The sequence below is a fragment of the Eublepharis macularius genome, chromosome 5, assembly GCF_028583425.1.
Source record: "Eublepharis macularius isolate TG4126 chromosome 5, MPM_Emac_v1.0, whole genome shotgun sequence".
Classification (NCBI taxonomy): Eukaryota; Metazoa; Chordata; class Lepidosauria; order Squamata; family Eublepharidae; genus Eublepharis; species Eublepharis macularius.
In genome coordinates this window covers 58,858,373-58,962,370 of record NC_072794.1, presented here as the reverse complement: position 1 = coordinate 58,962,370, position 103,998 = coordinate 58,858,373, and the positions used below count along the sequence as shown (strand labels likewise).

Below are 103,998 nucleotides of genomic sequence, written 5' to 3'. Positions count from 1 at the left end.
TCGCCACAACCATTATGGATAACGGATGAGCCTCACACTTGAAGCCATGTCCAGAACACTTCACACTAACTGAAGAGGACTATGGCCTCGGAACTACAGTGTTCCGAACAACCAAAGATGATAACATGCTCGCCCCATCTATGGAAGACAAGCAATTCCTACAACTAATGGAAAAGGAACTTCAGCAAGACGACTCTGGAAGCTGGATTGCTCCACTCCCTTTCCACACACCTAGACAGCGATTGCCCAACAACCGCGAACAAGCCCTATCTCGACTCAACACCTTGCGCAGAACCCTGGCAAGGAAGCCTGAGATGAAGGCCCACTTTGTGGAATTTATGGACAAGATGCTGCAAAATAAGCATGCAGAACTTGCACCTCCACTGCGAGAGGGAGAGGAATGCTGGTACCTGCCATTCTTCGGGGTATACCATCCCCCAAAGCCCGGCCAGATCAGAGTGGTCTTCGATTCCAGTGCCCAATTTCAAGGATTCTTGTTGAACAAGGCCCTCCTAACTGGACCGTACCTGACCAACAGCCTACTTGGTGTACTCATCCGCTTTAGGAAGGAAGCCATAGCCGTCATGGCGGACATCCAGCAGATGTTCTATTCCTTCCTCGTCAGAGATGGTCACCGCAACTACCTGCGCTTCTTATGGTTCAGTGATGAGCAACATAGCCAGAAGATTACTGAGTATCGCATGTGAGTCCACGTGTTCGGCAATGGACCGCCCCCAGCAATTGCCAACTATGGGTTGCATCAAACTGCATGCATAGGAGAAGGAAAGTATGGCCTGGACGCAAGGCGATTCGTGGAACAGGACTTCTATGTGGACGATGGACTGAAGTCCTTACCCACTCCAGAAGAAGCTGTGGACCTGCTAAAGAGAACACAACAAATGCTGGCTGCAGCTAATCTTAGGCTGCACAAAATTGCATCCAACAGCACGAAGGTGTTGGAAGCATTTTCTCCAGAAGACCATGCCAAAGGACTACAGGACCTAGACTTGGGTGGTGAAACTCCCCTCCTCCAACGCAGCCTTGGATTGAGTTGGGACCTGAAGGACGCCTTCATCTTCCGAGCACCAGCCCAAGAGAAACAGTTCACACGATGAGGAGTCCTGTCAGTAGTGAACAGCTTGTTTGATCCCTTGGGGTTTGCTGCACCAGTGACCATCCAAGGAAAACACCTCCTACGCACTCTCTCCTTACGTACCAAAGACTGGGATGAGCCTCTTCCCCCCGACCAAAGAAAGGAATGGGAGGCTTGGAGAGGTTTGCTCATCTGCCTGCAAGCCATCCAGATCCCACGCACCTATGTACCAGTCTCACCTGCCGCCGCCACCTCCTGCAGAGAGCTACACATCTTCTCAGATGCGTCCACGAAAGCGATTGCAGCCGTAGCATATCTGCAGGTCGTTGGCGGGGAGAACCAAGTCCACATGGGCTTCATCCTGGGGAAAGCTAAGTTAGCCCCGCTACAGGGACACACCATCCCACGTCTGGAACTATGCGGTGCTGTGCTTGCTGTGGAGCTTGCAGAGATAATAAAGAGAGAGATGGACCTTACCTTTGATGCCACTACCTTTTACACAGACAGCAAAGTAGTACTCAGATACATACACAATCAAAGTCATCGGTTCTATGTGTATGTCAGCAACTGAGTAGAGTGTATTCGACGATCCACATGCCCTAACCAGTGGCGACATGTCCCTATGCATCAGAATCCAGCAGACCACGCAATACGGTCTATCCCTGCCTCACAGCTGGCTGAGTCCTCCTGGCTGAAAGGACCTGACTTCCTCCTGCATTCGGTCAATCCAGTACAGCACGAGGAGGAACACTACGAGCTCCTAGACCCAGACCAGGACAATGAAGTTCAGCCTCAAGTCACCTGCATGAAAGTGGGAATCGAGACCGACCGCCATCTAGAAGCAAAGAGATTCGAACTTTTCTCCAAATGGATGCCACTTGTTCTAGGGATGGCACGCCTCATCCACTTTGCTTGCCCCGGAATACAGAGCCAACCTCGGCAGAAGTACGACGCAGGGCAGAGCTCCTGATTTTCCAGAGAGTACAACACGAGTTCTATGTAGAAGAACTCGAAAACACCAAGAAAGGGTTGCCTATACCCAAGAACAGTCCGCTACTTAAGCTGAACACCAAGAAAGGGTTGCCTATACCCAAGAACAGTCCGCTACTTAAGCTGAGCCCTACCTCGATGATGATGGCTTACTTCGGGTAGGAGGGCGTCTGAAGGCAGCTGATGTAGGCTCAACAGTAGCGAACCCTATCATCCTTCCAGCTCGACATCACGTGACTGTCCTCTTGGTGCGCCACCACCATGAGCGGGTTCATCATCAAGGACGTCACTTCACAGAAGGAGCCATAAGAGCAGCGGGCCTATGGATTGTGGGAGCGAAAAGATGCATCGCTGCAGTCCTACAGACCTGCATTCAATGCCAGAAGCTCAAAGGTCCCCAGAAGAATATTATTGCATACCTTAATTCAGACCAATCAAAAGATTGGATTGCGATTGAACAAGCCTTTCTGACTTCCATATCTATGGAAGATTTAATCTGGAATACTCCTAAAGAGAGACCAAACCTAATCCAAAAGCTTCCACTCTTCTACCTTACAAATATGGGACATAAAAAGAACATCATTAGCCCCCAACGTCTCTCTGCTATCTTCTTTTTTACAACAAAAATGGTTCATCCCAGGCAACTCTAAAGAATCTTCCTCTTTATGGAGAGCACTAAAATTAACAAGACTATGGGATGTTACCTCCAAAATTTTTCTAAAACCCAAATCCCAATTGGAGTCATCAGCCAACATCAAATTACCATGGTTTGAATATTTTCAGTTAAACCACTTAATTAATACCCCAACGATACAAGCACAACTTAAAAAACCTCATACTGATTTTGAAAAACTGTTAATTTCTCGTAGTAAAGGTCTCATCTCTATTCTTTATAGAGATTTATCGTTTTGAAATATGAAACACTGGTTTCTTTTATGGGTTTAATTTTTAAATTGTAAGAACTGTTTTGGGGAGTCCACTTAAATAGCAGGTGCAAATCTATACATAAATGTCTTTGGCTGTCTCAGTCCACTAATACATGAATCTCATGTTGTCATGGAAGAAAGATATAAAGCTGTCCTTAAATTGAACCCCTAGGATCAAATCCTGGGAAACCTATCTTTTCTCAGGAAGAGCAGGCCAATGAAACATTCAGGTGCTGCCTGACGCATCCAATTGAACTGATTGTGCTGTGTAAGATAAAATCCTCCTCATTAGTCAGTTAACAATTCAGAAGGGACCATTACTCAGTGGTAGAACATCTGCATAGGGAAGCATTTGTCTGTTGACATCCAGCTTAATAAAGAATTCTGGAGAGCGTGAAAACTTGTGCACTACTCTGTGCCATAAGTCTGACTTGCAAGCCCTTCCCCTCAATCCAGATACCCAAGAATCTCAAGCAGGGGTCATTTCATAGAAAAAGAGCTGGAGGAACTCATTAGCATAACTCATTAGCATATGCCACACCCCTTGCCATCACCCAAAATGTGTCATTGGCGTGCTGATTTGCATATGCCACACACCCCTGACATCACCTATCCTGGCTGTTTTGGACCCAATCCTGGCCAGGGCTGAAATTGGGCCCAAAATGGTAAAAAGGGGCCCAAAATGGTCAGGATCAGGCCGCTGCTGAGCAGGAGAGTGATCCACCACCCATCAGAGGCACGATCCAGGCCATTTCGGCCCCAATCCAGGCCGAAACGGGCCCAAAATGGCTGAGAGTCAGGTGGGTGGGGCCACCTGACATGTGACCTCTTTGGGGAACTACCGAAACTGCATTCCTGCGCATTCCCCCTCAAAATGAGCCCTGATCTCAAGGATGAGCTAAGGTTCAACAGGGGTAGGCCTGCATGCTCAGAGGTACTTAAATTAAATAGATGATAATTATAGATTTAATATCAAAACTTATATCTTACTGTATGTGTGTTTGGTAGCGTGGCACACACTGAATACAGTAATCCACTCCTCATTGCCAGTCAGAGCAGACAACACTGACCTTGATCTGACCTTGGTCTGACTCAGTATAAGGCAGCTTCATCAGTTCAAAATTAAAATTAAACCCAAAGAGATCTGAACATTTCAGTGGAGCAATATCTTGCAGAATTGTGTATAATCTAAAAGCTTGAGAATGCCTGTTGAAACTGAAGGCTATCTAAAAACAAAACCATATTTTATGGGTTGTATTCAAGGGTGCCATTCTGATCACAGAGTAGTCTTCCAATTCTTGAAAGGATTTCTTCCATTAATGGAAGAGGCCTTCCTTTTTCTTGTGATCTTTTCGATCCAATCTACTTCATATGTTTATTGTTTCAAGGGATTTTGTGGCAACAGTACTCTATAATGAACTATATGATGAAGCAGTATTTTTGAAAGTGCAATTTAACAAAAAAGCAAAATGCTGTTCACTTTCATAATGTATATCCATTTCCCCCCCTGCAAAGTTGGACTTTACCTCATTCATGCTGCTGAAAATATGCAAAACTAAACAGATCACTCTGTCTGAAGTTTGTAGCAGTGTAAAGGAGGGAGAAACGGGAAGGTTGTTACGAGCCAGCAGGGTGTTGAATTTAAAGTCATCCGAGCCCATTATTACATCCCATGTACTTTTAAAACTGCACATTCTGTTCTGAAAATTGGGAGCTTCTGTATTATGGTTGCTTGCATCACAGTATTCAAACTCCTAAAAACAGGAAAGAAAGGAGATAACACAGCAAGAATGTAACGGCTACTACAGGAATTTGCCTCAGTACTTTTTTAATCATGAAGATGTATAGATCTGGACAGAATCCCCTTCTCCCATTCCTCCAGAAACCATTACTTCCTTTAATATATCATAGTAGACTACTGATAGGGAACGTGGAGTTCCCCACTCTAAAAGTTAATGAACATTCCTCCTCTTATAAACACACACTGGGTGTAACTCCCAGAGGTATGTGCAGCATACCATGTCTTATTAATGCTTAATATTGTTAACTGGACTTTGCGAAAGGTCTCCATCTTGGAATGAGGGGCAGGGTAAAGAAAAGATAAATATATCCTGAGTGCGCACAGAAAGCATTTCTCTCACTAGAGAGGAAATACAAAGAACCCTCACACAAAAGAAGCAGGGTGAGAGTTTCCAGAATAGTGGGTGCTTTTTCCAGAGACATTAGAACCCTCATATCTTTTTTTCAAATGTTAAGCACCACAGCTAACAAAAATAGGTAATGACCAATTCATACAAAATGTTTAGAGGGAGGCAACAAACTCTTACCTGGATCAATTCCATCTTGAAAGTGTGCTCTTATCTTTTATGTCTTTTTTTTAAACAGTTTTTATCCCTTTAATGAGAATTTGCAAAGTCCAAGACTCTGCACTATCACATGATGCTGGACTTTCAAGACAGACAAAAGCCAGAAAGGTGATATACTTCAGACAATCCTTCAGAGTCACCACAGAGAAGGGACTCAGCAGTGTTGCAACGTCCTGAGGATGAGGAAAGCAATTTGGCAGGCATGAGACGATCAGATCTTGCCTGGAAAAGTCCCCTCTTCTATGCGTTCATCCCAGGAAGTGACCCAAGAAGTAGGGCAAAGGGACATGTACACTCTTTTGTACTACTGGCAAACATAAGGATCTCCTCCCTTTGCTGCCATGGCTTTCTCACAGCGATGGAAATCAAGGTAGTTCTGCCAGCAATTGCATGTTTGGTTTTGGTTAGGGAACCTGCTATCAAAGGGAGCTGTTTTATCATTTTCCAGTTTGCTCTTGATGCTGTCAGACATTTTCGCTTTCCGCAGTGATGATGGTTGAGCGCCGGCCTCAAAGTCTTTGTTACATACTTTGTTATGAAAACATTTCAATAAAACTTGTGCTCAAAGCACTATTTAAATATCAGAAATAAATAATAAGTAGGTTCCAGGCAGATACAAGTGATTTTTTTCCACATGTGGCTCTGGTCCAGTAACTTACGGCTGTTGGTCACTAACAGTGCAATCCTAGGAAGAGTTAATCCAGCCTAAGACCATTGAAATCAATGGCTTAGACTGAAGTAACTCTGCACGGCTGTCATGAACCATGATGAATTTTAGCCTAGTTCATTTGATTCGTATTTTAGTTCATCTCTGCAGACAGCCTGGTGCCGATCAATCTAGGCAATGGGGGTAGGGATGGGCTCTTTGCAGACCTTCCGCTAACCCAGAAGTGATGTTTCACGAACCGAATGAACCATGATGAATTTTAGCCCAGTTCATCACTGCAGATAGCCTGGCGCAGGGGGGGGGCGGGCTTGGTAATAGGGGGGATGGGCTCTCTGCAGACTTTCTCACAATGTTCTCACAATGTTTGTGATGTTCTCACAAACTGAACAAACCAGTTTGCGAACCAGGGCAAGTTTGTGAAAGTTTGTGGTTCGTGAAACGTGATGAACCACGAACCACACAGTTTGGAATTTTCCCGATTCGAGCCCATCTCTAGTTAGAATTCTTCAAGGGAGCATCGACTGGACCCTCACCTTGCCCAAATCACTGCCATACTGGTCCCACAAGCTTTAGTTATTGGCTGGGTTTTTACCTGCATAACTTATGTTCCATCTCTGAGCTCCAGCCTCTTCTTGATGAAACTGCCTTATGATGTCAGACCAGTAGGCAGCAACCTTTAATTATAAAAGAACCAAACAACATAAAAATTCAGAACAAGAAATCAACAAAAGATTGCAAACAGTGCAACCCTAGGAAGTCTCTCCAGTTTAAGCCCATTGAAATCAATGGCTTAGACTGGAGTAACTCTGCTTAGGATTGCACTGTAAGACATGCTTGTTGGTTGTGCTCCAGTTTCTTCCTGTTTAAACATATTTTGTATGAGAAGCACACAATAAACAAGGAAGATTACAATTGGGACACACCAACTGAAGCAGATTCTGTTTGTCAGTGCCATCCTAAAAAGAGTTACACCTTTTTAAAGCGGTTGAAGTCAATGGATTTAGTAGAGTGTAACTCTGTTTAGGATTGCCCTGTAAATTATCCATCCTTCGATTCTGAATAAAAGCCAGTCATACATTGTAATGCAAGAGAGATGAAAACAACATAGATTTCCAGAATGGTTGCCAATCTAAATTTTATGTAACTCTTTAGCAGGTCATTTCCAAAAAAACCCTCAATAGAGTTTGCATTGATTGTTCTGAATCGACAAGGACCACTTGTTGGGAAGCCAAAACAATAACTGCCCATCTACCCTAAATTCCTATTGCTATGCTCCCTCCAGAGGTCTTCAATTGCAATGTGTGTGTGTAAATCAAGTTGCAGCCGACTTGCGACAACCCCATAGGGTTTTCAAGACCAGAAACTAATAGAGGTGGTTTGCCATTGACTGCCTCTACATAGAGGCTCTGGAATTCCTTGGTGGATGCTTCTGAGATCTGACAATATTGGGCTAGCCTGAGCCAACCAGATCAGGGCCTCCTCCAATACATATATTGAAACAAAGATTTATGTTACTTAATAATGTGAGAAGCAACAGAAATAATAAGGAAGATTATTTTAAAAACCCTCTCTAATTATACTTACAGAAGATAAACTCTGCATGTACATTATGGAAGATGACGCATTTTGATCTTTGTCGTGTATAAAAGCACACCCTTCCTTTAAAAGTCTTGTTATTTTGTTAATGACACAATTGTCTTTAGTGCAGGATTGTTTCTCACAGACATACATTCCAGTAAGGTTCAAAGAGCATCTAGAAATGTAAGTCAGATAACAAGATGTCAAAGAGCTTGGGCTATAACAGAATATATGAGCTTAACAGTGAGGCAAAAGAATGGTTGAAGCATTTACAGATAAAGCAGAAAACTGTTTTTTTTTTAAAACAAATCTATATTTCTACACATAAGAACAAAGTCCAGAAGGGATAGAGAAATGATACCTTGTGGCTTTAACCTGACTTTGCCCCAATATGTAGAAAGGTTTTTCACTATCATGCTCATCAAACACACCCCGCTGAAGGTGGGCCCATTCATGGGCAAAAATTCTCCCTATGTAAAAAATGGAAATTACACTGTTCATGTTTGAAAGTAGTGAAAGAATAGCAGTAGAAAATATTTGAGAATGATTACTGTAGTAAGTTTGGAAATCACATTGCATGTTTGAATCACATAGATCATTTCTTTCTGCTCCTTCTCACTAGCAGCTCAGGATGGTATGCATGGTTCTTTTGTTTTATCCTCACAACAACCCTGTGAAGTAGGGTAGGTTGAGAGAGACTGGCTGACCCAAAGTTATCTGGTAAGCTTCTCACCTCAGTAAGCGTTGAGAACTAGGTCTCTGGGATCCAGATCCAATGTTCTCTACACTGAGATAACTGCAATTCAAGCCCTTCCACTGCCACCCAAGACCATGAACACAATAGACAGTGAATGCCAGCCTCAGTTATCCCTGTTCTACAAACAGCCAACATGTTCCATGGCCATAATGGTCATTAATCCCTTCCTACCTATTCATAGATCTCTGTCAGCCCCATCCCTATACCTGGTTAACTCTTCTAACAAGATAACTGGATGATTTGATATTTTCTTGCCTAAACTGGATTTAATTCTTACCGTTGTGTATAATTCTTGTTTTGGTTTTTGAAAAGCATTTGCTTTCCATGTTGCAGGTATTAAGATTTTGATATTCCCCAAATAAACTCTTCTTTGTGTAGCACTGAATAAATAAAAAGATGCCTCAGTAATCATTTCCTGATAAGAACACGTAAGAACAAAGATAATCCATTAACAGAAATGATTAGCTCATGGAAGTTTGTTTCTATTTGAAGTGGAAAGTGAAAGGTAAGTATAAAATAACTTGCTTGGAAATTAAAGGAAAAAAACCTTCTCACATTCTGTACAAGCTATTAAAAATTCCCAGGGAAAAACTCAAAATAATTCTGAAAAATTAGCCAATGTATTTGCTGAATATTACCAAATTCTGTACATTAGATAATCCTGACACTAATCATATTTTTAATTATCTATCATCACAGGAAATTATTTGAAAATATCTCACAAGAACATAAACTATATCTGGACCAACCAATCACAACACAAGAAGTTAGAGACACCATCAAATCCTTGAAAAATAACAAAACTCCAGGTAGAGATGGATTCCCTGCCGAATTTTACAAAAAATAGATTGACCTACTTTCAACCCCACTAACTGCCACATGCAACTCTGTTATGGCAGAAGTATGGGCTCAGGTGGTATTCTCTTCTATCCTTCCAGTCACAGGAAGAGGAGCACGCCGGGAGCGGACCATACTTGAGGTGAATCGCTGGCTGGGATGGTGGTGCTGGCAGGAGCGCTTTGGGTTCTGGGACCATGGGATAGGTTTTCTTAGAGAAGGCCTTCTAGCACATGATGGGCTTCACCTCTCAAGGGCAAGGAAGAAAATGTTTGGAACAACCTGGAGAACTTCATCAGGAGAGCTTTAAACTGATGCCGCAAGGGGCAGGGGACGATCGACATGGCAACTTCAATGATGAAGTGAACACAGTGGGGACCCACCTGGGTAGGAAAGGTCAAACAAAGGTACAAGACTACAAGTGTCTATATACCAATGCCCAAAGTATGGGCAATAAGAAAGAAGAGCTTGAGTTTCTATTGCAAACAGAGGGCTATGATATAGTAGGAATTACTGAGACTTGATGGGATGATTCCCATGACTGGAATGTGCTAGTGGATGGGTATGAGTTGTTCAAGAAAAACCGGAAAGGTAGAAGAGAAGGTGGAGTGGCGTTGTATGTGAGGAGAGGGCTTGATTGTCAAGAAGTTATGGAGAATGGGGCAGACAGCCCAGTGGAAAGTATATGGGTAGAAATAAGGGGAGGAAGGATAAAGGGTATTATTGTTGGAGTCTGCTACAGACCACCTGACCAGCGAGAAGAAATGGATGCTGCCCTCTTTGAACAGATTGGCAGAGTATTCCAGACATCAGAACCTTGTAATTATGGGTGACTTCAACTTCCCCGATGTATGCTGGGAGACAGGCTCAGCAAAGCATCATGAATCACGCAATTTCCTGACCTGCCTGGCCGATAACTTCCTTTTTCAAAAGGTGGAGGAAGCTACAAGGGGTTCGGCCATACTAGACTTGTATTAACCAACAGGGAAGAATTGGTAGATGAAGGTGGTGGGGACCTTAGGGGGAAGTGACCATGTCCTTCTTGAATTCCAGTTGCTGTGGGGAGCCAAGGAAGTTTGTAGCCAGACTCGTAGGTTAGATTTTCATAGGGCCAACTTCAATGAACTCAGAGGCTTGATGAGAGTCATTCCATGGGGGAGTGTGCTGGAAGAAAAAGGAGCAAGTGAAGGGTGGGCCATTCTCAAACACGAGCTTTTGCAAGCTCAAGCCCTCACTATCCCAGCAAGACGGAAACATGGTAAGGGCTCCATGAAATCGATGTGGATGCACAGAGAGCTCCAGAATAAGCTAAGGGAGAAAAAGGAAATGTTCAGGAAATGGAGATAAGGACAGACCTCTAAAGAGGAGTATATGAGGGTTACTAGGTACTGCAGATCAGCCATCAGAGAGGCCAAAGCTCAGTACGAGCTGGGTCTGGCCAGGAGGGCTCGCTACAATAAGAAAAACTTCTACAGATATGTGAGAAGCAAACGCAAGGTAAAAGAGGCAATTGGACCGCTGTTGGGAGTAGATGGAGAAACTCTGATGCAGGACAGAGAAAAAGCAGAAAGGCTTAATGACTTTTTTGCCTCTGTTTTCTCCCTGAAGAACTCAGGCACATCTAGAGATAGTAGAAAATGTGGCAGGACACCTGAGTGGCTAATTGACATTGACAGAGAGGTAGTGGAGAGGCATCTGGCTGCACTGGATGAATACAAATCCCCTGGGCCGGATGGGGTGCACCCAAGAGTGCTAAAAGAACTTTCCAGAGAACTTGCAGAACCCCTGTCCATCATCTTCAAGGCCTCCTGGAGGACTGGGGATGTGCCACAAGATTGGAGAAAAGCGAATGTTATCCCAATCTTTAAGAAAGGGAGGAAGGATGACCCGGGAAACTACAGGCCAGTCAGTCTGACTTCTGTTGCTGGGAAGATATTAGAACAGATTTTAAAGGGATCAATCTGTAAGCATCTGAAGGACCGCTCAGTGATCCGGGGAAGTCAGCATGGTTTTGTTCCTAACAGATCTTGCCAGACCAACCTGGTTTCCTTCTTTGATCGAGTGACCAGCTTAATAGATCGGGGGAACTCTGTTGACGTGATTTATCTGGATTTCAGTAAAGCTTTTGATAAGGTCCCCCATGACATTCTGATGGGCAAACTGGAAGACTGTGGAGCAGACTATAGGACAGTACGGTGGATAGGGAACTGGTTAGAGGACTGCACTCAAAGAGTGGTGGTCAATGGTGTTTCATCAGATTGGAGGGAGGTGTCCAGTGGGGTGCCGCAGGGCTCGGTTTTGGGCCCGGTACTTTTCAGTATTTTTATCAATGATCTGGATGAAGGAGTGGAAGGGCTGCTCATTAAATTTGCTGATGATACCAAATTGGGAGGAGTAGCAAACACCCAAGAAGATAGAATTAAAATTCAACAAGACCTGAATACTCTGGAGAAGTGGGCAGCTGTGAATAGGATGCAATTCAACAAAGACAAGTGCACAGTATTACATCTGGGCCACAAAAATGAGAAGCACAAATACTGGATGGGGGATACACTTCTGGGCAGTAGTATATGTGAAAGGGATCTTGGGGTAAGAGTGGACTGTAAACTGAATATGAGCAGTCAGTGTGATGCGGTGGCAAAAAAGGCTAATTCAATCCTGGGTTGTATCAAAGGGGCCATAGCATCGAAATCGCAGGAGGTCATAGCCCCTCTCTATACTGCCTTGGTCAGGCCACACCTGGAGTATTGTGTGCAGTTCTGGAGGCCTCACTTCAAAAAGGATGTGGACAAAATTGAGAGGGTGCAGAGGAGAGTGAGGAGAATGATCAGGGGTCTGGAGACTGAGCCCTACAAGGAAAGGCTGAGGGCCTTGGGAATGTTTAGTTTGGAGAAGAGGAGGCTGAGGGGGGACATGATTGCTCTCTTTAAATATTTGAAAGGCTGTCATTTGGAGGAGGGCAAAGAGCTGTTCCAGTTGGCAGCAGAGGGCAGGACCCGAAGCAACGGGCTTAAATTATATGCAGAAAGGTACTGGCTGGATATTAGGAAAATTATTTTCACAGTCAGAGTAGTTCAAAAGTGGAATCAGCTGCCTAGGGAGGTGGTGATCTCCCCTTCACTGGCAGTTTTCAAGAAGAGGCTGGATGAATACTTGTCAGAGATGCTTTAGGCTGATCCTGCACTGGGCAGGGGGTTGGACTAGATGGTCTGTATGGCCCCTTCCAACTCTATGATTCTATGATTCTAAGTAGCATCCCTCCATCTTGGTCAGAGGCTGAAATAGTAGTTATTCCAAAAAAGGACAAAGATATTACAAATACTAAATCTTACCAACCAATATTCTTACTGAATCAAGACTACAAGATCTTTACAACCATATTTGCCAAAAGATTGTCTAAATTTAAATAATGAGCTACATTTACCTTAACCAGACCAGTTTTATGCCAACAAGGAATCTTATTGACAATACATGTAAAATTTTAAATATAATTAACTGTGAAGCATACAAAACACCTGCATTACTTCTGGCCTTTGATATAGAGAAGGCATTTGATTAAATGGAAATACCATATCTAAAACTTTTACTTCAAAAATGGGTTTTGGTGACCAATTCTTAAATGCCATGAATGCTCTTTATCTTTCTCCGAAAGCTATAGTTAGGACTAACAACGTACATTCAACAGATATCCATGTAAGCAAGGGGAACTAGACAAGGCTGTCCCTGGGCTTAGATTGGGGTTTCCAGGGCAACAAGAATTCAGAAAGTCCATACTTACTGTTGCCAAGGGAATTGATTGAAAGGCGCCAGACTGTCTGGCTTGATGAATGGCCGATGAACACCACGAACAGGGCTTGGAATGAACACATGTTCATCGGGAACAGGGCCTTATGAACAGTTTGCTCACAAACAGCTGATCGGGCTGTTTGTGGCCTTTTTTTTGTTCGTATTGCTTTTGTGCCCACCTCTAGTTATAAATCGGCAAACAAGACTAATGGGCAGACAGCAGTGGGGAAGAAAACCTATTGAACACTCCCTAACGGTGAGGAAATGGTCCTGTCAACAAACAATCAAGCAGCTCAAAAGCTCTCCCTAACATTTTTAACATGACATTTCCCAATAAGGAAAACAAATACCAGAAACCTGTACCATAAATGGGCTAATTGACATAATTAATAAGGTGAAAAAGATCCCAGTGATTTGTGTATATTGTTCTTTGAATAACAGCAGTGTGGTAAGGCTTTGGATAGGCAATATGAGATCATTAACTCATTAACTTTGAGATAATGTTGCCAGTCATTGCTGCATCTCAAAATAGTCTAGGAGACTCAAAGTTATCTCAGAAGACTCAATCAACTTGAGAGGAACAATCCGTACTGAAACTACTCCTTTTTAGCTCTCCGGAGAGCCAGCTAAAAAGAAGAAAGCAAACAAACAAAGTAACTGCAGACAAAAGTATCTCCTTTTCAAGTACAACATAATTTTCTCTCTCATTGTCTCCCAGCAAACATGAGAAGGGGGTGGGAGTAGAAGACACTCTGTTGTGCCAGCCAGGAAAAAAGGCGGGGAATAACTTCCAATGCTGCAAAAAGAAACTTTTCAGCAACTTGAGGAAGCAAAGCAAAAAGGGAGAAGGAAAACAAAGGGGGAAAAGTGGGAAACTGCCTCCAGAGCTAAGAAAAGAAACCACTTCATACAGCAAACTGTATCACAGCAACATTAAGAGGAGAGGCAGAGTGGAAAACACTATAATCTTCACAGCTATTCTGCTGTGTCTAACCACACCCACAGGAAACAATTTAGCAATTAATAAATAATTTGTAATTATTTAGTGCAATAAAAAGTGCAGAGTGCTACTAATTCATAAATACTTCCATAGATACATTCATAAATACAGGGGACAATAGTTCATTCTTAACTGTCATACAAAAAGACCTAATCAAATAACTAATTCCGGGTACCAATTCCAATACATAAATGCAGAAGGACTAAGAAAAGTAGAAGACTTCTGCATTTATGTATTGGAATTGGTTTGATGAATGGTATTTGTATCAAGACTGCTAGGTACCCGGAATTAGTTATTTGATTAGGTCTTTTTGTATGACTGTTAAGAATGAACTATTGTCCCCTGTATTTATGAATGTATCTATGGAAGTATTTATGAATTAGTAGCACTCTGCACTTTTTATTGCACTAAACAATTACAAATTATTTATTAATTGCTAAATCGTTTCCTGTGGGTGTGGTTTCCCTCTGTGATTGTTAGCTTTTTACAGGAACGGCCAATTCTGTTTGTCTGTTTCATTCTGCTGTGTCTGGAAAGAAATGGGCAGAAAGTCAGCTTCATGGCTGCAATAAAAGGGAGGAAAGTAGGGGAATTCTGCTGCAGCAATGCACAGACCAAAATACCTCTGCACTAAGAACTTTGCAACTGATCCCATACTTTCCCCTAAAACTATATGAATACCCTACTTACAAGTCAGCAATAACAACCCCTGGGACTCAGCAATTAAGGGTCCAGTATATGGTCTCAGCAACACGCTAAATTAATAAACAGCGGAAGGGGCAGCAGAAGGCGGACTAATACTCAGGATACAATTGTGGTAAAGTTTTCAAGGATCCTCTAGTCCACTAGTTGATCTGTTCCACCAGCAGCAAAGCCTGGAGTGTAGGATCACATGACATAGGTTGACATATAACCTCATTATTGCTCACCCCATGATTGGCTAGCTGCATTCCCATGCAACATGCTCCACCCTAAACCGAACTGTCTCCTGGTCTTGCTTGGCTTGGACTAAGTGGGTTTGTGCTAAATACAGTCCTGGCTTATTCCTGGACTGATCTTCAACTAATTTAGGAAATATAGTTATATTTCTAGAGATCTATGGCTGATAAAAAAAAACATCTGGATCTCAGTTCTGCAAACAAAATGCAGAAAGAACTAAGGAGCAAGCAAAGCAAGAGCGGTTTTTCTGGAAATACCTTTGTACACAAAAATCAATTAAAGAACAAGAATATGACTATATCCTTGTTGAAAATGCCACTGAGGAAGCTGTATGTGGTTCTCCTTCTACAAATGATATAAACTCTAAGAAAGGAGTTTTACAATTTTGAGATATTTCAGTAAAACACAGAGGAAAACGGGGATTTCAAGGAAAGCGAGCGTACTGCAAGGACCTCAAAAGAAGATGGTATTGTGCCCTAGGAGAGACCTAATAGACAACATATATAAAATTTTAAACATATCATTCTGCAAACAATGACACACTGAAGCAGCTTTTTTGTCCTTGGATATTGAAAAGGCATTAGATTCTTTTGAAATTTCGTATTTATATAAAACAAAGATGGGATTTGGAAATAACTTGCTATGAATAATTAAGACAATATACTCACATCCCTCTGCAGAAGTAAAAAACAATGGAGCAACATCAGAAAAAATATCCCTCCACAGAGGAACAATGCAAGGATGTCCTCTTTCCCCAATACTATTTGCAATCGCTGTGGAACCATTGGCAATAGCAATAAGAGAAAACAATCATATACAGGGAATAACAATTGATTCAAACATCTATAAATTAAGCATGTTAACAGACTACATGCTTCTATATGTTTCAAAACCTGCATTATCCTTTCCCTACCTCCAAAAAACACTCTCTATATTTGCCCAGATTTCAGGATTAGAAGTTAATCAGTGTCTGGCCCAGCCGGACTTAGCCCTGCAGTGGCAGGTGCCAACCTCCCACTGGGAGCCGCCAGTCCGCTCAGCCTCCACCCCCACTGGCGTTCTTACCTGGCCGGAGGACCGGTCGCCAACCCCGTGGTCGCTCTACCGCCTGGACCCGCAGCTGCAGAGCTGGGCAATGCTGACCCAGGAAGAGGTGCCGCCCACCAGCCAGCTGGGGAGCAGGCCGCCGCCGCCACAACCGCCGCCATTGCCGCTGCCGCCGCACTCTCGGCGGCAAAGCCTGGAGCGGGCGAGAGTAGCCAAGCCGCCAGCACCTGCCACCTGACCACCCTCTGGTGACAGCCCTGCCAATGGAGGAGCCTCAGAGGGGCTCAGCAGCAGGTGGGGCAGCCACCATCTCACCTGGCTGGAAGTGGCCACTCCCGGGAGCGGCCCAGCCAAGGCAACCAAGGGGTGGGAGGCAGGGGGCGGAGAAAGGGCCTGACTGCCATGAAGAAACCCAAAATTGGCCTGGGAGAGAGGAGGATGGGCAGGGAGACAGGCTTCACCTGCTGGAGGGAGGGGGTTGGGGTGTTTGGTGGAGGTGGTGGGGAAAGCTGGATAAAAGGGGCCTTCCCAATAAAGCCGGGAAGGCTGCGGCAGCTGGCGAGGCATAGAGAGACCGAGGGCAGCAAGGAAGTCAGAGCCCAGCAGGGTAGGAGGCGGACGAGGGGTGCCTTAACCCCTGCCCCTACCCACATCTGAGGCTGAGGGAAGGCCCCCACGGGGCGACCATCACGGCAGAGGGCAGCACCGGTGCAGTGGGCATGGGAGGGGCTGACAAAGTGGTGGAGAATGTGGGCACCAGTCCTGCTGTGAGCAGGCCCCTTCCCCACCTCCCAAAACCAGCGAGTTGGACTAGCTCGAGGCTGCTGCTGCGACCCGCCACATTCCAGGCAGAGTGGGCCCATACCGCAGGGGACACCGCTCGCGACCCCCCAAAGATGGACCTGACTCAACTGGGCCAATGGATGGCCGAGCATCAGGGCCAACTCCTGCGGGAAGTCGCCCGACAGCAACGAGAGGCCCAGGCGGTGCTTGCCCAGCAGCATCAGGAGACTCAGGTAGCCCTGGTGTGTGACCTGCGTCAGGCCTTGGATGCTGGACGAGTGGCCGGAGGTGCACTTAGGGGCGATGGACGCAACCCCCCTTTTACCTGGCTAAACTGGGCCCCGACGATGATGTGGACGCGTTCCTCGATGCTTTCGAGCACACGGTGGAGGCTGCCCAGTGGTCCCAGGGTCAATGGGCCTTCATGGTGGGCCCCTACCTCACAGGGGAGGCACTGGCAGCTCTCCAGGCCCTGACCAAGGCAGAAAGCGTGGGTTACGATAGGCTGAAAGCCGCTATCCTGGACCAGTGTGAGATCACGCCGGAAACGTACCGCAACCTGACCTACCAGAAGGCGGATCGTCCCTGCACTGTGGTGGTGGCGCTAAAGGATGCTACCTACTGGTGGCTGCAACCCATCACCCCTGAAGGGGAACATGTGGCAGACGTGATAGTCCTGGAACAGCTCCTCCAGATTATAACCCCCCCCCTGGGCCAGGGTGTGGGTGGCATGCAGCAAACTGGCAAATCTGAAGGAAGCCACCACGCTTTGGGAAAACTTCATGGCCGCTGAGCCCAAGGAGCCAGGGGGGCATGAGGAAAAGGGAAGCAAGTCCAGAGCCACCTCCCAGAACGAGGGAAGCCGGGGAGGGAGAGCCCGTTTCGGGCCCTGGCCACCAGGCCCAGCTTTCTGGGTTGAAGCCAGCCCCCCCCCACGGGTTGTCCTGGGCCCCCCACCCAGGGCCCTTATGGCCCCCACCTCAGGGGGATGGCCCCGGACTCTCCAGGGATGAGGCCGCCTGGGGACCCTGCTTTACCTGCAGGAAACGAGGCCATTGGCAGCAGGAGTGCCCCCTTATGGAGTGCAACCTCATTTGGGACGCCAACCTGCAGTTGGTCTCCCGGTCCGCCAAGTCACCCTCCCCCCCATTGGCCATGGTTGTCATCGCCGGCCGCCATTTGACTGCCTTGCTGGACAGCGGGAGCTCTGTCTCCATGATCTGGACCCATCTGCTGCCACCGGATCTCCCCGTGGTGGGCAAGGCCATCATCACTTGCTTCCACCAGCATGTCGAGGAATGCCCCGTGGTGCGGATACTGGTAAAGTATCAGGGACAGGCCCAGGTGACAGACCTCGCCTGAGTGCAACAGCTACCTTACCCAGTCCTCTTGGGGGGAGACGCCCCACACTTCCAACTGGCCTTGCAGTGCCTGACAATGGGCCCTGATGCCGGCCCCTGCGAGGCCCTCCTGGGAGAAACCTCCAGCCCTGAGGAAGGCCTGTTCCCAGCACATGAGGCACAGCGCCTCCAGCTGAGTTGGGAGCAAGACCCCCAGTTTGCCGACGTGCAAGTGGATGACGCCTCCCTGGAATACTTGAGATGGACCACTGCGGTGAGTGAGAGGTGATCCTGGATGCACGGATTGTGGGGCGGTGGCCCCGGGTAGTAAAGGAGAGGGGACGGTGGTATCAGCTGATGCAAGGAGATATGGGGGGAGCGTACCAACTGTTGGTCCCCACCAAGCATCGTCCCCAAGTGCTGGCTGCTGCCCATGACCACCCCTGGGCAGGGCACCAGTGGGCCCAGAAGACAGCAGAGCGAGCCGCCACAAAGGACGCCTGGCAGTACTGCCAGGCTTGCCCTTGCTGCTAACGGCTGTCCGCCCAAGGACCCCCGAGGGCCCCGTTGGTCTCCCTCCCAGTGATGCAGGAACCATTTGAATGGATAGCTATTGTCTTTGTAGGGCCCCTCCCCCGCACTGCCCGAGGGGCCCATTACCTGCTGGTTCTGATGGACTACGCTACTCGCTACCCCGAGGCCATGCCCTTGAGGGATATGAAGGCCCCCAGTGTCGCCCGTGCCCTGACCCAGTTCTTTGCCCAGGTGGGCAAACCCTACAGACCAGGTGCCAAACCCTACAGACCGGCAGATTTTCACCAGCGTATACCACCCCCAGACCGATGGGTTGGTGGAATGCTTCAACCAGATGTTGAAGACCATGCTGCGGAAGGTGGCCTATGACACACCCGCCCAGTGGGATCTCTTTGTGGACCCCCTATTGTTTGCAGCACTGGAGACGCCCCAGGCCTCGACCGGCTTCACCACGTTTGAACTGCTGTACAGACGCAAGCCTCGCAGCATATTGGACCTGGTCGAAGAGCAGTGGTGGCCCCAGGGACAGGAGGATCCTCCACTGATACCCACCTATGTGCAGGAGCTGCAGACCCGCCTCGAGAGGGCCCGTGAAGAAGCCCAAAGGAATCTGGAAGCTGCGCAAAAGGCTCAGAAGGCCTATTACGACAAAGGGACCCGGGTCCGCACCTTTGAGAAGGGGGACCGCGTCCTGGTGGGCTGATGCGTGATGGGCCCTGGCCTGGGAGACCCTTGGCAGGGACCCTTTCAAGTCATCCACACTTTGGGGCCTCTGTCCTATGTGGTCCAGTGAGGCCCACAGCGACGACACTGCAAGCAACTTCATGTGAACAACATGAAGAGGTGGGTGGATGAACCAGCGGTCTCTGACACCTGTGGCGTCGCTGAGGAACCCCTTGAGCTCCCAGAGGGGGACCTCCCCTGGGCTCTGGAGAAGCATCCCCCAGGGCTCCCCATCCTCAACCCCGGACGCATGATGCTGGTAACCCGTGCAATCAACACCGCCCCCAGGGAAGGTCACTCGGGCCCTGTAGTGGCCCCTCCCGCAGAAGCTATGGGAAATTGTGGCCTGGGAGGTGGAGGACATGCTATGACTCGATGTGATAGAGCTCTCTTGGAGTGCGTGGCGGAGCCTTATTGTGCTCTTCCCCAAACCTGATGGCTCCATCCGCTTCTGTGTCGATTATCGCCAGGTAAATGCGTTAGTCAAGTTCGACACTTACCTGATGCCACGGGCCAACCTTCTGATCGATCAACTCAGCACAGTCCAGTACATATTGGCATTAGACCTTGCCAAAGGATACTGGCAGGTTCCCATGGCCCCTGCAGACAAAGAGAAGACGGCTTTTGCCACCCCCCAGGGCCTGTACCAATTCAAAGTCATGCCCTTTGGCCTGCACGGGATAGCAGCCATGTTTCAGAGACTGGTGGACCGCGTCTTGACCCATTGTCAAGGATTTGCAAGGGCCAATATCGATGATATAGTCATCTTCAGCGCAGACTGGCCCACCCACCTGAAGCACCTGCTGGAAGTGTTGCAAGCCCAGCTGGAGGCGGGGCTCTGGGCCAACCCCTGGAAGAGACACATTGGATTTAGGAAGCTCACTTACCTGGGATACCGGGTGGGCTGGGGGCTCCTGCAACCCGTGCTGGACAAATTGAACACGTTGGAACAGAGTCTGCGGCCCCGGACAAAGCAGCAGATGCGACGATTTTTAGGCCTGGTTAGCTATTATAGCAAGTTCATTCCCCATTTTGTCAGCCAGGCCAGCCCCTCTGTCGGGCTGCCTGAAAAAGGACCAGCCAGCCCTCGTACACTGGACCCTGGAGCAACAGCGGGCCTTCAAGGCTCCCGCCAAGCACTATCTCGATCACCCATGCTCTGCAATCCCGACTTCACCAAGCCCTTCATTGTGCACACCGATGCGTCTGTGGAGGGCTCGGGGCAGTGCTGTCCCAAGTATCCGAAGGCCAAGAGCATCCAGTCCTCTTCATCAGCCACAAGCTACAGCCAGCCGAGACCCTATATGCCACGGTCGAGAAGGAGGTGTTGGCCGTGAAATGGGCCATCAGGGCCCTGCAGTTCTACTTGGCACACAACGCCTTTACCCTCATCACTGACCACGTCCCTCTCCTCTGGATGGCTCGAATGAAAGAGCACAACCCCCGCATCTTACTTTGGTACTTCTCTCTTCTCCCTTTCAGCTTTACCCTGCAGCATCGCCCCGGCCATCAACATGCGAATGTGGACTACATGTCCTGGATCTATGATGACTCTACAAACAACCCCGCATCGAATCCCAGGGAGGGTGTGTGTTTGGCCCGGCCAGACTTAGCCTCGTGGCGGTGGGTGCCAATCTCCTGCCAGGAGCTGTCGGCCTTCCCAGCCTCCACCCCAACCAGCGTTCTTACCTGGCCAGAGGACCCGGCACCAACCCCACGGCCGCTCTACCGCCCAGTCCTGCAGCTGCAAAGCCAGGCAACATCGACCCAGGCGGAAGCGCCGCCCACCGGCCAGCTGGGGAGCAGGCTGCTGCTGCCACCGTCGCAACCGCTGCCATTGCCGCTGCTGCACTCTCGGCGGCAAAGCCAGGAGTGGGCGAGAGGAGCCATGCTGCCAGCACCCACCGCCCGACTGCCCCGGCTATGGCCCCACTGACGGAGGAGCCTCGGAGGGGCTCAGCAGCAGGCTGGGCAGCTGCCATCTCACCTGGCTGGAAGCGGCCACACCTGGGAGCGAGGGGGCGGGCCCGGCCAGAGCAACCAAGGGGTGGGAGGCAGGGGGCGGGGAAAGGGCCTGACTGCCATGAAGAAACCCAAAATTCGCCTGGGAGAGAGGAGGATGGGCAGGGAGACAGGCTTCACCTGCCAGAGGGAGGGGGTTGGGGTGATTGGTGGAGGTGGTGGGGAAAGCAGGATAAAAGGGGCCTTCCCAATGAAGCTGGGGAGGAGAAGGCTGTGGCAGCTGGCAAGGCACAGAGAGACCGAGGGCAGCAAGGAAGTCAGAGCCGAACAGGGTAGGAGGCGGATGAGGGGTGCCTTTACCCCCGCTCCTACCCACATCTGAGGCCGAGGGAAGGCCCCCAGGGGGTGACTGTCACTGCAGAGGGCGACGCTGGCACAGTGGGCAGGGGAGGGGCTCACAATCAGACTAAATCACAGATTCTACCTATAAACTTTACAACTTATGCTGAAACTGAAATTCATGAATAATATAACTTCCAATGGTGGCCAACACAATTATCATATTTAGGAATCAAAATCCCATCAGATCTTAACCAACTTCTAAAAGAAAACCACATTAAAATAATTACACAAACAAAATCCAAGTTATTAAATGTGACAAACTGCAGCAATCATGGTATGATAGATATCATTTAATAAAATCTTTTGTACTCCCCGAACTGATATTTCTTTTCCAAGCAATTCCTATAGCAATACCACCAAAACTCCTAAATCAATGGCAAACTAATTTAAATAAATTTCTGTGGCAATACAAACACCCAATAATTGCCTTTACTACATTAAAACTAAAGAATACATAGGGTGGATTTAATTATCCAGACATAGACTTATATCAAAAATCAATCCGTCTAACAAATATACTTCATATGTTACAAATAGGAGACCAAACAGATTGGACCAAAATTTTTCAACTACTACACGACCCTGTGTCTATCCAAGATTTAATATGGAACAAACAAAACTCTAGACCATCTTCTATTAAGCAAAATGTCTTTCTCACAGCAATTTTAAAAACATGGGACTTTTATAGAAACAAACACCCCTGAAATTTCTAGATTCTCTTTTTTTTGTCACAAAGTTGGTTTCCTCCTGGTCAAATTTCTGCTTTCAGTAAAAACTGGAGCTAATATAAAATAACTCACTTGGTGGATATTGCTTCAAAAAAAATGGGAATCTTAGACAAATCAGTGTTAGAAAACCTGCCACAATATCCCTTGGTATACCTATTTCCAACTTAACCATATCACCATAAAACAGGATTTGAATTACTATTAGACAATATGGGATCTACTGGAAAAGGCCTAATTTCAAAAGTATAAAATATCCTTCTTCACTATTTAAACCCCAAATCCTAAGCTTTCAAAAAAATAGTATCAAGATAGCGACAAACCGACACATGAACAATGGAACAAAATGTGGTCTTCAAGTTTATTTAATTCCCCAATAATTAACATCAAACTTCCAAGGCCACACAGCAATTCCTAAAACAGGAAGACATAGAACACCAGACCATAGTGGCCTACACTCCTGAACAAAATGAAACAGCTCAGAGAAAGAATAGGACACTGCTAGACATGATGAGATGTATGTTGCATGATGCTCAACTACAGAAACAATTTTGAGGAGAAGTAGTCATGACTGCCACATATACACAGAACAGATTGCCAACAAAAGCTTCTGAGGCTACACCATTTGAACTTTGGCATGGCTGTGTACCAAGTGTGAAACATTTGAGAGTCTTTGGAAGCAAGGCCTACTCCTACATTCCAAAGGAGAAGAGAGGCAAACTAGATGACAGAGCCTCACAAGGAATTCTTGTTGGATACTCAGCACAAAGCAAAGGATGTAAGATCTATGATCCACAAATCAGAAGAACCATTGTGAGCAGAGCTATATACTTCAACGAAAGTGAGAAGGCTACACCTGAAAAGAGGGACACCGCTGAAGAGAACAGCCAAACCACATATCCTGATTCAGATGAAGAACCAGGAGACTCTATGATACACATCACTGGTACACCCAGTGCAGATCTAGTACCAGATGCTTCACTACCAGAAACTCCTGGCCCATGAGAGGTCCAAAGTCCAGAGAAACTTGACCCATGAGAGGAACAGTGTTCAGAGACATCTGACTAACCAGAGGCACAAAGTGCAGAGGTGGAACCAAGGCAATCAACACTTTCAACCAAAGGCATTTCAGCTCTGTGACTGTCTTACCTCGAAAGAATGGTGGAAATACCTGAACCTACTTCATGGGATAAATTATTCCAGCTACCACTAGAAGAAGCTGAGAAATGAAGAAAAGCCACATAAGAAGAACTTGATGCCCTACACAAGATCAAAACATGACACTCACACTGCTACCTCAGAAGAGGAAGGCAGTAGTGTGCAAATGGGTTTTCAAGGTCAAGAATGATGAACATGGCTCAGTGCAAAGATACAAAGCAAGACTAGTTGCTAAAGGTTACTCTCAGAAATATGGAGAAGATTTTGATTAAACTTTTGCACCTGTTGTGCGACACAGCACTGTAAGAACACTACTAAGTGTTGCTGCAAGCAAAAGCATGATTTGATTCTGGCATATAAAAATCCTGAGAGCAAAGAAGTTTTATAACACCTAAGCAAACATGTTGAAATCACACAACTGGGTAACGTTACTCACTACCTAGGCATGCAACTTTACAGAGAAGAAGATCAAGTTTTCTTATCAATCAAGAGCTAAAGATCAAAGACATTATATCCTTCATGAACATGGAAGATGCATACACAGTTGCGACTCCCATGGAACTAAGCTATGTAAAGGACCTAGATGACACCAAAAACGTCCCAACAGACAAGTATCATGCTGCCATAGGCAAGCTACTCTACTTCATTACACTAACAGGCAGGGCTCATTTCGAGGGGGAACGCACAGGAATGCAGTTCCGGCAGTTCCCCAAAGAGGTCACATGTCAGGTGGCCCCACCACTCCCGGTCATTTTGGGCCGATTTCAGCCTGGATTGGGGCTGAAATGGCCCAGATTGGGTCTCTGGTGGGCGGTGGATCACTCTCCCACTCAGCAGCAGCCCAATCCTGACCATTTTGGACCCCTTTTCGGGCATTTTCAGCCCCTTTTTGCCATTTTGGGCCCAATTTCGGCCCTGAATGGCCAGGATATGGGCCAAAACAGCCAGGATAGGTGATGTCAGGGGGTGTGACATATGCAAATCAGTTATGCTAATGACACACTGTTACCAGAACTGCTCTTTATTATAATGGGGAATTAGCTGTAGCAGTCTGTAACTATTAATATTAAGCGAGGATCATAACCTATGTTTACGGAGGTCCCGATCCCAGACACTCTAGTGAAAAAGAGGCAGACAAGGAGTAAGGTCCAAACACGTGTATTGAGTGTAGCGTAAGCCTAGCTTGCACAATCATACAAAGAACATACAAGGTCTAAGAAATACAGAGTAGGAAATACAGAGACGTTCGCATTAGCTGGTTCCCAGCGATGATAAGGGAAATACTCACAATCCTGGAGCGAAGCAGAGACACGGCAGCGAGGGTGGCCCAATGCCAGCACTGGGACCACAGACGGACAGCAAGGAGGTCTGGATAGGGAATGGCCGAGGCACCGAGTGGTCTGAGAGACCAGCTTAAATACCCCAAAACGTACCCTGGGGCTGGTGCTTTACTTGGTGGTTCTCACAGTTTAAAACAAAGGGTCTAATGGGTCACTGAATGGCTTGGATGGGCCACTTTGGTAATCAGATTGTGATAAGTGACACCTCAGGAAGAGGGGACAAAAGAGGGAGGGGGAAATCCAAGTGGGCTGAAAGGATGTTCCAGCGGACAGGGCTTGTCCTGATGTCATCAGCTTTGGAATGCGGAGGTTTCTTTGAGATGCATTCTCTAAGTGCTGGGGATGGTCGGCACTTAGTTCCTTCTCCGGGGCGGCTCCTAAGATATGCAGAGCGGGGCGAGGGGCTCTTGCTGCGGACGTGGTGTGCCCGCTTCGCCGAAATGGCTTCTCAAAGCAGTCTTCTTCCCAGGGTCTTCTGGCTGCCTGAGAACATGGATGCCGGCTGGGCATAGCTGGGGCTGGATAGCAGGCTGCCCGGTAGCGAGGGCAAGCTCGGCGACCGGCTCGCGGGAGGCTCCAGGCGGGAACTGACCAGGGAGCGCCTAGCCAGGCTCGCTGGAGGTCTCCCCGGCAGGCGCCCGGCTGCTAGCAGCGGCTTGGGCCCATATGAGGCAGGCTTCCATGGAGGCAGCGGGAACAACACTTTAAAACACAGTCCAAAGCAGGGAACAGGCACGGTCCGTGGCAGATGGCAATGCAGGCACGGGGCACACTTGTAACAGAGTCCAAACGCACACAGGGAATTCCAGATATAGGCCAGGGCAGGGCTTGCCCAGGAAGAGAGTCCTTTTTGTGCAGTCAACCAAACATGGAGTCAGTAAACTACACAGTCTATAGCAGCAGCAAGGTAATTGACACGCAGGCAGGAAACTGACACGTGTATCAGAATACACACACGTGCAAAGCAGTCTTTGGTGTAGCAGTAAAACAGCAACGCAGGAAACTTTAGCACAGTTCATAGCAGGCTTTAAAGCAGGGGAGGGGGCCTACTTGGCAACAATTCCCCCCCTCGGAGACCCCGGGACGTCAGGCGCGCGGGTCTCCGAACTTGGCTTCAAAGGTGAGGTGGTCGGCAATGTCCGGTGGTCGAGCTTCGAGCGAAGAAGGAGTGGGAAGGGGAGGAGGGGGAGGCGTCACTCAAAAATTTGGTTTGGAGAACCACCTAACCGAATAAGTGCAATTTAGATCAGCCAATGGGCTGCAGGTCTCTGGGTTCACACCAGGGGGTGTGCTAAGTGCAACCGTCAGAATAAATAGTAATAATTCATAGTAATAGGCAGCAATGACCAATTCATGCATATAAATAGCAATAATTCATAATTGTGTACATTGATTAATTCATGGATGAGGGTAATTCATACGGAATTCATGATGGGTTAAAAGCATTAAAAACCAGGAGCAATTCATATACATGGATTAATTCATGGATAGTTAAAATCATAAATAGATACATAGGATTAAAAGCAGGGACAATTAAAAGCAATTCATACAAGGTAAAGTGGAATGTGCAAGCAAGGCATAATTCATTGAGGGTAGGCTAATTCATAGATAATTAAAACCATAAATACATAAATACATAGGATTAAAAGCAATGATTCGGGAGGTTAAAACCAATAAAGCAGCAAGAGTAAAAGCAAGTGCGTGGAAACAATTCATGAGGGGTGAGCGGCGGAAGGGCTCATAGGGGGGGTCAGAAAAATAAACTCTGCAATTAAAAGACCAACTCATGCGGCCAGATTAAAATCAAATTCATAGAGCTTAAAAATCAGAAATAAAATAACCTTTAAAAGAGACCGTTCAGGAGGGGTCCCGGTTAAAACCAAATTCATAAAATAATAGATATGCTAGAATTACCTCGGCGGAGGGAGTCGGGTTAAGAAGGCAATTCAGAAGGTTAAAATCAAATTCATCGGGACGAAGTTCATGGGCGCACTTGCAATAGATAGAGGGAGGGACTAGTTCGGGGCTAAATTCATGGGAGTTAAAATTCATAAAAGCAATGGAAAGAAATTCATAAAACCATAGAGTAACAAAGATCACAGACGGCTCAGTCCGCAGTACAGCTGCTGGACTGGGTTGCATATATACAGGAACAAGCAAACTTAGTCCATGTGCTCCAAAACACACTTCCACCCCCCCTTGCTGTCTGTGTCAATCCGCAGAGCAGGGTCGGCGAGAAGGGCTTCAGGCACACAGTTCTAGTCCTCATGGAGGCAGTGCCGCTGGCGGTCGTTCGTAGGCAGGCCGTGGGTTGGGAGGCAGAGAAACACGTCCCCCCCTAGTCCACAAGAGGGCCTCGGAGCGGAGTCCGGCAGCAGAGCGTCCATGGGGCTGGTTCAGGATCCGTACACATAATAAAATACAAGCATAGTTCATACCAGCACAAGCAATAAAACAAACAAGGGTTAAAGGAGGGCGCCAAGAATCACCATTAGGGCAAGAGTGGGTCTGGATTGTAATGGTCCAGACGGTAAGACAGCTGGAGTTGCTGGAGCTGTCGGCGGCTCCAACAGCCCAAATAAAGTAATGAGGCACATAATAAAACTTGGAAGGCCAGAATCACAACGATCGGGTGCAAAGCCAAATTGTAAATTCCAGTGGCAGTGGGGCTCCAGCCAAAGAGGGTCTCCCACCACGAATGCTCGCCGGTGGTCTTAATCCGCTGGACCAGATCCAAAATCTCCTTGCCGTTGTGGGACACAACCAAAGCAGTGGTGTCCCCATCCCTCTGGATGCTCTGGAGGGTGCGGTGGAGCTGCGGGTGGGCCAGGAGCTCGTGGATTAGTTCCAGGCCGATGCCGAGGGAGATGGGCTTCACATGACGATAGATGGAGGGGGCCACCAGGATCTCTTCTTGGGTCCAGACCGGTACCGTGTAGGTGAAGTCGCAGGCTGCCACCGAAGACAGGTTGCAAAAGCAGCGATTGACTCCCGGGATCACGGGCTTGAGCTGGAACGAGTTCAGGATCACAAAGTCGCAGGCCGTTCGCACGCAGGCACATCCTTTCCCAATGTAGACCACAGCGGAGCTGTTCTCCCGGACGACCTCGAAAGGGCATTCGTTGAGGGCGTCGACTTGCGGGGCTACACAGGGGTGGTGAGGTGCAAAGGCTTGGTCTTGGCAAATGAAGCCGGTCTGGTCTCGATGCTGGCACCCTTGGAGGCTGACGAGCTGCCATCCGGTCGGGGTGAAGCGGGCCCAATGGTCGGGGTGGCGGGCGTAGAGGACTTCGGTGTCGCTGACTTGGAGTCCCAGAGGCACGACTGGATACACATGGAATGACTCGTGCGCACTGGCCGTTAATAAAAATAATTTAAGTTCCTGGGTGGTCGGTGAGAATGAGGAATTTACAAGAGACCACCAGGATTCAAGCTCCAGTTCTATGGGTGACAATTTGGGCATAATCAATCTTTTAATTTCCAGGGGCAAGTGCCCATCCGTGGCTTGCCGAATTAGCCCCATGGCCACAGCCTGATTTAATTGTTGGGCTTGCATACATGCCATGGCTATTGACACGTTGCGTTCAAAAGACTGTGTCCCTTTGAGCAGCAGAGAAAAGTCTCTTTCAATTTGACTCTCCCAGTTAACTAAAATGGAGCTGATCTCGTGTTGCCCATTCGAAATGGAATTTAGGGACTGCACCACCGGTTTACCTAAGTCAGAGATGCTAGTCGTAACATGGGCAAACTTATTAGCGAGAGTCTCAATATTGACCGAATCCATGATTGCTAAGCCTCCGGCTGCAGGAGCAGTCCAGTCGGCAATGCTTCGTCTGGCACGCGAGAGAGAGGGGGAGGGATCGATCCACAGTTGTAGCCATGCATTCCAACCCTTGCTACCGGCCTCCAGATAGGGAGCGCACTGCGGCAGCCTCTGGGTTATATTTAGCTCAGCTAAGTCTATGCGGATCTCTTTTAAAGACATTTGCGGGCGGACTAGAACTCTCTCTCGAATGTCAGTTTTCAAAACATGGGAGCCCACTATATGCGTGCCGCCTTGGCTTAATTGCTTATTGCTAACAATCAAAGGGTCAATTTGGATGGTGTGGGTCTCCTGGGTCCGGATCAGCAGGGAATAATTGCCTGGTTCATGAGTCAAATTTACAAAGAGCAGCCCAAGCCGGTGAAATTTCTCTACTAGGGGCTTGGTTTGGCATTCGGGCGTCTGTTGAACCAGAATCCAATCGGGTGGGCCATGTTTGGCTAGGTCTTCCTCCTTTACAATCCAGGTCAGGTTCTCCCAGCGTTCTATAGCAAAGGAGAGAACTGCGCCTGAAGGGGGCGTGATAGTGACCGATGCAGATTCAGTGGCAGTGGTGCCTAGTAGGATGGTCATTCTAAAGGGGTCTCCTGCCTTCCATACTGCGGCCGACACTAAAACAACTTCACAGTATGGTCCGAAAGCCTCAGTGACAAATGGCGAGGTTTCGAAATTGGCAGGGGTGGTATATTTGTCTACCACCGGGACTGCGGTGGGGGCTGGCCTTATACGGGGAAGAAACATACAAGGAATCGGAGCAAGAGGTGAAACCGTATCAGTAGGTGAGTAACACACTAGTTCTTGGGACATAGTTTTTACTCCCACACATAAAATAACAAGCTCTGGGGGCCGGATCCACTGCTCTTCACAACTGCGGAAGTTAGTGCGATCCGTGGGGGTGGTCATATTGCTCTGCTGCACAACTTTGCAGACCATCATTTCATTTCCTGCCAGGGTATTAATACATCTCCAGTGGGGGTAGGGCATTAATTTGGACGGGCGTCCCTCTATTAGGGTGCCTGTCAGCACGAGCAAACACAGAGTAGCCAGGTGCCTCATCTCCTGGCCTTCTTTTCCTTTGTGGTGAAAATATCCTGGGGAGACCTGCGGATATAAGTACAGGTTCCCTGAGTTGGTTGCAGCGAAATAAATGAAGTAAAGGGGGACAAAGAAAAAGGGAGAGCGTTTTTCTGCCAGCACTGTCTATTAAGCGGGGTTCGAACGAGAAGTCCCGGAGCACTAAGCGAGCCTTCCAGCTTGTTGCTCTGGGGAACTCCTGTGCGAAGGTTTCTTTCTCAAGCGTGTATATTTCAGGGGGGACGTCTTTGCGTCGAGCAAGGGTCGGCTGTGCGTTAGGCGGGATTATGCAAACTCGCCCCAGGGGTCCCTGGGTGCCTAGGCTATGTGGCCTTCAGGTGCCCCTTGCTTGGCGGCGGGCTATTTTCATTTTGCGGGCTGAGAGCTATCTGTCCGGCTCGGCCTGGCCTTGCCGTTTTAAAACGAAAAAACTAGAGAGCGGCTTACATTAACTATAAGGGTTGCTGCAGACGGGGGCCCTCGCTTTAATTTCCTAAAAATGGGCTTTCGTCATATGTTTGCAGGACTAGCAATTTTTGGAGGGACTTCCTCAGGAGGCCCCATTTTCTGGTTTAAAAAAAAAAGGGTGCACCGGGCAAAAAGAAAAATATACTGAGCAAACGAAAAATGCACTGAGCAAAAAAGAAAAACACATGGAGCAAGAGGCATACGGGTGAGGGGTACTTTCGGGTTGCCCTCACTTGGAAGGCCTGGCAGGGCTTCATTATAACTTCAACATGTCTCCCCCCCCTTCTTTTCCCTTGTACGGTACGGACAAGGGAAAAGATTACGTGGGGCGGGCGGCTGCTGGCGGAAAGGGCCGAAGTGGAGCTGAAGGTGCTCGGCAGCGTTTATCGAAAAGCGGCGGAGGCGGCCGAGATCTGCCGGCGCCACTGGGTCTGGGTTATTCGGGGGTCATCTTGGCGCGGGGGATCCTGGCTATGTAAATGAGGTACGCTGCCCCTTGTGCGTGGCGAACGCACCCCAATAGCATATTCCAGAGGGCACATATTTACAAACTACTGGCGGGTCTTTTACCTTTGCACTAAAGCGTACTGACTGGTGGCGCCGTATAGCAACTCACCATGACGAATATGAACATTAGTAAAAGAGGGGTGTCGGGCTATCTGGGGGTCCTTTTCCAGGGGAGGCACGGCCCTCAAAGCCAAAGCCGACCATCATGCGAAAGCGTGGGTCTGGCAGGTGAGACCCCGAATCTACGTAGATGCGGGATCTTCACCAGCACGGCGGGTGAAATGTTTTCAAATACAGAGATCACCTTTATTGGTGTGTCTCCAATATTGGAAATGCATTCACTCTTGGGCTAAAGCCTCTCCAACCACTTTCACACACAGCAAATCTCTTTTGCCTGTGCAATTTTTTTCCGAACATGCGGCTTAAAATCCAATTAAGAATCACTTTCGGTGGTGGTCCTATTTGGCTTTGATTGCCGTGTCTTCTCCTAAGGGTCCCAACTGTGGGGCCCGCCTAATGAAGTGAAAGAATAGAACTGGAAAAACTTTTAACATTTACACCGATATCTACATATTCTATTGTTTCTTTTATTCTAAAGCTACAAAAGTCTGATCTAAGGGGACACACGGTATCTCTGGCCCAGGGTGGAGTGATATCTGGCGAATCACTGGGCAGAGGGGGGCTGGGCTGGTGGTGGTTCCCCCAGGGTCATACACAGGGGGGGCGGTTTGCAGCGGCTTCCCTTTCCATTCTTTTAATTGAGAGGCATGAAAGTATTTTAGCCACGTTCCTCCTGTCTTTCTTTGGATGGCTACCTGATAGACAGCTGGGGAGACTCTTTTTGTGATAGGGACTGGGCCTTGCCATTTGGCTGCTAGTGAATGCGCCTTTTGCGAAAACTTCCTGTACAGAACGAGCTGTCCTTCCTCCCACTGCCTGGGGTTCCTGACCCATCCTAATTTGCGGTCCATATCTTTCTGAGCTGTGCCCAACTTCTGGGCCACTTGCATGTGGACGGCGTGTATGGATGAGAGCAGGTCTTGGACCCAAGCGTCATTAATCACTACGGGCTGCATATCGGAAGGGAGCTGCGTATCTAGCCAGAAGGCTTCCGGGAGCTGCATTCTTCGCCCTGTCATTACCATATGGGGTGTTAGCCCGTGAACTGCGGTAGTGCCTCTAATGGCCATTAGGATTATGGGGAGTTTTTCATCCCAGTCTCTCCCGGAGGAGCGAACCATTTTGCGGAGAGCCTCCTTGAGGGTCCGGTTGGTTCTTTCTATGGCGCCCGAAGCTTGAGGGTGGCCGGCTATGTGGAACCGTTGCTGGATGCCTAGTGCTTTACAAAGCTCCTGTGTAACTTCTCCGATAAAGTGTGAGCCTAAATCGGAGTCCATGACTCTCACAATGCCCCATCTTGAAAAGACATTGTTGAACAGTAGTTTGGCGGTGGTGGCTGCATTGTTGCGCTTGCACGGAAACGCTTCGACCCATTTGCTAAAGGGGTCAATGACAGTGAGACAGTAGCGATTGCCGCGAGCAGTGGGGGGAAGGGGGCCGATAAAGTCAATCTGTATGCGAGCCCAGGGTCCGTCAATTCTCTGATGCTGGAGGGGAGCTCTAGGTCCGGTGGGGTCTGCATTAACCATAGCGCAGGACAGACAGTTGTCTACCCATTGCGCTACTTCGGTGCGCATGCCAGGCCACCAACCAACCTCTTTTACCCTTTCCAGAGTCAGATCCTTGCCTCGGTGTCCCTGCTCGTGGACAAACTGAATTAAGTCAGCCCTAACTTCCAATGGCACTACCCAATGGCGTTCGCCGGCTGCATCTACTGCCCAAACTACGTCTTCCTCTTCTCTGATCATGAGTCTCCCTGTCTGATCCCTTCCTGCGGCTAGGAGGTCAGTTATTTCTGGGTCAGATAGTTGCAGTCGTGCTAGGTCTAGTGTTCCTGCGGTTCCCTGGGCTTGGCTGCGGGCTTGTGCCCGAGTGGTGACAGGGCGGAGGGGACAGTCGGTGGCTGATTCCGATAGGGGAGCATTTTCGGTGGCGGCTGCCTTGGCTGCAAGGTCTGCCTGGTCATTCCAGTAAGCGGTCTCTGAATTTGTCTTCTGGTGTCCCTTGACATGGGTCACCTGTGTTGGGCCTGAGCGGGACTGGAGGAGTGCTGCTACCTGCTGCCATAGCTGTAGGTGGGCTACGGGTTTCCCATCGCTGGCTCTCCACCCCTGATTCTGCCACACCGGGAGCCAGACCGTGGCGGCTTTGGCCGTCCAATCCGAATCGGTGTAAATGGCAAGTGGGCTTTCTGGGGGCTCAAACTCAAGCACTGCCAGAAGCGCTTGCACCTCAGCCGCTTGGCTGGAATGGGGGCGGGCTGGACCTTTGAGGGTATGGGCGTCGCTCACTCGCACGGCGCCGTAGCCTGTCCGAGGGGAGCCTCCAACGTGAAAGGAGGAGCCGTCACAGAACCAACATGTGAAGCCGTTCTGTCGGGCTTCCTCTAGCGGGACTCCCCAAGTAACTGGCCAGACAACCTGTGGTGGCGGGTCCAGGGGGCACTCGTGCTCGGTCCCGGTTACCAATAGGCCATAGGGGGCTGGTGGCTCAGTGGTTTCCTTTTTGAATTCTACTCCGCGGTTGACCAGGGCCAGGGTCCACTGTGCTATGCGGGCGTTTGAAACTTGTCCGTCTTGTATTTTTCCCGACAGGATATATTTGAGAGGCGTGTGGGTAGTTTGAACTATTGTGCGGGAGCCTCCTATGATAAATTCCCAATGGGTCAGACTCCAAACTAGAGCAAGGCATGTCTTCTCGCAGGGGCTGAACTTAGTTTCTACTGCGGTTAGGTTGCGAGAGGCATAGGCTACTACTCTAGCGGTCCCCGCTTGCTGCTGGGTGAGCGTGGCTCCTATGCTCTTGTCTGATACTGCTAACTGGATAAAGAATGGCTGAGTTACATCTGGATGGGCTAGGGCCGGGGCTGCGGCCAGGCTGCGCTTTAGCTCGGCTAAGGCTGTCTGTTGCTCCGGTCCCCACTCCCAGGGAGTATTCTTCTTGAGGAGAGCATAAAGGGGGCGAGCTTTGTCTGCGAAGGACTCGATGAAGTCTCGGGAAAAGTTGAAAGTTCCTAGAAGGGCTCTGAGGGAGGGGACATCGGTGGGTGCAGGCAGCTTGGAAATGACCTCCATTCGCTGGGCGTCCGGGGTGCGACCCTCGGGTCCCAGGGTCAGACCCAGGTACTTGACGCTGGTCTGAACCAATTGGGCCTTTTCCCTGCTTGCCTTGAACCCAGTCTCGCGGAGGAGTTCCAGGACTTCCCTGGTGATTTGGCGGGCTAATTCTTCTGTGGGGGCGTGGACTAAAATGTCATCCACGTAGCTCAGTACATGGGGCCTCGAGGAGGGTTGGAGGCGTTCCCACATCTGAACTACATGGGCATGACAAATGCTGGGGCTGGAGTGGAATCCCTGGGGGGTCCGCTTGAATGCGTATTGCTGGCCGCGGAAAGTGAACGCGAACTTGTACCAGCAAGACTCATGCAACCGGATGGAATGGAAAGCATTGGCCAGGTCTATGACCGAGTAGAACCGTGACCCAGCGGCAATGGCCGTTAGGATCTCATTATACTTGGCCACAACCGGGGCAACTGGAGGGGTGGTGGCATTCAGGGCACGGAAGTCGACCGTCATTCTCCAGGTCACTCCATCTGCTTTCAGAACTGGCCACAATGGGGCGTTGCAGATGGACTGCATCGGGAGTATGACGTCCCACTCAAGGAGTCCTTCTATAGTCTTGGCTATCCCTGCCTCAGCTTCCGCTGGGTACTTGTACTGTCTTTGGGGAGGGGGGTCCTTTCCTTCAATCAGGACGCAGGCGCCCTTCACTATCCCACACTCGGCCTTGTCTGTCACCCACACTTCGGGAAAGTCCTGAACCCAGGGGTCTCCTGTGATGGGGGCGAGAGGAAGGGGGGCCTTGAGGGCTGCGCATCGATGGACCGCATTAACAAAGTCTGGGCCTCCCGGGATGCGCCACAGGAGCCCGTTCGCTAAGTCAATGGTCAGTCCCTCGGCACGGAAAAATGGCATGCCCAAAAGTCCATCGTCTTCTCCCCGGTTTGCGCACGCCGAAATCCGGGTGGCCAGGCTCCCAACGGAGAGGGGGATATCCTGCCAGACCGGGGATTCCTGCATGCCGCCTCCAAAACCGGCGAGCTGCATGGTTGTGGGGGTCTGGGTGCCCTTTGCAACTAAGGTGGGCCGGAGTATATTAAGAGAAGCTCCGGTGTCTATAAGGAGAGTGGCAGGCTTCTTCTTTTCCCCGGGAGTCCCGATCCCTGCCTTCACTGTCGGTCTCCCCCATGTGTCCGGCTTTAGTTTGGCAACTATGCCCACGGAAGGAGACTGGGACTCGGGGCAACCCTATGCTGATCCTGCACCCTGATCGGTGGAAGCGGCGCTTCCTCTAAAGGGGTTGTTGGGGCTCGGGCGTTCCCGGACCGCAGCTATCGGGGGACTCGAGAAGGGAGGGTCTGGCGGCAAAGGGGGCGCCGACGGAGGTACTGGGGGCTGCTGCTGGTCTTCCCATTCCATGATCGCCTTCATTAGAACGGACGTGGGCTTTCCGTCGAAGAGCTCCATGTTCGCTCCAAGGTTTTTGAGGCGCATCCAAAGTTCCCAACGGAGGGAGTCCCTGGACTGGGGCGTGCTGCCTCGGTCCCGGTAGCCCTCGTGTTCGCCCTGCGATGCTCCCCAAGCATTAGACTGATCTGGAGGCGGGTAGACCTGATGGTGGTACGGGTGCGATGCTCGCGAGTGAGAAGGGGCTATGGGTGCATCCTGTAGTCGGGGCTCGTGGGGTCCCTGCTGGGAGGAGGAACTGTAACTCGGGGTAGGCGCAAAGGAAACTCCCGGGCGGTAGTCCCTCGGTCCTCTTCCCCGGTTAAAGCTACTGCTCCTTCCCCTCAGGATTCCTCCCCTTGCCTCCGGATACGGGCTGCGTCCCTGTGGTCGGTACTGAGAGTGGGGGCCATGATTGGCATAGGTAACCGCGCTAATCGGCTCGCTTTCCTTCCTACGAGAGGCTGGGGACTTCACATGGCGGATGGCGCCGGTCTCCCGCAACAGGCCAGCAATGCTCCGGATGCGGGATTCCAGCTCTCCCCATGTAATGCTCCCGGGCTCTACTCCTGCTAGGGCTAGGCGAGTGGTGCTGTTGAGTCCATCTATGACTGCTCTCCTGAACTCTAAGTCGTCGAAGTCCGGCATGTCACTTAAATCTAAATCTACCTCGTCTGCTAGTTCGGCTAGGAGTTGTTTCCTGGCTAAATATGCCTCTGGATCCTCTCCGGGTTTTTGAGATTCGGCAATATATAGGGCCTTTAAACTCTTGGTGGGCCACAGGAAGGCGCACAACTCTTTCATGGCACCATACTGACTGCGAGTGGCTAGTCTCCGGTTGGAAATATATGCGTTAAGAGAGGTGACTATTTCGGGGCTGGCACAATGGCGAGCCAGCTGAGCTACATCGGAGCCACTGGCAGAGGGCTGGGACATGGTCACGTGTGCAAACCATTGTATAGCTGAATCTCGGTTCAGGGGTCCCATGCGGTCCGCTATGGCTTGGAGCTCATCGGGCCTCCAATTGCGGGTTTCCTTAACTATTCGGTCTGTCTTCCGGCCATCATCGTCTGTGGTGACAATTTCTTTGGTAGCTATCGGATGGAGGGGCTGTGGAGCCTCCTCGGGCGGGGATGAAGGAGGTGACCAGCTGTCGGTACTACCTTCGGGGAGGGCCAAGAGGGCTGCGGGATGCACGGCGGAAATTACGGCCTGCTGCATTCCCAGGTGCTGTTTTAGGGCCTCTAGCTCCCTCTTACAAGCAGAGTGGTCTGCTGCGGCTATCTTTGCGACTTTCTGCTCTGCCATGAACTGGGCAGCATGGGTTAATTTTGCAATTTTCTCCTGACCTTCAATTACTGCGTGCTCAGCCATATCAGCACGAGCGGTGGCTACTTCAGCCTTGTGCTGGGCGTCCTGGAGGGCAGCGGCTAGTCCCTGCTTCTCCAGCATGAAGTTAACGCGTTCTGAACGCCACTCGGCTGCTTTTTCCTCATGTTCCTTCTTTTCTCTCCTTAGCTTTTCTATCTCCTGTTCCTGTTCTTCCTGAGCTATCTGTAGCTTATTAATTAGGGACACGCTGTCCTGTAGGGCGGTGAAAAGTGCCCAGGCTCCATACCTATCCTTCTTACTTGACCTAGGTTTCTCTTTTTCGCAAAAATCTTGGAAGGCGCTTCTAACTATCTGGAGTGGGTCGGGTCCCTTGAAGGAACCGGCTTCCCAAGGGCAATCTCCCTTCTTCACTAGCCACTTCTCCAGGCGGGGCACGGTGGGGGCTGCCCGGTACATTTTCCTTTTTAGCTTAAGGCTGATCTCGGGGGAGGTTAAAGAGTGGATCAGCGACAACCAGGGGTGGGGCGATTAAAGCTGCTCAAGGGTTTTAACAACTTCTTCCTCTCTATGTCCCTTTTGGGAGGTTTATCCTTCCCTCAGGTCCTCAAGGGTTTTTACCAGGGGTTTTTAAGGTTCTACTTTTAGGGTTCACAAGGGTATTTTTAAGGGTTCTACACTCGGTTCTTCTCCACCGGGGGAGAAGGAAAAATTCCTATTCCCGTTTCAAGCTTGCCTACAAGCCACGGGACCAGGAAACGTTTACTGGCTCAGAGGGTGCTCTCAAGCTCTCTAAGCCCAAGAACAAAAACGCTCAGTGCTTCCCAAGCCTCTGCCTAGAAGCTAAAGCTCAGGGGTCTCCCAAGCCTCTACTCGGAAAACCAAAGCTCAGGGGTCTCCCAAGCCTATGCGCTCAGAAAACCAAAAAGTGTTCCCAAGCCTCTGCTCAGGAACTGCAACTAAGGGGTCTCCTAAGCCTCTGCTCAGGCAACCAGAAATGCTCCCAAGCCTATACTCAGGAACTGAAGTGCTTCCAAGCCTCTGCTCAGAAGTCAAAATGCTCTCAAGCTCTCTGCCCAAGAACTAAACTCAAAAAAGTCCCCAGGCCTCGAGCTCAGAGACAAACGGTTAAACTGTCTCCAAGCCTCGACCAAAAGACCAAAAGCGCTCAAGGACTGCCTCTGCAAGTCCCCAAGCAAAAGTGCTCAGGAGTAAAGCTTACTGTACTCCCAAGCGGAAAAGCGCTCAAGAGTTCTAACAACTCCCAAACAAAAGTGTGCCCAAGAGTCCCACTGACTCCCAAGCGAGGTGCGCCCACGAGTCTGACTTAAAACTCGCAAGCGGAAAGGCGCCCAAGAGTCTAACTTAAAACTCTTAAGCACGGTGCGGCCGGCTGCCGCGGGGCTTCAGGAACCTGGCTTTAGATTCCCAAAGCTAACTAACTGAACAACCAAACGGACTGTCGATCCCTTCACGTTTCCTCCGGAGCGGGGATTGAAGCCTAAGTGCTGGCAGGAACGGGGTTTGGACGGACTTAGGAGAGACGGGGGAGGGCGGAAAAGAATTTTATATGTGCTGCTTCAGGATGTATATATATCTATAGAGCCTACTTCTGGGATCCCACCCACATAGACGCGTTTAGGCGGCCCGGAAGGTGGCCAGGAACTTCACCAGTTCAGAGGTCCTCACCCACAGTACACCGGTTATAACGGCTGGAGGGCCTCGCGGTGCACCACAAAAGGCAAGTAGTCCAAAGCTGGCTGAAGGAGGAAATGGGGAAAAGCCAACCCACAAGATAGAAATGCTCACTAGAGCCACACACACTCACACTTTTAATTCCCTGAGCTAAATTGCGCTCTTTACACTGAGGTCTGGAAAATTTTCCTCTAAGTCAGTTCGCTGAAGACACGCGTGTCGACTCACGTGTATTCACACGAACTGGGTTATGCCCGCATTCTCCACCAGTAAACTGTTACCAGAACTGCTCTTTATTATAATGGGGAATTAGCTGTAGCAGTCTGTAACTATTAATATTAAGCGAGGATCATAACCTATGTTTACGGAGGTCCCGATCCCAGACACTCTAGTGAAAAAGAGGCAGACAAGGAGTAAGGTCCAAACACGTGTATTGAGTGTAGCGTAAGCCTAGCTTGCACAATCATACAAAGAACATACAAGGTCTAAGAAATACAGAGTAGGAAATACAGAGACGTTCGCATTAGCTGGTTCCCAACGATGATAAGGGAAATACTCACAATCCTGGAGCGAAGCAGAGACACGGCAGCGAGGGTGGCCCAATGCCAGCACTGGGACCACAGACGGACAGCAAGGAGGTCTGGATAGGGAATGGCCGAGGCACCGAGTGGTCTGAGAGACCAGCTTAAATACCCCAAAACGTACCCTGGGGCTGGTGCTTTACTTGGTGGTTCTCACAGTTTAAAACAAAGGGTCTAATGGGTCACTGAATGGCTTGGATGGGCCACTTTGGTAATCAGATTGTGATAAGTGACACCTCAGGAAGAGGGGACAAAAGAGGGAGGGGGAAATCCAAGTGGGCTGAAAGGATGTTCCAGCGGACAGGGCTTGTCCTGATGTCATCAGCTTTGGAATGCGGAGGTTTCTTTGAGATGCCTTCTCTAAGTGCTGGGGATGGTCGGCACTTAGTTCCTTCTCCGGGGCGGCTCCTAAGATATGCAGAGCAGGGCGAGGGGCTCTCGCTGCGGACGTGGTGTGCCCGCTTCGCCGAAATGGCTTCTCAAAGCAGTCTTCTTCCCAGGGTCTTCTGGCTGCCTGAGAACATGGATGCCGGCTGGGCATAGCTGGGGCTGGATAGCAGGCTGCCCGGTAGCGAGGGCAAGCTCGGCGACCGGCTCGCGGGAGGCTCCAGGCGGGAACTGACCAGGGAGCGCCTAGCCAGGCTCGCTGGAGGTCTCCCCGGCAGGCGCCCGGCTGCTAGCAGCGGCTTGGGCCCATATGAGGCAGGCTTCCATGGAGGCAGCGGGAACAACACTTTAAAACACAGTCCAAAGCAGGGAACAGGCACGGTCCGTGGCAGATGGCAATGCAGGCACGGGGCACACTTGTAACAGAGTCCAAACGCACACAGGGAATTCCAGATATAGGCCAGGGCAGGGCTTGCCCAGGAAGAGAGTCCTTTTTGTGCAGTCAACCAAACATGGAGTCAGTAAACTACACAGTCTATAGCAGCAGCAAGGTAATTGACACGCAGGCAGGAAACTGACACGTGTATCAGAATACACACACGTGCAAAGCAGTCTTTGGTGTAGCAGTAAAACAGCAACGCAGGAAACTTTAGCACAGTTCATAGCAGGCTTTAAAGCAGGGGAGGGGGCCTACTTGGCAACAACACTTCCGGTGATGGCAAGGGCTGTGGCATATGCTAATGAGTTATGCTAATGAATTATGCTAATGAGTTCCTCCAGCTCTTTTTCTACGAAATGACCCCTGCTAACAAGACCTGACATAAGTACTGCAGTGTGTCTACTATGCAGAAAATCTTCAGCACCAACTCACAATGATTGGAATGCAGTCAAGAGACTTGTCAGATACCTGAAAGGTACGGCACATTCAAGCTCAAGCCACCAGCTACCAGCAAACCTGAACAAATTATGTGCACAGAAACTAACTATGGAGAAGACTTGAATACCAGATTATCTACCAGTGGATATACTTCTATGGAAATGGAATGATAAGTTGGTCAAGTGAGAAAGAGTTGGTCAGTCTTCAACAGAAGCTGAATACATATCAGCTGGACTATGTTGCCAAGAGATAACTTGGCTAAAGCGACTACTAGAATATCCTGGAATACAGATCTCACTATCTGTAACAATCTATATGAAGACAATCAAAGTTGTATCAAGTTTTCACAGAGAGAATGTAAGAGAATCCTGATCTGAGCTGGAGTGGGGAAGTGGGTGAGGCTCATTGAAGCCACAGAGTTTAAAAGGTGACCAGTGGCAGCTTGAAGGGCTCTTTTGGTGCTCTAGTGGGGGTGGAGGGATGAAATGGAAATCCAATCTGCATGCTGCTTCCTCCCTGCCCCACCAGCCTTGCCCTGTTCTCCTGCCGTGGTGCAGAGATTGTGTCTATTTGCACCACTGCCCTCTTACTCACAACACTGCCTCTCACTCACTGCTGTTCCACCTGTGCTGCAGATGCCTCTGCTGGCTGCCTGAGTCCAAATAATCTGGCCCAGCAGAGTTTGGTTCCCTGGTTCTGATCTGGGGTTCTCTTACATGATCCAACATAACTGGATTATGCCAGATTAGAATAAATCCAGCTACAAAACTGGATCCCAAATCCTAGATTATACACCAGTAGAGGACAATGGAGTAAAAACAAGAAGATACATACACTAAACACTGAAATAGACTAGAATCCTATTCTCTTTATAAAAAATGTCATCCTGAAGTGAACATTTTTGTGCATTATAAAATTCGCTACAAACCTGAGGACCTTCCTGATCTCCTCAGGCAGGCCGTTCCACAAGGTGAAACGGCCTGCCTTGTTCTTACAGATTGTGCATGGAGGCTTAAGTCTTAAACTCCTTTTGCAGCGGCAATTCAGAATAGGATTAGGTTAGTTGACTACTCTCCTGAATTTGTAGGATTAGATCTTGTCATGTAGCTGATTTCTTAAGTTTCTTTGTTCTAAAAAACTATACATTCATGTTTTAAACATGTATAGAACATGTAAGGAATGAAGGAGTGCTCATGCTTTTATTTCCAAAGAAAATCCTATTGTGAGAGAAGAGCTACACATAAGCCCTGCACTGTTGCAACAGGCCCAGCTGAGTTTAAAAGCAGCTGGGGAGGGGCAGATCATGGTTGCAGTGGGCAGGGTGGCTTTCTCTTCCCCCAGCTTGGAACCTGATAAAAAGGTAGACCCAGCTAGGAGAAAAGGAGAAGTCCCACATACAAGGCAGGGAAAGGCCCTCAGGAAAGGGAAAGACCCTGGGACTGAAGACAAAGGTGAAGAACAGACAGTCTTCAAGAAAAGGAAAAGGCTCTGGGATTGGAGACAAAGGTGAAGAACAGACAGTCTTCAAGAAAAGGAAAAGGCTCTGGGATTGGAGACAAAGGTGAAGAACAGACAGTCTTCAAGAAAAGGAAAAGGCTCTGGGATTGGAGACAAAGGTGAAGAACAGACAGTCTTCAAGAAAAGGAAAAGGCTCTGGGATTGGAGACAAAGGCGAAGAACAGAGACAGTCCTCAGGAAAGGGAAAAGGCTCCGGGACTGGAGACAAAGAGGACCAGACAGCCAAGGGCAACACCAGGCAGAGCTGCTTCTAAGTGAGGTGGGTCCAGCAAGCAGGACCCAAACCCATGGAAGGTACTGTGGGCTTAATTTAAAGAAACAGCAATTGTTAATTGTGGGTTGAAGGGTATAAATGAAGGGATCATAGCAGCTGATGATGAGCAGGGGCAAAAGGGAGGGGAAGACTCTAAGTGATGAGTTCCCTTGTGGCACTGTTAAGCCCAAGAGTGATGCCTATGTGTATGTGGTTGGTATAGAACACCTCAGCTTGTTTACTAGCCAGAGCTTGATGGAGCATGCATATCACACCCATTCTGCAGTCACTCTATTGGTTACCAGTCAGTTACTGGGTTCAATTCAAGGTACTGATTATCACTTTCAAGACCTGTAATGGTCTTGGACCCATATAGATAAACCTAGCAATGGAAACGGGTCCAATCCTGCAGCCATCAGCCGTTAATGTGGCATTAGAGCAAAGTGATAGTCAGAACCAACATGGTTCTGATGGTTAGAGTGTTGGACTAGGGAGATCCGTGTTCAGAATCCCTACTCTGCCTTGAAGCTCACTGAGCGACGTTGGGCTAGTCGCTCTCTCTCAGCTAAAACATATTTCACAGGGTTGTTGTGAGAATAAAATGGGAAGAGGGGAGAAAACCAAGCATTCCCCCCTTAGTTCCTTGGAGGAAGGGCGGGATAAAAACGTAATGAAGATTTTTTTTTCAGGTGGGAGGAGAAGAGGGCAGAAGCCTGAGCATGGTCCATAAGGAAGATAGTTAAGTGCTGTGGGAACAGTCCCTTCCTTTACTATGCTACGTAGTAGGGTTAATCTACGTTTTGCATTGGCAGAAAGGAGGGTTGGAGGGCTAGCCAGGCAAGCTTTGGATTATTTCACACGGTATGTCAGCCTTGGGCTATAGTGCGGGTCTTGGACCTACATAGATACAGGACTGCTTCTCCTACTATGACCCACTGTGACAACTTTGTTCATCTGAGCAAAACCTTCTGAGGGTACCACCTTGCAAATTCATAAGATCAGCAACTGCACATACACATGCTTTCTCTGTTTCTATACGCAATCTGTCATAACATTTCCGTATACAATCTGTAATAACATCTCATATACAAACATAATTTATTATGTCTGAAAGACAGGAGAACTAGAAAAGAAGATCACAACAGTAAAAGATGGTATGTGGTACAGCACACTGTAGAACCCAAAAATTACAACCTGATTCCATCATGTGCTATACTGATGTCAGGCTTGTATGTATTTATGTGTATTTTGCAAGAAATGAATATTTTGCTTTTCGAAATGGCTCATAACAGCTGACAAGATTTTAAAACAGTGAAATATCAACATAGCCTTCTGGAAAAATAAGTTTTGCATCCTCTCTAAATGCAAGCAAAGAAAGCACCTAATCTCTGGCAGACCAATATGTAAAGACAGTACAACAGAGGAAAAAGCTCACTTCCTAGATGAGCCCAGATGGATAAGGTGAGGGGAATGTACGGTCAGCAGGGAATATGGAGAAGATCTAAGGTGCAGTTTCATACCAGCCCAGCACTATAGTCCAAGATGACATACTGTGTGAAATAATCCAAAGCTTGCCTGGCTAGCCCTCCAACCCTCCTTTCTGCCAATGCAAAACGTAGATTAACCCTACTACGTAGCATAGTAAAGGAAGGGACTGTTCCCACAGCACTTAACTATCTTCCTTATGGGCCATCTTCTGCCCTCTTCTCCTCCCACCTGAAAAAAAAATCTTCATTACTTTTTTATCCCGCCCTTCCTCCAAGGAACTAAGGGGGAATGCTTGGTTTTCTCCCCCCTTCCCATTTTATTCTCACAACAACCCTGTGAAATATGTTTTAGCTGAGAGAGAGCGACTAGCCCAACGTCGCTCAGTGAGCTTCAAGGCAGAGTAGGGATTCTGAACACGGATCTCCCTAGTCCAACACTCTAACCATCAGAACCATGTTGGTTCTGACCATCACTTTGCTCTAATGCCACATTAACGGCTGATGGCTGCAGGACTGGACCCGTTTCCATTGTTAGAACAAGGGGATCAGGTGTAAAGTGTCAAAGTGAATGAAATAAATTACTTAGACTAACATCTACTAAAGCAGATAAAGCACATTTTTTCCTCTGCCAAATACTTACTGTACACGGCCAGCCCTATTATATCACCAATGCAAGCAATTTTATTGAGTAAAACAGAATTTTATTACACTATAAAATCTTGCAAGAAATTTAAATTTGCTTCTACTATGAAATGTACACATGCACCATGATCTAGACAGCAATCAATGTACATTTTATGATACTGTTGTTCAATCACTGCTGCCATCATAGGCCAGAGAGCAGTTACATGATTGTGGGCTGGGTGTGGTTGCCCTTGGGGCCCCATATTCCCTAGTTCTACCAATACACAATCTGAACAAGAACTATCTCCAGATCTCATGAAGAAGTGGGCCCAACAGCTGACCCTTCAAAATCACAAGTTAAACCACAAGTAGAGAATCTAACCCCTCTCTTTACCATCATAACAACCCTACACTTCCTTGTAAATCCCAACTATGATGACAGAAGAAGCACCTATCAATGACAGTGGAATGACAGGAACAGACTCCAAGTGGTGTTTATGTGTGTGTCAAGTTAAGAATTTCATGCTGCCTGAATTCTAAAGTATTAAATGCATTCTACAATTCGATATTTCACAAACCACACTAAAACATACACATTTTTCAGCAAGGATATTCCAGTTTACTTTTTAGGCTGGCAATCTTCCAAGAATATTTGCAATCAAACAATGGGAAGCTGTCATAAGAAACTAATGAATTTGGGGAAAATATGTCTCACGGCAGGATTTGGATAATGATTAGTTTTTTATGGCATCCAAGACCTGCTATGAAGCTTTGACCTTGCAGATGTACAAAGAAGAGTGCTGCAGTATAATAGGGAGGAGCCCTACTAGATCATCCCATTCCCCTATCACAACTAATAATGCTGGCTACTAAATGGGTTCTTTTAATAATCCCTGGCGTCTCCTATTTGTTTAAAACAGACTCTACCAATAAAGGAAAAGGAGCAGCAGTTAGGCCAAAGTCAGCTACTGTGAGGTGCCTCCTCCACCTGCTGCAAAGTGCAAGAGTGCTCTCAGGGTGACACAATGACATCACTCCTGGGAGTGACATTATTACATCACTCTGGAAGCATACCCAGGAGACCTGTTCTCCTACCTTTCCCCCCTGCTGGTCAGGTGAGTGGTGGTGGAGGGCAGAGAGTGGAAGTGGATGATGCTCCCACCCTCAAAGCAATTGGGAGAAATAAAGCCCCTGGAGTAGATGGAATACCAATAGACCTATTTCAAGCTTTAGAAATGGAGTCCATCAGAATCTTAACAAGAACATGCCAGCAAATATGGAACACAAAGCAGTGGCCCATGGACTGGAAACAGTCTACATTCCAATTCCAAAAAAGAGGATGCGAAAGAGTGCAGCAACTATCGGACTATCACGTTAATTTCCCATGTAAACAAAGTGATGCTCAAAATCCTACAGCAAAGACTCTTACCATATATGGAATGAGAAATGCCAGATGTTCAAGCTGGATTCAGAAAAGGAAGAGGCACCAGAGAATCACATTGTAAATTTGCAATGGCTAATGGAACCTACCAGGGAGTTTCAGAAGAAAATCAGCCTGTGTTTTATAGATTACAGCAAAGCTTTTGACTCTGTGGATCATGAAAAGCTATGAAAAGTCTTAAAAGAAACAGGAGTGCCACAACATGTGATTGTTTTGATGCGCAACCTGTACTCTGAACAAGAGGCTACTGTTAGAACAGAACATGGGAAAACAGAATGGTTTCCAATTGGCAAGGGTGTCAGACAAGGATGTATATTATCTCCCTACCTGTTCAACCTCTATGCAGAGTATATCATAAGGAAAGCTGGATTAGATCTAGCAGAAGGTGGAGTGAAAATTGGTGGAAGGAACATTAACAATTTGAGATATGAAGATGACACCACAGTACTGGCAGAAAATAGTGAAGACTTGAAATGAATACTGATGAAGGTTAAAGGAGAAAGCGCCAAAGCAGGATTACAGCTGAACATCAAGAGGACAAAGTAATGATTACTGAGGAATTACACAATTTTAAAGCTGACAATGAGAAAACTGAATTGTTCAAGATTTTCTATTCCTTGGCTCAATCATCAACAAAAAAGGAGACTGCAATGAAGAAATCAGAAGAAGATTGATACTTGGAAGAGCAGCTGTGAGGTAGCTAGATAAGTTCCTTAAAGATATCTCTCTGGGAACCAAGATCATGATAATCCAAACTATGGTATTCCCCATTACTATGTTTGGATGTGAAAGTTGGACAATGAAGAAAGCTGACAGAAAGAAAGTTGATTCATTTGAAATGTGGTGCTGAAGGAGAGTTTTGCAGATACCATGGATGGCCAAAAAGACAACTAAGTGAGTACTAGATCTAATGAAGCCTGAATTCTCCCTAGAAGCTAAAATTAAATGACAAAACCGAGGCTATCATACTTTGGTCACATTGAATGGAAGATGTTCCAGTGCAGTATAGAACATTGTTATTTTACATGACTACGGCAGCAAGACTTTTGTATGCGCAGAAATGGAAAGTGCAAGAAATACCAACTATAGAAGATTGGATTTACAAATTGTTATACATGGCAGAAATGGACAAAATGACAAGAAAATTGAAAGATCTGGATCCAGGAGAATATTTTGCAGACTGGGGGAAACTGAAACAATATTTAGAAAAAAAATGGGATGTGAAAGGAGGACTGTGGCAGTTTGAGAATTATTAGTTTGTGATTTTATAAAGGGGAGAGAGAAGTAACTTTACCATTAATGGGGAAATTTAGTTATTAATTAATCTAAGCTAATACTATTATTAAGAAGATTGTATTAAAAATAGATAGGTTAAACAGTTAGGAATAGAATGGATATATTAGAGAATCTGAGATACAGAATAATTTGAACATGCTTAGAATAAGGGATACAATATATATAAGATTTAGAAGAATATAGTTAAAAATAACTTAAACGATAAGATGGGTTAAGGGTTGGAAAGCTGTTGGAAGTCAATAAGGAGGGGGGGAAAGGGTGGGGGTTGTTATAATTTAGGTAATATGGGGAATTTATGTAAAATTTATGTACTCACCAATAAAAAAATTTAAAAAAAATACTTTGGTCACATCATTAGAAGACAAGATTCTCTGGAAAAGTCAATAATGCTAGAAAAAGTGGAAGGCAGTAGGAAAAGAGAACGACCTAAAATGAGATGTCTTGACTCAATAAAAGAAGCCATGTCCTCCAGTTAGCAGGATCTGAGCAAGTCTGTTAATGATAGGATATTATGGAGGACTTTCATTCATAGGGTCACCATAAATTGGAGGCAACATGACGGCATTTAACACACACACACACACACACACAATTTTTTAAAGTATCCTTGAAATCTGGATCCAGATCAGTCAGATTTTTGGGAGGGGCACATCCCCTTTGTAACTAACTTTCTGCACTTTTATGGTATATTAAGCCTTAGAGATTTTTTAATTTGCATTATTTCCTAATTCTGAATTCTAGTCCCATTGCATTGTTTATTGGATATCTTATGCTGTCTGTCTAAATTGTTTTGTATATTTTCTAATATGCCTTGAGTCCCAGTGAGAAAGATCGGCTATAAATTAAGTAAATAAATAAAATTATACCAATGGTCACCATCACCTTGCAAAGGTGATTAATTTGTCTATGGTCCTGCACTTATAAAAAGCAATGTCCTGCTCATCCTTGTAACTTGTGAATTATTTCCCTCCAGGCACTTTGTGGGGATTTTCCCTACCAATTTAGGAATATGAGAGAGCCCTATAATGAATAAAGGAAGAGGTCAACTATTTAAAATGATTACACGCTAGAGGAGAACCTACAGTTTACTGGTGTTGTGAAGGGGTTCTGGCTTTGGTCACCAGTTGTTTTACACTAGTGGCCAAAATTGTGGAAACCTTTTGGAAAAAGTGCATTTTTGAGGTTTGATAGCTCATAACACCACCTTTTTGGGGAGTAATACCATAAAATGATATATCAATGGAAAGAGAATTTAATCAAGAATGTAATGCAACAAAGTTTGTTCAATTATCTGTATTCTATCAAATGTTATAGCCAAATAACCAGGAAAAGGAAGCACAACTTGCTTAGGTTGATATGAAGTAGCTTTCCTTCATTTGAATGTAGCCATTCAACATAATACAATTAAAGAAATGGCACAAAGAGTTGACTGGTCACCCAGAAAGCGATGTAAAATAGTACTATTATAAGTGAACAAGGCTACAGTTATGAAGAAATTAGAAGAAAAATTGGTGGAAAAAGTTGGCATTTCTAAATTTTTGAAGAGGTATAAGGCAACTCAGTCACTACAAAACCAGACTGGTAAAGGCAGGAAAAGGTGCACACAAGCAAGGGATGATAGAAGAACTGAGAGACTGAGCCTAGGTGACAGAAGAAAATCATCGGGGTGTATACAGAACGAAATGGTGCAATTCAATGTGAAGTTGAGTACCAGGACTGTTCAGCGCAGACTAGAGGAATTTGGTCTTAATGCTAGAATTCCACGAAAAAAACCATTGTTATCTCTCAAACAAAGGTTGAAAAGATTAAACTGGGCTAAAACCCATGTTAACTGGACAGCGGAACAATGGGATAGTGTTATTTGGAGTGATGAGACCCAAATCTCCCTGTTTGGTAGTGATGGCATAAAATAAGTGAGAAGAAGAATCGGAGAAGATTTGCATCCTGATCACATCACATCTACCGTGAAACACCCAGTTAGTGTTATGATATGGGGTTGTATGACATCAAAAGGTGTGGGCAGAATTTGTGTGATAAATGGCAATATAAATGCCCCAAAATACATAAATGAAATACTTGAGCCCAAACTGAAGCCTCCCACATGTGATCTTTTCCAAGATAATGAAGCATTTATATTTCAACAAGATTCAGCTCCATGTCATGTTGCTGCTGTGTGCAAAAAGTGGTTTCAAGATAATCATATTCCACTGTTGGAATGGCCCGGGAATAGCCCAGACCTTAACCCCATCGAAAATCTATGGATCCAACTAAAGAAACTGGTTAGTGAGAAACAACCTAGCAATAAAACTCAATTAAAAGAAGCAATAACTCAATCGTGGTTTCACATTATAACAGCTGCAGAACTAAAAAACTTGGTTCACTCCACGGGAAGGCGTTGTAAGGCCATAATTAAAGCAAAAGGTTACCCAACTAAGTATTAACTGACATGGTGAGAATTGTATAACTCATGTTTTCTATGTGTTTCAATTTTCTTCTTAATAACTACTGTTCCAAAAAATTTTGCTTCATAAAAGTTATTGCATTACATTCTTGATTAAATTATCTTTCCATTGATATATAATTTTATGGTATTACTCCAAAAAAAAAAGTGGTGTTATGAGCCATCAAACCTCAAAAATACACTTTTCCCAAAAGGTTTCCACAATTTTGGCCACTAGTGTATATTCTCTAATTTCCATTTCAACTAGGATATAAAGTTGGCCTTCTGTTCCCTCCCTTGGCTGTATGCCTTTGCTTTGGACAAGAGGTAAGAGTCTGATTCAAAGGAAGAGATCTGTAAATCCCTCATGGTTATCTGAGTCTCAGGTACCTTAATGCTATTGATTATGGTGATCTAGCTATCGCATTTAAAAATTTTTTACTCTTGCTCAGAGGAGCTCCAGTGGCATATGTAGTTCTTCCCCCCTCCATTTTATCCTCACAACAGCTCTATAAGGTAGGCTGGGAAAGAGTAACTGGCCCAAGGTCACCCAGTGAGCCTCATGTCTGAATGGGGTGCAAGCTCAGGTCTCCCAAATCCTAACTAACATGATCCCCATGCCATGCTTGTTCTTTGCACTACGACTCCAATCCCAGGATTCAGAAGTAACACATATACAGTGCATCCTAACAAGCATTACTCCAGTCTAAGCCCATTGATTTAATTGATTTCAATGGACTTAGACTAGAGTAACTCTTCTTAGGATTGCGCTGTTAGAGTTGTGATATGAGTTGCGCAGGACTGAGCTGAGACATTTTTGAGTCTTTAAGAAAATCTCCTGCCTTATGACAGATATTATCTGCTACAAATTTTGCCACATCACCCCCAACCTTTCTATACAACAAAGCATACAACAGATGGGCTTTAATCATAATCACTCTGTGCAACTTAAAATGTTTATTTATAAAAAGGATCCTTCAATTACTAATTATTTTATACAATAAAATAAGTTCATATATTAAAATATCAAGTTATGAACACATTTTCCTCATCCAGTGAGCTGTACTCACATATCCCACACATCCAAGCTTATGTTTTGATCATGCTTTTGAACATTAAGGGTCATCATGATCCAAGCCCTACAGAAATTAGGGCATTCACTTCCACAGCAAATATTCACTGGGTTTGGGTTGGGGAATGGAGCATGTATATTGCTCCTGTGAAATAAATACTTTAATGTTCTTTATGACCTGGGATCTCTGTTCCATTTAAGCATAAAGCCAGCCATTGTGGATTTTGTCTACAATCGGACAGTCATGGCTTTCTGTTCTTTTGGATCATGAAAGTACAATTATTATGTTCAGGCAACAGAGTTCAATGTACCATTAGAATACAGTGTATTTGGGGAGAGGGTATGATTTCCTCCACTCTGTCACACAGCCTTCCATTGTGAACTGGGTTTTCCAGGTGAGTGCCTGATTGTGCAAAAGCCCTGTGATTTCATAGCAAAGCCAGTGTGGTGGTGATGGAGAGTGCCCTCAAGTCAGAGTTGACTTATGGTGACCCCTGGTGGGGTTTTCATGGCAAGAGACTAACAGAGGTGGTTTGCCATTGCCTGCCTCTGCAACACTGGTCTTCATTGGTATCAGGATGCCACCTGTCATACTCTGCAAGGTCCTGTGTATTGCCATACCCTGCAGCATCCTGTGTACTGTTTGGACTCTGATAATACAGACTGAAGCTGTCTGGAATGCATGGGAGGGGGCTAGTTCTGTCGTTATCTATGAGTTCTCTCCTTAGCCTGGGAAGCAGTGCTTGGATGAACATTCACGACCTTGAAATGTCTGGCACACCATCTCTGCTTTTGCCCACTCAGATTCTTCCTCTTGAACTTAGCTAACAGTTACTTGAAGGGGGATGGGGACTCTGGGGATTAGGGTGTGCTTAGAATCCTATATGTGTTATGTGCTTGTAGAGAAATGCCATTGCTGGCAAGGATGCAGTCGGAGTTTGATACTAGTAACTTACCAATAAAGTTCTTTAACTCATGCAGTTCCTGGACTCATACAGTGAAGTCTTTTGAGAGTTACTTGGCAGATCCTTACAGTTGGAGGTCTCCCATCCAATTACTAACCAAGGTTGACCATGCTTAGCTTCGGAGATCTGATGAGATCAGGCTTACCTGGGCTATCCAGGTCAGGGTAGCAAAGCCACAACAATGCCGTTATTGAGCAGCTGTCTGCATTTCATGGCCATTTCACACATTATGCAGAGGCAAATCCAGATTTGCCATTGACAGTCTCCTCTCCTTGTTCACCATATTCCTCTTATTGCATCCTGTCCCACAAGAGAATTGACACTCCTTTTGGTCATGATCCACAGTTTGCCAGTGGTCTAAATGGAAGCTTGGTAGAGGCTTTTGTATTCCCTCTTCATTTTCTGGAAGTTAAATCTTTGTGAGTGAAATGGATTCCTTAAAAGCAGGAGCTGTTTAGTTTTGATCTGACAGCAAGTGTCCCTGAAGACTGATCACACTTGCTCAGAGAGCTGCTGCAAAGAAACCCTGCTGCTGTCAGCAATGTGACACTGGGATGTGGGTTTCATAGAGCCAGACTAGGTCTGTGAAATTGCCAGGCCTGTTTCTGTGAATACAGGTCTTCCGTGTGTGTGTGTGTGCGCACGCGCGTGCGCACGCACGCACGCATTATGTGCTGTCAAGTTGCCTCCAGCCTATGGCAACCCTATGAATGAAAATCCTCCAAAACATCCTATCATTAACAGACTTGTGCAGATCCTGCAAACTGGAGGATGTGGCTTCTTTTATTGAGTCAAGCCATCTCATTTTGGGTCTTCCTCTTTTCCTACTGCCTTCCACTTTTCCTAGCATTACTGATTTTTCCAGACAAACTTGTCTTCTCATCATGTGACCAAAGTACAATAGCACTTTGTAGCACAAAGTACGATGTCATTTTAGCTTCTAGGAAGAATTCAGGCTTGATTTGATCTACTATCCATTTATTTGTCGTTTTGGCCATACATGGTATACGCAAAACTCTCCTCCAGCACCACATTTCAAATGAAGGTCTTCCATAATCACATATATAGTTGTTGGGAAGATTCAATTTTTAGAACCAAAGGGGCTCATGTGAGCAGAGTGAGATTCTCCATCTACCTACAGCATTGTCTAATCAGGTGCTTTTTTCCTCAGGTGAGCTTTGATACCAGAAGAAAGTTGGGCTGGAAGAAAAGTGTTTTGGAAAGAGAGGTAGGAGTCAGGTGTGAGTATGAGTCACCTGCCCTCATTGTTGTGCTCTGCAAACATGACCCCCACCTTATCCACTTCATATGGTTGGGTTAGACATGGATTTAAAGAGACATGAGTCAACTACTTAGTGTTAAATCTCAGCAAGAATTTCAAAAGTCCTACATGGGAGTGCCTTACGGCAAAATGACAGGTTACTTCAGTGCAATGTTGTTCCTTGTGTTTGAGCATTCATGAAAAGTGATAAAGGCAGAGAATTATTGGTACCCTTTGTATGTATGACACTTCATTCAAAGTCCAGTTGGTTGCTTACGTTCATTTACTGGCACTGCATACCTTTAAAATGAATTCAACAGCTATGGAGAAATACTTAGTGTAGGTTTTTTTAAGCTATACATATACAGTCAGATAGTGGAATCAAATTTTATTGATGTCATGGGAATGGCACTGAAATGACCTCTCTTATTGAATCTTTTGCTCTTCCTTGACAAGGTACTTCACCAAAAGATACCTGAATAAGCTAAGTAGCTGGAATATGAGGACAGGTCCTCTTATGGATTAAAAACTGGTTAAATAACAGGAAGCAGAGAGTAGGAGTAAATGGGCAGTTCTTTCAACTGAGGGAAGTAAACAGTGGGATCCCACAAGGACTAATATTGGGACCAATATTATTTAATTTGTTCATTAATGATCTGGAATTGAGGGTGAGCAGTTTAAGAATGTGGTGGCCACATCATGCAAGCCAAAGGGTATAATGCAGAACTGAAAAAAGCAGTCTTTGTTTAGCCTTCTGCACAAGAATCTGGCAATATCCCTTTGTGAGGTCAAGAGTTGTGAGATAGCCAGGTAAAAGCCACACTATCTTCAGGGCATCAAGTAGGCATCAAACTACACATCCCAGAAGCATGTGTGCTACTCTTGAGCTTAGGAACCGGTACTATCAGGTTTTGCTAGATACTCTTGCCTCTCAGAAGAGGATAGGAAACTAGGTGGCTGCTCTGACAGCTGCAGCGAACATTTTGGTCAAGCTACTGTAGCCACTAGTGCACGAGTGCTCTTGCCTGCCCTGGCAAGGGACCCTGGTTTTCTATGGGAAATGCAGATATATGTCAGAGCTGACCCCACTGTGATATTGTCCTCTGGAGTGAACTGTTCAGATCCACAAAACATTAAAAATTCCAAAATTTTAGATTGGGGAAAAAGATGTGATTATCCATACAAGAGTAATTTCACATCACTAAGAAATAGAATTATAGCAGTGATTACATGTCCTCTTTATTCAGTGCTGTACCTCCATTCCAATTCTGTGACTTTTCATTTCACACATAAAAGGCAGAGTCTAATAATATCTATTCTAAAAGTAAGTCCCATTAAAGTATATTGAAACATAACAGATTCTTCCCAGCCATATGCAGAATTACAACTTAATTATTCATTCCCTGATCTGCACAAAAAAAGGTTTGAAAAAAGATGAACAAAGAACAGGGGAAGTGCTGATCCGCAACAGGTTCCAAATGGCATTGTTTGAACTCTCCTTTAAAATGGAGTGAAAGAATACTGATAAATCCAGACGAAATTCCTAGGCTAGCCTGGATTGGCTCCTTTTTTGTTTCACTGTACATAACAAGCGTGTGATACACATTTACATGGTAAGTAGCATCTGAATATTTTGCCTATCAGGCTGACCTTGTTTATGCAATTGATTATTCTTGGAGACATTTCCTTTGAAAGCAGCCTCATCCTCTCTTTTCAGATTGCACATAGTCGCGTATTTCTGATGTAGCAATTTAAGGGTTTCTACAAAGTACCATAAAGCACCTCCAGTTTAATGACAGAACCTCAGTTCATCAGCTCCCATCTGACATATATCCACATTGCCACTTTAGTAGGCAGAAAGTGAAAAAATTAATTATATATCTAAGAATCAAACTGGATGAAACCCAAGGAGACGTGTGAACGGGGATCTCCTGAACATTTTTATGGGTAAGCAGCAGGTCCAGGGAAGAGGGAGGATTTGGATCAGAGCTTCAGCATAAGAGAAGGAAGTTTACTAATTTCCTGGTCTCAGTTAAGCCCTCCTCACCACCTAAGAGCTGCTATTTGTTCTACAGGGTAAACACATTTTTCTCAGTTCAGTAAATCCCAGCAGTATTAAGATATATTATTATTGTCATGCTACGTATTTAAAAGATGTTTGTGGTAGAGAATCTCATTCCATCCCAGGGATTAGTCTGTTGCTTTTGTCCTTCCACTACAGCTATGCAATTCTTCTATGCATAGCTATGAGGCAAATCAGAAATTCCAAACTGCTGTTTAGATTAAGCTTTATTTTTAAATGTTTGAAGTCTATTAATGACGAGAGCAGGACAAGGAAATGAAACTTGTTGATTAACATATCCTTTGGAGATTTCCCCTGATTGTTAACTTATAACCAAATATCATATTGACTACTCTGACAAATTGAAGAACTTCTTTGGCAGTTCAAAGTTCTGTCATAAAGCACATAGGCGTTTTCAGCGTATGTGTATATAAGTATATGCATACATAACCCTCTTGTGCCATTATTTTTCTTAGGCTGGTGTAACTGGCAGAATCAAAGATGATGGCTAATACATGGCTTCTTGTCTTGGTATTACAATTACTACATGGGGTGACAGGTTCCTTGGTAAAATTCAACAATAGTGGGTTTGAAAACGTTGTTATTGCAATTAATCCTCAGTTACCAGAAGATGACAAAATTGTCAGCAATTTAAAGGTAAGGCTTTTAATTGTTTTACCATTCTTTTAAAAGTTATGTAACTTTTCTGTGAGTGACTTTGACACATTTTTATACATTGGTAAAATTCATCTTCTATACTGCAAGCAGGGATATGCATGATCCATGCATGATGTTGCACACTACAGAATTGCATAGTTGCCACTAGAGCCATCATTTTTTTCTGGCCTTGTGCTTTTAATGGCAGGCTGACAAAGAGAAATTTAGCAGGAATAGCATTTCACACCATTTGTCTCTATGCTAGGAAAAGGTTCACCTGTTAAACTCCTCTGTCAAGGTGGTAGGGCCAGTAAAAGGCAGCAGCAACCCTAGTCACTAAAGGCTTAATAGATGGAGTATGCTATCAGAAAAACGGGGATGTAAAATAAGTCAATGTGTTTGCTAGTCTGAGAAGAATAATTTCAATGGGTTGCTTTGAGCCAAGAGGCAAAATTGGGGCTGCTATTCAAACTGTGGGATTGCATTGTGGGCCATTGAATATGTTTAACTTACAGAGAAATTACAGCCCCCCCCCACAAAAAGATGCCAGCAGACCATTCTTAATGACTTAGAATGATCAGCCAATATCTCCAGAGAGGTGTTAAGTTAGCATGTAAGAGGATACAGGAATTGAAGAAATGAATTCAGCAGTTTGGAAATGTTTGGTTAAAAGGGTAGCATTTTGCAGTCAGCTTTCTGTCCCCTAAATAATGTGTTGTTGCCTGCAAATGTTATCATTCAAGCCAGGGGGAAATTTAGCACTTGTGAGGCTCACTTAACTTTCAAGCTGGACTTTCCGAAATGCTGAAGCTCAGGAATACGAACTTCAGAATCACTCCTGCCTATGACTTTTCCACCTTGATAATAATAAGAAGGCAAGTCTGTGGAAACCGGCTTCAGTACAGAGAGTGGCATACTATTGAACAAATGTTTCCCTACACAAAAATTATATATTTATTCAGATATTTATACCCCACTTTTGTTCTCAATGGGCATCCAAAACAGCATACAATATCATTTTCCCATCCTCCATTTTATCCTCACAACAACCACCCCATGTGGTAGGTTATGCTGACAGAAAGTAACTGGCCAAAGGTCACCCAGCAAAATTCAATGGCAGTCTCTCTACATGAGACATCTTACATGAGAATACTCAAGTGTAGTGAGATGCAATGCTAGCTGGGAAGTGTAGTTTAAAAAGACAGAGCTGAAGGCTCTTTCAATTTCACCTCTCTACAGAGTCAGCAAAGAATGCTCCTCAGAGGGTTTGTTAATTTCCTCTTTACCTCCTGGAAGGCTCTGTCAATTTCACCTCCCCTTTGGGGAGGTGAAGAGGAAATTAACAAATCTTCTGAGGAGCTATCTTTTTCAGCTCTGTATAGAGGTGAAATTGACAAGAACCGTTGGCTCTTTTTTTGTAAACTACACTTCCCTGCTAACATTGCTTCTTTCTACACTTGAGCATTCTCGTGTAAGATATCGTTCCGCCGGGCCTATAAGATGGAGATGTTCCACCAGGCTTATGGTGATTGAGCCAGGTGAACTATCCAACTGGCCTCCTGCTGAGGAGGGAGCTGCATCCCCTCCTGGTTTTGCTGTCCACTTCACAGCTTGCCACACCCCATTCTACAAGATTTGAGATTGGGGTTGTGCAATATGAGTGCTTGTAGCGGATGCTACAATTTGAAATACTGAAGATTTTATTTGTATTATATTATTGTTGATTTCATCTTGTATGTTTATCATTGTAATCTGCTCTGAGCCTGCTTGCAGGGAGAGCAGGCTATAAGGTTAATAAAATAAATAAATACATTTAAAAAGGCATATACCATCCTTTGAACACAGCTCTGACACACACGATATGCATATTATTTTCTTTTGTCATTAGGAAATGGTTAAAGAGGCATCTACTTATCTGTTCGATGCTACAAAACAAAGATTTTACTTCAAGACTATAAAAATTATAGTTCCTTTGACATGGACAAGCAAACCTGAATACGGAAGACTAACCATAGAGTCCTATGAAAACGTAAGCATGGAATATATCTACTAAGTCCTGGTCCCCATGTTGACAGTGAAAGCAAGGAGAGAAGCCACAGGTCTTAGCTATAAGCAGAATTTTAGCTAAGCTTCTAAGAACTAAGAAAGAAGACGGAGTGCTATATGGGCCAGACCTTCTTGGACTTCCTAGAACCATCACTCCTGTACAGATCGCTCTTGTCCTGTCATGATGATCTCAAGATTGAAGAGCATCAGGCTGAGTAGGGAGGAAATAATTCCTTAGAAAGGACCTCTTCCTTGCATGATGAACCAATATCCTCTTGTACCAAATAAACCCCTCTGAGGTTGGGAGGAGGTGGGCTTTTTGTAGTAGGAGATCTAATTATTAGAAATATACAGAATGAAGTCTGTGATGGGCTTTTTGACCATATGGCAACTTTCTTGGCTGGTGCAAAGTTTGCAAACATGCACTGTATAGATAGGCTGATAAATAGTGCAAGGGAAGACTCAGAGATCACAGTGCACTTTGGCACCAGTGACATTCGGAAGTGTAGTTGTGTGGTCTTGCGGGATAAACTTTAGTTACTAGGCAGAAGGGTAAAGGCTCAAAGGTAGCATTCTCAGAACTGCTACCTGTTCCATGCTCAGGGGCATCCAGACAACAACAGATTAGGGTTCTCACAGTGTGTGGATAAGCAAGTAGTGCTCGGGAGGGTTTAGATTTGTTAGGCACTCCGGAATGTTCTGGAACAAGCTGAACCCACCCCAAAGAACAAGGGTTCATTTGTACTGAAAGGAAACAAAGCTGCTGGTGTTTAATATCAAAAAGGTGGTAGAGAAGCTTTTAAATTAACTTCTGGGAGAAAGCTGACAGGAGCAGGAGAGCCTCCAGTTCTTACTGACTCATCCCAAAGGGAAAATATTGGTGGGAATGGGCCCAAACTTGAGAATGAGTGCATGGCAGGAAAGTAGGGCTATGTAAGGAAATCTCAGGGCCAAGGAAGGTAGGGTTCCTTGGTGAGGGAAATGAGGTACAAGTGCTCATATGCTAATACTTGAAGTTTCCATGCCAAGATGGGGGACCTGGGGTGCTTGTTCTAAATGACAATCGAGATATCATGATTATTTTAGAAACCTGGTGACATGGGAAAAATCAGTGGGACACAGTTATCCCTGGATATAAACTCTATTAATAGGATGGGGAGGGGGGACATGTTGGGTGCCACATTTCTCTGTTTATCAAAGACTGCATGGAGTCAAAGAAGCTAGAAAATGTTAGAGGAAGAAACTTTCCCATGGAATCACTATGGGTGGATATTCCACACCCTAAAAGTGTGGCATATTGCCCCCTAGTCAAAAATGTGAGGCAGATCTCAAGATGTAGATGGAAATAAGGGAGGTGACTAAAGTACAAAATGTTGTAATACTGGGTTACTTCAATTACTCTCACATCGACTGGGCAATGTTCTCAATTCCTGTCATAGAAACAAGCTTTCTAGACATCACAAATGACTGTGCACTGGAGCAGCTGTTCATGGAACTAACTAGTGGTGTAGTGACTCTGGATTTGGTTCTGAACATGGCTCGAGACCTAATGAGAGATGTAGATGTTGTTGTACCACTTAGGAACAGTGACCACAATGCTATTAAGTTCAGCGTGCATGTCAGCAACCTCTGAATATCAGTACTAGAAGACAGCATCAGGAAAGCGCTTGGTCTCTGTGCTCTCCAATGTAGTATTTGGGGTCAATTGGACCCCCGGAATGATCTGTTGCTTCCATGTCGTGCCAGAAATAATGTCATTCCTGGTGCAAAGTAGGTGGTCCAGAGTGCAGGGACACACTTTGCCCCCTGCTATCGCATTCCCACACTCCCCCCCCCCGCTGGCCAGGTGAGAGGTAGTAGGGGGTGGAGTCTGGAGGCAGGGGATCCCCCACCCCCACCAAGAGACTGGCAAGCCTACTGTACATGCATCTAGGATGTTTCACAGTCCAGCAAACTTGTTTTGGCAGCCAAGATACTGCCTGAACTCTCACGAGTTTGGGCACCATTTTGGTTTCCAAAGAAGCATAGAGGGAAATATATTACAACCAATCAAAAAGCAAAAAAGGTTAAGGAGAAATTGTGTGAGTGCATGTGCAGGTGTGCACATGCACACACACACACACACATGAGAAACAAGCCTATTTTGAAACCACTAAATTCTAAACTAAATAAATATCCTTTAGTGAATACACATCATATTCTAAAACATAGGAGTAAGCTATATTTTGCATAATTTTATATATTAGACCACAGATGAAGACAGCTTGTTGAAAAGTGTTTGATCTTTTGTCTTAATAATAGGAGAGTTTTACATGTTATGATCATTTTGTGATGTTTTATGTATATTCATTAAATAATATTTAGTTTAGAATGTATTGATTTTAAAACAGAAAGTTTGTTTTACATGTATATTTCATCATATTTCAGAAGCTAAGTAGGGTTGGCCCTGGTTAGTACTCGAATGGAATACCACTAAGGAAGTCCAGGGTTGCTATACAGAGGCAGAAAATGAGAAACCACTTCTATTTGTCTCTTATTTTGAAAACCCTCAGGGTTTTACCATGTCAGCTATGACTGATGGCACTTCTCAAACACACACCCTTTTCTTTCAACCTTTTCTTTTTTGCTTTTGTTAATAGATACCCCCTCAGATTCCAAATCCTCTGCCTCAATTTATAGTGCTGGGCCACAGCCAAGATGGAAGTGATCTCTCTCTTGAGATCCCATAGCGCAACCTGAGTCTTTAACTTTATGACTTGTAATTGGCTCCATATTGTGTCATGGAGTCTCAGGGAAGATTGAAGGGAACAATGAGCAGGCATTGTGAGTGCTTGGCAGAGAAGGAAATGGAGAAGCAAGGAGACAAGAGGGAAGGAGGGAAGGAGACAAGAGGTCAGGTGGTGTGAAGGGGGGAAATTATGGGAATGAGTTTTGGGTAAATAACACCACAGAAGAATGAGTAGGTGAGATGGATGAAGGGAAGAGAGACATGGAACTAATGACTATAGATCAGAATGAGGCGCTGAAGGGGAGTGTCAAGTACTTCTGTGAGAAGCTAAGCGAGAAGGTCTCAGTGTGAGCTGGCCTTGTGGGGAGTACAAGGGAACACCTTCATTTTCTTGCTGGTAACCTGCAGGAGAGCTCGGCCTACATAAATTATTCAAAACCTAGGCTTGGCAGGTCTCCTAAAAGTGACAAAGGGTAGTTCTAGAAATAGTTGGAAACTCTGTGATAAAACCTTTTTTCACTTCTTGGTTGAACCAGGAAGTGACATGGCATGAACCACCCCATACACACTAGGGTTGCCAGGTCCCTGCACCCTCCCAGCGGGGGAGGGGGAGGGACATGGCACTTACCTCATGCCAGCAGTGTGGTATTGCTTCGCATGTGTACTCTGGTGCCTGCGTAATGACATCACTCCCGGAAGTGATGTTGTCACACTGGCCACAGGAGCGCTCCCGTGCTCCATGTGTGGCCAATTCTGCCCAACTGGCCCCAAATGAAGTGTGGGAGTGCTCCTGCGGCCAGCGCGATGATGTTGCTTCTGGGAGTGACATTGTCATGCCTGTTGGGAGCGCATGCATGGCATGCATTCCTGAGGCACCTGCCAGTGGCAGGCAACCTCTGGAACTTGCCACCTCCCGTTGATTGCTGGGCGATCAACAGGCAAGGGGGCAAACCCCAGGCACCTGAGAATCCTAACACACACTCATGTCTCTAGCCCTCCTGCCAGTTGCCAGGCTCGACTGGGCAACCCTATTAAAACTAGTCCAGGACAATCCTAGCCCAGATGAATAAGAAACTGAAAAGCTTTTGGGTATTCTTTTGGGTAATCCGAGCTATCTCCCTGAAGTTTTCAGTGTTATAAGACATACTGGATGTTTGTTGTTGCTCCACCTCCATTATGCAATACGGGGGGTTAAAAGGAGGTGGAGCTACTTGAGGGAAGGAGGGAGCGTTGTTGTAGGAGTTGGCAAGAGAAAGGAATGATAAGAAAGAATGTGAGGTGTGTGACGTTTATAAAGCAAATGTGCAGTGGTGGAAAGGAATGCATTAACAGCTATGCTGGTTGGGAAGGAGAAAGTGAAGAATCGCTCCCTTCATCTTGTTCCATCAGCTCACTACAGCTCCACTAGCACATGAGGCAAGAGAGAATGATTTTCCCCTCTTACTCCTGGCCACTGCAGTCACCCAGCCTGCATGGTTATTATGACTGAGTGGCTACAGTCATTTTGCTGAGGCAAAATAGAACATTAATATTAAATAATGTACTGCCATTCCCCGTCATGGTGACATTTAAACCTGGTCCTTCTTTGCTTAGGCAGATGTCATAGTGGCAGATCCTTTCCTGAAATATGGAGATGATCCATACACATTGCAGTATGGAGGATGCGGAGAACAGGGACGATACATTCATTTCACATCAAACTTTCTGACAAATGACAGTTTGCATGATGTTTATGGACCACGAGGTAAGACTTGTTAATTGAAATTAAATGTTTTCATTTTTCCCCATTAAAATAAATAAACAGATTTAGGAAAGATAATTTACAGGATAAATATTATGATGAGAATCCATTAACAACCTTTTTTTTTGTTTGGCAATATCTATAAATAATATTTATTTATTTATAAAATGTATATCCTACACAATCAGGGCACCAAGGCAGCTAACAATTAATAACAAAGCATTAAAAAAGTACATCATAAAACCAAAACCAAAACACACATATGAAACACAAAGACAACAATTAAAACAGTATAGTACAGATCCTGTCTGCTGTAGTTAAATGGCTAAGTGTGAACAAATTGAAACTAAATCCTGACAAAGAGCCAAACTAGATATGACAGGATGCTGCCACCATTATAAAGTAATTTAAAAATGCCATTAGGATCCAGTCCTGTTCGGGCCAACAGCATGGCACTCTTCCCGCCCCCCGCCCCTATCTTTTCAAGTGCTGAAACAGCCTCTGGAGGATGTTTGTGGCCTCTTCATCATTTGATAAGACTCATGTGGTGGGGGGAGAACCAGAGTGTCTCAGGTCACTGCACTGCTCATGGCATTTTTAATGACTTTTAAATGGATGGTGGTGGCAGCCTCATAACAGCCATGAGGACACCATCATATCTAGTCTATCCCAGAAGTAATGCTGGTGGCCACCAGTCAGCTAGAGCAAGGGGGAGGGGTTAAAACACTCCTGCGCTGGCCAAGACCCACAAACTGGTGGTTTCGCGAACCGGCACTGGATCATGGAAAATTCATGGTCAGTGAAACACCACAGACCACGGACCCACAGCCCATGGATCGTTCCTGGTCCATGCCCGCCTCTAATCAGGAGCTAGGCAGAGCATGCATATTATTCCCATTCTGCAGTTACTGCATTGGCTGCCCATCAGTTACAGGATTCAATTCAAGGTATTTGCTATCGCATACAAAGCCCTTCATGGCCTTGATCCCTCATATCTGCAGGACTGCACCATGCTCCACTATGACAACTGAGCAGGGCCTTCTGGAGGTACTACCCTGCAAACAGGCAAAATCAAAACTGCTCTTACACATACACTTTATGGAATTGCCTACCTTATGAGGTCAGGGAGGTTCCCACTCTCATGGAATTCTTTAAATTATGCAAAACTGAATTATTCAGGAGGGCTTTTTTATGCAGGTAACAGCCTTACTGTAATGAAATGGTTCAGAAAGATGCTTTTGTAAAGGGATAAGGACTGTGAACGATACATACTGTCTGTTTCAAGTATGATCCTACTTTGTAATTTTTGCACTATTTAACATATCATGTTAATGCTTATACTTTGATTCAGCTCTGTTTTCATATTTCTGCTTGATATCAAATTTCTGCAATCTAAATCCTATTGCATTAATTATTGGATGGCCCATCCTGTAAACTGTATGATTCACATAAGTCTTCATAAGAAAGGTGGACTATAAACAACATAGATCAAGATGTGTAGCCATATTAGTCTGTCTGTAGCAGCAGAAAAGAGCAAGAGTCCAGTAGCACCTATAAGACTAACAAAATTTGTGGTAGGGTATGAGCTTTTGTGAGTCACAGGCTCACAGCTCACTTCTTCACGAAATGAACAGACAAATAATTGTGGCACCGTAACTGAGAACTCCCTCTCTTGGCTTGTTAGTTTGCACTGGATTCATCACTTTATTTTCAAGTTATAGGAAGCTTTTCCACATTTATAAATGTCAGCTTCTATCCCACAGAAAATCTCTTCTGACAGAAGGGATTTCCATCAGCAGAAGGGGAATTTCTCACCTCCTCCCTCCATTGCAGCCCCAAATGCCCCCATGTTATGATTGGGAGACAAGACCCCCAGCAACAGCATGAGGGGGGAATCAGAGGTCTGTAGTACAAGGGGAGATAGGGGGGAAAATCACCTTCCCTTTCATTTGCAGAAATGTTCTGCTGAATCCAGCCTGTAATAATGTATCTCTGTTTATTTATTAGCATTTATATTGTTCCTTTCTTCAATGGAATTAAAGGCACTGTGACTAGGCTTCTTGGAAGATCTTCTGCCCAAGCACTATCCAGACCTTGGTTTTCCTAGCTTCATTAAAGACTATGTGTGAAGACTGAAGAGGAATATTTAAATGAACTGGTGTGGCCTTTCCCATACCATGCTTCAGTCAAAGCCATTGCCAATTGACTTGAAAAATACACAGCCAAGGAAAGCTAAAAATATCACTGTCTTAAAGCTGTATCTTGTAACCTTCATCTGCATGTATTTAAAAGATACTGGAGTCTTAACACTGAAAATCCATCACTGTTTTAGCTACTCAGTTGCTGCTTTGACTGTACAACGTGTTCCATTATGTTTGAGAACTTTTGGAAACAGTTGGCAATTAACATCTAACTGTACATTGTAAATATAAACAATTGCATACTAATTTGTCCTTACTGGTTTTGTATAGGTAGAGTCTTGGTCCATGAGTGGGCTCATCTAAGATGGGGCGTATTTGATGAATACAACAATGATGCACCTTTCTATGCTGCCGGACAAAACAAAGTTGAAGCAACAAGGTACCAACCAAAATGTTTTGGTTGCTGTGAATGATATTTTGATACTGGTCTAGAAAATTAGGCAGGAGCTTGATTGTTTTTTAAGGTTACTGTTCACTTGCAACACAGGTCTTAAAAGGGCTTGTTTTCTGCTGGAAAGCACCAGAACACCGTTCTGGGAGCTCGGCAGAGTACTCACATGTTCAGGTGGCCCCGCCCACTGGAATCCATTTCTTCTTTGTGCAGGATAAGGCGTCCGTCTCTTGCTTCCATGGCAATACAGGAGCAGGCCTGCACCCAGCTTGCCTTCTTGATTCCCCCACCCCCCAGCTGGAGCCAGAAGGAAGCCTCCCCGCTGGCAGAGCACGCTGACCAGCCAGAGGGTGACTCCTCCCTTCCTTCTACCGTGCTCTCCCGCTGGGGTGTCCTGCCTGGCCTGCCTTACTGAAGCCATGGGAGTAAAACGAGCTCTTTTACCCTCGGTTTGCCATCAGGAAAGGAGCTCTTTAATCCCTGCTGTTCAGCTGCCGGGGCGGGGGGGGGGGGAGAGACTTCCCCTGGCCAGCAGAAAAGCGGGATTAAAAGAGCTCATTTCTGGCTTGCAATGCTCAGCGAGATGCAGGTTTAAGTGCAGGTTTCACAGGGCACGCTTATAGCACACCGTGTCCTGATTCAGGCTCCACGTGTCCTGATTCACCATACCCTGCAAATAGACATGGGCACGATCCAAAAAAAAATACCAATCAAGCTGTTCGTGGATCTGCTCTGGTGACGACCCCAGATCACCAATTCACTCTGATCAAGTCCCGTTTCCGATCTCGGATCTGGGATCGGAGGGGCGCCCCCCCCCACACAGAGCAGATGGGGAAAAAAGTTTTTAACCCGGCGACGAGCCGCCTCCCCTCAGGGAGGCGATGTTTTCTCTCTCTCTCTCACACACACACACACACACACGCACTTAGAGCAGAGGGGGAAAATGTTTTTAACCCGTCCCTGCCTCTCCAAACAGAGAGAGACACCCCGTCAACAAGTTTCAGCCAGCTTTTAAAAAAAAGCAGGGATAGAATCCTCCATCCCACCCAATTTTAAAAACAAGCAGCCAGTCTTCCAAAAGCATATTTTAAACAGGAAGAAAGTAAAACCAGGATCCACACGGATCCTCGCAGATCCTATGGATTTTTAAATAGGAAAAACACAAATGAAACATCAAATCACATACCAACATCTTGCAAAAAGCAGGGACTGGGCTGAGAAGCCAGGAGGAGAGAGATATCTCTTTTCAGTTAACTCTTTCAATGCACTGAACGAACTCAGTCAGGAGAGGAGCGCAAAACAGCTTGATAGCTGCTCTCAAAGCAAGGGGTTTTTGAAAGAGTTATCACTGAGAAGAGATCTCTTCTTAACTCTTTCAACTCACTGAATGAAGTGCAAAACAGCTTCTGCTGATAGCCGCACTCAAAGTTTTCTCTCTCTCTTAACCCATTCCTCTCCCAATCACTTTGCTTATATTTTTCTCAGGAAGCCACCTTTTCACCCATAACTGTTTGCTTTTCCTCGCTAGGGGAAATATTATCAAGTTTCAAACAGAGCTCAAGCATTCCCCTGCCTCCATTGCCAGGGGAATAGATTGTTGGCGCCTGAATGTCTAGCCTCCCAGTCCTATCACGATCGCCCCGGTCCAGCCCCCTCCTGACTGCTGGATCATTTGCCGTGGAAGACAATGATCCACCAGGTCACGATTGGGAGATAGCCATTATCGTGGGGTTTTTTTATCGTAATGGAGATCGTGCCCATCTCTACCTGCAAACCTACAGTTTGTGTTGGCGGTTCCACAGCCATCGAGCAGCCCGGGCACGCTGGAATTGTCCTCCGTGCTTCACTCTAGCTCTTTTCCCAGTACCTCCCCTCTAGCTGTTTTGCTTGGAAGACCATGACTGCGTCATGCAGGGGGGAATCAAGCCGCATTTTCTCCTAAACCTTGTTTTGTTTTCTCTAATTAGTCCGGGGGGGCAGGGAGGGGGATTGGATGGGAGGCAGGACTCTGCTCGTGCAGAGATGATTTAAATGGCTCCTTTTTAATTAGGGGGGAATCAAGCTGCGGAGAGAGAACGTAGGGGAGAGAAAGAGAGGGTGGACGTAAACAGACGTTGCAGATAGATCAGGAACTTCTTGCATTCTTGCTAAATTGGAGGCTTTGGGTTGCTAACTGTTCAGAAGAAAGCCTGTGCATTTTGCAGAAGTCTGACTTGCAAAAACGTTGCAGACCTTCCATTTCCAGTGCCAGTTGCTAATGTCTTTAGATTACATTGCTTTTGAAGGCTAAGGAGCAGTTAAAGGAAATGATAACCGCGATACTCATTCTTAATAGTCTAGCATAGACAGTCACTGCTGCACTGGTTCCACAGCCATCGCGCAGCAGGGGCGCGCTGGAATCATCCTCTCACGTGCTCTCTTGCTTTTTGTCCTGCGTCTCTCCTGTAACCATGACTGGCGGGTCTTGCAGGGGGGAATCAAGCCGTATTTTCTCCTAAACCTTGTTTTGTTTTCTCTCATTGGTCGTGGGGGGTGGGGATTGGATGGGAGGCAGGACTCCACTTGTGCAGAGCTGATTTAAATGGCTCCTTTTTAATTAGGGGGGAATCAAGCCACGGAGAGAGAATGTGGGGGAGAGAAAGAGGGGGTGGACGTAAACAGACGTTGTGGATAGATCAGGAAGGTTGTTTACTTCTTGCATTCTTGCTAAATTAGAGGTTTTGGGTTGCTAACTGTTCAGAAGAAAGCCTGTGCATTTTGCAGAAGTCTGACCTGCAAAAATGTTGCAGAGACTTTCCATTTCCAGTACCAGTTGCCAATGTCTTTAGATTACATTGCTTTTGAAGGCTAAGGAGCAGTTAAAGGAAATGGTAACCCCCGACACTCATTCTTTATACTCTGAAACTAAGTTTAGCATAGACAGTTATTGCTGCAGAGGGAAGAATCCCCAGTAATAACTTTTATTGGTCTACTTTTGCTTAGATGAGCAGTTTTTGTGTAACACAGAAAACACCTGTCCAGTTTTACATGCCCAAATGTAGAAATAAGAGTGATGCAAGTAGTCTCTCTACTTATAAGCAAATGTTTAGGCTGTGCCATAAACCTCTCACTTCTGCTGATTAATATCTGCTGATTATTGTCACAATTACTGATTTACCATCGGCTGATTATTGTCACAGTTTTATTCATACCTGGCTTGAGTTTTGACAGGTTTGGCTAGTGTTGCCAGTCTCTAGGTGGTAGCTGGAGATTTCCTGGAATTACAACTGATCTCCAGGCAACAGAGATAAGTTCCCGTGGAGAAAATAGCTGCTCTGAAGGGTGAACTCTATGGCATTATACCCCACTGAGGCTTCTCCCCCCCCAAACCCTGTCCTCTCCAGGCTCCACCCCCCCTCCCAAATCTCCAGGAATTTCCCAACTTGGATCTGGCAACCCTAGGTTTGGCACAAGTTTTAATTTATTTTTTGTCAGATTCTGTCTGAAATAAAATCCCCTCCACTCCTAATGTAGGCTTTTAGGGTTCCCAACAGGATAGTTGTGCTTTCATTATATTATATTTTGATTTAAGATTGTCAGCTCCAAGTTGGGAAATTCCTGGAGATTTGCGGGAGGGTGTTTTGAAGCCTAGCGAGGGTGGCATTTGGGGAGGGGAGGAATTTATAGCTTCCCTGGCAACCCTGGGCCTTTTGCAAATTGTGACAGGCCCTACATGTGAAAGAGGCCACACCTTAGACTTAATATTTTGCACTGAGCCTTTAAGAGGAAACCTTGTTTCAACATTGGAGGTTTGGCCTGAACCATGGTCAGACCATCATCTGCTGAAGGCAAAAGTGAATCTAGCCCCAACTCCCCACAAAATTGAGGGTCCAGTTTTGCCCACAAAGACTCATGGATTCATCTAGATTCCAAAATGCCTTGGGGGATTTTAGAATCCCAGACGCAGGCCCCATGGTAGCTGCTGTAGGAGTGTCGAATGCAAAGCTCCTTGAAGCTATTGACTCCATTGTTCCTTGTTGACCGCTCTGGCCCTTAGGATGGATGCCGGCCCCATGGTTTACCACGGAGCTGGCTGACTTAAAGAGGGTTGGAAGACGTCTAGAAAGGTGCTGGCGAAAAACATGCTACAGTACCCACTGGCGGACCTATGAAGCAAAAATGAAAGCGGCAAAGAAACGTTATTTTTTGGCAACTATTGCACCAGCTGGTTCAGGACCATCCCAATTGTTTAAGATATCCAGATGCCTCCTAACCCCTAAATCTAAACCTTTACCGTCCCAAGAACAGACAATTAGCTGCGAGGCCTTTGCTAAGTTTTTCGCTGATAAAATAGCATGAAGACGCTCTGATCTAGCTGCTAGCTGCAATTCAAGTGAGATAGAAGAAATGATAAATGCACCATCCAGCTTACATTTGGATTGCTTTGAACCAATCACAATGACAGATCTTAACAGGATCTTGATGTCCATGAAAACCACTACTTGTGCGCTCGATCCTTGTCCATCCTGGCTGTTAACATCAAGTAAGGACCACATAAGTGAACCACTGAGGTCTATTGTAAATCAATCACTAACTCAGGGCAGCTTTCCCCAGCAGCTCAAACAGGCGGTTATCCGTCCACTACTTAAAAAACCATCCCTAGACAAAAATGATGTGGCCAATTATTGCCCAGTCTCTAATGTGCCCTTTCTGGGCAAAGTGATTGAGAGAGCAGTAGCTGACCAACTCCAGACCTTCTTGGATAACTCTATCGCTCTGGATCCTTTCCAGTCAGGTTTCAGACCAGGGCATGGGACAGAGACAGCACTAGTAGCATTAGTGGATGATCTCAGTCTGAATATAGACAAAGGCCATGCCTCCTTATTGCTTCTATTGGATTTATCTGCAGCCTTTGATACAGTGGACCATGCCATCCTGTTGAGATGTTTAGAAACAGAAGTGGGCATCAAAGGATGTGCCCTGGACTGGTTTAAATCGTTTCTCCTGAAGCGGACTCAAAGGGTGGCCATTGGAGATCAACTATCTCTAGAATGGGAACTACCTTGCGGGGTTCCGCAGGGTGCAATCTTATCTCCCATGTTATTCAATCTCTACGTAAAACCTTTAGGAGAACTCATTCACAGCTATGGAATTGGATGTCATCAATATGCAGATGACACCCAACTCTGTATCTCGCTATCTAGGTCCCCTCAGGATGCAGTAGAAATCTTAGATCGCTACCTGACAGCCATGATGAAATGGTTGAAAAACAACAAATTGAAATTGAACCCAGACAAAACCAAAGTAATGCTTGTTAGGAAAGCAGAGATCTTGAAGAACATTGTACTTCCCACTTTCGATGGCATTCGTCTGACCCTTGCAGACTCAGTTAAGAGCCTAGGGGTTATACTGGATCCAGCGTTATTACTAGAAAAAAAGGTTAAGGCAGCAACAAAAAATGCTTACTACAACCTCACTCTAGCCTGGAAGATGGCTTCTTATCTTGACACGGCTGACCTGGCCACCTGGATCCATGCTATGGTAACATCAAGACTTGACTATTGTAATGCTCTATACATAGGTCTCCCATCTAAGTTAACTAGGAGGCTCCAATTAGTGCAAAATGCTGCAGCTCCACTGTTATCAGGAGCGAACAAGAGCATGAACATCACTCCCATCCTACAGTCGCTCCATTGGCTACCCATCAGTTACCATGCTCAGTTCAAGGTATTAGTTATTACATACAAAGTTCTTCATGGCTTTGGTCCAGCATACCTAGGGGACTGCCTCCCTCCTTATGTTCCTCCACGGAAGCTTCACTCATCTGAACAGGGTCTCCTGCAGGTGCCAGGCTGCACACAGGTGAAGTTAGCAGCAGCCCATACACGGGCTTTCTCTGTGGTGGCCCCTATCCTGTGGAATGACCTGCCTGAGGAAGTCAGAACAGCCCCTACTCTCCTGGCTTTTTGTAAACGATGCAAAACTGAACTATTCAAAAAGGCTTTTTACTCAAATGGGAGGGCTGTATTGTAGGGAAGGGGTCTCAGATGCTTCGCTAATGAGTTAGGGAACATAGTCTTCATCACTATATTGCCTTACATACTATCTGTTGCTTTAAATATGTACCTTCCTATGTACCACCTATTCCTATGTACCACCAGTGCTCCATTTTGTCTAATGTTAGTCTTAGAATTAATTATGTTCTGCTTCAGTATTTTTTCTACTCTGTATTGGATTCTTGCTAATTCTATGTCTTTTAAACTTGTATCTATTTACCCTATGGCAATGTTTATGAAATGTCCTTGATACTGTATTGAAATGTACTTGATACTGATTGTACTAATCTCATACTGTGTAATCCGCCTTGAGTCTCAGAACCAAGCTACAAGTGACGCCTGACACAAGTTGGACGCTTGTCAGCTTCCCTCATGTTTTGATGGGAAATGTAGGCATCCTGGTCATGCAGCTGTAATGGAGAGCCAAGCTGTAAAACCAGGATGCCTACATTTCCCATCAAAACTTGAGGTAAGCTGACAAGTGTCCAACCTGTGTAAGGCGTCACTTGTAGCTTGGCTCTCAGTGAGAAAGGTGGACTATAAATGACATAAAATAAATAAATAAATAAATAAGCCCCCTGCTCCAAGTTATATCTAGTTTGACTCTTAGTTTAATTAACTTTTTAAAAGGTTGCTTGCTTCAGGTGTCCCTAACCTTCTTGAGCCTGTGGGCAGCCTTGGAATCCTGCTGCGGATACCATGGATGGCCAAAAGTGTAGAGTGCCCAATTCATCCTGGAACCACTGTGTGGGAGAAAGAGGAATTCCTGCCTTCTCCCATGTGATGATTTCAGCAGCTGAAACAACCCTTGAGCTGCAGGGGTGGGGTTGAGGGTGTGGGGTATTTGTTCTTCTGGGAGCCAGCATGTGCACCGAATGCTTGCAATTGTGGACTACCCACAGACTGCTGGTAGAACAGATACTTCTATAGCACATCCCTACAACAGGGAGCTCCAATGTGGTGCTTGTGGGTGCTAAGGTGCCCACTGACACCTTTCCTGGCACCACCAAGTATTTTTAGGAAGTGGCCAAAGCCAGCTGGGTCTTTTGCCCAGCAGGGCTTCTGATTCACTGTGCAGATTTTAAAATTACTTCAACAGCAGTTGCAACCACAGCATAAGGATCTTTACTGCATGATGGAAAGTAAGATGTGTGTAAGCAAGAAAATACTTTTAAAATACTTATCTAATTGATTGGTAGTGTGTAAGCTTTGTGTTCCATAAAGGACTCTTATTTGTGATCCTACAAGAATAATACGGTACTTAATTGTAAGGTAAGTAAAACTTCTTTCACACAGCTATTTTTACTTGACAAACAAGATGCAGATGGAACTGAACAACAAACATTAATTAACAAAATAAAGTAATACAGTAAAGGTTTAGTGTAGAACAATCATTAGTGAATGTACAACTGGCATTCCCCTGCTGTGAGTTAACATGTTGAACTGAGTCTTAGTTAACCAAACACAAACAGTGAAGGGAGATATGATTCCTTTTTCTCCAGGCAGAGTTCCTTAGCATTTAAGGTCCACTATAACCTTTTTACCACAGCTTACAGGCTTACACGTTCATTGTCTTTGGCCACTATGGTTGAAGTATGTTAATAGGATCAACCACCTGTTTGTAATATGTTTTTCTTGTTTAGACTAATATTTTATTGAAAACAACATATGCCATAACAAATAGCACAAAATACAGACATAGTTAAAACTTTGTCTAAAAGCCATGTGCTAATGTGGACTTTCTGAATGAATGAATAGATGCCATAACAAATCCTGATTGTTTTTCTTACTAGCTATATCTGTTTCTGTTATATTGATTAGATGCTCAGCTAAAGTCACAGGAAAATATGTATTCTCAACTAAAGATGGAAAAACCAGAGCATGCAAATATGATCACCGAACTCAGCTGTATGAAGCAGGGTGTCAATTTATACCAGATAGAAAGCAACGTACCCCAGCATCTATTATGTACATGCAAAGCCTTTCTTCAGTAAGTACAACTAGTGTCAGTTGGGAAGTTGTGGGATTTAATCTGATCTGAAATCTGTCCTCAAAAATGTAAGGTACTATCTATGCCTAAAGTTTATGAATGATAGAGCAGTTTAGAAGTTTGGATTCCTATAGCCAATCACTGGCACTTTTCATGCTACATACCTGCTTCCAGAACATTGTGAAACGCAGCGCAAAAAACATGGAAGATAGCGTCTTCTCATGAGAGTTTTGCGCGACGTCATGCGAGTTTTGCGCGACGTCATGCAAAACTCTCGCGAGAAGATGCTATCTTCCGCATTTTTTGCACTGCATTTCGCGATGTTCTGGAAGCAGGTATGTAGTGTGAAAAGGGCCACTATTTTAAAACCAATTTATCACATTTAACCAAATTTTACCAAAAATGAAGTAGCTTTTACTAACTATTTCAGTAATAACAGTCAATAATGTATCTCTGCCTTCTCTTATTCCTCTACTCAAATTTTCCTTCTACTTTTTTCTCTTTTATTTAATTCCCTCTTTTTTTATTCCTGCTTTTCTTGATTATCAGTTCCATTCTTTGACGTTCTGTTTTTGCTCTTATTTTCCACTACTGGTTTAATCAATTCTTCCATGCCTTTGGATGTTATTAATCTTTCTTTGCTGTTGAACTCCAGCTATCTCAATTTAAGCATTGATCCCAATGTCCTTTGCCCTTGAACATCTGGGGTTTATGACCCTTGGTTCCTGTATTTTCTTATTATAATAATAATAACATTCAATTTATATACCGCCCTTCAGGACAACTTATTGCCCACTCAGAGGTTTACCAAGTATGTTATTATTATCTCCACAACAAAACACCCTGTGAGGGCTGAGAGAATGCCTAGAAGCTAGCCTGTGACTGACCCAAGGTCACCCAGCTGAGAGAGCTGCCTGGGAGCTGTGACTGACCCCAGGTCACCCAGCTGGCTTCAAGTGGAAGAGTGGGGAATCAAACCCGGTTCTCCAGATTAGAGTCCCACGCTCTTAACCACTACACCAAACTGGCTCTCTCTTCTAGCATTAACAATCTCAACCTGTATCAATCAAGGCTCCAAAATCAAGGAAAAGTTGAGGGGAAGGGGTAGTGCCCTTTCTATGCTCATGCTGTAACAGTCCTCCAAAAAGCAGCAAAAATCGGCAATTCTATAGGGGTTTATGACCCAGCAGGTGGGCTGTATAATCCATCTGAGGATCCCAAACCATGGGCTTACAACACTGTACTAGTGTGTGTTAGAATGTCAAGAAGGGACGATGTAATGGTGGCTTTTATACATATAGAGAGAGAGATTTACTCATAACATGCAAAGAGTCTCTCCTGGGATTAGTGGCTAAGGTGGGATAGACTCTTTAGAGTCTCTTTATGTGATGTCAAGGATAGAGTATGAGCAGAATTTAAAACTTGCATAGAATCTCTGTGGCAAAGAACACCCAAATTTGCCTCATCATTTTGTGAGCTAGAAATGGTTGTCATAAATTAAGAATTACTATAAGTGATCATTCTAACCAGTTTGTCTTATCTTTTTTTAAAGGTTACTGAGTTCTGTGACAACAGTAGCCATAACGTTAAAGCAACAAATATGCATAACAAACTGTGTGACTACAGAAGCACCTGGGAAATAATCATGACATCTAACGACTTTGTCAGTTCATCTCCATCAAGTGCTCCTCCACCTGACCCAATCTTCTCCTTGCTACAAACCCAGGATAGAGTTGTGTGTTTAGTACTTGATGTTTCTGGTAGTATGTCTTCAGTAAGTTATTTTTTTCCATTTCCAAAGCAAAAGTTTATAGAAAATTGGATAAGATTATAGCATTAACGTCTATAGTTCTGTGTCATCGTATCAGTAATAAATTGTTAGAACTGTTGCAGCTGTTTTTACTATTCCTGATTAAAAATTGAGTATGTATGTTTTATCAAATCACTGTAATGGATTAATACAAAAATTCTACTCACATTTATCTGCATAGTATTGTGTTTAACATGGGCCTCAGACACCAATTAACAGACCTGAATGAACTGCTGCAAAACAAAGTTTGCCATATTTACAATCTAGGGGTGGAGGGGTTTGGGCTGAGATTAAACCTTTATGAAATATGGTCTCTGTAAACAGAATAAGCTTTGTAGGTAGTCTGGAGACTGGAAGATGTCCCATGAGGGGAAAAAAATATTTCCCCCCACAGGAAAAACAACAGTATGTGAGGGATGACTTTGATTTTAAAAAATGCCATGAGGAAAAGTGTTAAAACACTTCCCCCAATATTATTTTGATCAAATTGGCAGCCTTCCATTGCTGTTTTTAATTTAAAAAGAAAAATTACAAAGAATCTAAGTCTCCTTCAGCCAAGGGGAAAGGCAAGGTATAAATAAAAAGATCCAATAAGATTTCCATTGAATGGGAATTCTGCTAGATGGTGGAATTGTCACCTGGTACGATTGCTGTGTGTGCATGCATGTAGAATCTGTTTCACATATTGAATTGACTGCTGCTCAGTTTTTACCATTAAGTTTCCTGCAAGGCTGTAAGACAAGTGCCAGAAAATTAAACCCTAGCAGGAATGGTACCATGTGTCCCAGAGCTGCTGTCCAGAGAGAGGGAGAGCAGGCAGTTGAGAAGATAGCAGCAGTGGCTGCCCTTTGCTGCCATCAGTGGTCTCTTTTTAACCCAGGCAGATGGGTCAAGGAGGAAGAAGTTCATCTGCCTGCTGTCTCTTTCTTTGTAGTGGAGGAGGCAGAGGATGAAAACCCATTGCCACCTCTGATAGCAGGACCTCTACTGCCAAGGTTTCTGTGAAACAAAGAATTAGCCCTGATAGTTCAGGAGAAGTATATAGAGAGTCAAACCAGTAAATAACAGGGAGCTATGGAACACGAGGAGCAGAAAAGCTGCTCCAGCAAGAGTTAAACTGAGTAATTAAATATGAAAGCAGAACCAATGATGGCCCAAGGCTATTCCTCAGCCATAAATTAATGCATTCTTAAAAGACCAAACCGCATGTCATGTTTAATGTCCCATGGTATGGCCTTAGACAAGAAGTCTGCAAGATATACAAGCCTTCCCTCCTCAACAGAATGTGTACTTACCTCATAATAGGCTGTTTCCTAACTTCTAGGAAGAGAGGATGTTACTGCACACCTCTCCCTTTCACAATATGGCACTGTATTGGCCTGTTAGTGGGGCATCTTTGGTCCTGCCTATTTACCTCTCTCTTGGGGCCTTCTTTCTTGCTGCATCAAGGAGAGTACTTGAGAGGGCTCTTTTGCTTCTCTGGTGCTGCCAGGGAGTCCTACTAGCTCCCATGCTAGTTCTCAACTGCTCCATATTATTCTCAGCAAATCCTTTGTAGAGGTGTTACTTCCTGGGGCCTTGTGGCCTTGAAATGATGCCACTTCCATTTCCAGTCAATTCACATCCAGTTGCTTCAGGAGTGGCTTTGATGGCCTTACCAGGGGAAGGGCAGAAGCACCATGCCACAGCATGGCTTCTGATGTCTTTTAGCGGCATCGGTGAATGCCTTCTGACATTTCAAGCAAGGGACTGCAGGGTACAAATGCTTTGGTTGGTTTGTTGGGGAGGATGTGGATTCAGGTTCTGCATCTCAGAGCCCTTAGACACAGACCTAAGGGTTGCGGGGAGGTTAAATGGCATGTTCCCTTCCCAGGCTGGCTCATAGTGTGCTGTCCCTTCGAGTGTCCTGGAGAGTTTTAGGAGTATAATGCTTCCGAGGCAGATGCTTCCTTAGAGTTACTATCTTTCGGGGTATTTGAGGGCTTAGCCATGTTATTCATTGTAGAAGGTTTAGTTGAGGACAGTACTTTTTAATTTTTTTAATGTAATACTCTAAGAGTCTTTGCTACTGTTGAAGTTGTGTTATCCCACCCCCCACACACCCACACCAATTAAGCTTGAGGAAAAGGTTTGTACAGTATTGTAGCACTGAGAGAAATTAAAAATGTTATAATGCCCAAACTCTGCCTTTAGAAAATCTTTTTTTTTAATGAAATTTTATTGGATGGGTTAACATACAATCAAATTAAAAGCAACTACATTTCTTTTCAGTTCCCATAAGTATATGTTCCCCACCCCCTCCCCTCCCCCTTTTCAATGTTGACTTCCAACAGCACTCCAACCCCCTGTTTTCTGATCATATTTCTACTCTATAATTATTAGTCTGTTACTACTAGTAAAGATCTTAAATATATCTTATCTTATTTAATATACTTCAAAAGACCACAATTGTCCCTTGACATCCCATTTTCTTTCTAAGTACTTTCTCGTTTTCTTCCAATCTTCGAAAAATCCTTTTGGATCTTGATCTCTCAGTTTTCTTGTTAATTTGTCCATTTCAGCCATGTATAACAGTTTTCGTATCCATTCTTCAATTTCAGGTGTTTCTTCTCTCTTCCAGTATTGTGCATATAATATTCTTGCCGCTGTTATCATATAGTACAATAATATCCTATCATTTCTATTAACGTCTTCCAAATGTAGAGATAACAGCAACATTTCTGGATTTTTAACAACATTATACTGGAGTATTAAAGACATCTCGGCACATATTCTAGCCCAAAAGTCTCTAGCCTTGCCACAAGTCCACCACATATGAAATAGAGAACCTTCATCCTCCTTATATTTCCAACACTTGTTAGACAGCTGTTTATTAGCTATGGCTAATTTTTCGGTGTTAAATACCATCTATATAACATTTTATAGCCATTCTCTTTAATACAGGTACATGTTGAAATTTTTAAGGTATTTTTCCACAATTGCTCCCATGCCTCCATCGTTATTTCATTATTACAGTTTATCGCCCACTTTATCATTTGAACCTCTTTCATATCCTTTAAGTCTTTTGCCAAATTTTCATGCATTTTTTGTAACGATTGACTCGGTTCTTTATAGCTTTCTGTGACTTTTTTCCCCAATCCTTCAATCGCTGCGTCTACTGAGGCTTGCCATTCCTTATCAACTTTCCCCCCCTGCCATCGTAGGACTTGGCTTGGTGCCTGCCCACGTATCTGCTCTCCTTCTTAAATCCATTTTGCCTTCTTTTATTTTCTTCTCTTAATATATTTCACTGTCTCTGGTTTCACAATTAAAATTATTTTTTACCTTAATTCCAAAATGTCGGGCGCTATTTCTCTATGGTTACTGGAATCGCTTCTTCCCCCATATAAGATGGTGTGCTTCCTATTCCTCCAGTCTCTGCACCCTCGCGATGTTTCCTTTGTATTGTCGAAGGCTTTCACGGCCGGAGAACGATGACCCCTCCTGAGTAGATACGAATGACCTACATCTTTTCCACACTGTGACACTGAGAGATCTCTGTCTTTTGGTGCTACACCTCTGAAGATGCCAGCCACAGCTGCTGGCGAAACGTCAGGAACTACAATGCCAAGACCACGGCAATACAGCCTGAAAACCCACAACAATGTTTCCTTTGTTTTGCTTCCGGGTCTTCTTTCTTCTTGCTGTTCTTCCTGGTTCCTGTCCTTTCCTGCCTACTCTAGGCACCGAGTTGTCTCTTCCCTCAATCTCGTCCCATCTCGCGCTGCTTCCCCCAGCTCCCTCCTCCTCTTTCGTGCTGGTTATCACTCTTCTAACCGCAAGTATGCATAAACAATATTTCTTATTGCTTTTTTAGTCCTTAAAATCCCGCCAGTATTAAATTTTTTGCTCAATAATTGTTCCTTATTGTTTGCTTTCTTAGATTAAGTCTTTTTGATATTTTTATCTTGGTCTTTTTGCCTCTTTTTTCAGTTAGAAAGTCCGATATCAATCTTTACCTTAAGCTGCTTTTGCGGGTTGTCTGTGCTGTTTCCTTCGCTTATAGATGGTCAAAGATGTTACTGAAGCTTGGTTTCTGACGATCTTATGCCAATGTAATGACTCCAGAGGTACTGCAGAGTTAGTAACTCGCACTTCTCCAAGGGGACCTCAAGGTGGTGGGGAGAATCCTTGATTCAGAACCCCCCCTCCACCGAGATCACACTCTCTCAGGGCCGCGTAGCATTCAGGACCCCCTTCTCCCTGAAGGAGGGTTGGTAGCAGGTGTACAGTCGCCTCGCTTTCCAAAAAACAGTGCCTCGGATAGCCCAGATCTCTAGGCTCCTTTAGATCGCCATTAATCCCAAACCGGAAGTCCGCCTTTAAAAAATCTTGAGGGAGGGTTACCTCAGTTTTAAAAAGGCAATGGCGAACCACCCTGTAACAAAAGTCTGCCAAGAAAACGTCGTAATGTGACGTCCTCACATGGGCCAGTAATGACTTGGTGCTTCCACAGGGTCAGTGAGACAGACTTCTAAACTAATTTTTGTCTACTGTCTTTCCTGAGTGGTGCTAACAATTGTATGGTGGTGCTAACAATTCTTTTTCCCTTTCTATGCAGTATAATCGCATTAATCGACTGAGGCAAGCTGCAGAAATATTTATCCGTCAGATTATTGAAGCAGGTTCCTGGGTTGGAATTGTCACATTCAATAGTGCTGCAACAATTCAGACTGGTCTACAACAGATAATCAGTGACAGTGTGCGTGATTCTCTTATACGTGTTCTGCCTAAGTCAGCTGCTGGAGGAACTAGCATCTGTTCAGGAGTGAAAAAAGGATTTGATGTAAGAAAAAAATTGTCATTATTTTTATTCCTATGTTTCTCTTTGATATTTTATTTTTCCAATTATGTATAATCATTTTGAGTTCCAGATCACATTATTAATTGGTTTGTAAAGCATTTTTTTTCTTTGAGAGGCTTTGACTCTAAAAGGAGACAGACACTCAACCATTAGAAAGGTTGTTCTATTTTGATCAGACATCCAAGCAGTAGCAGATCATGCAGAAATGTGGGCTGTTTATAATGGAAAATGCCACATAGTACGGCTGCAGGGAAATGGTTCTAGGACTGCAAAGGTTGATTGTGTTGTACAGTCAGTGGGTCAGTGTAGTTTTACGGATCCGTGCAAACTGATGAATTCATCTGATTATGCATGTACACTAACTGCCATTGAATCCCAGTCCAACTATCCTTAAGTTAAAAAAATTATGTGAAGAATTATAATAAATTGACCAAAACTGCATGGGTTGAGTGTTGCTCTTCACTAGAGGCAGCATGATCTCTACCATGATACTCAAACATCAACATTCTTCTTACTACCATTACAGCTAGATAACAGGCTGTGGGGGGTGGGGGAGTAGTCACATTTTTCTGGCAACAGGATATTGATCTTTGAGTGGTAAGAAAACATGATTGCCACCAGCAAAAGCAAGGGCTTGAGGAAAGATGTCTGCATCACTCCACAACAGGATGAGAATTGTACACAAAATGTTAGTTACAGCAATGATTTGGAATGGTGTTTCCAGTCCTATTAGGAGGAGGTAAGCATTTAAGCCCTAATTTAAAGTATCTTCTCCCACTGTAAGTCACCTAACATAAGATGAATTATTTAGCCAAGCATTCTCCCACAGTAAATCTTAACTGCAGGAATATTTGTGCATTCCTCCTGGTTTTTAAGATCAGTTGTCACCTCACTCAGCAATGTTTTGCCATCATCTGACCTTTTTCATTTTTAAAACTAGTTCTTTACAAGTGGGAACCTGCAAAGAATTTTCAGGAGCAGCCATCCTATCCCCCCTGCCCTCTCACCCCCACCCCTTCTCTCAATCTCTTCTGTAAGTCTCTCTCTCTCTTGTTCTTCCCTAAATCCTATTGTCACACACAATTGTCCACCACTCGTTTTCTTTCTCCCACCCCCAACACCTAGTGTTATTCTTCCTCTCTCTCTCTCTCTCTCTCTCTCTCTCTCTCTCTCTGCCCCCATGCCTGTTTGTTCCCCCAACCCCTGCTGTCATTCTCTCTCTCTCCCTCCCTCCCCCAATCCTTGTGGTCACACACATTCATGCTCCCTCTCTTTCTCTCTCTGTCTCCCATCCCATCACTCTTTCACACTCTCTCCCTCCTCAGGGCTTACTGTCACATGCTTTCTCTCTTAAAATGCTTCATCCTCTCCTGGCAGCTTCCCTGGAGGGAAAAGCAGCCATTTAACTCTTTCCTTGCTTTTAAAGCCAGGAGAAATGAGCAGTAAGTTACAACACAGCAACCTGGTTACAACTCATTCCTGGCTTTGAAAAAAAAAGTGTGTGCATACCCTTGAAAGAGGAAGGGAAAAGCAGCCATTTAACCCTTTCCTGGCTTTTAAAACCATCAGGGAATAAGCAGCAATTTAAGGAATCGATCCTCGCTTTGGAAAAAAAAAGAGTACATGCGTACCCAGGAGGAAGGAAGCCAATGGAGAAGCAGCCTTATGACCCTTACCTCGATTTACTGATAAAAATGGCAGAAAAGGAGTTCAGAAAGCTGAGGAGGGTGGGAGTGGTTAATCCTACACCGACCCAGGGAAAAGGAGAGGAGAAGAGAAACAGAAGGGGAGTATAGAGTTTGCACTGACATTAATTCGGCCAGACATGACTTGACAGCAGCTTCAAAATAAAATTGCGGTATGTCTGCAGGGAGAAAAATTGGGTATACCGCGGACAAACATCAGTACTGCATCCCATGACTACCTTGCAAGTGTGAAACTCCTGCAAACATGGGAAGCAAAACAGATGCTGAAACAATTTAAAGACCCAGTGTTAAAAGGACCAAATATGAAAGTAGAGAGGTAACCTAATATGTAGTTTCTTTAAATTTAAGAAAACGTTTTACATCCTTTTCAAGAAACTGTCCTCCTCTTACAGGTAGGAAAGATAGTGCAGCATTGGTCCCAACCCAAAACCCTTGCTTCTAGAGGTTCATAAGAATGCTCCCTTTTACCTTAATTCCGAGCACATTCAACAATTTCTGTAGTACTTGTTCTATTGCTCTTAAACTTGAAATACTCTTTTCAATTCAGGTGTTTTTACAGAAATATACAAGTACTGAAGGATGTGAAATTGTGCTGTTAACAGATGGAGAAGATCCAACTATAAATTCTTGCTTTAGTGCTGTTGAAAGTAGTGGGTCAATAATTCATACCATTGCCTTGGGACCAAGTGCTGCAAAAGAACTAGAAATGTTGGCCAATAAGACAGGTAAGTGAATAAGCAGGACATACAAACACTACAAAATTGATTTCTATGCTATGCAGCGTTGATTGGTGCCCCCAGAAGGGAGCACTACAAGTCCCATCCAGCCTGCCAGTACATGCCCTTGACACAGTCCCCTACCTCATTCATCCAAACTGCTCCTACCAGTTCCATTCCCCTCATATCAGCTATGATGGCTTAATTCAACTTCCATGCTCAAAGGCAATATATACCAGATGGTAGTGACAATGGACAGAAGGAGGCTGTGATACAATTGTTCTGTTATTCCATTCAAGGATTAACAAGAATATTAGCTGGACAGTTTGTACTAACAAGAGACCCAGGCACTCTTGTTCCTTGTTCTCTCTCTCAAGGCCATACTTCTCAGAGAATGGGTTTAATTGATTTAAGAGTTGGTGGCAGGGGTGGAGGGAGAAGAAAGGAGAAATGATGAATAATTTCTGGGAAATTCCCAAGATAAGAAGAGTTTATTGCTTGGTGCAGGTCATCTGATTCGTAGGCCCAATTCTATAATTAAATGTACGGGTCAGTCTGATTTTTGGGTGTCCTTCTTGTCTTAGTTATTACTGGGCGGATCTGTGTGCCTGGTTGCTTCTGTTTGTATGCTGACTCATGAGAAGTCTATGCTATGAGCCAAGTACTTGGTGTATGCTCAGGTGTGAAATATTATCTAAGTTCCAGGTGTCTAAAGTGTTATGTAGGAAGTTAGCCTTGTTATTTTCTTGTTTCACTTGCTTGAGACAACTGAAATTTTAACAACTTTGTTATTTTTTTTGTTTAATAAACATTTTTATATTTCTAAAGCAGCGTGGTTATTTGTGAGTAGGACCACCTTGGAACCCAGGAAAGGTTTTCTGGTGGCTTTATCAGGTTTGGGGGAAAGTTGCTCAGGGTTCCAAGTTTTGGAACCAGGAACAATACCCATCACCTTTATTCTTTTGAGAACTTCCAGAAATGTCTAACTAGGTGCTGTTGGGAAAAGAATGTTGGACTAGATAAAACCAGTGGATATCTTTTCAGTTCTTTCAAACTTAGCCACTTGTTCCTTCCATCTCAATATGATTTATATTTAAGCGATAGTTAATACATTATAATCAGAGCAGCTAAAGATATTTATTTTCTGCTATATCCTTTTGATATGCTGACAAGACAATAATTGATTAGCTTGAGAGTACATATCTTGAAGTTGGTTATTTCTTTTGAATTATTTTATATAGAACGTAAAAAGAAAAATTCTATGTAAACAATAGTATTTTATAGTAAAACCATTTGTTCCATGAAATGTAACATGAGAAAATATATTTATTCCACAGTTATTCCAATTATTCAAAAGTAATATCAGATTTTCTTGAAAAATTATTCTTTTCCTTCCAATCCTTTCAGGAGGTTTGAGATTTTCTGCTACTGATAACTTGGATTCCAACAGCCTTATAGAAGCTTTCACTGGAATTTCTTCAAGGGATGGAAATATCTCCCAACAAGCTATTCAGGTCTGAATGTCAAAGATTTAGGAGGAAGAAAGGGTCCACAATATGAATTGAAGTACCATTTTAAATGCAAACTATTCCCACATGGGATGTCTCCAGAGGCAGGTTCTTCAAAATGTTAAAAAATATTCAGATTGCCGAACACAGGAGAGTGTTCTTAGGATTGCAGCCTTATGTTCCCATTTGACAATGACTGCCAATTTGCTATTTTGCTTTCAGTTTCAGCCTCTTGTGGTGACGACTGGTTTCATATGGTCAGAATTTGTTCTAGCTATGTACCTATTATTTGTATTAGACGACTTGCAAATGAAATCAGTTCCACATGTTTTTAATGTGTCATTGAAACATACTAATAAATTGTACCTCCCCCCATAGTGGACTATATATTTGGTGCAGAAGAGGATTGGTCATGGTGTCCACTTTAGGTAGTGAGGAGCATAGCAGTTTATGTGCTGTGTTGTTATGATGGAGCTGCAGTTACTTTTGTCTTTTAAATAGGTCCTTTGACCTATCTTCATGTGTTTAGTTATGAAGGATCCCAGACCAGTGTGGCCATGGAGGTGTGGTGGTGGAGAGTGCCCTCAAGACATAGATGACTTATGGCAATCCCTGGTGGGGTTTTCATGGCAAGAAACTAAAAGAAGTGGTGCGCCATTGCCTGCCTCAGCAACCCTGGTCTTCTTTGAAGGTTTCCCATCCAATTACTAACCAAAGCTGATTTTGCTTAGCTTCCGAGATCTGACATGATCAGCCCCCCCTGACCTATCCATGTAAGGATACTGATTGAGGTACCAGTATCTACGTCTGCCAGATCATTAAGTATTTGTTGCCCACCACAGCTATTCACTGTAAAGAGACCTACTAGGCTGACTATTTTCTAAGAAATGAAATAAATCTTATAAAAGTTGTAAAACTTTTCATGCTATATCATAATTCTTTATTCATTTCCTAAAAGCTTGAAAGTAAAGGTCAGAGCATCAAAAGCATGGAGTGGCTGAATGGTATCATATCCATTGATAAAACTGTGGGAAATGACACTTTCTTCATAGTTACTTGGAATGAAAGTACATATGCACCAGGAATATTCCTGACTGATCCAAAAAGAAAAAAGTATAGTCACACAGACTTTGTAATTGACAGTACCAATCATCATATGGCTCGACTCAAGATTAATGGAACTGCAGAGGTAAAGATGGAGCTTTTTATATTTTTGTGTTTAAAATATTTCTATCCTATATTTCAGGTCATCAAATCTGCAAGCTGGCTTACAACAGCACAAATAAAAACAAACCAAACTGGTTAAAACTACAGCAGTGCAAAGAGCAATAGAATCCAGCCAGTAAAACAAAATCACCAAAGAGCTCCAGGGCCAGAGCAGAAACAGGAACCACTGCAGCCCTGTGAGGGCATTTCAAAAAGCCGTTATCTGGTGCCAAAATGCAAGTAGGGAGGAAGCAAAGCCAACATGCACTGGGAGAACGTTCCATGGTTTCTTTCTATAGCCCTACAGAGATAGTAAGGAATAAATGTGCTTCTTCCTTTGAGAAAATAGGTAGACCTGCCTTGTGGACTGAATGGAATTGCAGTGTTGTCAACAAAGTTCTCTGCAGTCATTCTTCATGGTGCATGTAAAGAAGGGCTAGGCTTGAGCTCCACCCAGCTCGCCTCTGAGATTTCACGAAAGTCATTTACAGCACAATCCTATAACCCTTGACTTCAATAGACTTAGAAGGCTGTAACTCTATTCAGGATGGCATTCGTACCACAATCCTAGATGAAGAATTCTGTAACAGTTCTGACTGTTCATGAATTAGGTTTTAGAAGTATGGAGTTACTATCAAAGCAACTCTCTGGGGTCTCTGACACCTCCCCTGATGCTTATCCTCACCCAGGATGTACCTAAGCTGCTCTTTATGCTAATAATAATTTAGAACATATTGAGAAAGGAAGATTGATTAGGGTTGCTCACAACACTCATAAAATGCTTAGACGGACCTGTATTTCCCAAACATTACTTAGCTAATTCACACACTATAAAGTCCTCATGGCTCCCATGAAGACATTTTATCAGATATATGCCTGGAGAGTCCCATTGAGAACTGAGTTCCCAGAGTGGTAAATCATACAGAGATGCAGGAAGAAATTTAGTAGGATTTGGAGCTTGCAGGGAACTTTATTTCTTTCTCATGGCACAGTGGTGCACCTCACAGCATGAAAGACAGATGAGTGGCTCACTACCTTGCTTTATCTATTACATTTGTATTGCTCCCTTCCTGTAAGAAGTTCAGAGGTTATTCCATTTATGCTCCCAACAGTCTTGTGAGGTAGACTGGCTGAGATAATTTACTCATTACTTGGAAGTTGCTGCTTTTTCTTCTGAGAGATGTTCTGTGTCCCCTCAGTAGCTTCCTGATATGCATAAATACAGTAGATGCAACTTTTCCTGTTTTTGTATCTCTGTGATGAAAAAGTTTCTCTGGCTAAAATTTTGCCTGACCACCTTCAGCCATAAACAGAGCCTTATATATGTGAGTACTTGAGAATGAGAGATAGCAAAGTTGACTTCCATTGAATCCATCTGCTGACAGAATTTGAACACAGGATAAAATTGAATTTCACTGCACAAAGCAAATGTTGAGGTGGCTGCACTTAAGAATTCATCCATGATCCAAGGATGTATTCTATTCCTAACTCAGCTGTGATGCTAAAATTGTAATGATTAAGAAATCTCTTTCAAAATGGGTTTATATGGACCAGTCTCTTAAAGAACATTTTAGTGCAGAGAACTCTTAAAGAGAACCCAGAACATTTCAGAGCAAACAAAGGATTGAACTCTGGATATATACAGAGTATATTACTTGAAACAATCACAAGGGCTGTAGCAAGTGCTTCTGAAGTCATTCAGTTAGTATCTGTTTTGAAATTGCAGTTTACCATTTTTCTAAGCCAGACTCTCATGTAGTAGTTTTAAATGCAGTTCATAATATTTATCTGGATGGACAGATCATCAAAGCAGTCCTGAGGGTCTAGAACACTGTTTCAATTAAAGGGACATCTTATAATTCAACCCTGGTGGCAGTCTTGCAGCATAAGTTCATGCCTGCAACAACAGAAGTCTACCAAATTCAAAGAGCAGCAATCCTTCCTTAGAAGAGTTGACATGGACCAGCCAAGAACAAGATTAGGAAGTGAAGCAGGACCTGCCTTATTCTGTAATTCTGTTCAGAGGATGGTGATCAGGCAGAAACATGGAGATCCCAGGGCTATCAGTTGTAGGCAAGGGAATACCATCGTTGAGTCCTTCTAGTGGAAATCAAGGTTTCATCTCCTAGTTTGTCTTATAGCAAGATCTGGATCCAGTAGCACCTTAAAGACCAACTAGATTTCCAGGGTATGAGCTTTTGAGAGTCAAGGCTCCTTTCATCAGTCTTAGAGACTCTGCTACCCTCTGCTCTTGTGTGTCGAAGGTACTGTCAAGTTGCAGCTTATTGATGGTTGTTGGGGGTTTTCCGGGCTGTATTGCCGTGGTCTTGGCATTGTAGTTCCTGACGTTTCGCCAGCAGCTGTGGCTGGCATCTTCAGAGGTGTAGCACCAAAAGACAGAGATCTCTCAGTGTCACAGTGTGGAAAAGATGTAGGTCATTTGTATCTACTCAGGAGGGGTGGGGTTGAGCTGAGTCATTCTGTAAGAGTTTCCCAGGGTGTGGAATGCTAATGGCGGGAGGCTTCACTGTATCCTGAGGAGGTTCTTTTGCATATGGATTGGTGCTTGATGTGCTAATCTTCTCTGCAGGGCTATTGTCGGGTGTGGAGTGTTTTGTTGGCCTGGTGTTTTTCAGAACTGGAGCCCATGCTCTGTTCATTCTTAAGGTTTCTTCTTTCCTGTTGAAGTTTTGCTTCAACTTCAAGCAAAACTTCAAGCAAAACTTCAACAGGAAAGAAGAAACCTTAAGAATGAACAGAGCATGGGCTCCAGTTCTGAAAAACACCAGGCCAACAAAACACTCCACACCCGACAATAGCCCTGCAGAGAAGATTAGCACATCAAGCACCAATCCATATGCAAAAGAACCTCCTCAGGATACAGTGAAGCCTCCCGCCATTAGCATTCCACACCCTGGGAAACTCTTACAGAATGACTCAGCTCAACCCCACCCCTCCTGAGTAGATACAAATGACCTACATCTTTTCCACACTGTGACACTGAGAGATCTCTGTCTTTTGGTGCTACACCTCTGAAGATGCCAGCCACAGCTGCTGGCGAAACGTCAGGAACTACAATGCCAAGACCACGGCAATACAGCCCGGAAAACCCCCAACAACCATCGTTCTCCGGCCGTGAAAGCCTTCGACAATACATTGCAGCTTATTATTTACGGTAACCGCATCAGGCAAGGTTCCCAAACCTTTTTGAGCCTGCAGGCATTTTTGGAACCCTGTGACAGTGTGGTGGGCACAGCGATAAAATGGCTGCCACAAAATGGCTGATGCAAGAGACGGAGCGAGCTACAAAGTGGCTGCTACAGCTTACCTTCAGTCACATAGTGAAGATCCTTGTGCTGTGGAAGCTGCTTCTACCAAAGCGATGTTTTTAAAAATCTGCATAGCCAATCAAATCTCCAATGGACAATCAAAAGCCATGCTTAGCAAAAGCCCCACCGACTTTCTAAAAACACTTGGTGGGTGCCACATTGGGGACCCCTGCCATAAGGGGTCCAAGATAAGAGATGTTCAGGATGGTTTGCCACTGCCTGCCTCTGACCCTGGACTTCCTTGATGGTCTCTCATCCAAGGACTAATCAGGGCTGATCCTGCTTAGCTTTATGAGACCTGATAAGAGTGGGCTAGCCTGGGCTATCCAGGTCAAGGCTCTGAAACTCGTTGTGCCTTTTTAAAACTCATCACTGCATTCCTGTTAAACATAGTAAGCAAAGAAAACTAAGCTGAATTTATAAAAATAATGTCTTAAAGACTGAATATGAGATTGTGAAATTTTGATTTGCAGGTTGGAGATTGGGCTTACCAAATTCTCAATACACACACAGCACCTCAAGTCATATCAATGACAGTCACCACTCGAGCGGCATCTCTAACTGAGCCCCCAGTGACTGTGAAGTCATATTTGAATAAAGATACTAATAACTACCCTAATCCAATGATCATTTATGCAGAAGTGAGTCAAGGTTTTTTGCCTGTTACTGGTGCAAATGTCACAGCCACGGTTGAACCAGCATCTGGAGCTGCTGTTGAGCTAGAATTATATGACACTGGTTCAGGTAAGCACACTTTGAAATATTCATTATATCATACACTTTAACTTGTTGCTTTAGGCATTCTTCATTGTTTATAGTATGCCATGTTTTTAAGATTTTTTTTGTTTGCACTGTCTTCTAATTTTGTGATCCTAATCCTGTAGCATGGTTTTTGGAACGTCTTATGTTCTCTGACTGAATTGTTTTTATTATTTTGTAATCTGCCTTGAGAAAGGTGGGCTATAAATGAAGTAAATAAATATGAAGCTGCTTTATACTGAGTATTGATTAGCTGCATGCTAATGTGCCAACAAACATAATGTTTGGGCAGGTTAATGGCGTGGGCAGCCTCCCAGCTCTCTGTGCCATTCACCTGCCCGGCTGAGGGGGTGGCCAGCTTGCCCCCGCGCTCCCTGTCCTGTTGGGCGAGTGGCATGGAGGGCTGGGAGGCCGCCTCAGGCAGCCAGGCAGGCAAGTGGCGCAGGCGGCTTCTCAGCCACCGGTGCTGCCGCTGCTCCGCTGGCGGCACACTGCCCTGTGTGATGTCACAAAGTGACATCATCACATAGCGCTGGGAGCGACCACGTGCTGTGCACACGTGCAAGGGCAACTGGAATTGGGTTGTCCCAGGTGCCGGGAACCCAAGATCCAGCCCTGGTTTAGAATGCTATCTCTACTCTTTCCTATCCAAAATGTAGTTCCTTGCAATAAAGGACTATTATTTCCTTATTAAGAATAAAGCAGGCTTTGTGTAAGCAAGCTTATTCCCCAACAGCACACATGTCCATGCTTAGCTGCACTCACTAGGATACTCTGTCTTCATTGAGGAGCAAGCCTGGAACCCTGAAGGAACTGATAACTATGTTAGGGAACTACTTTGCAGCAAACTCTACTGACCATTTCAGTGACTTGTCCACTCCAGCTCAAAGCTCACCCTAATCAGACCCTGATGGCTGAAGAAATGCCTGAAAAGGTCACCATGTTAGAAGCATGTATGCTCCCCAGCAACATTTGACAAATGTTACAAGTTCTGGGCCTAACAGGCTGCTACAGCAGATTTATTCCCCATTTTTTCCTTGCAGGCTGTGCTCTTGTATGATTATTACCTACAGAAAGGACAACTCAACCCTGCAGCCATCTCATTACCTTTCAGGCCATGTGTTCTGCCTACAGAACTCTGATTGTGATAGGCCTGATTGTGATTCAGGGTTGGGGCAAAGACCAGGAGTTTCCAATGTTGTTCTTAAGTCGCAAATTTCAGCACCAAGAAACATGTTGTGTCATGGTCAAGAAGGAAGCCCCCACAGTGGAGGCTCTCCCATATCACTGGACAAATAACCTGCTCATGCTGGTAGTCAACCATATTTCTCTACAGTAGATGTGTCACATGAAGGTGGCATTTCTCCCTTTTGCCTCTAGATTCACTGTACAACACTAACCTGGCACCTGAACTCAGACTTCATGTCCTGGTTCTTTGAAATCTCTGATGTCACAACCATGCCATTGCCAAGGATGTGTGTCCTGAGATGAAAAGTCTACCCCAGTACTCACAAGGGGCACAAACATGCTGCCATCTGGCCTGGCTGCATTGGTCCCTTCCCACCACTGGATGTGGTGTATGTCTGACTTGGTGGGCCGAACAAGTTTGTCCAGATCTGCTGTATCAAATATCAGCGGATGCACATAGTAATACATTAATGTATATGAATAGATTAGCTTGTTATCCATTGTAGGACCACCCAGAAATGAAAAAATGTAGGTGATATGAACTTATTCTATTTTTGTTTTTTAAATAACCAGCAGTAAGACTTTTGATTTAGATATTAATTCTTAATATTTACTGTACCAAGGTGCTGATATTCGTAAGAATGATGGAATCTACTCAAGATATTTCATATCTTTCAATGGAAATGGAAGATACAACATAAAAGTACGTGTCCAAGGGAAAGATAAGACTGTCAGGCGTGTCCGGAGATATAGTCAAGCTCTATATGTACCAGGATATGTAGAAAATGGTAAGAATTCATTGTAAAATAACATTGTTGTCCATGTAAAATCTAAATACAGTTATTTTATCTTAAGGATACTCAAAGAATGAAATGCATATCTTTATGGAGACATAAACTCATTAGTTAAATTGCCATAGTTTCACCAAAGTTATAGGAGGATAGTTTGAAACCATGAGTATTACAGAGTATGAAACAGTGTGTGGTGGTGATTTGGTGAGAAGGACATATGTGATTAGACCTGCACATCACAGCTGCATGTAATAGCGCCACAAGGTCTATGTCTTGATATGTGTGTGTATGTGTGAATGTGAAAATGGTTCTCATTTGTCTATACAGAGGACATGCTATATATTAGGATCTACCAGAAATTTCTACAAGCGGAAGGGATTTTCATCCATAGAGCATGAACTTCTCACATCCACCTCTCACTGTGCCCCCAAATCCTCTGAAATGCTGCTCCTGATGGACAGTGGACTTCTAGGAACAGCTTGAGGGGGGACAGAAAAACTGGCAAACATGTTTCCTCTGCCCACAAAAATCCTCTGTGGGATCCAAACCATGGTTTGTGGAGTGGTGATTTTAATGCATTTTAGTAATAATGAGAAGAAGACCAAGATGAATCATGAAAAAACAACAGAGGTAGTACTAGATAACATGCACATTAAAAATGCACAATCATACAAATGCATGATAGGCTGCATGATTATACAAAAAAGCAATTTGGAGTGAAAGGTGGTCACACGAACCAAATGTTGATCAGGAAGACCAAATGGGAACAGTTATAAAGGAAAAGTGAGAGAGAGAGAGAGAGAGAGAGAGAGAGAGAGAGAGAGGAGTGAACTGTACTGAAAAAGAAGCATAGTGGAGGCTTACATCCTCCTCCACCTGAGACCTTCTTTCAAGGAGTTGCTGAATCCACACAGGACCAGGAACCCCCTGCCCAGCCTTGTGAGAGGCCTAGGCTCTGTGAAAGCTTGAAAGAGAACGGGGCTGAGCCATCAGCCAACAAATCCATTCATTCTTCCATTCTTCATTTGGTGGAAGACCAGCATACAAAGAGGATTTGAAAATAGAAGTGATGGCTAATGAACAAAGGGATAAAGCTGGAGCATAAAGAGAACTCAAGGAATGGAGTAGTGTACTTTTTATTAGCACCAGCTGAGACTGCAATCCTAAAGACACTTTCCTGGGAGTTAACTGCACTGAATAATATGGGAGTTACTCTTGTGTGAACCTACTTAGGATGGCTCCCTAAAATACTATACAATAATGGGAACAAGTTTTTCAGCAGGCTGGATGTTTTCAGGGTCTGTTGGAATAGCACAGAAGTTTTTTTTTTAAATGTAGCTTTTGTACAATAAAGGCCAGGAAGTGTTCACAGATTAATTAGATTATATGGTAATAGATAAAAGACAGATTTCAAGATGTAGAAGCTCTTAAAACTAAGGGGGAAGTGAAGTCTCACCCTTGAATTAAAAAAGAGAGATAGGAAAAATAGCATGAAGACATTGAAAATATAAAAGAGAAGTTTAAGTTTAATCTGGCCAAGGTGAACAGGTATACAAAAGAGAGAAACGAATCCAGCAACAGGAGAAAAAGCTAGATGAATAAAAGAATTCACAACAGATACGAAGACTAAAAAGAAGCACGAAGACCAAGCAGATGAATCCTGCAATAATTGATTTTAGAAATTATGAGGCAAGACACACATTTTTTACAGTCATTAAAGATAGGATAACGTTTAGTTACTATAAAAAATAAAATTAGCAAGCTTTAGGAGAAGTAGCAATCTGAAGGAAAGAAATGGCATGATCACAGATGATGCTAAGACTACAGATTTGCTGAATCATCTGGAGATAGAAAAAGAGAAAAAATTACAGAAAGCAAGTAATTCAGCTTCCTGAATAATAATTTTGAATTGACGACGTCGACTGTATACAAATAGCTGTCAAGCAGCTATAAACACAGTGAAGAACTAGAGTGAGAAATGAAACAGAGAGATGCCATTGGTATTGTTTTTATAAAATACAGAGCTAGTGATTAGAGTGCTGGATTGGCAAAGGTTACAAATCCTCAATTTGCCATGGAGCTTGCTGGGTGATCTTGGCCAGTCACACTCTGTCAGTCTGATCTGCCTCCCTGTGTTGTGTCAAGGATAAAATGCAGGAGGGAACAATATTGTTCACTGCCCATAGCTCCTTGGAGGAATGGCAAGATTAAGAAAAGCATAACTCAGTAAATTAAAATCATATTGTAATAGGGTTGCCAACCCCAAGTTGGAGAATTCCTGGCAATTTGGAGGTGCAGCCTGAGGATGTGAGGGTTTAGGATGGGTAAAGATTTCTGCAGCCATAGAGTCCACCCTCCAAAGCAGCCATTTCCTCCAGGGGAACTGATCTCTGTAGCCTGGAGATCAGGTGTAATTCTGGAAGAACTCCAGCCTCCATCACATAGATACATTTATTAAAATTTATTGATATTGACTGTGTACTCCGGGAAGGGGGGTGTTTTCCCAACTGGAGGTTGGCAACACTGCATGAGGAGCTGAGAAAGTCAAGGGAAAGGGAAAGAGTTGTAGATTAAAAAGGGAAACAATTAGTATTTTTGTGTTATCTTCAGAGGATTCGTGAGCAAAACCAAATAAATATAATAGGCTATCAAAGTATGGAGACGTTTTATAGAGTGACAGGTTTTTAAACTATGTTTCTTTTTGGCCTTTTTTGATAGGTGTAATAAAAATGAACACACCAAGACCTGAAGTTAGTGAGGATGAAATCCAACCAGACCTAGGAAATTTCAGCAGAATTGCATCAGGAGGTTCTTTTGTACTGTCAGGAGCTCCTTCAAGTAGTTCAAGTCCTCCAGATCTCTTTCCACCCTGTAAAATCACTGACCTAGAAGCACAGTTAGAAGATGATGAATTCCTTTTGTCATGGACAGCTCCTGGGAATGACTACGATACTGGAAAAGGTATGAAATTTTGCTTTGAACAGCGGGCTCTGATGAGTTGCCAGAACCATCCCTAATGGGCTGTGGGACCTGTGAGACAAATCAATCTACGCAGTCTCCTTCTTCCCCATTCCTTTGTGTTTCCCCCCCACCCCCTGGAATCCAGTAAAGAAGGCAGATGTGGCCATCCTGACACCTGGCAATGACACTGCATTGGATTGACCAGTTTTATTCCTAGTGGAAAAGTTAGGAGGCTGTCCTTTTTGACCACCAAAAACATGCTAGGGATCCTGAAACCTACAGCCGTGTGGGACACAGCCTGTAGCAAGGAGGGGAGTTGGATGATATTGCATGAAAAAGCTGATAGGCTCCAAACCATTGTAATACTGTGATCGCCCCCCTCCTAGTACCGGCTTCTCCTGTTATTCCCACCACTTTCCCCCCAGCTGGCTGTAGCCTGCCTGTCAGACAGCTGTCACACCCACATTCCTCTCTTAGCTGTTCCTCCATAAGCCCGTCCACTATTGGACTCTGGTAAAGGCAGGGGTTACAGGAAAGTATTGCACCTGACATTGTGACATCAAAACACAGGGTTGCCCAAACGGAAAGACCTTGAACAATAACCCCAATTTGCCCTATCCTGGTAATTGCATGGTTTTTATCATTGCTTCTATGCAGACACATATTCAGACAGTGCACATGCAGGCCAGCTGTGGAAAAGATTTCTAGAGCTTTCTAAAAAGCTAGGAGCACCCCTCCTCTCCTTGGTGCTTTCCCACTGAAACCATGACATGAGTGGGAGGAGGAGTGCTACCCCTTCAGTTTGCTTTTTGCTGTTGCAGAGACAGGATCTCTGTGTTCTCTGTTTTTCCTTACCCCATTTGCAAGGCTTTTCTCTTTAGTTTTTAAATCATCAATTGTCATTATAGTTAGGATCAATACTCCATTTAAAAAAGAAAATCATGTTTTTATCTTTGTTGTTATAGAGCAAAAAGGCCTCTTTGGGATTCTGCTGACTGACTTTAAAAGAACACTAATAAATGTCTATTCTCTGTGCATTATCTGCCTGTGGGATCACATTGTAGAGCTGCCTGCTCTTTCTGTCACCAGTTTACCCCAAAGGCATGATATGAAGTTGTGAAAGGTTTGGGCTGCAGGCAAGCCTCACTAAAGACTCCTCCCTCTCTGGGGAATACCTTGGCTCCAAGGTTAGAATCTGGAGGCTCTTAGGGCCAAACTACAAGTGACGAATGACACAGGTTGGACACTTGTCAGCTTCCCTCAAGTTTTGATGGGAAATGTAGGCATCCTAGTCTTGCAGCTTGGCTCTCCGACTGCTGTCCAATGGACTTTTCAACTGTCACTTGTCCAACATTCCGCCAAGCTGCCTACATTTCCCATCAAAACTTGAGGGAAGCTGACAAGTGTCCAACCTGTGTCATTTGTAGTTTGGCCCTCTGATTCAGAGCCACTCCTTTTCAAAGGCTTTGACTGTGTGATTGAAGATACTCTGCCTCCTCCTTGGGCTGCTTCAGTGGAGAGTCCTGGAGGCAGGGTCTAATAGAGCCTTGCAATTTACAGCAGCTGTCTGTGAAAGACACCAGCCTAGCATAGGACACAGCACTGCCATAGCTTGACTCTAAGGTTGGAACCTTATTCTGAGCCACCTACTAATATGCAGTTCATAGGCTGACAAACAAACAGGTCAGCCTCGGTTCTACCTTTGTGTCCCTGTGTTTGCTCCAGTTACCTTAAAGGACAGGTGGCACCAAAGGTCTTGTTTCAGAATGGAGGCATGATTTGCTATTGCCACCTCTGGGGAACTTGCAGCCATTCTGAAGTGCAGACCTGAGCAGTATACCCCTTTTCTTGGTTCCATGGCAGTCTTCGGAACCATTGAGGATCCGATGTCTTGGGGCTCCTTGGCTGTTTTTATTTTTCCAGCAGTAGAGATAAACGTGCACCTCTAATATCAAGCATTTTGAAGACAGCTTTCCTGTCAGTTCTGTGTAAGTTTCTGCAAACTGCCCACACTTCTTTCTTCCTTCCAGGGAATGACACTGGCTCTCCCCAGAGTTCTCAGCCTTGGTGCTGCTTCTGGGGGACAGTTCTTATTTTGACTGAATTCAGCCTGTCTCTGGAGTCATTCTTATACTACATCATTTACTATGAGAGCCAGTGTGATAGAGTGTCAAACTGGAGCTAGGATCTGGGAGATCCAGCTTCAAATGCCCAATTTCCTAGAGTTTTGCTGGGTGACCTTGAGCACCTTGTACTCTCTCAACTTGTCCTTCCTTGCAGGGTTGTTGTAAGGATGTGGGGAACTTTGTAAGCCATTGTGGGGCCCCATTAGAGGAGAAAGGTGGGTGGTAAATAATAAACTCCACACACAATTTTTCTATGTTCTACTTGAAAAGGGTTTCCCACGGGAGAATGTTCTTGGCAAGGACGCTGTTGCTAAACTGGTGATCATCTCTGTTGTTGATGATGGCCTGCAGATTAAATGGCACTTCATCTCTAATTCAACCCCAGTGGACTGTGAGGGAGATATACTGTTAGCATGGCGGGACAGGTGGAATTTCCCCTGCTGTATTTCCCTGTAAACATTATAATCCTTTTACCCCATTCCTTGAGGAGGGAGAATGACACACTTCTTTAACTCCATTCTGGAGACTAAAAGAACATTGGTCAGAATGTTATAATTGAGTCCATTCAGCATCTCCATGGATAGGTTGTCTCTGTGTGTAATAAAGCAAAGGTCCACTTGCACTTTAAAGTTTAAGAGTATTCAGGGCTTTTTTTCTGGGAAAAGAGGTGGTGGAACTCAGTGGGTTGCCAACACAGGGGGCAACTCCTGGTGGGAGGTGGTGCCCCTGGAACCACATGTGCGCTCGCAAAGTGCACGCATGCTCCCAGGGCCAATGACACCACTTAGGGTCAGCTAGAACAAGGGGGGAGTTTTTAAAAGTTTAAATCGCCCTCGGTGAAAATGGTCACATGGCTGGTGGCCCTGCCCCGATCTCCATACAGAGGGGCGTTTAGATTGCCCTCCACGCCGCTCTCTGTCTGGAGATCAGGGGACAGGGCCACCAGCCATGTGACCATTTTCAAGAGGTTCCGGAACTCCGTTCCACCGCGTTCCAGCTGAAAAAAAGCCCCGAGAGTATTTATTTTAATATGAACTTCTGTATGTCCCAGCTCACTTCTTCAGATATCTCTATGTATCACAGCCTCGGACTGTTTAGCTGATCCATAGCTTCAGCTGCTGGTTTTTACAAGCATCCATGGCTGGGATTAGCACACCTGCTTAGGATTTGGGGGGCACAGGTTACTTTTACCCTAGAAAAATATGAATTCTCTGGTTCAATGTTAAATCCTTAGAAGCCACCTCTTCTATTCCTCCTTCAATAACCTGATGTTTCAAGGTTAGCGCAGATGGTGTGAGGTTATATCTGTGGCATCTCCAACTAAAAAGTCTCCTGTAACAGACTTGTAAAAGATCCCTTGTACCCATTTGTCTACTCCTTTTAAGTGATTACTCTACAACAGTATTTAAATGCTGCGATCAGCTGCCTTATTCTCCACTCACAGTTTTCCTGTGATTATTGTTTCATATCTGTGACTGTTGTGGACTCAGGCCCAACATCTTCCCCATCTCTTCTCCAAGGGGAGGTTGTCTTCTTTTCATGAAGGGAACTATTCAGGTTGTTACTCCTTCTGAGATTCCCCTGAAGAGAATGGGCATTATTTTGAGTGTTCCTTTCTTGTTGGGGGGTGCGGGAGGGAGAGCCTTTTCCATTCACTAGATGGATGTAAATGTCACTCTCAGCCTCTAAGATCTAATACGAGGCTTGGTCAAAATTATGTACATCAAAATGTTCTTGATGATTCTTGTCAGACTTGATTCAGATACAGATATGCACTTAAGAAACCCTGAGCATCTAATTAGCTTTCCTAAAGCAAATCATTTAACCCCTGGCCAGAGGTACACCATAGATAATGTTTTAGGTTTGTTACTGGGTATTGTACAATACAATTATGGAATTGTATTCTCCACCCCCCTTCAATGTTGAAGCCTTTTCTTGCATCATTCCAAGCAGGGGTATAACCCTTTGCTAATTTTTTGCTGCTTGTATTTCCCTGGTGCTTCCTTTATAACTGGGATTTTAGTATGCAACACTTCCTTTTATGGAATGGGCACTTTGTGGGTTCTATGGTCCCCCATTCATGAAAATTCACGACGTTATGGTGTCCAATGCTGTGGCCTGTATTCCCTGCCAAGGGTTGCCTTTAGATTTCTCATTTCTCACAATGCTATCTTTGTGTTATTGTTCCTGACTACTTACAACAGAGGCAAGTCTTACTTACCTTTGATGTGAGTTTTCTTGGTTGTTTTGTCAACTAAGTACCAAATGCTACTGTATATTGGTCATTCAGGCTCCAAGAAACATCTGTCAGCATCCCCATACAACCCATTCTCATGGGTTGGTGTTGCCAAGTAGGCCCCCTCCCCTGCTTTAAGGCCTGCCATGAACTATGTTAAAGTTTCCTGCGTTGCTGTTCCATTGCTGCACAAAGATTGCCTGGCACGTGTGTGCTCTGATACACGTGTCAGTTTCCTGCCTGCGTGCCAATTACCCTGCTGCTGTAATAGACTGTGTAGTTTACTGACTCCATGTTTGGATAACTGCACAAAGGACTCTCTTTCTGGGCAGCCCTGCCCTGACCTGTATCTGGAATTCCCAGTGTGTGTTTGGACTCTGTTACAAGTGTGCCCCGTGCCTGCATTGCCATCTGCCACGGACCGTGCCTGTTCCCTGCTTTGGACTGTGTTTTAAAGTGTTGTTCCCCCTGCCTCCATGGAAGCCTGCCTCATATGGGCCCAAGCCGCTGCTAGCAGCCGGGCGCCTGCCGGGGAAACTTCCAGTGAGCCTGGCTAGGCGCTCCCTGGTCAGTTCCCGCCTGGAGCCTCCCGCGGGTCGGTCGCCGAGCTTGCCCTCGCTACCGGGCAGCCTGCTATCCAGCCCCAGCTATGCCCAGCTGGCATCCATGTTCTTAGGCAGCCAGAAGACCCTGGGAAGAAGACTGCTTTGGGAAGCCATTTCGGCGAAGCGGGCACACCACGTCCGCAGCGAGAGTACCTCGCCCCGCTCTGCATATCTTAGGAGCCGCCCCGGAGAAGAACTAAGTGCCGACCATCCCAAGCACTTAGAGAATGCATCTCAAAGAGACCTCCGCATTCCAGAAGCTGATGACATCAGGACAAGCCCTGTCCGCTGGAACATCCTTTCAGCCCACTTGGATTTCCCCCTCCCTCTTTTGTCCCCTCTTCCTGAGGTGTCACTTATCACAATCTGATTACCAAAGTGGCCCATCCAAGCCATTCAGTAGCCCATTAGACCCTTTGTTTTAATCTGTGAGAACCACCAAGTACAGCACCAGCCCCAGGGTACGTTTTGGGGTATTTAAGCCGGCCTCTCAGACCGCATGGTGCGCGTGCCATCCTATCCAGACTTCCTTGCTGTCCGTCTGTGGTTCCAGTGCTGGCATTGGACCACCACCCTCGCTGCTGTGTCTCTGCTTCGCTCCAGGATAAGTGAGTATTCCCCCTATCATCGTTGGGAACCAGCTAATGCGAACGTCTCTGTATTTCCTACTCTGCATTTCCTAGATCTTGTATGTTCCTTGTATGATTGTGCAAGTTAGGCTTACGCCACACTGAATACACGTGTTTGGAACTTATTTGTTGTCTGCCTCTTTTTCACTAGAGTGTCTGGGATCGGGACCTCCGTATACATAGGTTATGATCCGCGCTTAATATTAAGTTACAGACTGCTATAGCTAATTCCCCATTATAATAAAGAGCAGTTCTGGTAACAGTGGCACATGCTATCACACTTCGTCTTGGATGCATGAATGTTCAATGTCCTTAACTTGTCTCAGCTGTCTCTTACAGGGCCCTGTTTTTCTCAGCCACATTCCTGCATGATATTTTGTCTGAGTCATTTGTACAGCAACCTCTACTCCTTTATAAACACCTCTGGGTGAATGTCAGTATGGGACAGTAAGAAACTGACCTCCATGGTCTCTTACTTTGAGAGTTTCACACCTGTCTTCTTCAGTAAGTGAGCTTGCTAGTATCCCAATGGGAGACCGTACAGAAACCACAATGATGAAAACAGGGTTGCACATACCTGTAACTGTTGTTCATCGAGTAGTCTTCTGTGCAAGCTCACATCCCTGCCCCTTGGCCTCTGTGAACACTCTGGAACCTTAGTTTCTTGGGGTCTTTGGTGGTAACATGAAGAGAACTAAAGAAGTAGTACCCCTTCTCCCACTCATGTCACAGTTTTGGTGGAAAAGCACTCTTAGTCTGCTAGAAAGTCTGCACATGCATAGTCTCAATCTGTGTGTGCCTCCACAGAAGACTACTGAATGGACAATACTTACTGATAAGTGCAACCCTGTTTTGTTATTCAAAGTTATATGAGTTGGAGCTTTGTTGATTGATCAGATAAATGTGTTCTCTTTTCTGCATTAGGAAAAATAGCCAAAAATCATTTTTATTTACAGCAACATTCTCTCTCTGCAACATCCTGAGATACTATTATTCTATTTTTGAGAAAGGAGGGTTTTCCCTTTCAATTAGCCCACCTTTGCTGGTCTCTTACTGGACTATGCAACTGCAGGGATTATTGGACATGTTCCAGTGCATATTTTTAAAGTTTTTATATGGGATAGCAGTATATACCAAGAAGTCTGGTTCACATACATGTGAACCAAGTATGCCCTCGACCATGCCATAGGATCCTTTGCAGGATGCAGGGATTTCATTGACTATATGTACATTCAATCAAATATAGGAAATATTCTCAGAGGGCAGAACGTTTGAAACTCATTGAATGCGGCTGTTATTTGATTATTATCGTTTGGTCCATGACTTGAAATATAAGTTTCTAATACCTATATGCCCTTTATTTTTTATTTTACAGCAGAAAGATATGAAATAAAAATGAGTGAAAATCCCTTGGAATTAAGAAATGCCACCTTTCCTTTGGCCATTTCTGTGAACACATCTGGTCTGACAACTGATTTTGCTGGAGTTAAACAAACCTTTCAATTTAAGCCTGAAAACTTCACAAAAGTAAATGGCACCGCTATCTACTTTGCAATCCGAGGCATTGATGACAGTAATAATGTTGGCGAAGCATCCAATATAGCAAGAACAGTTGTACTTGTTTCCACATTTCCTACTTCTCTCCCTACTACAGCTGAAAATTACACTACGGCCTCTCTTGCTTCTTCCAATAAAGAAAACAAGAACAGCATCATAAATACAACTACGATTATAGTGATCATAGTATGTGCTTCTGTAGTTATTATTTGTGCTATTGTAAGTATAACAATTTGTATTTTACGAAAACGGAAAAACAGAAATCCTGCTACAGGAATGTAGTAACTTGACTTCTAAGAGAAATACTGTGCAGTATCTTGGCATCCACGTGCAGAAGACACACCAAGTTTTTTCACAGTCCCCTCTATTGCTGCAGCTCTCTCCAGTTCCTGGAAAGATCACTCCTGGGGATGCAGGATCCATGCAGAGAAACATCTGTGAGGCTTGATAGGCTGGAGTGAAGAGGCACAAGGGAATGAATATCCTGCCTCCACCTCCTGCTCTTTGTGAGCTTTGCTTGTGGAAAAGGAAGGAAAAGTGATTTCAGCTCCTTGACTTACTTCACTCCAGCCTTTTCACCCCAAATGGCTGTTCCTACATGTGTCCTTCGACCCTGTCATTGATCCAGAGGTTAGAAAAAGATGTAGCAGCAGAGAGGAATGCAGAACTACATCTTTTGCCCACAGATTGGTAAGACACTGCCAACTAAATTATATAATAAATTTCTAACTGAAGACGTAAAGAGAAATGTATAATCTGTGTTATTTTATATACTTTAATCCCATCTTTTCCTAAAATGGGGACAGGTTTCATTTCCTGGTTTTCCTGGTTTCAGAGACTTTAAATAGTAAAACTGATGTAGACAGATTTCTCCCTCCTATGGCAGACATCCGAGTCCCTCCCTCCTCATGCTGTTCCTTTTGGGGGGTGTCTCCTGTCCTCTAGGAGCAACACTGGCTCCAATCCTGCAAATACTTGATCATATGGTATCACACAGTTCTAAATAAAGAATTGATATGCTCACTGCATGTTCAGAAATCATGTCTTGCTTTCAAGTTCTTTCTAGAAAGTCTGCATATCACTCATGCAAGAACAAGACCTTCTATCTGGCATTACTGCTAGGGATATGTACAGAAATTTGGTCTGAATTAACCCCTTTTGGCCATTAATATTGTTTTTCAGGTTATTTAATACTGTTTTCATGTTCAGTGTCATTGTATCTGGCTGCCATTTATGTTAGTTTATCAGGGAGCACATTCTTACCTATAACTATTTAGTTTCCTAGCACCTGGGGATGAACTTTTCAGAAACTGTACCTCTAAGCTATGCTAACCCTGTAATCTTTTGATCAATCAGCACCAAAGGGCTTGACCAGCCATTTGGATTTTTATCAGAGACCTTCCCTTGCAGATTTCTTGATTGATCAATATCAAGCTGCCTAGCCGACCATTTGGGTGAGTGTGAATGTGAGGGTGCTTCAGTGCTTGCTTATGAGTGTGGTGTACGGTTCATGCTAGGGCATGTTTTATAATCAATAAGTTGCTGTATTGTTTTCAAAGCACTCTTCCTTGGTACCTGAGCTTGAAACAAACCCACAGTATGGGCAATGTGGTGACAGGCAGAATTTGATCACCTCTCCATTACAATTTATTTCTAACAGTTTTGCTCACATGTTCCACTTTTGTAAAAAATAAAACAAAACCCCCAAACAATCACTTGCACTTGACATGTGAACAGACAGTCTTGTGCATTATCACCCTCCGGCTACTTTTAGATAAGGAAAGCACTACATATTACATGTAACACATCATCATTATGCGGACTTCTGTAAAGAAATGGTTACCAGGGGTGAAATGAGTGCCAGTTGCTGTTAATCTGTCTTTAAAGAAAGGGGAGGAAATGTTCCCCATGAGGTCTGATGGGCTGTGGGGTCAGGGAGAGGCCTGCGGGAATCTTGGTGTAGGATGCCCTTCTTCCTGGACTACAACTCCCAGCTGCCCCGGGCCAAGAAAGTGCGGGAAAAATAAGGGGTGGAGCCTGAATTGAGAGACTCAGCCGATCCTGAGGGGGAAAAGTCAGTCTTTTCTTGGTTGAAGGAGAGGTTCCTGCTGCTGGGTGAAACCCTGGTGCCTAGGCCCTAAGTGTGGAGGGCCTGGGAGGCAGCAGAAAGGAAACAAAAAGTGAGTCACCTTCTTGGTTGAAGAAGGAGAGGCTCCTGCTGCTGGGTGAAACCCGGGTGCCTAGGCCCTAAGTGTGGAGGGCCTGGGAGGCAGCAGAAAGGAAATAAAAGGTGAACCTTCCCTGAGACCCCCCCCCTTAAGGTAGAGTAGGGAACAGTGTGGTAGGGAAAGCAGACAGCGGTTCTCTTCAGTTTGATTTTCTGCCCTATGAGTTCTGAACAGGGGGGTCTACCCCTACCTGCTTTGTATATAGTGCTCTGTATATAGTTAATAAATTATACTTTTTTGAATATAAAGAACCTTGTGGTGCTCTGACTACGTAAGCTCCCCCACTTGGCACGCTACAGGAAGGGAGGGAGCCCAGGAGAACCTGATCAGGCCAGACCTTGGTGGGTTGCCAGTTCTCCAGGGCCCACCCAAAGATTGGGGAATTCACTTCCCAGTAGGGAAATTCAGCCAGAGGGGTCTCACTGCCCCTCAGTCAGGTGGTGTACAAATCACTGAGTGGTGGCAGCAACAAAGAGGGTGAGCCACGCCCACCAGGGACGGTGGGAGGCGGATAGCGGGGTTAGCAGGCCATTGACGGCGGCTCAGTTGCCTGAACTGAGAGCCAGCGCCCGTTCCGCCACAACTTCCGACAGGATAGCAGCTTAAAGTTCCCTATTGGAACTCAGTTCTGAAGCATTGCGGGGCCCAGTTCAAATGGGACCATGGTGTACAAGGGTGAAGAGGATTCACTGAATACTTGCACATGCAGCCCCATGGAGCAAATGATGTTCCCCATGGCTATTTGGGGTCAGAAAAGGCATGGGGGGAAGGTTGAAGACCCTCATTCCCTACATTGTGATACTGAACTGAATTAGGCCCCAGTAGTGCTACAGAATTGTCTTCCTAGTGCAAACTCACAGCTGCCATCATGCTGCAAGTCTCCATGGTAGTCATATGCTACATGCAACATACAGTTTCAGCAGAATAAGAGCTTTCCTGACCTCTTCAGGCAAGCCATTCCATATGTGGAGTCTGATACTTTCCTGTTGCCAAGTAGCCCCCCTCTCCTGTTCTGAGGCCTGCCATGAACTCTGTCAGTTTCCTGCATTACCGTTTAAAGTCACACCAGAGACTCTGCTTTAGGGCAGCCTTGCCCGTACCTGTTTTCTGTCTACACTCTTATGGATTGTGCCTGTTTCCTGCCTCTTCTATGGACCATGCTGTTTACACACTGTTTCCTGCCTCCATGGATGTTTGCCTCACCTGGGCCCAGAGCCATGCTGTTAGCAGCATGGTGCCAGCTGGGGAGACCCTCTTCGAGCCTGGCCAGGCA

At 45.0% G+C, this 103,998-nt stretch overlaps 1 protein-coding gene across 2 annotated transcripts; it reads left to right on the top strand.

Annotated features, from left to right (window-relative positions):
• The first annotated feature begins 41,716 nt into the window (after nt 1-41,716).
• LOC129331405 (calcium-activated chloride channel regulator 1-like) lies at nt 41,717-101,511 on the top strand. Of its 2 annotated transcripts, XM_054981945.1 has the most exons (16): nt 41,717-42,131; nt 52,587-52,643; nt 55,215-55,395; nt 57,284-57,424; nt 61,763-61,913; nt 64,382-64,490; nt 72,359-72,527; nt 74,080-74,301; nt 78,938-79,162; nt 81,434-81,611; nt 83,010-83,116; nt 84,069-84,299; nt 88,119-88,389; nt 90,216-90,380; nt 93,102-93,344; nt 100,316-101,511. In XM_054981945.1, exons 3-16 carry the CDS (start codon nt 55,240-55,242, stop codon nt 100,777-100,779), a joined length of 2,832 nt encoding a protein of 943 aa, XP_054837920.1. In that variant the 5' UTR covers nt 41,717-42,131; nt 52,587-52,643; nt 55,215-55,239; the 3' UTR covers nt 100,780-101,511. The 2 variants fall into 2 exon arrangements, with proteins under 2 accessions (XP_054837920.1, XP_054837921.1); XM_054981946.1 differs by lacking the exon at nt 41,717-42,131 and having other exon boundaries at nt 52,641-52,656.
• The last annotated feature ends 2,487 nt before the right edge of the window (nt 101,512-103,998 follow it).

Bases quoted from the DNA above. Each gene is read 5' to 3' on its own strand.
- LOC129331405 (XM_054981945.1), top strand. From the start codon at position 55,240: ATGATGGCTAATACATGGCTTCTTGTCTTGGTATTACAATTACTACAT. The intron at 74,302-78,937 runs GTAAGTTATTTT...CTTTCTATGCAG, and splicing joins TTTCTGGTAGTATGTCTTCA to TATAATCGCATTAATCGACT. The intron at 84,300-88,118 runs GTAAAGATGGAG...TTTGATTTGCAG, and splicing joins AGATTAATGGAACTGCAGAG to GTTGGAGATTGGGCTTACCA.